General features: G+C 40.3%; 2 protein-coding genes across 2 annotated transcripts; both read right to left on the bottom strand.

The window, feature by feature from the left end:
* Nucleotides 1-27,485: 27,485 nt before the first annotated feature.
* Nucleotides 27,486-55,754, bottom strand: LOC135479384 (neuroligin-4, X-linked-like). Its single transcript, XM_064759210.1, has 5 exons — nucleotides 55,697-55,754; nucleotides 55,258-55,443; nucleotides 35,511-36,312; nucleotides 33,687-33,796; nucleotides 27,486-28,438 (listed from the first exon to the last, which is right to left on the bottom strand). The coding sequence occupies exons 1-5, from the start codon at nucleotides 55,752-55,754 to the stop codon at nucleotides 27,678-27,680; spliced, it is 1,917 nt and encodes a 638-aa protein (XP_064615280.1). The 3' UTR covers nucleotides 27,486-27,677.
* An 11,601-nt stretch (nucleotides 55,755-67,355) lies between these two features.
* On the bottom strand, nucleotides 67,356-118,016 carry LOC135479382 (neuroligin-4, Y-linked-like). Its single transcript, XM_064759209.1, has 2 exons — nucleotides 117,581-118,016; nucleotides 67,356-67,552 (listed from the first exon to the last, which is right to left on the bottom strand). The coding sequence occupies exons 1-2, from the start codon at nucleotides 118,014-118,016 to the stop codon at nucleotides 67,356-67,358; spliced, it is 633 nt and encodes a 210-aa protein (XP_064615279.1).
* Between the last annotated feature and the right edge of the window lie 26,163 nt (nucleotides 118,017-144,179).

Here is a 144,179-nt window from a genome sequence, read left to right as displayed (position 1 = left end):
AGAATATTGTGGACACGGACTTGCTGACGTAAGGTGTGTGTTGGAGGGGTATAGGCTTACTTTGCCTTCAAGTAGAGACCTGTGGAACAGACAGAAAATCTGACTGAACTAGCGATAACGATAAACAGGACAACCCTGTAGTATTTCAGTTCTAATGACTATGATTTCTGCCCAGTACATGTGATGTTGTCCTGTATTTGACCTGGTCTGATCTAGAGCGAGTCTGAGTAATTTTTCATCGCCCAGGGGATCTTTGGGCTCGCATTAATTGATTCTAGTTCGATACACGCATCGTATTAGCCTTCTGGATTAACATCCTGATCCACCTGTTCAGACCAGCTGTTTGTTCACAGTGTCGATGACATTTTAAATAAGACTCCAGACAAAAGAAAGGTCAGCCAGTCAGACAGATTATGTGAGAGGATTTAAGTTCCATGTTTTTATGATGAAGCAGGAAAAAAGTCGCTCTTCCTCATCATGCCTTTGCGAGGGACACCTAAGCTAGTTTCTATAAATACATTTTAATGAGGATATGTCGGGGATTTTATGTCAGAAGCCCATGTTAGTTAATGAAATAAAATTGTCCGTATTTAAAAAAAATAGCTTAAATCATTTCGCAAATCATTCAATAAATATGAGATTCGTACACCTGCACTATTTATAATAGTAAAATGATTCTAAATCTTAAGAAAAGTTACAATGCAACCCGCTTTAGGAATTCAAGAAATTTTATGACCGGTTTAGTGCTCTTACACGTGCAAAGACGGGGCTTATTTTTTGTGAGAGGCCGATATATTTCAAGAAAAATATACATGGATAGACTGTACTCTTCCCGTGAATTCCACGTGCTACATGTAATTACCTCGAGGCAATTAAATACGAAACCTTTTAATTCGTGAGTGATACACTCAATTGTAATCCTGATAACTTGAGTGGATACGCCGGTGCATCTTGTTTAGTGTTATCCAGGAAATCTTTCATCCTGAATGTATTATAGTCAGGGAAAGAGAAACCCGCTAAAGTCTGCAGTGTCGGCTCGTATATTGGAGATAAACAAGGACGCTGGATTAGGAGACCAATACTGATATCCGACAGTCGAGATTACGACAAACCTACAGTGACAAATCGGAGTTTAAGAAGGCTTGGGCAGTGAGGTTGACAGATATACACGAAATAAGGATTGGTTTTAACGAAACTTAACGAGACTTGGCAAGTAAGGGCGATAATGTTAGGATTAGACGTAGTCATGACTATGTCTCAAGAAAGCCATCAATGGATAGATAATTCTATAAAAGATCTGACCAGCTGAATAGTTTTGGAAGCTATTTTACTTTTTAAACGGTGACGTGATGTCGTATGTAATACATTGTGTTTATTTTTTATAGTTATGCTCGGTGAATGGACTCAAACGGTTGGATGAAAATTTGGGCCGTATCTGGTTCTGCTTGCGGTTTCAAGCCTGACCGAGCGATGTTTCTAGATGCCCATTGTGAATATATATAGGCTTTCTCTGAATAGTAAATAATTCGTCATTTTGAGAATGAACCGTGAATTGTTAAGAAAAATATTGTTTACGTCTATCCAAACTGGATGACCTCACTAGGTTGCTCGCGCGTTTATATAACACAGCTCGCAAGTGTTAGTTTTCAGTCTAAGGTGAGCAGTCTACAAGCGCAGGTCTACTTTGAAAAAAAAGGTTTTGTTAGTGAGAGCGAGTTAAGCCTTCATGCTATTTGAACGCTTCAGTTTTACTGTACGATCACACGTCGAGTGATTATTTCGTCGCCCACTATTTTTTAAGTTTAGCTTTTATTGCTCGAAATCTCTTTGTGCTGTGAGGTTGCTTTTGAGGCCACTTTGAGTCAAAATTGGATTCTTACGCCCTTCATAGACTTGAGGCTATCGCTAACCAGTGGGTGACTAGCAAATAGGTCGGATTGCATTTATCTCAGAGTGTTTGCGCTTCTTGTTTCATCTTGCAAAAAATCGACTGTATACAAGTTTTCATGCAAAAAATATTCCTGTCAAAGTTGATCAAAAATACTAAGGTTGTGGAGGTCATGTTAAGAGTGTGGATATCATAAGAACTCTGTAGAGGTCATGTTAAGAGTGTGGATATCATAAGAACTCTGTGTAGGTCATGTTAAGAGTGTGGATATCATAAGAACTCTGTGTAGGTCATGTTAAGAGTGTGGATATCATAAGAACTCTGTAGAGGTCATGTCAACAATGTGGATATCATAAGAACTCTGTAGACGTCATAACAACGATGTGAAGGTCATATAATCACAAGTTCTAATGCGATGCACGATGCTGTGGTGTGCCTCACACAAAATATGAAGAAACAAACGCTTTTCCCATTAGCTACGACATGCGTATGTATGTGTTTTTCTTTCTTATTAGAAGCATTTCATCCACGTGCTGTAAACAGAATAGAAAGTCAAGCATTGTGTGACTCAATACTGTAGTTTTCACGATCTCCTCTTAACAAGAGTTTACAATGATGTGGAAATGTTTACCTAAGAGATACAACATTCTACAAGCAAATTTTATCTAAAAAAAATTGTCATATTATTTTTATCATTTTATTAGATTTTGTCTATGCACATCACATTGGAATTACGGCCAAGTGTGTCGTCAACTTCCCTGTTTGTAATATGAACATTAATGCGCTGATAGTTTGAAGCACTGACAAACTCGTCTCGGTTATAGCAGTCCACGCCGTTCTGATGTTAAATATTTATCACAGCACACATACATATAACATTTGTGGAAAACAAAGGGTTACTTTTGGCCAAAATGAGCGTCCAAGGCGACATGTGCGTTGTGAGAACTGTGACAATATCTTACGCACACTGACATTCACCTTCCGGAAGTGTGTAATATGTGAAATCCGTAATCCTAGGGAGAAAACAGAACCAACAAGTTTTTTCTGCATTTTGACATCAATCTTTATTAATATTGAACGCAAAATCGTCAAATTCATAGCATTTGTGACGATGTTTCCTTTGGTAAACGAGTTATTGTTTCTCGCTGAATACGTAATCAGCTCTATAAACTTGATTCTATTTCACCTAAGGTCAGTGATGGTATTTTTACTTCCCCAGTTTGTAGTTTATTGTAGCCTTCAAGGTTACTTCGGTTGACGATGTTTCCTTTGGTAAACGAGGTATTGGTTCTCGTTGAATACATAATCAGCTCTTTAAACTTGGTTCTATTTCACCTAAGGTCAGTGATGTTATTTTTACTTTCCCTGTTTGTAGTTTATTGTAGCCTTCAAGGTTATTTCAGTTATAGCATAACAATGTTTTCTTATTGCAGGTGGAAGTGTCAGCATGCTAACAGTGCTGTTTCATATTAAAGGATACATGAAACGCTCGCTTTTTATTTCTTCATACTATTTCATGTACTATATGATGTGGCCGAACGTAACAATCCTAAAAAGAGTTTATCGGCCTTCTTCTTGAGGAGCAGAAATGGCTATGAACTACAGGTTACTGATCCGGTCTGGCTGGCTGTGTTGACCGCAAAGGTTGTAACCGAATTGGGGGCCAAATTCCAAATATTTCCCACCGTTGATGGAAAATATGCATAAAATAGAGGGGTTATTATAAAATATCCCTCAAAAATGAATTTTTTCTTTCCTTTTTGGTACACTTTACTTCATGGTCCTTGGCATACTCTTTGTTTGACAGAACATTTTAGTGTATCCTTGAACGACAAACTGGAGACAAGTGCCGGTCATTATACTGAAGACGGACAAACTACCACCTAAGTGATACCACTGACCGCCAAGCTTAAAAAAATCCATATACCTTAGATTAAAGAAATAACTGCAAGAACCTTGTGATGTACAAACAGAATTTTTTTTCCTGCGGCGACTGTTCTTATTTGACTGATAGAAGTCGAGTTATATTAATACTTGTTAAGGGCAGACAATCATTGAATTACACATTTATATCAATGCTATATCCCCTAGCCAGCATAGTCATTCTAATGTTGGTGATAAAATTTGAAGAATAGCACTTGATGAGAAGAAACACCTCACTAATAAGACTAGTATAAAGGGCATCTTACAAAAAAATCTGTGCCAGAGTGTCCAAGAGTAGCAGGTGATTATCGCCTGAGGCAGTTGAAAATGTTGGAAGTGACACGTGAGCGTGGAGAATTTTAGCGCATCATGCAAAAGCCCTCCAGTGGTAAGATTTTCCTCAGTCAGTCATTTCAATCTGTTATAAACGCATGGCATTAGATTAGTTTTACCGTTTTGACATGGAAAAGGGAAGCAGACGACTACTCGGTTGGACTCGTGCGTGTTAAACCCTGTCGCCATTTAGACAGGTTTTGTGTTGTCTATAATTATCTTAGCAGTGGACAGAATGCTTCTTGTGTACCTAGATTACATCCATGATCAACACAGTTTAACGATTTCTGGTTTAGTAATATAACTGAATCTTGATAACGTGTTGAATAGCATTAACAGTGCGCATGCGTAAAGGACTGATGGATTAAGAAGATAATAAATCAGCATGCAGAGGAATATATTTTCTTTTCCAGAAGTGAAGATGAGTAATTTTACTGAGCTTTAAGACCCACGTGGATCTTTTTATCAGCGGAACAAATGTATCAATATCGAATGATTTTAATTCATGCAATTCATTGTCGTTCATTAAAAAAATATAAAATAATACATACTGGATCGAGACAATACTGGCAATATACACGTAGTTTGGAACAAACATGTGTTATGAAATTATGCACACCCACTGGCAATATAGATTGTAACAAACACATGTTATGTAACTCTGCACACCGATTGTGAGAATACACATGCAGATTGCAACAAACATTTCTCTTATGCATTGTAGGATTCGCCCATCCCTTAGACATTGGCCTGTGACAAAGACGTCCTGTGGTGTTGAGTATGGCTATCTTCAAACATTGCCTTGGGTTCAATACAGAACAGCAATAATTAACAACACACTTATTAGCAATATGCTCATAAATACATATCAATATAGCAGACGTACAGAATCCACAAATAAAATATTACAACAGAATATCTTCATTAAAAATCCATAAGAGCAAAACATTTTTTAGTAAATTACATCAGAAAAATGAAATGGGTGCATGAAATGATTCGGGACAACTCTATATTCGTTTCGCTTCCTATTCACTTTTCCAGCCTTTTCCACAGACTCGCACTGGAGAAAGACATCGCGGAAATTAGCTGTGGTAACCAAGCAACACCTACACATGTTGATTTCGTCTGTTCTATGGTGGTTTATGGTACTCTAATCTTCCCGGCTTTACTTCCGGTTACAAGTTACAGGTGGTGTCGTAATTTGACAGCTCGTCGGGGCCTGCTCATGACGGGACAGGATGGATAAAACACGAACAAAAGAAGATTCACATACCGTGCTGATATATTAGCGTTATTACAGGTTTTCTGTGTCTTAATAACGACCTGTGTCAGCGATCTGAATTGGGTCTCGCCACGATATGGCTGCAAAATTGCCGATGTGGCATTAAGCCATAATCATTCATTCTGAATTGGGCAATGAAAATATCTAGGCCACATTCAACGTAGACATAAGTATTCATCTACTTAAATAATCTCTCCATTTTAAATCCTTGTATCTCAATGTTCTCCCCTTCCTGACTTAAACTGGGATGCTTTTTAATTCACAAAAATATCGAATATTATTAGTGCAGCGTAGAACGCGTCTCTCGAAGTGGTGAGAGGAGACCTGGTAGAGGAACTGCGGCTTTCAGTCAGGAGATATGTTAACGACATGTCAAGGAGCAGACGTTTACTCTATACATTAACCTGTACCCTTGCATTCGTCGATTACGACCAAAAATCGGTTATTTATTTAATTTTATATGTTGCCCGAAATCAGCAACACACGACATTGACAAAATGACGAAAAGATTAGCGTACTGTGGTATTAAACTGGACAAATCGCAAGTTCAGTAAAATTCTCATGAAACCAGACAGCAGTGAACAGGAACAGTGTTCCTCTTGTGTACACGTCATGATATTTTCTCTCAAAATGTTGGTCTATTCTGTCTGCATGCATCAGGTATACTATCATTGTACGAGATTTGACCCTATTTATCGCTTCTATGTTGAAGCCTTCTTCACACAGAGAGTGATCCGCTTAGGTTCTTTCATCAGACCCCGATGCACAGACGATCTAACAGACATCACAGACTTTACTCGCTTGGATTACCCAAACACGCCATGTGATCAAACAAATGATTTTGTTAATCTGTCACTGGTATTTAAAATGAACCAGGAGATAAAAAGATTGGCCTTTCTGTGTTTTTTTCTGTCCTTGTCGTCGCAAACTTCGACCAAAGCTGCACGACCTCCTGTCTTAGCTGTGAGCAAATGAATTAGATCGCTTCTTTATTTATTTATTTAATTGGAATTTTATGCCGTACACAAGAATATTTCATTTATACGACGACGGCCAGCATTAGGGTGGGAGGAAACAGTGCAGAATCCGGCGGAAATCCACTACCCTCCGAAAGTTCGTACGCACGACCGGATATGAAGCCAGAATGAGCTGGACTTGAACTCACAGAGACCGCACTGGTGAAAGGCTCCTGGGTCATTGCGCCGTACTGACGTGATATCCTCCTCGGCCACGCAGGCTCCGAGCGCTATAAAGAATAACATGCGTCCTGTGGTCAATAATTCGACAATGAACTTATATCTTTTCTTTTTAAGAATCACCCGATCCATGATTTCGATAGGTAACTCGTCGTCATATAACTTGAATACTGTTAAGTGCGACATTAAACCCCAAGTACTCACTCACTCACTTGACAGGTAACTATAACAGTCGAATACAGCCATTGGTGTTTGTTGGTTTATATTTCACACTTACGTGGTCGAAAAACTGAAAGGGCAAAAGTCGAAAACCCGAATGTGAGAAACAAAGAAAGTGTGAAGGCTTGGTGCTTTCGAGGTTTTGTCGCTTATTTTCAGGTTTTTTATTTGCACTACCCGGTTTACGAAAAAGGTCGGGAAAGCCCTGGCGTTCTCACATCCTGGTTTCTGCTGATTATAATTTCGGTCTGAGCTTGTTGTCGGCGTCTCTGACCTATACTCCTCACAATATGCCCTGTTTTCTTCGCTTGCTTTACACCACTGCTACCGTTCGTGAATTTTGACCTCTTAACCAAGTGCGACGCCCGTGGGCACGTTTACTGTTAGCCTCACTCCACTGATGTCCTCATGTGAATCAATAATGCACACTTAATCATCTATACAATTCATCTTTGGCGTTGTTCAAGATTCCTGTACAAAATTTCTTCGTGGTGGTAGTAATGGAGATATTATCGCATGCATTGTGATAAGAACATATTTAGGTCAGAAGAGGAAGATGAAAGAGGAAGGCTAAAGTTCGATTGTAACATCATTGATTCACCTTTTAGACACAAAAAAGCAAAGTACGTTCCATTTTCAACTTGGACAAGCGGCCGCGTATATACATGGATAACATGAAAGGGTTTGTCTCTAGGTTACGCCATCTTGCCCATTTCTTCTGACCTTGACCTTTGCTTTCGAACCGAAGGCCTCACTGGTTAAGAGGATTTGGTACATTTATGGCTAAGCACCCAATAATATAAAGCGATATACAACATAGAGAGAAAAGCCACAGCATCATGAACAGCCCCATGCATACCGGAAAGTTGTTACTATGTAACTTTACTAATTTAGTCAGTTATTGGGTTTTTCTCTAACGCTTTATCCGGCCGTACATGGGAAGGTCTGCCAGCAACATGTGGAGGGTCGTGAGTTTCCCCGGGCTCTGTCTGCTTCCTCCTACCTTAATGTTGGCCGCCGTCGTACAAGGGAAATATTCTTGTGTACGACGTAAAACACCAGTCAAATAAATAAATAAATAAATAAATCTAACTGTTAATTAATACTCAAATAGGAGCCAATCGCACGTTCCGTATATAGTACGATGGCTTAGGCAGAATTAGGTGAAAAAAATATACAATGATGTTAATTGCAATATATTAGTCGTCACTTGTCTAGAATTAGACGTCACTCTCCTAGAGCCCATGCGGTTGTAGCTTTTCTTACTTCTGAACTGCCCACAATGACAAATTGCCTCGTATGTCTTCTTGCTGCACCATATAATTTGAATGAATGAATAAATGCTCTGGGTTAAACGTCGTACTTCGCAATTTTTCAGTCATATACAGGAGGAGTCATTAGGTATGTGTCATTGTAATGTGTCTTCTTGTGGTAGGGGAGTCCATGCCGCCAAAGTGCTGCCGCTACTGAAGTATCATGCCGAAGACACCAGATATGACACCCCATTCACTCATATTATACATTATGGGGCAACCACTCCTACTTCCTCGATCTAACCTATCAGTGCTGAACGCCAAGCGAGGCAGCAACAAGTACAATTTTTAAAGTCTTTGGCATGACCTGACCCGGGTTTGATCCCGGATCCCCCCGAATTCGAGGCGGACGCTCTCTAAACATTAGGCCACCAAGGCAGTCAACCGTATTTCCTGTTGCTGCACAGTATAAACTGACTACCATGCATTATAGTATAGATATTCTCGTAAACTATATATTGTTAAAACTATAAAGATTCGTTTCAATTTAGGCAAAACCTACATAACGGACTTGCTCTGGTCATCCTGGATAACCCGTGCAACGACCAGGGTAAAGTTCAGTAATTGTTTTAACCAGATGGGCATTGCTGATATAATAACAAATACTAACGTGGGGTCTACAGATGACAAGGACTGCTGGGTGTTATTGATAAAGTGACAGAGACGAGCGTATTTGTGACAATGATGTCGTTAACTGATTCCATCTCACAATGTCGAGGCCATGACAGGCGGCATTTTCTGTCACTTCAGTGTGACGAGTCGCTAAAAGCCTCCTTGATTGTTTCAGTTTTCTCCAGTTAGGAGCCTCATCATTAAGACAAACTGACGTATATGACTAGCAAAGCAGTGATTGTTTTCGGCGCATGTTTTAAGAACGATAACTCCAGCGCAAACGTATTAATCCACTTCCATTGAAAAATTTTAAGGATTTCAGCTGTCAAGAATATATCAAGTTTCACGAATCTTACAAAGCATATAATCCCTACGATTCCTCAATGACAAAGAGGGAGTGGAACAGAGTAGAATTCTTTGTACTAGCTAGGGATTTTGAAACACTGTGACACATTGTTTTCTAAGCCCATAAATTTAATACAGGATCTTAATTATTTAGAAAAATCGGCATACTTCCCAACAGTCATAGTGCGGATTGTTCACACTACAACACAGTCTCTTAATGCATAGTCCGGATTGTTCACACTACAACACAGTCTCTTAATGCATAGTCCGGATTGTACACACTACAATACTGTCTCGTAATGAATAGTCCGGATTGTTCACACAACAACACTGTCCCGTAATGAATAGTCCGGATTGTTCACACTACAACACTGTCTGTTAATGCATAGTTCGGATTGTTCACACTACAACACTGTCTGTTAATGCACAGTTCGGATTGTTCACACTACAACACTGTCTCGTATTGCATACTTACAAACACGGAGCCAGTTTTCTTTAAAAATCTAATCATAATTTACATGTCGCCTCCGCTGATTAACTTGTTTAACCAACCAAAATGTTTTATTAATCAGTTGAACTATGATACATTGTATTAACGAGTATTCCATCTACACATCTTCGCTGTAATTGATAGGGATAGATAGATAAGAATAGGAAACCGTGGCATCTGATATATCACGTTACAAACGTGGGGACAATGCGAAACCTAAATCATTAGGGGAGTTTCCAGTTGGAATTCTTTTGTCGTTAAAGGTAAAAAAGGTCTAATGCATCATGCAAAAATTGTTAAGTAACGACGGCGACTAGCATTATGGTGGGAGAAAACCTGGCAGTTCCCGGGGGAAGTGCCCACGGCCATCCGCAGGTTGCTGCAAGACCTTCCCACGTAAGACCTGAGAGGAAGCCATTATGAGCTGCGACCACACTGGTGAGAGCTTTTTGGGTCATTCTACTGCGCTAGGAAGCTATAACCACTGGGCCACGGAGGCTCTCCTGCGTTACAATAAATGAGATCAATGACAGTTGCTTAACATTTCTGACAGGCCACATACAGCAGATTTTTTGCTTGCCTTTTGCCGATAAAACACTTCTCGAACTTCCATATTAAGCTGGTGCAAGAACAGGAGATCTCATTGGTTAACGGGGCCTCCGACACTAGAAGGCACATAATTCACTAATACCCCTGTCATGAATTACCTCCCTTAGTATCCTATTCGCTGTGTCTCCGTGGCTGAACCAAACCTATAGAGGTTACAGTAAAGAAAAAGTGATGCTATTTTTTCTGCTATTGTTCCAATAAAATATAAATCATCTTTAATGGAACTCAGTCTTTCTATTTCTTCAAAGTAGTTAGAAAAAAAAAACAGTATTACTGTAATTGACATTCGTTGAACAGTTAAATTGACATGGTTTCAACCAAGATCTATTTTTGTGAGGGTGTGAGTCCAACTGAGCCAACTGGAGTCAACATCTCTTAATTTAAAAAATAAAGATAATCGGTGTTTTTCAAATGAAATGTTATTAATCCCCTTTTTCTGTGTAAACAAATATTTACTAGAAATCGCTCAATAAACACCTGTTGTAAATTTTTGTACAAGCGACCTGATTGGTCAGAGGTTGCTCGGTTGTGGCGTGGACATCCTGTATACATATATCTCAGTAGATTCAACGTATAGGCCTGGTGATCGCTTTATTTAAATATAAGCAGTCGAACCCACCCATGGAATAAGTATTCATTCATTTATTTGATTGGTGTTTTATGCCGTACTCAAGAATATTTCATTTATATGATGGCGGCTAGAATTATGGTGACTGGAAACCGGGCAGGACCCGGAGGAAAAACCCAGGACCATCCGCAGGTTGCTGGGAAACCTTCCCACGTACGGCCGGAGTTGAAGCCAGAAGGAGCTGGACTTGAACTCACAGTGAGCGCACTGGTGAGAGGCTCCTGGGTCATTAAGCTGCGCTAGCGCGCTAACCAACTGAGCCACGGAGGCCCCTGGAATAAGTAAATCATACAAATAAACAGATAACCGTCCAAAGAGTGGGGCTTCTTTGGACGTGTCATTACACTTTTACCAACCCAAATAAAGCAACCGCATAGCTGATAAGCTGTAAAATTAGTGGGCCTATTTTGCGCAGATTGCTCTTTTTGTGGTCGTACAAATGAGTTGTCGTTATTTTCTCAGCGTTCTGTCAAACCGCATGGCCTGTTCTGACCATAACATCAATGATAAAAAGACAAAAACTGGTGACAAACCAGAACTTGGGGTTGAACAATTCCATTTTCTTTGGGGCCACTCGTACAAAAGTGTAACACAACTTTAGTCAGGCTAAAATCACAGTTCAGTCTTGGCCAGGTAAATAACAAATCGAGCATAGGTCAAGACAAATACGTAGTTAATCCCAAATTCAACACTTCCTTCGTCTTGTGAATACCTGGATTTACCAAGTTAAGTTATTATCTTTTACATTTATTCTTTTGTTTTTAGAAACATCTACTTTCTAAAAAAACATGACGGAACAATAAGAATAAATAACAAAACTCTAAAATTTAAAACCTTAGAAAATAGCCAGATCTCTTGTTTTCAGTAAAAATCTGCAGAACGACTATATGTAGAGGTTGAATGAAATCCTAGATACGCATGGCAGAAAGCTTCACAAATGGTTTGGGTATTGACGTTTTATTTACTTAGATGTTTACTTGGGTTAAAAGCAGCGATAGAAAGATGCCTTTAGAAGTGTTAACATTCTATTATACACGTGTTTTCTCTTCGTCTGTTTTTCTCCTTTGAACACGCCGACGATGAAGGTTTCTCTGGAGTTGTTTATTTCTCATCCGAGTCAGCATCGCGCTGCCCCCGATGCGTGTAAGATGAGGTAATTAAGATGCTATCATGAAAGGCCCAGTGTTAATCAGCCTGTTAACACAGACGACTGCTGTAGATCTATTCTAACTGAACCAGACCGACCCGTGTAAAGGGAGCAACCAGATCTAAATCTATGTGGTTAGCCTCCTGCGCTCCCCTGACAAAAGTCGTCCCGTTGGAGAGCCCCTGTAACAGAATCTTCACTTTATCAGCCGGAATGGAGACAATTTCCTCGTTTACATTCCGTTTAGCGAGTATGCAATGTGTTAGCACCGGACGGGCCCGATCCGGAAGTGTTGCCGGTGAAGTCAGCAGGCGACTGGTAGAGAGCACAAAAGCCGAGAACAAGAAACAGATGTGCACCGTTAAGCATCCTTCTGACAGTTCGCTAAGTCTGTTTCGACAAGCCAACAAGCTCAAAGTATCCTTCACAGAGAACACAGCCCTCACTCTGCCTGCCGCCACCGCATACCACGAACAACTCCACATCTCTATTTATCTGCCTTGGTATACATCTGGTTCTACTGCCGTTGCCACAAGAGGAATATTTGTGTCAGAGGTTTTCACCCCGTCTCCTCCTCTCCCCCGCCCCTATACGCTAATCACCCCAGGGCTAACTAACCCCGCCTTCAGTCTGGAGACGTTTATCAAGCTACAACATGCTACAAGCTCATTTTACATGTAATGACACTCAGACTTCATTTCTTTTCTACAGCCTCTTGTATTTGTTAAAGCATCATTTTATTCTCATGACTGTCTCCTGGTTTAAGATGTTTTCGCCACGATATGGCCGCAATGTCGCCGAACTGGCGTTCGGCGATAATCATTCTTCATTCATTCTTTCTGAAGGGTATGTGTATATCTACTGTATCCAGTCTTACGAAATATAGATATTTGTCTCACCAATGACGTCGCTGTGAGTTCAAGTACAGCTCATGCTGATTTCGTCCTGGGTTGCACGTTGTAAGGCCATTCAGCAACCTACAGATAGTCGTTTACGCCCGATTTCCTCCCACCAAAGAGCTGGCCACCGTCGTATAGGGGAAAAAATTCTTGACTGCTCTGCATACCCAAGACACCGCATGCGCCATCTGACAATACCTTTTTTATTTGTTGGTATTCTGACTTGTAAATTCCACAAGGGTTCGTTTTCCTTACTTAATCAGTGAACGAGACGTCGAACGATCTCAGCCCAGGGTAATATGGGTACAATTCTGTACTTTACTTGATGTAATATCTGATTGTTGTTGTTGACTAGTGTTCAATTTCTAAATATCAGTCAAAATATTAAACTGATCTGCTGACTCACGTTTCCAAGGGGATATCGGTAATGGGAGTCCTAGAGTATCTGGATTCGAACCATCATTTTCTTAAGGCAAGTTCGTTATAGGAAAGAAATTTTCTAGATTCCCCGCCCCCACTGTCTTCGGGGCTTAATTAGCGACGTCATGTGGTCAACAATGCTCGTGAATGTAGCCGTTTGCGCAGTTTTCTACCAATATAGTTTGCACATTTGAACGGCACAATTAAGTGGAAAGGTTTGTCAGTAACTTGCCAATCATCAGAGGTTTATCATGGACTATTTCTTCTATTCATAAAGCTGACCACTATCGCATAATCGAAAAACTCTGTATTGTGTATAGCGTTCAACAACAGTTAGATAACTAAATGAATACATTCTGTCCAACTTTTACTGCTCACGATACGAAGAAAAATTTCTCTTAGTTTACAGCCATGAGGTAGAGTGTCTTGCATCACGCATTCGTGCTGCCTCTTCCTGCACAATTAGACATCTTAATACACGGTGAGAATTCCCAACGCTGTAGAAAAGCTAAACCGACACAGGCAAACTGTTACAAATGATCAAAAGTGGGATATTTCGCCCCCAGTCATAACTGTCACACTTAAAAAAATATCCAATATGTCTACCACGTCACGTGACCTAGATGAAGCCACTTGGGTATGCACCTCGTCGCGAGACCTTCGATTCAGACGGCGATGATGCTACATTTTTGGCAATGATCCAACACTGCAAAAACATAGAGAAAAATTGCGGAAAAAAACTAACAATAATCTGCAAAAAAAAACAAAAAAAAAAACAGTGTCTGTGGAAAGCCGAAGTCCATCTGACTAACATACGTAATAAGTCAGTCACACCGTGATCTGGGTAAATCACAACACTGGTAGACTGCTGTATCTTATATTCTCTTAAAACTAACGGCTCTGAGCTTAGTCTGAGCATGTCTATATGTGTATCTAAAATGGATTGTGTTGGGAGTTTCCGCTATGATTTACAATGATGTAACAAACTAATGAAGACGTGAAATAAAAGCAGAAAACGTTCTGTTATAGTATTTTTGGTCGTTAAAGAAATTTGCATATTAACACACTGTTGGCTTCAAAAAATTAGCCTTTTCTTCAATGGGTATTAAAAAATACGTTGTTTAAGCGTTCTACTCGTCGCGCTCTCTCTGTCCCTCACCACTAAGCCGCCCCAGGTTCTAGTCCAGCTCTCGGTGATTCTGCGAGAGCGTTAAGGAAGATAGGTAGTGGTTAGTTTCTTGGAGAATGAATGTGGTTTGACTCCAGGAGCTCCTTCTGAGCCTTTCGCCAATGCGTTCGCTGTAAGTTCAAGTTTAATCCATGATGGAGATTGTCGTCGTATGAAATTTTCAGCACGACGTAAAACCCCAACCAATCACTCCTTCTTCCTCTCCAGACATACGTGGGTAAAACACCAATCAAATAAATAAATAACTACAAAAACAAACGCTGCTCGCTGTCTTGCTGAATAAAAACAATTTTTAAAACAACCAGATCAATTAATACATTTTTTCTGCTTTGATATAAGTTATACCGAAAACTCCTTTCGCGTTTGCCACGTCGACATTGCTTTGGTCTTTAATTACTGTGACCAGACAACCCAGTTAGCGAGGTTAAGGTGTAAGCTATCCGTACAGATACCAGGCCTGTATTCATTGTCACAAAAAGCTGTCTCGGTCATGCGCTCTGGCGGAAAATTCACCGTGTAGCGGCTGCCAGGAATCAATAATCGACACACGGACCAATGTTAGCCTCTCGGTCCAGCTCCTCGGTTAATTAACTACTCTTCAAAATTGATGATATGTAATTAGTGGTTATTAGGCGTTGTAGTTTACAGTGTTGTATGTATGTGACATACAGAGCGCAGAGTTAGGGGCAGGTGGAAGGGGAAAGTGGAGTTCGGTGATAACTGTCAGTTGTGCCTGTGAATACAATATGACATTAGCCGATGAGAAACCTCGCATGTCTAATCTAATAAAACCACGCAGGTGTAATCTAATAAAAACAATAGTGATCTTTTTATATAAATAATTGGGTCCAAGCATTCGGGCACAAAATGGCCGCATTGTGCGTGGTTTCTCCTCTTCTCCAGGAAGGATATGTGGTAAAGAGGACATCGGATGTATATTACGAGGACTGTTATACCACAGGGGCGGATTGTGATGCATCTGTTCCGCTAGATGGCGTGTCAGGTGTTCAACACCATCACGCACCTCACACATTTATGCCGCACAACCACATCAATTATAGATGTAGCTGGACCGGGTCGGGCTAGAGTGACAAACCTCATTCCCATCCTGATCTGCACAGCCTGAGATTTATCATGGTTATAAGCGGCCCAGTCGTTCCCTGAACCAGAACTGCAGAATCGACGAAACATTTCCGATGTATGCCCCATGCCATTTTCCAGCAATCGTTTTTCTCATGAAATATATTACGCCTTTTACCTTATTTATTGAAATCCATTTTCCACAGATGTACACTAATCTCCTGAAAGTATATTGCCAATGTCTGAATCTGTAAATGTCAATCGGCTTTTGGGGCCTCCGTGGCTCAGGTGGTTATCGCGTTAGCGCAGCGTAATGACCCAGGAGCCTCTCACAAATGCAGTCGCTGTGAGTTCAAATCCAGCTCATGCTGGCTTTCTCTGCGGCCGTACGTGGGAAGGTTTGTCAGCAACCTGCGGATGGCCGTGGGTTTCCCCCGGGCGCTGCTCGGTTTCCATCTACTATAATGCTGGCCGCCGTCGTATACGTGAAATATTCTTGAGTACGGCGTAAAACACCAATCAAATAAATAAGTAAGTCAATCCGCTTGTCTTACACTTCAATGTTTGTGCATGTGCCGTGAGAGTTTGCCATGAACATACCAGTTATATTCAGGACGGAATCCACTGTTAAAGGACAGTTTAAAGATATTTCGGAAAGTTGAAAACAATGCTTTATAAATGCAGGGAAACATTTGATACATATTGATGTAGAAATACATTTGAAACAATATATTCTATATATGGTAGATTTTTCCTGACGACATTGTGACCAGTCTATGACGTAGCACCAAAATTTGTGCCTATTAACACCCAAAGATTGCTAGTGTTTTATATAGCGTCTTCCCTTTGACGCATACTTCTTAGTTAGTTTTTTTTTTGGCTTTTAATGAAAAATATATCGAATAGACGCCAGTACAAGCATCAGGTAGTAAGATTGGAGAAAGCATGAAGCTCTTATGCCATTTATTCGAGTGCCGTCGAATGATGTATTACTTTTCAGCTCAAAATAAATTGAAATCTACATAATTCTAAATCTACTTTAATATAAACATATATAATGCAGTAAGTTCTGAATTTAAAGAGGTGATATTGAAAACTGAACATTGCGAGGAAATGAGCCTATATACACCATGGACTTGACAAATATATTATGTTTGTTAATCAGCTAAGGAATAATATCAAAAAATCCTCCATATTTCTGTATTAAATATGTATGTCATCATATATACAAGGTATTCAGAAGGTTTTGAAATATGAATTTCCATGTCCTCAAAGTTGCATTGGCAGTGCAGATTGCTACATTTGAAAGATTTCACATATTTGCAAATGTTGAACCATGAACACGAATCCCGTCGTCAATCTGAATAACTCATAACTATATTTCCCGTTCCAAACAGTGTGACGTATGACTTTTTGCAAACATCCGTATTATAGCTTGCCCAGCCTCAGGTATTGGCGAACTTTAGGTTCTGATGTTGTATCGTGACTCTATACATACACACATATACATATATACATATGTATATATACTCTTCATTTTATTTGAGTCACAGTTAAAAGAAATGTAGAATGTATATACTGGCGGTGAAGCATCCCACATGATGTTTAAAAGCACACCCTTTTTATTTTTGTAATCTTGTATAAAAGAAATATTGCAGTTCACTGTAAACAAAATTATGCACATTGAGGCAATCGAAAACGGTGCTATGTTCTCAGTTTTAGCCAATCAGGCGCGTGTTATTTCTTTAACCCGAGGACGCAGCTGTATGCGTTTACATCACTCCAACCTTGTTTTGACTTCAGACCATATGTGTGCTGGGTATGAGTAACACCACATCGTATTTTCAGTTGCACTAACATGGCGCATCTCACGGCATGGTTGATTTACATTGATTTATTAAGTTACCAGCACACAAGACAAAATTCTGTGGCCGTTCAGGTCTGTTTCCACGTCTCTTCCTAAATAACTCAAGCTTTTTAAAATTATTTGTTGTCTTTAACAACATAAATTCATCGACAAAACCTAGTCATAAACCTATGATTAACCTGTCGTCATACGACAGTCTGGCACGCTTTGTATCAAATATAAGCGATTGAGCTTCAAGAGGAAACTATGAAGTCGTCCAACCAATCACTTTATTGTTTAAGACAACACACTGAGTATTCGGTGAGCTGATATTCAGTTTATCATTTTATCAGAGAGGACAGGCACTGTATTTTGTCTGGGAACCACTGCATGTCTATCTGTTGTAGACGTAAATTTCACCTTTGAACCTTTGTCACGTACAAAAGAATTGGGCCCTCAAGGTTGAAGGGATTGGGTACTCTCACTACGGGGACAACGAGTGTTATAAACGCCTGAAGAAACACAACACCCATCTCTTCCCTGTGGATCGAAGGGCTTAGTGCCGGTATTTTCTCTGTTGATTAATGATTACTAGAATCGGAAGATGTCTGTCGTTTCAAAAGGTCAGTAGGTACAAAACGAGGCCATAGACGGCCGTAGACAGCTGTGAAAATGAAATCCAGACGTCAGATTATAGAGATTGTGTTTGAGCAGAATACAACGTCCGTGTCTGTATATATGGTTCGGCTTCGTTTGTTATAATGATGCTGGAAAAATTAAGTATCATTGCATTTGCTAAGCCCCTTCGTCATCCAGTTGGTTATCTAAACATCTGGCTGAGTAAATGTTGTATTCTGCTTGGATAGCAGTTAAAGGCTCTTATAGTATATTTCTTTAAGTCAATCGCCTATATGCCATTGTCTGTAAAAGCAGTCACACTCTCTACTAACAATGCCTTTCTTTAGTGATATAAGCTCTACGAATTGATGTTGTTTGCAAGAAAAATGTTAGAATAGTTTTTGCAATTCAAAACGTTAAACTTGGCTTCAACACCGCGAACTCACTGCAGTCACGTCAAAAGTGTTCAAAAGCAAGTGGCACGCTGGACAATATTGGTTTTAAAATGGCTGTAAATTATAAATGAATTTCCTTCCATCCAATTCTAAAACTATATTGTTGTGACATCGTATAATACAAGAGATTAGATATACTTCTTTTATGAGAGGAACATTGTACTAAAACGTGCGAGCAATATCAAATATGGTTGTGTCAGAAACACGATTTTTACATTAAAGTCGATAGCAGTTTAGATAGCTGTTGTTAACCTTCGTGAAAACATATTGAACTCTGCCCAATATCTTTCATGACACTGTTTTTTTTTTAAATAATTATGACATTACTCGAGCCAATGAGTTCTTGCCGTCAAAACTGAGCTTGTGCAGTGTAACATGAATTAGAAGATGTACTCAAATGCATTTTCCTTGCAATGATATAGACGTACAACATATCAATAGGTAGCGGTTGTGGTGTTACGTGTCGCACCGGAAAGGCAGTATGGACTGATTTTACGTACAGCTGGACATAGGCGACTGGCTTAACGAAGCAGACTGTAGTTGTGATTTTTTGACTCCAAATAGGCGATATTTAGAGCCCCACCCCTCCATGTCACATCACTGTCGCCGATCAATATGTTCAGATACGTTTTGCAAATTTTCACCATGTGACATTTTATTAGAATCTGAAAATCGTCGGAACCTTGTTCTGTCATTCATTGGGCCGACACAGACATTTGTATCCGAGTTTAATAGCTCAGCTTACATCCGAATCCATTGTATGAATCATTTCGCCATGTTTTCAGGACCCAAGGCGTCGTTGAAAGTCTCCAAGATAATTTATTTACTGTATAACACTATTCTTATGACTCTTGACTCCACTGCAGTTCGCCGGTCACTTGGCTAGTGCACTGATTTAAAATCGCAGCTGAACTGAACAGCCAGAAACCATAGTTACCCTGCTCTGTCTCCCCACCCCCGCACCCCAACTCTCTGCACAACTGTTTGAGTGGAGACAAATGATAAGCTAAACTTTATTTATTTATTTCATCGGGGTTTTACGCCCTACTCAAGAATATTTCACCTATACGACGGCGGGCACCATTATTGTGAGAGGAAACGGGGCAGAAAACCCACGGCAAGCTACTGGCAGACCTTCCCGCGTATGTTTGGGGAGAGTTAAACTTTGTACAGACAAGATGTGATTATGCGATTCAAACTGACCTAGGTTAGGAAGATTACTTCCATATTTTTGTGGGTTATATGAAAAGGGACCAGGGCCACATCTGTACATAAAAGACTTATCATGAATAAAATGACAGATTTGGGCAATTCGTCACGCATAGTGGCGCGCGCCATGTGATGTCGGGGCCCTTATACCCACACTGTTTTATATATTAAACTCGGTGGCTGGACTGAGTGGCTTCTTCAAAATTACATATACATACCAGTGGAGTGTAGGCTCCGTTATTAAATCGTTGGCAAACCCGGACTGACGGCCGGCGTGTCGGGAAAGATCAGTACGCATAGCGATTAATCCCTCTTTACGAGATCCCCATCACTTGTGGCCGAGGTCTGTATATTTGAAGGAGACTTAAATTAGGCGTAGCGGCCAAAGATCGGCACCGCTTATCGCTGACCCCTGGAGACAAGACTGGTCGATGGCGCACTGCACAAACCAAATGGATCAATTGTTATCCACTTTAGCTCGCTGGTACAGCAGCTGACGGAACCCACAACCTGATCTCAGATACCGACTTGGCCTGCTAAGGAGGCCGGCTTGAGAGGGTTGGGGTATTTATCAGAGCTTGAGTGAAAACCCGTGTGGTGGATCGCACTCGGCCAGCCTGTTCCCAGCTACGACATTAGTACTACAAATATTACACCCGGCGTCAGGGATTTCCTCGCAGAACCCAGGCCAGTCAGGCACGGTCAGCCCGGTACCTGCACTGGCATTAGTGGGTAGATTACCAGGCTCGGCGATTTCATAATAGAATTTTGGACGCCTTTTCTAGTATGGAATGGTGCCGTACCATCATTAAAACAGCAATTCCGTGTAGGCCACGGTACAGATTCTCATCTCCGGAGTTAGACACGCAGTCACCTCAAAGGCATATTACAGTTCATTACGTTCATAAAATTTATATCAAAGAAAACAGAATACATTCTTTTTCTTTTTCACTTGTTTTCCTTTTAATCAACGGACTCGTGCTTTCTGGCGCTATAAATCTCAAGGGTGGAATTGCCTATTGTAGCAAATGCTGATCCAGTCTGGGTATTCTTTTATTCTCCATTTAGCGTTTTCTATAAGGTTGTAGTAGCCTGAAGATACTCGACCGTTTATTGTTTTCAGTTGATTGTTACATATTGTCTCATTTAAGAGAGATATTCGCCATTTATTATTTATACATCAGTGAAATCCCAGTATTTTCTTCATTGATAAAAATGATATCTTACCTAATTAGATTTTGTTATTACATTTAGCTATTACACTGCTGGAGACCTTGACCCGTGACCCACACTTGACAAGGCCGTGCACTTCCGCGCAGTATAAGTTCGCCAAGAAAAAAGGTAGAAATTCTTCATATGCTTAATTTACGTAAATACATATATTGCATTAGCATTAAACACCTATTTAGAATGTATAATTACTTAAAAACGGCGTTTGAAACTGTAAAAAGGTTTTGTGAGCACGGACGTGAACGAAATTGCAGCGGGTATGAATAGAATCAGAAATAAGACGAAGATGGCACATTGCTTCTTGTAATGGCACATTGTCTTCTTGCTCTTGTAAAAAGTAGAAATGATAACCCACTCGAAGCTTCGCGTCTCGTGTGTTATCATTTCCACCTCTCACTCGAACAATATTTATGGTATTCAACCTTCACTCTGCAATACCCTCTATGCATTTACCCAACATGAGGCTTACTTACTGGATACATTAATGTTTCGACTGTTGTCGTTCAGCTTCAGTTTCTAAACATGTCTGAAAAACATATGCGTAACACCCCATGCGTCAAAACCAGTATATACGTAATCCATATTAATCATATATATAAACTTCCGAAGACCAAGAGGGGCATAAAAAGTCTTACAAATCTAAATAAATTAGTGTTTCATCATGTTTAAAAGCCCGCTAGAACTGGCTTAATGGGAATGAGATATCCCTAAAAGCCACGTTGTAAGTATAGTCATGGCGTACTGCGATATATTCATTTATTTCATTGATTGGTGTTTTACGCCGCACTCAAGCATATTTCACTTATACGACGACGTCCAGCATTATGGTGGCTATACGCTGTATGATAGTAAATTGTAATTATTGGCTGGTGTATTTGGGCAAATTTAAGGAACTTTGAAAGGAGGTGCCTGAATGGAGGTGTTTGAATGGAGGTGCTTGACAGTAGGCACTGAGTTTCTACAGTGTTTTATGGCGTGGATTGAAATCTACATCTAACCAGGCCCTATATGATAAACATACGCAGGACTCTCTGGTACTTTGCCATCCATATATGAATAGTTAACATTATCGAAATTCAAGTTATCTTTCTTGTCAAACAATCGACGCCAGAGGGAGCCGTGGTCATTTTTATAAAATACACAAATCCAGATTAGATGTTCTATTTGGGGAATCATTAATTTCAGTGAAATGCGATATAATTCCTTCCCTGTTTCTTTAATATCAGGGTAGTTACCCTTATAAAACCGAACATATTCCACTTTCAGATCGTTAATAGATGCAGTGCCAAACAATGTTACTGTAAAACATTGTTTTTACACAATGAACTATCTCATGTTGTATTATGCGACTGTAAACTATATTCGTCAGTCTTATTTATTTATTTGATTGGTGTTTTACGCCGTACTCAAGAATATTTCACTTACACGACGGCAGCCAGCACTAGGTGGGAAGAAATAGGGCACAGCCCTGGGGAAACCCTCCATCATAGTCAGGTTGCTGGCAGAGCTTCCCACTTACGGCTGTAGAGGAAGCCAGCATGAGCTGGACTTGAACTCAAAGCGACCGCAGTGATGAGAGGCTCCTGGGTCATTAACCTGCCCAAGAGCGCTAACCGACTGAGCCACGGAGGCCTCCTCGCCCGTCTTACATCTCGGAAATCCGTGTATCAGTGATGTAGGCCTGTAGCTACCTGAATTCATGTGTCCCTCCACTTTGTAACCATCAACTTTATATCGACTTCTATAAATCCCTTTTTTCTTACCATCCTTCTTATTCCCATCTCAAGTGGAATTTTCAACGGACAATTTACTGTTTCAGTTCAAAAACACTCATTCAGTTCAGTATAGCAATATGTAGGATTATGTAATTATAACTGTTACGACAAACGGACAAACTTAGCCTTGTCTGACCGTGACCGTATACAACAGCGATAGTCAGCGACAACCATGAATCTACAGCGACCGTATTGGTGATAGGCTCCTGGGTATTTTGCGGCTCCAGCACGCTAGCTACTAGGCCACGGAGGTCCCCTGTCCTCATAAAGGTAAGAAATGAACTTCCCAAAATAATGTTTTGTGTCCATATTTGTTATTATGTTATCTTTTTTCACTTTGCAGCACTAGATAATTGCTTCAAGACTCAGCTACCATTTGCTGCATTTTAACGCCCATCCATGGTGATAACAGAAACTAGAACATGCACAAAAGTAGTTGATAGAATTATGCATTGATTTTGTGTATGGTCGCTGACACAGTATGTGAGAGCTTACAACTTACAACTGGTACCAGCCGGTCCACAGGGAGTCTAGCTGGAGTAGGAGGTCATTTAATTTAGCATTTACGTACACAATAAAGTCGTAGAGCAAACAGTTTCCAAATTTGTAAACTGTTCCCAGGTCGGTCCCAAAATCTATAAGTTCCAAAGCCACTCAACCTCTTGTTCATCGACCTATCCCTAAATCTGCTAGCCCCAAAGCCAATTAGCCTGTTGTTGTTCTCCTAATGATCTATAAATCTGCAAGCCTCAAAGCCACTCAGCCTATTGTTCACTGACCGGTCCCTACATCTGTAGTCCTCAAAACCACCGCCTGTTGTTCACCGACCAGTCCATAAATATGTTAGCCCCAAAACCACAGTCTATTGTTCACCGGCTGGTACCTACATCTGGAAGTTCCAAGGTCAATCAACCTGATGTTCACTGGCCGGTCACAACATCTGTAAGCCCCAAAGCCACTCAGACTGTTGTTAGCCGATGGGCCCCTAAATCTGTAAGCCCCAAAGCCACTCAGCCTGTTGTTAACTGATGGGTCCCTACACCTGTAAGCCCAAAACCCAGGTAGCTCTATTGTTCATTGACTGGTTCCTACATCTTTAAGCTCCAAAACCATCTAGTCCTGTTGTTCATCGACCGGTCCCTAAGTCTGTAAGTCTTAAAGCTACTCAGCCACTTGTTCACCAGCCTCTCCCTGTTACTCTCACAGCTACCTACATTTATCTCTCTTGTTGTTCGACCTATCTCTACATCTGTTGAGGACAGCCTGTATTTCATCGACAGGTCTCTGCACCTGTAAGCGCCAAAGCCACAGTCTATTGTTCATCGACCTATCCGTACATCTGTAAGCCCCAAAGCCACTTAGCTCGTCCGGTCCCTACATATGTAAGCCCCAAGGCCACTTAGCATTATTGTTGATCGAGCGGTCCATAAATCAGCAAGCCCGAAAGCCACAGCTTGTTAATAGACCGACCCCTACACCCGTAAGCGCCAAAGCCACTCAGCTCGACCGATCCCTACATATGTAAGCGTCAAAGCCACTCAGCTTGTTGTTCACCAACAGGTCACTACATCTTTAAGCCACAAAGTCACCCAGCCTGTTGTTCATCGGCCGGTTACTACATCTGTAAGCCCAAAAGCCACTGAGCCTGTTGTTCCCCGACTGGTCCATAATAACTGTAAGACCCAAAGCCACTAAGCCAAGTTCGACATTACAGTGTCTCACTGGCTAAAATTGTGTTGAGACCATTCATGACAAATGGGGTTTTTAGACCGGTTATTTTTTCAAACATTCCCTGATGATTTTCCGCCACGATTCCAAATGTGTGCATCCGCTTCAGTTTAAGCTAATCCTCGATAAACACACCTGGCAGTTGGGTAAACTTCGAGGTCTTAACTATGCACAACAACAGCCAACTAAGGACACAAAATTGCATAAATTCCTGGCATAAAGAAATAATAATAACTTAAGTTCATTCCTTCTTTTCACGGGGAAGTGCTTATTGTGATCTACGGGCATCTCCATGGGTCAGCACTAAATTAAGGATTTGGATGAAAACCGGGAATGCAATGAAATTCGGGAGTGAAATCATCAAGTATCTGCTGTGTTGGACGTTCCCAACAATTTTATATGAAAGCTTTGATTGCTCATGGAATATTAATATTAATGATATCATTAAGGAAATCTCCATGGAAAGTTGCGGATTTCTGGATTTCAAGCTGTGCAGGTGTTTGTTCATTACAACAATAAACTGTTACGCTTTTTTGACAGCGTGAATAGCTGTGCCCACTTGTTACCGTGTGTCTTAAAGCAAACTGTCTTATATCTGTTCAATTTGGTACTTATATATATATCCGTCATCGGTATAGTGGTTTTCATTGTTATACAATAAGGTAATATTAATAAACGGATGAGTTGGACTTGAACTCACAATGACCACATTGATGAGAGGCCCTTGTGCCATTGTGCTGCACTATCACGGTAACCTGGGGGTCCACGGGCGCCCTTGTCGCAATTCATCAAAGAATACGCGAATTTATATGGTTTTATAAGATTACATTTAAATGGGAAAGCGTGCGATCGGAAAGTGAAAATAAATGAAGAAGACCTCTAATATTATATAGGGAAAAGCGAGCTCCCATTTAAAGTATTTATGGACCTAAATTCTAACGTGCGGGACGATAAGCTGTGAGAAACAGCAGCAAACGAAGCCCCAGTTCATGAGAATTAGAACGTTAGAATGGAAATAAAGACAAGCTGTCTAGCGCTGATATACGTATTTTAATACAGTTGACTGGAAGTGTCCATTATATAATGTCAGACTTAAAAAAAATTACAAGACCTTAGAAAACAAAAACAGAAAAGGGCTGCCGCCCCACTCGTCACGTTCCTTGATGCATTTACACGTTACATATATGGCATTTGAATACAACTTAAAGGAAGCGATGGTAAGAGGCTAGCGTTTCCATCTCCTGCTTAATACGTAATTAGGAGGGAGATTTCCGGGCGAGTCCGGATATCCGTTTTCCGCCTACCATGGCTGTGTTTGAGGGACAGTGAGCGTATTCAAGGATTACACCCTCCCATGCAACACCGGTGTTCTACCCGTGAGCTCGGAATGCGAGCCCAATATCCCTTTAGACTTTGTGGTAGGGGGTAATCAAACTTTTAAGCAAGCCGGGTGGCTGGTTGTTTTCAGGATATTTTCTTAAAACACTGTCGTGTCGCATCATATGGACATCCGGTTACTGTCAGAGCCTTCAGCACATTAACGCTTTCATCACAAGGACTTGTAAACATTGGACTAGCAAAGGTCAAGGTCGTAAAAAAGCTTATCTAATTCGGACTTGTCGATAGCCATTGTCTTTAATTTGTCTTTTGTACAATTAAAACGTTAGCTTACTAGATTCAAACAGAAAAGCCGTTCTCCTAAAGTAAGAATTAATTGGATCGTTCGTATGCCGTCCAGACCGTTCTTTTGAAGTGAGAGCCTTGGACCGGTCGTATATCGCGCAGATGACTGTTTCGTTCTTGGACCAGCCACATGCCTTACGGACTGGTTATCTTTTCTTCTGGAAGGACAGGCTTCGACTCGTCGTATGTCGTCCAGATCGGTGTTCCATTCTTCTGCATTGGGAGTATTGGGCCGACCTTATGGTGTCCAGGTCGTTGATCTTTTCTTCGGGAAGGAGAGTCATGGACCGGCCGTATGGTATCCAAATTTGTGTTCTGTTCTTAAAAACGAAAGCTATGAAGCAGCCGTATGCCGTCCAGACCTGTCTTCCGTTCTTTAGGAAGAACCATGGACCAGCCGTATGCCGTCCACAGCAATGATTCCTTCTTCTGGAATGAGAGCCGTGGACCGACCGTATGCCGTCCAGATCGCTGTTCCGTTCTTCTGCAGTGGCAGCCTTGAACAAATAGTAGAAATAACCTGTTTGGCATACTCCTGCGTTTTACTTTATATACTCTTATTTTTGCGTTTCTTCCTCAAGTCATTGTTAGAATATTCTGTAGTAAGTCAATACATCAGCCAATAAATATTTCACGCCGCCATATGGTCTATAGGCGGTCCAGTCAGTCAATCAAACAATCACAAGATGAAACTGACTAAAACACGTTTTTGTCCACGTTGTTATTCATCCAGACTTACGTTCTCTGGTACCTTCTCGTCCAAATTTCAATGATTAAATTTGGTATGTTCCTTTCCATTATTTTAGCTGAAATTTGTTTCACAATAACTTGCTCAGAATTTACGTTGTCAAGCAATAATTTGATCTTGTTAGATAAGAAATAACAATTTTAAAGCTATCTGAGATTTTGACTTAAGTTTAGGATCGTTTTTTTGATACCGGGGCCAGGACTGTATATTCTCTGATCCCTACATCAATAACCAAACGTATACAACATAGGCAATCCACAGCGACACCATTTTGTACCGGGATTTTGGGTCTGTTGGTGTAATGGTGTAAAGAAAACTGATCATGCCCATCGGTATCGTTACAGAGAACACAGAATTATAGCGTTAAGTGGGAAGGTCTTCCAGCAACGCGCTGATGGCCGTGGGTTTTCCCTGGGCCCTGCTTTCCTGCCAACACAATGCTGACCTCCGTCGAATAAGTTAAATAAGCGTACAACAACAATCAAATAAATCAACCGTTGTGGAAAGCACAAGGGTAAAATTATCCGCTCTTACAGATACGTGCATGTATACGGGTTACAATTAATATCAGAAAAAAATAACATAATACCATATAAAACGTAATTACAGTTGATCTTGTGACTCATAAGTTTTACCGTTTTATACAAAAAGAAATCCATAACACGTCTTACAATCGTATATAAAACACAGTATCACATGTTGTATGGTTAATAATCATGAACGACACGTGTGGACATGGGCGGCGATGATTGGATGATGAAACCATGCGATGATAATCACGTGAGCAGAGACAACGGCAACAACAACAATAATCATCTGTAACCATGGCGACCGTCTCTCATTGTAGTGCAGTTTTCCTCGCGGTGTTGCATAGAAATTGGTTCGATCTTTTCGTTAAGATCTTCAATAGAAACAAGTCGTATAGTCTCGTGCTCCTTTAAGCAGTTTTTGATGTCTTTACATCGATGTTTAGCATGACTGTACTCTACGTCGTTTTTTGATAAAAGGTTCACTGACTCAAACAGTTTTTTGTCCTCTTCGGAATTTGACGATGTTTGCCGAGAGGTTCCGGGGCACTCCGCCTGCCCTGGACTATATTCTCTTTTTGACTTCAGCAGGTTCATTTTTCGTCTTTGATAAAATATTCCAGCGAAGACGATGATATTAAACAACAACAACGAACAACCAATAGCGATGGTAAGGTTAAATGGGAAAGAAGTGCCCTTTTTCTCGTCACTGAACGGAATGTTGGACGCTTTCTGCCTAGGGATGCTGACGAATGATGACGTCAGAACAGGTGTGGTGGTCATGTGAGGCGGAGCTCTCGCGTTAATCTTCGAGGGTTTCGTAACGTTGACGGCCACGGTTATCGTTGCACTAGGAGTCGGTGTGACGGTGAAAGGGAGAATTTTATCAATGTTTTCCAGCCGTCCGGGCTCGTCAAACGTAGAGAGATCGAATCTGTTGGCCAGCTCGTCGTCTCCCATGTTAGGTTTGTGAAGTTTAGGGATAAGGTCTAGCCAGAGCGCCACGTGACGACCCCGATAGTGATGAGATACCTTAGGCCTCTTACCTGCCCGAAAAAAGAAAATCGGTGATGAGGTACATGAACGATTCACTGACTGAGTACCTTATAATTAGCCAAATGATTGATAAAAAACCCCACACTCATTGACAAATATTACTGTTTCAAGCGGGAAACTTGAACGATATAATTAGATTAACTTTAATATTTTATTATTTTTGGTTTTAATATCGTGCTTAAGAACAAGACGGTCGTTGTGAGCTCAAGCCCAGCTCATGCTGGCTTCCTCTCTGGCCGTATGTGATAAGGTCTGTCAGCAACCTGCGGATGGTTTTGGGTTTCCCTCGGGCTCTTTTCGGTTTCCTCTCACGATAATGCTGGCCGTCGTATAAGTGAAATATTCTTGAGTACGGTGTAAAACACCAATCAAATAAATAAATAAATAAACAAACAAATTTCCCCAGGGGAACGTTTAATTTTAGCTGAGTTTGAATTTTGGACTTAAGAGGTTTGATAAATACGGGCACAGGAGTGCCCATACAACTCACCGCTCCCTATATTAGTCCGGTACTAACAAAAAACAATCTGTTAAATTTAACAGAAAGTGTGTTGTGTGAGTGATGCTAGAATATATTCTGTTATTACAGCAGATTATTCTGTTAAATATAACACACCTGTTCTATATTTATTTAATATAAAGATGTGCTAAATGAACAGGATATTATGTGAATATGACACATCGTTATGTTATAATAACAGAATACATCCTAGCATCACTCACTCAGACAACAGACTTTATGCTCAAATTAAAAGATTATTTTTTGAGTGTACTTGACAAACCTCTTGATTTGAAGCCAGGACCAAGCCAGAGCCTTCAAAAACTAGGGTAGAACTAGTGACTTTCCTGCTCCGTTTTCATTTAATGTTACTCAATATGATGACAACACAGCATTTTAGTAATGCTAGACGCGTGATAGGTAATATATTGAAAGTAACATTACGGTGCATTTTTTACCTAATTCTGCTTAAGCCATGGCGCTACGTGGGGTGTAAATTGCAACTATTAACGCATTTACAAGTTGTTAGAGGCCGTATTTCATCGGGAAAGTGTGACCATTTACTCTCATCGCACCGTCGACTCTGTGCTGGTTTTACTCAGGTCTTTTACTATATGTATTGATTAGGCGGCGGTCACCTGGGTAGTGGTCAACATTTCGCCCAAAGTCTGGATACATGAAATTAGGCCTACTGGCTTACTTAAGGCAACTGGTATCATATAGCACGTGTCAATGTGGTTTAAATGGCAATAGGCCTATCAATAAAGGTAAAAAAAAAATATACCATGGGTTACTGTCCACAAATTCATATGTCAATTAGAATAGCACGAGATATTATGGGCTTCAGGCTTAGTTGGATAACGTTATAACCAGGTGCCGATTTGGGACGCATATGTAAATCGTATACTGTTATTAAGGGACGGTTTCCATGTAATTGTCACGCATGTGTACACGCATCGCTGCTGACGTCCAGCATATATCTGATGTTATCGAGTACGCTTGCAACATGTAAAGCTAAAGGGCCTTACGTATTGGAGCTTTGCTATGCATAAGCTACAACAGATTAAGGCTTCTGCGCACTGTACCTCTTGTAGTGTCGCAAACAATTGCACCGCTAAACAAACTGAGCTGTAACCCAAAGAAGAGGCAAAAACTTTGTTTCCGTCGTAAATCTGATAGTGTTTGTGAGAGAGGAAATGAAATTCTGCAGAAGAAATCAGACAAGTGGCAGATCGTATGAGTACAGGATTGGGTAATTCGATCAGCGCTCGGGCTAGGCGAGCAATTAGTATGGCTTGTTGACTGGGTGCCTATGAAAAAAAAATAGATTAGGTCACAACTAAGGTGAAAAACATTATGCCATTGTCATACATTTTTCAATCAACCCTTAAATTGGCAGCGGGAAAGAGGGTCCATGTTTTGTTTTAGATGGCCGTATGGAGAAAATCGTGTCTGTCAGAGGCTAATTCTGTCCGAGTAAACGGACCAAACATATTCCAATCACTGGGGTTGTTATTTTCGTAAATACATGTCACTGTCACGCTGGAGGTATTCGTGGTTCTCATGTATGAAGCCTTATGAGGAAACGCCCATGTCACACAACAACTTCACCCTGAACCTTATAAACAAAAAACACACAGGAATACTCAAAAATCTTAATACTCAAAATTACTGATTCAACTGATATGCTATGAGCGCCATACTCAGGAAAGTTTCACTTATACGGTAACAGTGAGGTTTCATATGTAAAAATATGTAACAAGGATACTTAAACAACGCTGAAGATATTTACTATTTGGTATATTTCAGGGACCATATTTCATTTGGTGGATACAGCTCGATTTCACTATGGTCTCCTGCAGAAAGCCTCGCAGGAGGCTTTTTTTTTCACGATTATATTCCTGATTTCTTTGTTGACTAGAGGTCGAGTTCACTGAAGTTCACTGAAGTTTTACTCGCACAAAGGCTTGACTCACACAGGCGTCAAACTCACAAAGACATCTCACTCACACAGAATTCAGACTTACGCCGAGGTTGGACTTAAAACACAGAGATCGTACTCCTGTTAAGGTTAAATTTGCGCAGATGTCGAACTTATACCGAGGTCGGACTCACACAGTGCTCCGACTCATATAGAGGTCGGACCTTTACTAAGATCAAATTTACACTGATGTCAGACATACAGAGCTTGAATTTAAACAGTAGTCACACAAACGTCAAACTTTCACTGAGGTCAACCTCATACAAAAGTCGAACTCACACAGAAGTGAAACCCACAAGTCAGGCTCATACAGAGACCAGATTTACACAGAGGTCGGACTCGTACGGAGGTCCGACGCACACAGAAGTCGGACTTACACTGCAGTCAGTTACACTGAAGTCGGACTTACACAGAGGTGTGACTCATACAGAGGTCGAACTCATACAAAGGTCTGACTCATACAGAAGTCAGAATCCTACAGAGATCAAACTTACACAAACGTCCAATCTACACAGAGCCCGGACTCACACGGAAATCAGACTCCAACAGAGCTCGGACTCACAATGAGGCCAGGCTTACACAGAAGTCAGACCCATAAAAAGGTCGGACCCGCACAGAAGTCAGTCTCTTACAGATATCAGATTCACACACAAGTCAGGCTTACACAAAGGTCAGACTCACACGGAAGTGAGATCCATACAGAGGTCCCATTCATACAAATGTCAGACTCACACAGAAGTCGGACTCATACAGAAGTCAGACTACCCCAGAGGTCTGACTCACACACTGTCAAAATTTCACTATAAGGTCAAACTAATACAGTGACCGGGATCGCATAGATGCTAGACTTACACATAGGTCGATTAACTCGCATAGAGATCACACTCACAGTTTGTGACGGTTTGCTCTGATTTTACAGACCCTCGATACACAGATGAAGAATGATGGAGACTTTCTGCCGTTAATACGGTCAGACAAGCGAATTAGAACCAAGAGACAAATATGATTCTACGACAGTGGACACCTGAGCGTGGTGAGTTCACCCTGGGAATTTCGCCACCTCAGAGGAATGGCGGAGTGGTGTAGACGACGGGCTGGTCGAGTGGACGGAGGATTTAAGACCTTTCTAGACAGTACACCAGAGAGAAGCAGACTTCTGGTCAGGGTAGGACTGGGACTCGTGGTGAGAGACAAGGGTTCTAGACGATCATGACGACGATTTCTGTCTTGGCTGTTAACAGACGATCTGAGAGTCGCTATAAAGCTTTAGGACGTGTCGTTCTCCGCGTTGTCTTGTATCAGACAACCGTCCATCAGATGTCTGCAGAGCAGTAACACCCCGTAATCTCACACTCCAAATGTCTGCCCAGGTTAGGCTGGTCGGATGAGGGTGGAGCTGAGGGGAGGGCTGTGCGTGGGGGGACCTAATGGCGACTAAACATCAAGTAGATGGCTGATTGACTGAGCTACTCATTACTCAGGAACAATACCAACATGTTAACTATGTGTCCGCTATTTCTTAGATGCTGTCTCCCTGTTTTCGTGCTTTCTGCGTGATTCGCTGATATCTTTATGATCAGTGACCTAATTCTATTGATTATACTACAGCTCATTTAGATTATAAAATGAGATTTACTTTATTGCGTTATTACATTCATGACTTGCTTGGCTGTTTTTGTTGTTGTTGTTTTTTTGTTCAGTGATTGCACGCTCTTTGATTCACCCTTTGTGTCGCTCTTTAATATTTGTTAATTAATCGATTACATGTGCATGTTCTCATGCATTAGCAGCTTCATGTTTAATTGCTTTCACGAATTTTACATTTTCTTTTCTTGAGGCACTCACAGCTTTCTTCACCGACAGATTTATGGATAGTTTCTTTACGGGTCACCACTCCATTATTTATTTCTTGCTCTGTGAGTGTTTAGATAATCATTTAAATATTCTGGTGAACAACCTGCAGTGTTTTATGTTTCTCTTTGCTCTAATCGTTCTTCTAGTGAATCTGTCACTGGTTTATTCACTATTTGTTTCATTAATGACTTCCCTGTTTCTTTTTTTTTTCTTAATTCACTGATTAATTTATATCACGAATTGTTTGTTAGCCTTTTGATTCGAGTAAAACTTGACTGGTGAATTTACATAATAGATTAGCCGATATAATTAACATATCAGCACGGAGTGAAAATCGCGCTTGCTTGTCTGATTACGTCCCTGGTTATTAACTCCGCCCTCGAGAAAAGAACACTTGTATCAAATCATTCGGTGGCATGGATGAAGGAATCCGCTTGTTTGGAATAAACCACCGACATTTGGTAAGCAACTGACCAACTCTCCCACATGTAACGCAATGAGTGCGGAATGTGTGCGCCATATTGGTGGACGGCAGATGATCTCATAAGAAGTTCATGTAAGTGTACATGAAGAGCCTAACATTTAAGTCCACTCTCGAGGGCTAGGCCAAGAACATAAGACGTGCAAAAGAACAATGTAATTTGAACAGACACGGGAGAGAAACCACTTCGGTGGCCTATTGGCTAAAGCGTCCGCTCCAAGGTTGTGAGACCTGAGATCGAGTCCGGGTCGGGTCATACCAAAGACTTTAAAAATGGTACTCGTAGCTGCCCTGCTTGTTGCTTCTGACCGAGAAGTTAGAGGAGGGAAACATGACTCGTTGACACGGTGTAAGTATAACTTGACTGGGAAGGGTGACGCCCCACTAATGGGTTGACAATGATTTCTGCCTGGCTACTCTTACCTATATGCAGATAACTCTGTCTCCTGGAATTGTATTTTGGCCATTTTATACCGGCAAATCTGTTTTTCGTTCCGTCCAAGGAGTCTGGAAGTTCGGGCAGATTAGGATCCCTATAAATCATGATGGGTCATTGTTAGACAGTTTGACAGAGACCAAATGCGACATTATTCAGGGAACAATCCGTAGTACACTCAAAAAAATAATCTGTTAATTTGAGTGAGTCTTTTGTCTGAGTGATGCTAGATTGTATTCTGTTATTACAACACAATATTATATAGTATTCAACATAAGTCTAATAGAATATTTATTTATTTATTTATTTGATTGGTGTTTTACGCCGTACTCAAGAATATTTCACTTATACGACGGCGGCCAGCATTATGGTGGGAGGAAACCGGGCAGAGCCCGGGGGAAACCCACGGCCATCCGCAGGTTAATAGAATATTTACGTTGAATTAATAGAATATGGGTGTTATATTTAACAGAATAATATGCAACTGTAACAGAATGCGTTCTAGCATCATTCAGATAACAGACTTTGTGTTAAATTTAACGGACTATTTTTTTCAAAGTACTCACACACATACTCACGCCATCACGTCAACAAATTCCCTGCCCAATCACGGTTTTGAACCCACACCTATTGTGTCTGGTCGATTAAAGGGCATGCACCTTTCTCCACTTGGCCTCGATCCGCTGGTATCTTTATGAAATGGTAAGTCCAGTGGTTGTAGAATTGCACGTCTCAGTTGTTTATTTCCCCACTTAATTCTATTTATTTTTTTAAGTTGATTAGTGTTTTATCTATTTATCTTTTTAACTGGTGTTTTCATTCGTACTCAAGAATATTTTACTTACAGTATACGACGGGAGCCAGCACTATGATGGGAGAAAACCGGGGAAAGGCGGGGGAACTCATACCATCCGCAGGTTGCTAGCAAACCTTCTCACGTACGGATTAGTGTTGTATGTCGTAGCCAAAAATATTTCACTCATACGACGGCAGCCAGCATTATCATGCAAAGAAACCTGCCAGAGCCCGAGGAAACCAGCCACCATCCGGAGATTCACTGAATTCGAAACTTGTTAGACGTAACTAAGAACTTGTAAATATCACCAACTTAGTAGATACACACAAACTAAATATGCATATTATGTATTATAAAACGATCAGAAATTGAATCACTGGTGGAAATTGGCTTTTTCATATTCGTTAGCTAAATGAATGCAGGCGTGCATCATACCACTAAACAGGGACATGTAACAAACCCAAATCAACATCTATATATTTACCTAGCCATAACACGCAGGTGTGGTTGAGAGTGTAAACTTACCTGCCTGTACTGTCTGACTTAACTCACAACTTCTTACCCAAGCAAAAAAAGGATACAGCAGTTATTAATTGTTATTAAGGTCATGTAGCGAATCTTTATGAGAAACTAATTGACACAGAGCTTATCGACAGGTGACTTGTGTTATCAGAGTGGTAAGGGGATATAAATGATGCGTGACACTATATCAGGGCAACAGTAGAAAGCAACGTAACATAACCTATTTTTTCAAGGGAGCGTGACATACCTATGTTATATGTTACACCACGGTCACTAAACTAATTATGTCCCATGGTCATGTTTTAAATTTATAAGGAAGCCGTTAAACACCGTTGTATAAACTAATTACTGGGGGAAACGCTGCAGCGCTTAAGTGCACTTAATACAGCTGTGCCTATATGGCAGTGCCTGATCTTTTTATGTTTTTCTTTCAATTCAGTTACAGCTGTTTGGTTCGGGCTAAGGTATAAGGTGTCAGGTATTAAAGACGTACCCTGTCTTGGCGAAATTGCTCCAGTACGACATGACCGCCTCGCTCACCAGCCGTGCCGTCTTGCCGAAGTCGTTCGAGAACGGACTGAGCTTCTGGACTAGAGGTGCTCCAAATACGTACGGAAGTTCGTTTGCGAACGGCGAGTTGAGAAGATGGTGCGACGTCTCTCCTCCCGAGCTGAAGGTGAACGTGTACAGGAAAGTGTTGGCGGATTGGGAATGGAAGTTAGCCACGTTGACAATGGGCGCCACGTACAGCCCGTCGTTCAGGAGTTCCAGAACGTTATCCTTGGTGGATCGCCTCTCGATGGTATTCTCCCAGTCTGTGTAATGGTGGGCCAGTATTTCGTATATGTTCTGTTTCTGGTATTTAAAGGTGTTATGGACAAAGGTGCGAAGTATCTGAGATTTCCTGAGCTCCGTCATGTTAGTCACAATATCCTCTTGGTTCATGTATTCCACAGCGTCCGTCTTTGTGACGCCGAGCATGACGGCAGCCCGCGGGAACACGGACATGGGCTGGGCCAACAGGGACTTGACGGGGCGAGGAATAGCACCGCTGAACGGGTTACTTGCCGGTCCGAAACACGTTCGGTATTTAGGCGCCGATGGGGACGAGTTAAGCAGCTGCTCCACGCTCAATGATCGAAGACAGGAAATAAATGAAGAGGAAGATTCTGTTTTATTAAAACAGCCAACCCGCCTGCCTAGTTCATGTGAACATTTCAGTGAGTCCGTGGACGTTGCCCATTGATTCAGAGATGAACCACTCTGCAAAATTGCCCTCTGGAAGAGCTTGCCACCTGTAACGAAATAACAGACAAATGAAAGTAGAACAAAAACTGGATTCAGCGGGAGCTGCGTCAGGTTTCTGAAAAATAAGAGCAACATGTTTTCTTTTAGTGTAACGTAGTACAGTTTCCCCCCAACAATTCGAACTCACAGATCAATGGCTGAAATGGTAGGAAAGTATATATTTCAAATTCATGTACTTTCTCCCCTTGCATAAGAGATTAAATGTAAAGCAGATATTTTCACATAGAAGACCTGCTCTATAAATAAAAATTAATGCAGAGTGACAAAACAAATGGGGAACGGTAAACAGCCCATTTCCTAGATTAAGATGGATATCTCCAATATCCATCATGTCGGTTAACTGATCAACCAATTTTGTGGCACAAAAAGCACTGGGAAAAACTCATACATTCGTTATAAAAAATGTATGGGCTTGGTCGTACAAGTACTTTGAATGTTATGAAGTCTGGGAGAATGTTTGGTGTAGAAATATCCTTTAATTGTTCTTTCTAAAAGAGAGCGAGACAGTTTGTATGTCGCAGTTTATCCCAGTGTACAAAATATGCTAAAGTTTCATATATGCCTCTATTCTAGTCACAAGACAAGATTTCTGCTTGCAACTGGTTTCACGGATATTATAAGCCATAGATTGGTGCCATTTTTAACATACTTGGAAAACTGACTGAGTTTGGACCGCAAAATACAAGTTTATATAATAGCGAGTAAAACCAGGACAACGAAGACAGTGCGATTTACAAATGGCCACATGTATGAGAGGTGAAATCCGGCCTCATCTCAGTGAACTGCCATCTTTGTAATTCTTTCTGGATACAGTCAGAAATGCTTTCAGGTCAGGAATGTGATCCTTCGAATGAATCCTCAGCTATTTTTAGAAATAATTTAGTTTCTTCATTTGGACGGCCCTTCTTCGTTTTATTTTTTTTCTGTTTGTTAAGTGGTGTCATTTTGTAGCACAGGCTTCAATGTTTCCATTCTAGGTATAAAATTGTGTGTTTTTCAGAGAAAGGTTGCGGAAGCACACCAGGCAAAAGCAGTGAAAGGTTTTGTTTCACTGGCCTCTGTCTGTGTGGCTTTGATCCCTCTCACCTGATACTCAGCTTTGTGAAAAATTTCATGGGTCAACCGATATCAGGAATTTGACATTAGTTGTGTCAGGGGGTGGGGATTATCAAGCCGGGAACTTTGGGGGCTCCCAAATTTTAGGGTCAGTGCCGTGAGGCTAACGTTAACATGTAAGTAAATTGAAAATTAATTGTGCACTGTGGCATGAGGCCGGCTGGTCAGGTTCAGATCATCACGAGACTTTCGGACGTCAGCAGCGCCGTCATAACGCCGACGGCTCCATGTAATGGCCAAGGGCCGTCAAGGTGGAAGGAGATACACATTTCCCTGTAGACGTTTAAAGTAATCAAGACGCGTCGAAAAACAGTTTGGCTTAATCGGGTATTCAGAATCTATTTGCAAACTATCTAGAGACGTTTAAGCAAATTTGATCAGCGCTTCATCTCGCCTGTCGAGATTGTCGTGACATTACTGCTGGCGACTGAATTCCCGTGATATGCTCCTATTTAATGCGTTTACAGAGCTGTTATTTCTGTACACGCCGGACATTTACAGCGCTGTGCGCAGACTCACCGGGCCGACTTCAATTCCTGTAATCAACTCAAATCATAATAAAACGACGCGCACAACGTTAACTGTTACCTTTATCATAATTATAACTAACTGCGATTTTTACACCGTAATCCCACAGGATAACAGGCAGAATTCTATAGCGAGTTTTAAACCTCACAAAAAATGATGGCATCTAAAGTAAATGACTGGCACAAAGTATACATTCACAACTTGGTCACAACCTGTACCACATGGTATATAGGCGTTTAACTGAATATATGCCTGTCTTACATTTTAACACGCATTAAATGTCGGTACAATGAGAGCATGTCCGTATTACGCAATTTATATCTGTACCGTGAACTACACATCTGTACCCTGAACTACATGTCTAAAAACTATATGTCTGTAACACAAACTATATGCCTGTATTATGCACGAGCTATATATCTGTTCCACGCATCACTGCTCCACGAACTGTATACATGTACCAGATGTTATGCAACCACAATCGATTACATGTGCTTTACCTAGCAGAGCTGAGCATATCATAACATAGCCGAGCATACACAGCGTATCAGCATGATACTTATATAAAGCCATATCACTGTACAAGTAACAATACCGCTATAGCCTGAGGCATACACCACGAGATAATAATCGTGCAGAAGATGTACCGTACTACATATCAACAGGCAAGAACACGGTATAATGTCATTTAACTTGAACCATATATCATTTCGTTACAAGTTACATGTACATAATGTAACTCATTACATATCAAAATGATACACGTCATACCACTTGTATGAATGAATAAATGAATGAATACTTATTGCTTAACGTCACATCGGCAATAATTCAACCATATCGTGGCTACACTGTACAATCTGAGACTAATATAACAGAATATATTATTTGTCCCAGGTACAGTGAACTATATCATTGTAGTTTGAGCTATGCCAATACATCAAGAGTAACACAATCATGAATAAGTTTTATTGTACTACACATCAACATGACACAAGCCATATCACTGTACACTGAACTATATCATTGTAGTTTGAGCTGTGTCAATACATCAAGAGTTACATCACCGTGTATAAGCTTTACTGTACTACATATCAACATGACACAAGCCATATCACTGTACACTGAACTATATCATTGTAGTTTGAGCTGAGTCAATACGCCAAGAGTTACATCATCGTGTATACGCTTTAGTGTACTATATATCAACATGACACAAGCCATATCACTGTACACTGAACTATATCATTGTAGTTTGAGCTGTGCCAATACACCAAGAGTTACATCATCGTGTATAAGCTTTACTGTACTACATATCAACATGACACAAGCCATATCACTGTACACTGAACTATATCATTGTAGTTTGAGCTATGCCAATACACCAAGAGTTTCATCATCGTGTATAAGCTTTACTGTACAACATATCAACATGACACAAGCCATATCACTGTACACTGAACTATATCATTGTAGTTTGAGCTGTGCCAATACACCAAGAGTTACATCATCGTGTATAAGGTTTACTGTACTACATATCAACATGACACAAACCATATCACTGTACACTGAACTATATCATTGTAGTTTGAGCTGTGTCAATACACCAAGAGTTACATCACCGTGTATAAGCTTTACTATACTACATATCAACATGACACAAGCCATATCACTGTACACTGAACTATATCATTGTAGTTTGAGCTGTGTCAATACACCAAGAGTTACATCATCGTGTATACGCTTTAGTGTACTATATATCAACATGACACAAGCCATATCACTGTACACTGAACTATATCATTGTAGTTTGAGCTATGCCAATACACCAAGAGTTACATCAGCGTGTATAAGGTTTACTGTACAACATATCAACTCGTACGGCACAGGCCAAATCACTGTACACTGAACTATATCATTGTAGTTTGAGGTATGCCAATACATCAAGAGTTACATCATCGTATATAAGCTTTATTGTACAACATATTAACTCGTACGGCACAGGCCAAATCACTGTACACTGAACTATATCATTGTAGTTTGAGCTATGCCAATACACCAAGAGTTACATCATCGTGTATACGCTTTAGTGTACTATATATCAACATGACACAAGCCATATCACTGTACACTGAACTATATCATTGTAGTTTGAGCTGAGTCAATACACCAAGAGTTACATCATCGTGTATACGCTTTAGTGTACTATATATCAACATGACACAAGCCATATCACTGTACACTGAACTATATCATTGTAGTTTGAGCTGAGTCAATACACCAAGAGTTACATCATCGTGTATACGCTTTAGTGTACTATATATCAACATGACACAAGCCATATCACTGTACACTGAACTATAGCATTGTAGTTTGAGCTATGCCAATACACCAAGAGTTACATCATCGTGTATAAGGTTTACTGTACTACATATCAACATGACACAAGCCATATCACAGAACACTGAACTATATCATTGTAGTTTGAGCTATGCCAATACACCAAGAGTTACATCATCGTGTATAAGCTTTACTGTACTACATATCAACATGACACAAGCCATATCACTGTACACTGAACTATATCATTGTAGTTTGAGCTATGCCAATACACCAAGAGTTACATCATCGTGTATACGCTTTAGTGTACTACATATCAACATGACACAAGCCATATCACTGTACACTGAACTATATCATTGTAGTTTGAGGTATGCCAATACACCAAGAGTTACATCATCGTGTATAAGCTTTACTGTACTACATATCAACATGACACAAGCCATATCACTGTACACTGAACTATATCATTGTAGTTTGAGCTATGCCAATACACCAAGAGTTACATCATCGTATATAAGGTTTACTGTACTACATATCAACATGACACAAGCCATATCACTGTACACTGAACTATATCATTGTAGTTTGAGCTATGCCAATACATCAAGAGTAACACAATCATGAATAAGTTTTATTGTACTACACATCAACATGACACAAGCCATATCACTGTACACTGAACTATATCATTGTAGTTTGAGCTGTGTCAATACACCAAGAGTTACATCACCGTGTATAAGCTTTACTGTACTACATATCAACATGACACAAGCCATATCACTGTACACTGAACTATATCATTGTAGTTTGAGCTGAGTCAATACGCCAAGAGTTACATCATCGTGTATACGCTTTAGTGTACTATATATCAACATGACACAAGCCATATTACTGTACACTGAACTATATCATTGTAGTTTGAGCTATGCCAATACACCAAGAGTTACATCATCGTGTATAAGGTTTACTGTACTACATATCAACATGACACAAGCCATATCACTGTACACCGAACTATATCATTGTAGTTTGAGCTATGCCAATACACCAAGAGTTACATCATCGTGTATAAGCTTTACTGTACTACATATCAACATGACACAAGCCATATCACTGTACACTGAACTATATCATTGTAGTTTGAGCTATGCCAATACACCAAGAGTTACATCATCGTGTATAAGCTTTACTGTACTACATATCAACATGACACAAGCCATATCACTGTACACTGAACTATATCATTGTAGTTTGAGCTATGCCAATACACCAAGAGTTACATCATCGTATATAAGGTTTACTGTACTACATATCAACATGACACAAGCCATATCACTGTACACTGAACTATATCATTGTAGTTTGAGCTGTGCCAATACACCAAGAGTTACATCATCGTGTATAAGCTTTACTGTACTACATATCAACATGACACAAGCCATATCACTGTACACTGAACTATATCATTGTAGTTTGAGCTATGCCAATACACCAAGAGTTTCATCATCGTGTATAAGCTTTACTGTACAACATATCAACATGACACAAGCCATATCACTGTACACTGAACTATATCATTGTAGTTTGAGCTGTGCCAATACACCAAGAGTTACATCATCGTGTATTAGGTTTACTGTACTACATATCAACATGACACAAACCATATCACTGTACACTGAACTATATCATTGTAGTTTGAGCTGTGTCAATACACCAAGAGTTACATCACCGTGTATAAGCTTTACTATACTACATATCAACATGACACAAGCCATATCACTGTACACTGAACTATATCATTGTAGTTTGAGCTGAGTCAATACACCAAGAGTTACATCATCGTGTATACGCTTTAGTGTACTATATATCAACATGACACAAGCCATATCACTGTACACTGAACTATATCATTGTAGTTTGAGCTATGCCAATACACCAAGAGTTACATCGGCGTGTATAAGGTTTACTGTACAACATATCAACTCGTACGGCACAGGCCAAATCACTGTACACTGAACTATATCATTGTAGTTTGAGGTATGCCAATACATCAAGAGTTACATCATCGTATATAAGCTTTACTGTACAACATATCAACTCGTACGGCACAGGCCAAATCACTGTACACTGAACTATATCATTGTAGTTTGAGCTATGCCAATACACCAAGAGTTACATCATCGTGTATACGCTTTAGTGTACTATATATCAACATGACACAAGCCATATCACTGTACACTGAACTATATCATTGTAGTTTGAGCTGAGTCAATACACCAAGAGTTACATCATCGTGTATACGCTTTAGTGTACTATATATCAACATGACACAAGCCATATCACTGTACACTGAACTATATCATTGTAGTTTGAGCTGAGTCAATACACCAAGAGTTACATCATCGTGTATACGCTTTAGTGTACTATATATAAACATGACACAAGCCATATCACTGTACACTGAACTATAGCATTGTAGTTTGAGCTATGCCAATACACCAAGAGTTACATCATCGTGTATAAGCTTTACTGTACTACATATCAACATGACACAAGCCATATCACAGAACACTGAACTATATCATTGTAGTTTGAGCTATGCCAATACACCAAGAGTTACATCAGCGTGTATAAGCTTTACTGTACTACATATCAACATGACACAAGCCATATCACTGTACACTGAACTATATCATTGTAGTTTGAGCTATGCCAATACACCAAGAGTTACATCATCGTGTATACGCTTTAGTGTACTACATATCAACATGACACAAGCCATATCACTGTACACTGAACTATATCATTGTAGTTTGAGCTATGCCAATACACCAAGAGTTACATCATCGTGTATAAGCTTTACTGTACTACATATCAACATGACACAAGCCATATCACTGTACACTGAACTATATCATTGTAGTTTGAGCTATGCCAATACACCAAGAGTTACATCATCGTATATAAGGTTTACTGTACTACATATCAACATGACACAAGCCATATCACTGTACACTGAACTATATCATTGTAGTTTGAGCTGTGCCAATACACCAAGAGTTACATCATCGTGTATAAGCTTTACTGTACTACATATCAACATGACACAAGCCATATCACTGTACACTGAACTATATCATTGTAGTTTGAGCTATGCCAATACACCAAGAGTTTCATCATCGTGTATAAGCTTTACTGTACAACATATCAACATGACACAAGCCATATCACTGTACACTGAACTATATCATTGTAGTTTGAGCTGTGCCAATACACCAAGAGTTACATCATCGTGTATAAGGTTTACTGTACTACATATCAACATGACACAAACCATATCACTGTACACTGAACTATATCATTGTAGTTTGAGCTGTGTCAATACACCAAGAGTTACATCACCGTGTATAAGCTTTACTATACTACATATCAATATGACACAAGCCATATCACTGTACACTGAACTATATCATTGTAGTTTGAGCTGAGTCAATACACCAAGAGTTACATCATCGTGTATACGCTTTAGTGTACTATATATCAACATGACACAAGCCATATCACTGTACACTAAACTATATCATTGTAGTTTGAGCTATGCCAATACACCAAGAGTTACATCAGCGTGTATAAGGTTTACTGTACAACATATCAACTCGTACGGCACAGGCCAAATCACTGTACACTGAACTATATCATTGTAGTTTGAGGTATGCCAATACATCAAGAGTTACATCATCGTATATAAGCTTTACTGTACTACATATCAACTCGTACGGCACAGGCCAAATCACTGTACACTGAAGTATATCATTGTAGTTTGAGCTATGCCAATACACCAAGAGTTACATCATCGTGTATACGCTTTAGTGTACTATATATCAACATGACACAAGCCATATCACTGTACACTGAACTATATCATTGTAGTTTGAGCTGAGTCAATACACCAAGAGTTACATCATCGTGTATACGCTTTAGTGTACTATATATCAACATGACACAAGCCATATCACTGTACACTGAACTATATCATTGTAGTTTGAGCTGAGTCAATACACCAAGAGTTACATCATCGTGTATAAGCTTTACTGTACTATATATCAACATGACACAAGCCATATCACTGTACACTGAACTATAGCATTGTAGTTTGAGCTATGGCAATACACCAAGAGTTACATCATCGTGTATAAGCTTTACTGTACTACATATCAACATGACACAAGCCATATCACAGTACACTGAACTATATCATTGTAGTTTGAGCTATGCCAATACACCAAGAGTTACATCAGCGTGTATAAGCTTTACTGTACTACATATCAACATGACACAAGCCATATCACTGTACACTGAACTATATCATTGTAGTTTGAGCTATGCCAATACACCAAGAGTTACATCATCGTGTATAAGCTTTACTGTACTATATATCAACATGACACAAGCCATATCACTGTACACTGAACTATATCATTGTAGTTTGAGCTATGCCAATACACCAAGAGTTACATCATCGTGTATACGCTTTAGTGTACTACATATCAACATGACACAAGCCATATCACTGTACACTGAACTATATCATTGTAGTTTGAGCTATGCCAATACACCAAGAGTTACATCATCGTGTATAAGCTTTACTGTACTAAATATCAACATGACACAAGCCATATCACTGTACACTGAACTATATCATTGTAGTTTGAGCTATGCCAATACACCAAGAGTTACATCATCGTGTATAAGCTTTACTGTACTATATATCAACATGACACAAGCCATATCACTGTACACTGAACTATATCATTGTAGTTTGAGCTATGCCAATACACCAAGAGTTACATAATCGTGTATAAGGTTTACTGTACTTTATATCAACATGACACAAGCCATATCACTGTACACTGAACTATATCATTGTAGTTTGAGCTATGCCAATACACCAAGAGTTACATCAGCGTGTATAAGGTTTACTGTACTACATATCAACATGACACAAGCCATATAACTGTACACTGAACTATATCATTGTAGTTTGAGCTATGCCAATACACCAAGAGTTACATCATCGTGTATAAGGGTTACTGTACTATATATCAACATGACACAAGCCATATTACTGTACACTGAACTATATCATTGTAGTTTGAGCTATGCCAATACACCAAGAGTTACATAATCGTGTATAAGGTTTACTGTACTATATATCAACATGACACAAGCCATATCACTGTACACTGAACTATATCATTGTAGTTTGAGCTATGCCAATACACCAAGAGTTACATCATCGTGTATAAGCTTTACTGTACTAAATATCAACATGACACAAGCCATATCACTGTACACTGAACTATATCATTGTAGTTTGAGCTATGCCAATACACCAAGAGTTACATCATCGTGTATAAGCTTTACTGTACTATATATCAACATGACACAAGCCATATCACTGTACACTGAACTATATCATTGTAGTTTGAGCTATGCCAATACACCAAGAGTTACATAATCGTGTATAAGGTTTACTGTACTTTATATCAACATGACACAAGCCATATCACTGTACACTGAACTATATCATTGTAGTTTGAGCTATGCCAATACACCAAGAGTTACATCAGCGTGTATAAGGTTTACTGTACTACATATCAACATGACACAAGCCATATAACTGTACACTGAACTATATCATTGTAGTTTGAGCTATGCCAATACACCAAGAGTTACATCATCGTGTATAAGGGTTACTGTACTATATATCAACATGACACAAGCCATATCACTGTACACTGAACTATATCATTGTAGTTTGAGCTATGCCAATACACCAAGAGTTACATAATCGTGTATAAGGTTTACTGTACTATATATCAACATGACACAAGCCATATCACAGTACACTGAACTATATCATTGTAGTTTGAGCTATGCCAATACACCAAGAGTTACATAATCGTGTATAAGGTTTACTGTACTATATATCAACATGACACAAGCCATATCACTGTACACTGAACTATATCATTGTAGTTTGAGCTATGCCAATACACCAAGAGTTACATCAGCGTGTATAAGCTTTACTGTACTACATATCAACATGACACAAGCCATATCACTGTACACTGAACTATATCATTGTAGTTTGAGCTGTGCCAATACACCAAGAGTTACATCAGCGTGTATAAGCCTTACTGTACTACATATCAACATGACACAAGCCATATCACTGTACACTGAACTATATCATTGTAGTTTGAGCTGTGCCAATACACCAAGAGTTACATCATCGTGTATAAGCTTTACTGTACTACATATCAACATGACACAAACCATATCACTGTACACTGAACTATATCATTGTAGTTTGAGCTATGCCAATACACCAAGAGTTACATCATCGTGTATAAGCTTTACTGTACTACATATCAACATGACACAAACCATATCACTGTACACTGAACTATATCATTGTAGTTTGAGCTGTGCCAATACACGAAGAGTTACATCAGCGTGTATAAGCTTTACTGTACTACATATCAACATGACACAAACCATATCACTGTACACTGAACTATATCATTGTAGTTTGAGCTGTGTCAATACACCAAGAGTTACATCATCGTGTATAAGCTTTACTGTACTATATATCAACATGACACAAGGCATATCACTGTACACTGAACTATATCATTGTAGTTTGAGCTATGCCAATACACCAAGAGTTTCATCATCGTGTATAAGCTTTACTGTACAACATATCAACTCGTACGGCACAGGTCAAATCACTGTACACTGAACTATATTATTGCAGCTTGACAGACATATCAGTATGCCACGAGTTACATGTATACTATCGGGCAGAGTCTGTGCCATGTTGGAATCCAGATGGCTGTACGTGCTTGTATACAGATACCATGCTACGATATATCCATTATTAAAAAAAACATAAGTATGTTTTGTAGGGATTCTAGAAGTGCCCCCCCAACCCAGTATTATAGAGATCGTAATATATGTGAAGGTAGCAAATCTAACGGCGTCCCCCGGTATTATATTGACGGTAATGTTGACACGCCGCCAGCCACTGCCTATCATTGCGCCGTCGACGAGTGTTATTGCGTCTCTAAGTATTGTTTTCTTCTCGGAGGCGTCTCATTAGGAGAGCGGCTGAGGAAAATTGTGAGCTTTGAGTTTAAGGTTGTTACTGCAGTGAATCCCAGAGTGGAAGCAGATGGCGATCCACCCTCACAGTAAGCTATCCAGATCGATACAGAGAAAGACCGGCGCGGACCTGGCAGGGGACATGACAAGACGTACAGGCGCGGTATAATCACTGTCTATCCATATCACCGGATCACACATCACAACAATAGAAAAGTGCGGGCTAAGACTATCGCCCGACAAATTGACCCCGTCCTGACCGTCCGCTCTAACACCCAGGGAGACAGGGATAATGTAAGCAGCACTGGCACAGAGAAAGGGTGAACCTATTGACCATTGTTAGTAGCTTTAACGGTTTTATGCTATTCCCTTGCCTGCGTTGTTCGCGAAGTTTTGTTGCCAATGAGCGGTCAACAGCGCTCCTCGATTTGCAGCCGGTGTTACATGAAGTCCACTAGAGACAATTTGTCTGTCACCAGTGTGGTACACACAATAAAGCTCGCTCTGCGCGTGAAAATCCCTGTGTCACATGTGGTCAAAATTTGTCAGTTATAATTGTCCAACACTGGTGCTTACGGTAAACTGATTCATTCCGTAAATCAAGCCTTACCCAGGTATTCTCACTCAGCACGCGATCAAATACTAAAATCATCTAACTGACTTTGTTTGTCGACATTTAGAGCATGGTTAGAAACTTTTTCTCCTACTACACTTCTCCAATTATTTAATAATGCTCAGCCCCGTTTATTTGAGGGCAACAGGCAGATACTAGGTGGATATAAGACGTTATAAATACCAACCAACCACACCAACTAAACATCCAACCAAATCATTCAACGGTTTCAGCTTAACAGAAAGATAATATTATATGGGTCCTTTGCATTGTTTTAAATTTATTGTTATTGTATGTTGAAAGTGGTGACAACACAGCATTTTTAGTAATTCTAGACCAGTGACGTCTGATAAACCCCAATTAATAACACTGCTTGTATGTTTTTACTTAATTCTGCTTAAGTCTATTGATATAAAAGGATAATTTGATATTAAAGCAATTACCTTAACATTTAGTATAAAATGACCAGAGGACGTATTTCATCGGTTACGTGCGACCATTTCCAGGGAATCACACTGTCATCACTGCTCTGGTTTTACTCTCTTTGCTTAAAGTCTAATTGGGGCCTCCGTGGCTCAGTCGGTTAGCGCGCTAGCGCAGCGTAATGACCCAGGAGCCTCTCACCAATGCGATGGCTGTGAGTTCAAGTCCAGCTCATGCTGGCTTCCTCTCCGGCCGTAAGTGGGAAGGTCTGACAGCAACCTGCGGATGGTCGTGGTTTCCCCCGGGCTCTGCCCGGTTTCCACCCACCATAATGCTGGCCGCCGTCGTATAAGTGAAATATTCTTGAGTACGGTGTAAAACACCAATCAAAAAAAAAAGTCTAATTAGTCTGAAAAATAGCTTGTTCCCTAAATATCTCCTGCAAGACTAGCCTCTTAATTATACAATTATCTGGCCGAGACACGGAGAAAGCGAGTGCAAAATCTAAACGTCGTACGTATTGGCAGAATGAAGATGCAGAAAAAACCAACACAAATTTTACCCTCTCCACTTACTCGTCCACAAGAAGTTATGTCTACTACACAAACTAATGTACGTTAATCAGCATCGTTATTTCCATAACGAAACTTCGTGATATTTGTTTATTCCATCGGTATTTTATGCCATATTCAAGAATATTTCACTTATACGGTTGCGGCCAGCCTTATTGTAGGAGGAAACGTGGCAGAACACGGCGGAAAGACACCACCATCCGCAGGTTGCTGCCAGACCTTATCACATACGACGAGAGAGGGAACCAGCCTGGGCTGAACTTGAACTCACAGAGACCACATTGATGAGGGGCTCCTGGGTCACTGCGACACGCTGGCACTCGAATTGAGTATTTAAAAAAACTATTTTCGAAAGCTAGAAGTAGTTTTTTTTTATCCTTTGAGGCAGCGAATAAAATAAGGCTTCATGAAAAATAAATCCGATGCAAAAACTGAAAATGAGAGGCAGAATTACTAAGAAGTAATAGTAATACCATCGGCAACAGGAAAGCTTAAGTCTCTTGCTGCATAGAAGACAGATCTGTTAGAGATTAGACGGATTGGTAAAGGTTTTAATACTGACAAATAATATTGCCCTCAAAAAGAATTTGACCCAAAGAATATATAACGCCTTTATTGATTACAAAAGGAAGGGAACTCAAATTCCTAGTTGCTAGACAGTAGGGCAACCTGAATTGTCAAGCTGTAAAACAGGCCGTATTAAATGATAAGACAACTCTAGATCAAATATGTACAGGCCTATGCATGGATAAAGTACCCCACAGGGAGTTTAAAAAGCACAACTTTTCATATTTGGAATGTCTAAAAACCGAGATACCGCACTTCAAAGTAAGGAAAATCACATGCATTAAGACAATGAAAAGCGCCGCCATGTTTTCAGTTTGTAACCAATCAGGTATATATTTTTACGCCCCGAGGACGCAGCTGTTGCCGCTTACGTTCAACCAAACCCTGGTTTGCCTTTAAACCTAAAGTACATGAGATATGTTTGGCGTGAATTCCCGGCTGTTGTTCTAACATGGCGGCTTCCATGGATTCGTAAGAATTCTGCTTAAAAGTTGATTTATAAGGTTATCAAGTGTGCCATAATAATGTTTGTCAGCATTTAGGTTTGTTTCCACTCCTCTCTTTAAATAAGCCAATTTATACTATTTATTGTCTTTTCAGTCAGCTGCAGAAAGGTGATTCCTCTGACAGGCAGGTAGGCAGAATTTGTTCTTAACCTTTGTGTTTGTCACATCCAGGTGTATCGTTCGAGAAAAAGGATAACCGTTGACAGTTCACAGTTAAACGGCACAGTGAAAAAAAAATCAACAACCTAACAAGTTTTAGGAAGAGTTTTCTAATCAGATTCAATCCTGATATGTTGATTATGCTATATTTAATATTTGCTTGAATGAGGAATTGATAGGATAGTTCCCGGATGAATGAAAATTCTTAATTGTTTCATTCTCGGGACACGAATTTTTGTTAACGAGCTTGAGGTCCAGCACATTGGCTTGGGATTATTTAAGAAAAATAACACACACAAAAAAAACAACAACTAACAATATCCATTCCGAAGCCCAAAAATGAAGTCATTACATTTGCGAATTCGATGAAGGTGTCAGGGCCTGCCTGGAAAAACCAAGGAAGGCTAAGATATGTTGTAGCGTACTCGAACTGTCTTGCGTGGTTTGTGAGAGGTTCGTCTGGAAGGTGAACTTTTAGGGACGAGCAAGGGGGAGACGTTCGTGAACGGGGAAGAGGGGTGGGGGTCGTTACTTGAGGAGAGGGGGCGGGGCATTTACCCTCAACCACCTCCCACCCCGCCCTGAAATCTGACACTACCAACGCATGAGTGATGTAACTGTTCAACATGATACACCAGAAAACGACAAATAACCACAGCAGAAAACAACCAAAAGAGGTTCTTCAAACGACACCCATACATGCCGATAAAGCTGGCAACAGGTTTCTGGATGAGTTGAGCCGTATTTGATTCTGTCATTTGCAACTGAACCGTCAATAACCAAAAGCAAAACAAATCCAATATTTTAACTCACGAGACTGTGGAAGAAAAAAGAAGAAGTCGGACTAACTGCATGAAGTGTCTGCTATTGAGATGGATTCGACATTGATGGTAACCCAGCGATATCATAGTTGACAGCATCATTGGAAGAGCCTGGTCAAATTCAGACCAATCAGACCTGAGGGTTTTTTTTCGCATCTTTTTTCTGACAGTCCTATTTCTCCTTGACCTGAGATAATTAAATACAGCGTTTTGTGTGAAATATGACGCCGCGTTATTTTCAATGCTGCGATAAACACTAAAAGGCGAATGTATACAATTCTGTCTATGTAAGGGAAAAGCGCGAGAGTGTAAACTAATTACTATCTGAAAGCCTGCAATAATTGTCTTTGTAGAAGACATCATTATGCATCACAGCTACTTTTGCAGTAGGCATATATAACATCTTTCCATTTCTTGGCACACTATAGTAAAACGCTAAACTGTGTTAGAGTTAGTTGGGCTGAGTTAAAAACCTTATCGGCCTTAGATTTTACAGTCGATATGAGAGTCCGGTGGAAACCCATGACCATCCGCTGACAGACCTTCCCACGTGTATTATCAGAGAGAAAGCCAGCCTGTAGCTTTTTTTTTAGTTTCTTGAGGAGAACAAAACGGATGTTATTGGGTTTCCATGGCGTCAAAGGGTGTCTCTTTCCACCTTTGCACATGGTGAAGGTGGGATTTATTATGAAGTGGGTTGTTCACTGCTTTCTTATACATAAGACACCTATTTCAAAAAGTGAATGTATTTCAGACACATCAACGTTATATTTTACAGTGGGGCAGGCATCATTAACATGTGCCTGACGAGAATCTACACGAGTCTGTGGTATCCGTCTATATTGCGGCTTTCAGTATTTAAGTGCATATCACAGTGTCGATATATGGACATTTAGGTCAACATTAGCGACCCCTACATTTACTATCTGATAATCATAAACCGTGTTATAATGTCTGGTGCTCTCCGGCGGCACGTGGGAAGGTCTTTCAGCAACCTGCGGATGCTCGTGTGTTTCCCCCGGGCTCTCCCCGGTTTTCTCCCACCATAATGTTGGCCGCAGCTGTATAAGTGAAATATTCTTGAGTACGGCCTTTAAACACCAATCAAATAAATAAATAAATAAATAAATAAATATTGTCTAGTGTCATCTTCTTGTTAAATTAAAAACAAAGAATAGCATTTACAGAAACAAACTCACACATGCATTCAGGTTTGTAGAAAATTAGCTGTTTGTTACATTCACAGACATTCTGTGAGATTGTTTTTTCAACATCCCCTCAAAGTGTATTCTTCTCAGTGTAGAATACAGCTTTCTTTTTCCTAGTTTCAGCAATTTCTTATCGGGTGCATCGCATGTCGAGTTAGCCAGTATATAACGCGTCGCTCTAGCCTCGCACAGCGGTGATCATGCCACATAACAACTATGTGTTTATCCTCGATCACGTCGCCTTGGTGTCGCGTGCTTGAAAACTGCCAATAACGGATGGAGCACGAGAAAAGGATACCCAACAGACTATCATTTTTTCTGCAGTTTACATTACATTCCTCCTGCAGTTTTAACAACAGATCTCCTCTTAAAACCGACAGCAGGACAGCTAATTGGCAAGTGATGGTCTACTTCGCGTAATCTTATTGCAATACATGGTGCTGTATTGCCACGAGGCCAGATAGATATCCTTTATTTGCTGTCCGTTAAAATCGGATGCACACGCACTTGGGTGATAGTACGGGTCTTTCACGCGCAAAACGGTTTGTTCTAAATTGCACATGCACAATTAGGAATATTGTGTCCAAGATTTGCCTCAGATAGAACTGAAGTTTTTGTCCACTGGTACTGCTCACCCCAGGGAAGGTTACACACAAACTTATTTAGCACATATTTGCGTTGGGGGCAACACATTTCTGTGTTGAGGTAACACATTTCTGCGTTGGAGGTAACACATTTCTGTGTTGGGGTAACACATTTCTGTCTTGAATGAAACAACACAAGTTGTTGTGTTAGATTTCAACACAAGTATGTTTTGTGCGTACGAATGCGGAAAAAAAGCTAAACAGACGCAGTTCACGTCATAAGAGATAGTTCTTTTTATGTGTGACAGAGACAAATGCATAAAGTACGTGGTAATATGGCGCGTTACAAGATTGAGGGTATATGTTTTTGAGTTGAAGTTGACCAGTTTACTGTATAAATACGTGTTAATATCGATGCGATCGTACAACCCTCACCGCCCTTCAACGCGGTACGGCGATACATTGCATGTCTAGCACCCAAATATACAATTATGGGTATATTATATGGTTTACCCATCTAACAATGCCGTGTTTGCTAGGAATAAAAGAAATCTGGTTCCACCTTAGTGAATGATGGCATATTCGCGTATTGTTTTATGTTCAGTGACTATATTATTGCTGCCATAAACCTCCAGAGCAGATTAGCCCCAGAGCAGATGGTGGAGGAGCTTGGGAAACAATTTTTTGTCTTCCGAATGGCAATCATTTTCAAAAAAAAATGTGATTGCATCTTCCCAATATCAACGTGTGTACACTACTTAACTTGGCATTACGCCGTCTTTGTCGAAATATCAAAGCGCTTGCCATCATTAGCGCATGAAAGTAAATATTGTTTTGGACGTTTTATGTCATTTATTCGTCCGTGTAGGGCTTTGAATTTGACACAGGAGACCACATGAACTGCTAGAATTTTCCCGTATCTGACATTACCACTGTTTGTAAGAGAATATTTATCTGACAGCGGAAGTTGTGACTCTCTCGAAGATAACAATCACTGCATACTCGATATCTTAGTAGTGAGTTATTAATTCCTTGAGGTCTATAAAACACTATCACTTATACATATTTCCTTTGCTTAAAAAACTACAAAAAATGAAATCAGCGTCATCAACTATTAAAAACAAACACGTTTAAAACTGTAACGTCAAAAATCCTCAACCTGCGGATGGTCGTGGGTTTCCCCGGGTTGTGCCCGGTTTCCTCCCACCATAATACTGGCCGCCGTCGTATAAGTGAAATCTTCTTGAGTGCGGCGTAAAACAGCAATCAAATAAATAAATAACTAAATAAATAAATAAAAAATCCTCTGATGTTATCTTCACTTATTTGTACGCCGTACTCAAGAATATTTCACTTATATTATGGTGGGCAGCATTGTGGTAAACAAAAAAGGGTCCGAGGGAAATCCAGGACCTTGCGCTGACAAACGTTTCCATGTATACTATAAGAGAGGAAGCCAGCGTTTAGCTTCTTTTTGGTTTCTTGAACAGAATTAAATGTATTTAAATATACGATATGGATGTTATTGGGTTTCTGTGACGTCACAGGGGTCTCTTTCCATCTTTGATTTTAGTTACTGCGAAATGAATAGCGAGGAGCATTGTGTACTGCGTACTTACACACACAAACAATTATATCAGACTAAATGTGCTGTTTACAACAAAACAGAAAAGAATTTCATTGGCACGCAGCACTGAATGTATTGTACTGAACAAAACAGAAGAAAAAACTTCATTAGCATTCAACACTGGCAATATTGCTCATTAAATTCACCTAAGAATTGAAATATCTCACTGCAAGGTTTCCATCATAGCAAAAAGTGAATGTACTGAAGACAGTGTTTTCTGTATTGTTTTGGATGACAACTGTGCCAGAACACAGAAAATATGATCCTCGGTAAGTGGCATAAACGTTACCTCTTATCTTCTGGGGTGTCAGCATGAAAAGAGTTCTCTTAAATTTTCGGCTGTTTTCTGAATGCCCTGGCTGTTTGTTTGTCATTTGTGGCACAGTGTTTAACAAGGATGTGTTCATTGTCACAGTTAAATACCACCCGTGCAGATCAGGTTTGCTGTACGTACAGTCGCATTATTTCAACAGAACGAAAAGGGCTTCCTTGTCGAGTTTTATAAAATATTCGGGTGTTTTATGTACATGGAATTAAGAGACATTCCCACAGGCATGGGATACATGAAAAAAAATGGTTTATTTCCATAAAAGCAACTTCCATAAAAAACAACAACAGCGGAACTTCCCTTCCAATACAATCATCGGAAAGGCAACCACAACAAAACCAAGGATGTAGCAGATAGATTTAGTTCTTACCTGCGCTCATAGGAGAGATAAGTAAGTGATTGACCAGTGCGGCCCCATGTCCGTGACCAAAGAGGGTCAGTCTGCCCGGGTCTCCCCCAAACATGCCGATGTTTTCCCTCAGCCAATGGAGGGCAGCAGAGATGTCCAGCATAGCGTAGTTCCCAGGAGCCGTCCGATCACCCGTGGTAAGGAAGCCTGTAAATAAATGGAAAAGAAATAGAACGAAGCCCGTGAATGAAAAGAGTTTCATGTGTCACTGTGCGAAATACATGATAGATGTAACTTAAAAAAGAATACATTTATACAATCTAGATATTACACAAATGAACTATACTCATGGCTACCTAAAATATTTCAGTTTTCTGCCAGCATAGCTTGTTATTTGAGTGTTTAATAGTTAAACAATAGTTAAAGCTTAGAAGTCTCCTAGGCCATTTCAAGAGATTACATACGTCATCGAGCTTCGCTTTGCTCTGTAGCTCTTTAGGACATGGCATTCCAGACATATTTTGGCAGTCTATAGCCACGTATGTAAGCATGGTGTGGCCCTCTAGTATATTTCATACTCCGCCTTTTAGAGTGGACTTTCACAGATCTTAAAATCCGCGATTATAACGATATACGTAATAATGTAAGGGGTAAAACCTTAAGCACTGTGACGGCACAAGGAATATTCAAAAGGAGGAAACGGGGCTTTCGAATGGACAAGCCTAACAACACATTGCAAGATTTTCAGTATGTCTCGAATATGTAGATTTCGTAGAAAATGATGCTGTTCATTCCCGTTTTTCTCTCTTACAAAATCATGCAAAGTCTAAAAAAATAAAATTAAATAGAATTCTACACAGCTCATATGACTTTCCTTTAAGGTTGTATAAATGTGCTCTTTTCTTTTAATTTGCAACTGAAAATAAAAACTACAATATTGCGATTTTAACAAGAGCAGCGAGGACAGCGTGGTAATTGTCAAATGGCCACACGAAACCGATGAAGTACGGCTTTGTCTGTTTCACTCATTTGGGGTTTTAGTCTAATGGTGAATGTAAATTCACATTTAACGTACAAAAATATTACAATAATGCTGAGACCAGTGCTCAGGGAAGCTTATTCCACCAGTAGAATCTTGAGTTATGCAGCGATACAATATAAAAACCTAAAAGATAGAGCGACAACGGCAGTGTCATAGTGGGCAGGTAGAGGTAAAATCACACGAAACACGTCGATTATCAAATAACATCAATAAATCATGGCTAATATATGACATCGTCAAAACGGTAGGATGGGAATAATCTGGAGTGACTTTTGCTCACACCTTCTGTCAACTTCTGCTGTGGACTTCATTTAGTGATTTCGTTGTGCTTTAACACACTGCTTACAGCACCACCTGCACTGCACGCACTACATCTAAGCTTGCAATCTAAACAGAATGATGGGGCCTCCGTGGTTTTGTTTGCTTAGGGTGTGGAGAAATTAACCCTTTACAAAGGCCCATTTAAAGCAAAAGCAAAAAAATTATGCTGGTTTTTATTTTTCATCAGTTAATGTTCTTTCAGCGTTCTCAAAATAGAGTCAGTGGCACTTTGCAATTGCACGTATCCTTTGGTCCAAGTCCATTGGATGGAGGAGACGGAGCAGAACTTTCACAAAATTATTGTAATTTTAACAAACATTAGGTTGTTTATGACACACATCTAATACTGTGTCACATTGAACATAATGCCCTGTTTGTCCAATACAATTTTTTGTTGATTGAACAGAATAAATGTGTCTTATTTTAAAGCAAAGAAAACACTAAAATAAAGTATTCATCAGATGAAACACCATTCAACACTGTCCAGAAAAATACTTTGATTTATTTTTTTTCTAATAATCTTCTAATCGACTAAAATGCATTTAAAACATATGAATGGATGGCGGTCTTTACGGATCTACAGAGTATCAGTGACGTCACATGAATATTTTTGGCTTGAAATAGTTTGTTTCAAGGCTCATTTGTTGAATGCAATCACAGCTCCAAATGAAGATGTATTTTGAATGATGAAATATAGCAATCAAGTTGCCAAAAGCTGAAATTTTTAAATTCATTTTACTAGGTCGAAAACAAGCTAAGAAAATAAATCAAACTATTTTCCCGGGCAACATTTAATGGTCTTTCATCTGACATGTACTTTGTACTAATCTGTTCTGTGCCTTGAACATAAGTCTGCTACATTAACCGAATACATTCTAGCGTCACTCAAATAAAAGACTTTCTGTTAAATTTAATAGATTATCTTTTGAATGTATTCACATACAGATACGTCTTAAGATCAGAATTCACAACTTTATCGGAAAAATAAAACGCCGTACAAAATAATATTTCCAGGCTATTTCCTAGGATTTAAACCACGAGACAGGAACAAGAGAGCATATGGCATAACTGGCCTGTTTATTATTCTAATGCTGCATGTATCAATCAATCTGTCCGTGTGGTACTCTAAATATATAGTATTCAGTTCTAATATCGCTTCTTTTGCTACCTTTGCGAACTGATTAGAAGAGAGAAATTGCTTCTATTTAGACAAAAGCGCACTAAAACTTAGAACAGAATAGTAAACTTATCAACAGACTCTTGACGCCGGCAATCCTGAGCCAAGGGTGGATTTCCCCAATTTGCTCTAATGTATAAACATGTTTCGTTGGAACGCGCTGTTATGAACCCACAAAGCCACACAGATCCGACAAAACTCAAGGCGACAATTTGTCCGCCAGCAACACTTTGCGTGTATTGTACTTAAATGCTGTGCTAGGCCAATCTTGCCTGGTTTCGTCTAGTCATCGCGGAAGTAAAAACGGAACACGGCTGAAGTTAATGGTCTAGCTGATTCAAATAGTCCCATTGGAAGGCTCAGCAGAGTTTTCGCCTCAGTTTAAACACACCTCACTAATGAAGACTTATTTGTCGCCATTCAAGTTCATGGAAATCCATAGATGCAGCTTTATTCAACCGAGGGTTAGTTCGCTTGTAGACAGAGCTTGATTGATTTACATGAAGTATTCATTGGTTTGGTATCCATAGAGGTGTCCATTGACAATTTACGAGCGTAATTAAAAGAAAAGAAAACACCACATTAAATGGATATACGCATCTTTAAAGTGCCTCATATGAACTTAAAAACGCATAACCCAGATATCGCAGTTTAGAGTAGAAAAAATGAGAAAAGCGACGCCATGTTATCAATTTTGATTAATCAGGCGCGAGTTATCTCTAAACTGGAGGATACTGTTGTATAGGCATATGTCACTCGAACCCTGGTTTGTCTTTTAAACAGTATGTGTGTCGAGTACGAATAATGCCACATGGTGTTTCTGGCTGCTTAACATGGCACACACCTTGGTCTCGTAAGAATTCGCGATTATAATATACCTATCGAGAACAGGAATTCCGGGAAATCGGTCCTGTACCCTAACAGTCATGATAAGTACAGAAAAAAGGAGAAATAACGGAAAAGAAATGAAAAGGAATGTATAGGATTTGAACACTAGACTGTCGGGCATAATTTACGATGGGCGTGGTACTATAGGCCAGCACAGAGCTCATGTGGATTTGATCTTCCGCTCAAAGCCGAGAAAAAAATTATGGAAAGGATATAATGTTGCAAGCTTCATGCCCGTTACCAAGGTAAACCGCGGTGATAAGTTTCGTGAGGTCTTACACAAAGGACGCATGTTAAATTTTGGAGAAAAATCGAACGTTTTTTCAAATGTTTTTTGACAATTCCTTGAAAACCACAATTCAAATGGAAATAATTCTTTGAAATGCATATTTTGGAGGTCAAGGTTATCTCAGAGATGAATTTGTTTCATCCAAGAGTGCAGTTTTTGCGCTAGTTTTATTCGCTAGTAAATTAAAGTTTAATTTACGATGGGATATGCTTCACATGATTCAAGTTTTAATTGTCACCCAACTATAGTCACGTGTGTCAAATTTGAAGTTTATCGGTTCCTTGGTTCTGGAGGAAAAGATTCCTAAAGTTTTTCATATAAATCTAATATAGCCGGCAAGTACTGTGACTCACATAGTTGGATATACACTACTTCAGACTATGTGTTAGGACTATGGAAAATTTCAGCAGATTTGGTTTAGTGGTTTTCTCCGACGCCCGTTCACAAAGTTACGGTGAATAATAAGAATAAGTCCTGATAACTTCAAGAGGGTATCTACCAAGATGGTGGATCCCTTAAAAACTGTTTTGCCAAGGTACCACGCATATCAGAAAAAAACGGTTGTGGGCGCTTACGTTTGTTTCCATCCCTCTTCAGGAATAATTCAGGTTGTATTATTTGTTGCCTTTTCTCTTAAAAATCCATTCACTCAACTAATACTGAAGATTGATCTTTCTCCTGGCTTGGAGACAGCTGTTATGGCGACCCATCCATTAATTCACTCATTCACTGGTCAAAGTTTTTTTAAATATGTCTTCTTATTTTATTCGCTGGCGATATATTCACGCACTCTATACAGAATTCGAGGCAACCGTCCCCAGGTGGTTAGCGCGACAGAGCCTGGCATAGCCCATGAGCCTCTCAACAATGCGGTCGCTGTGAGTTCAAGTCCAGCTCATGCTGGCTCATCCTCTCCGGCCTTGCATGAAAAAGTCTAGCATCAACCTGCTGATGTTAGTGGGTTTCCCCTCTGTCTCTGTCCTGTTTCCTGGTACTTGCCGCCGTCGTAAAGCTGAAATATTATCCAGTACGGCGTAAAACACCAAACAAATGAATAAATATTCGGTACTTGACAGGCCAGTAAGGAAGGATGACAAAAAGTTGTGCTCTTTTATCGCCACGGATTCCGACTTTCAAGTTTTAACAACGAGTATAAAGTAGGTGCAATATCAAACACCCTAAAGACATGGAACATTGACTTAGGGATATTGGTAGATTTGTATGACACGAGACATAAAACTTAGAATAATCGAGATTCGAATTAGGGCTTCAGGATAGTTGCGGATCTGGTGTACCGTAAAGACGCAAATGCCAGATTGGCGTATCGTAAGGGTACAGTTGTCGATCTGGTGTACCGCAAAGACGCAGATGCCAGCTTGGGGTATCGTAAGGCTACAGTTACCGATCTGGTGTACCCCAAAGACGCAGATGCCAGCTTGGGGTATCGTAAGGGTACAGTTGCCGATCTGGTGTACCGCAAGGACGTAGATGCCATCTTGAGGTATCGTAAGGGTACGGTTGCCGATCTGGTGTATCGCAAAGACGCAGATGCCAGCTTGGCGTATCGTAAGGCTACAGTTGTCGATCTGGTGTACCGCAAAGACGCAAATGCCAGCTTGGCGTATCGTAAGGGTACAATTGCCGATCTGGTGTACCGCAAAGACGCAGATGCCAGCTTGGGGTATCGTAAGGGTACAGTTACCGATCTGGTGTACCCCAAAGACGCAGATGCCAGCTTGGTGTATCGTAAGGCTACAGTTGTCGATCTGGTTAACCGCAAAGACGCAAATGCCAGTTTGGCGTATCGTAAGGGTACAGTTGCCGATCTGGTGTACCGCAAAGACACAGATGCCAGCTTGGTGTATCGTAAGGCTACAGTTGTCGATCTGGTGTACCGCAAAGACGCAAATGCCAGTTTGGCGTATCGTAAGGGTGTACCGCAAATCTGGTGTACCGCAAAGACGCAGATGCCAACTTGAGGTATCGTAAGGGTACAGTTGCCGATCTGGTGTATCGCAAAGACGCAGATGCCAGCTTGGTGCATCGTAAGGCTACAGTTGTCGATCTGGTGTACCGCAAAGACGCAAATGCCAGTTTGGCGTATCGTAAGGGTACAGTTGCCGATCTGGTGTACCGCAAAGACACAGATGCCAGCTTGGGGTATCGTACGGGTACAGTTACCGATCTGGTGTACCGCAAAGACGTAGATGCCAGCTTGGGGTATTGTAAGAGTACAGTTGCCGATCTGGTCTAAGCTAAAATTTCCGATTTGCTATACCAGAAAGACGCAGTTACTGGCTTGGTGTATCATAATTGCACAGTCACCGGTTTTTGACATGCGCTAAAACGTTTGCCATGGCCGATCACCAGTTGACGCTCTGGTGTACCATAAAGACACAGTTGTCAGTCTGATGTACCGTAAAGGCGGAGTGGGCAGCCTGATGTACCGTAATTTTAACGCATTTGGAGAAACTGGAATCTATCTACTTGTTTTTCCTCCAAGAAGTAAACTCACCCAGATGTTGTTATTTCCAACATGGGCGTTATTGGATCGCGGTGTATTGAAAGCATATTTGCTCGTTCTACACACATTGTTACACAGACGAGGAATGGTCGAAATGCTGCCAGACCGTTATTAGTGTCTTTCACTTCAGCATCAATCTGAGCATAGCATCAACCTGAGCCTATCTTCACTCTGAGCCTAGCTTCAATCCCAGCCAAGCATGAAGCCCAGCCAAGCATAAGTCCCAGCCAAACGTCAATCTCAGCCAAGCATGCATCCCATTCATGCATCAGTCCCAGTCAAGCATCAAACCTAATCAAACACCAATCCCAGGCAAGCAAATTCTCTTGTAACTCCCAGCCAAATGCCAATCTCAGCCAAGCATTAATCCTTCCCAAGCATCAATCCCAGCCAAACACCAATACCAGTCAACCACCTATCTCAGTCAAGCATGTATCCCAGTCAAGCATCAATTACAAAGAGAAAGTTTTATTACTTGAGTGCAGTTGGACACCACACCACTTATTACCTTGTCACCCGAAAACAGATGGGAAACAGCCTGACAAGTATTTGTCTTCTTATACACAATGTCGCAATCTATAGTCAGTTCGCGACAAGTTTCTTTGTTACATCATTTCAGATTCAATTTGCATCCACCATCAATACCGATTTTACAATTAGTGAAGCCAACTGAAATGCCCGGTCTCAGCACACAAGATGTACAATACCAATGGAAAGAATCAAGATGATGCAAGGATAGACTATGCACAAGTAAGGGAGTATACTGGCACGTCAATAAACTTCGCACAGATTGCCTTCATGGGTGAATATGAAAGTAGCCAAAATATGTGCAAGTACCATATGTCCTTAACACAGTCAGTATTATCTACATACGGTACTCTTTGTCCAAACATACAACTGCACTTACATGAAAAGAACACAAGAGTACAATTACGCATGTACCGAAAGATTCTGTCAATAAAGACGATGCTTACGATCTCAAGAAAAAAAGCAAATTACAAGCCATATAAACGCAATTAACTTGCAGGTTTCTGGAAAACGTTTGGCGAAGATATTCAAAACAGACAGCAACTTGAGGTATTGGGTGGAAGGCTGGAAAATGAGGGAAATGCATAGCTAAAATTTAAACTCACACCTGGCTGTCTACATACTGTTCTGTACAATAAACAGTCTTAATGTCTCATAAAACGATTGTGACTTTATTGTTCGTCGTGTTAAGACCTCGATTTCAACTAGCAGTCAATCAGTCCATGAACCGGCCCCGCTAGCACAGTTGGTAGAGCGTCCGCTTCGGGAGCGGTAGATCCAGGGTCAATCCTAAGTCACACCTAATACCTTAAAAGAGGAAGTTGTAACTTCCTCGCTTGCTGATCAACATGAAGGGGATAGTATAACGACTGGTTGACTTGTATCAGTATAATGGCTGGGGCGGGGCAGCTTACTTGCCTTCGGTAAGGCATCTCAGTGAAGCAGCACTAGATAAAAGAGTGGTGGAAATCCGTCCTGCAACAAGAAGGCACATTACATGCATTCTAAGGACCCCTTTGTCGTCATTTGACTAAAAGATTGCTAAGTACGACGTTGAACTCCAAGCACTCACTCACTCACCAATCAGTCAAAGTTATCATCAATTTGAAAAACGGTCGCCATTAGCATTTACGACATAACGAGACATTTGTCCTTTCGCGGACATTCACAAGATTGAACGTATAAATGTACAGAATGACAAAAACAATGAACAATCATGACAGAACGGTACAAATCCCTACTTGTCCCTAAATAAAGCCTTCACAAAAAAGCCGCCATAGCGTGTTGTCACAAAGCGAATACACAGAATGCTCATAAATAGTTAAATTATGTCATTTAGGAGTCAGATAACAAGATTGATTTGAGATATTTATTTCCACCACGGGTCTTCGTGGTCTTCAGACGTGATCCACACTGTGTTCATCCAATCAAAACTCTTATCCAACCGGAGGAAGATGATTATTTACCGACTGAAATACTTTCTCGTAACAATGCATCAATGGCGACTTCAATGAGATGTTCGTTAAGCACAAAACATGGCTATAAGAAATCCAACTAAACCTCATTCCATCTGCGGAAACTTTTACAACCTGGCCCAAGTGAACACTTCAGGCCTGAACTTTTTCCTTTGTGAATTTCTTTCTGGTGATCGAATTGACTTCGCCAATCAATGTGCGTTTAATGAAAGCTTTTCTACTGTGCTGTGTAACACCTCTCTGAGGGCGTGGAAGCTTGGATGAACATGAGGGAGAAGTGATTGGTGGTCGGTGGTGGTGGTTGGTGGTCGGTGGTGGTGGTTGGTGGTTGGTGCTGGGTGGTGGTGTCGGAGGGAGTACATCACAGGTGTTTTCTGCCCACCGATGTTCACATATGATGTGGAAAAGTTTTCAAACAAAATCAGACAAAATCAAGAATAAAATATTTGAAAATTTGAATTTCAACACTTTGCACTTCATCCTTTCACAACACGTGGGTTATATTTAAACAAATGTGCAAATGTCTGCGGAAATAGTATTTCATTGACGACTTATGTGACTGTTGTTGACGTATTGAGCCAATACCCCAGGTAGTCTGAGACTTAGCATTATAACGGACTTCACGATACATTGTCGTAAGGGAAAAGTACAGGAAAATGAATCATTCATTGGCACTCGCAGAAAAATATTTCCAATAAGCTAGTCATCTCACTCCCAAATGACGCAATTAACTATTTAAGAGCATTCTGTGTATTCTCTTGATGACAAAATGGTTTCGAGGGTTTTGTCAGTTATTTTCGGACGTAGGTCAAACAGGGAAACTTCGCAGCCTCCCAGGAATATTCCTCTGTAGTCTTCATCTGCTGTCTGCTGTGGCAGAAACTGACATCACCGCCCACTCCCAAGAATAGCTGAAAGTGACTTAGACTTGACACAAACATAGTATTTTTTTCTGCCGTTTAAATTTAACACTAAAATATCAGTAAACTGTCAATATAAAGATGGGGCTAAAGTGATTCAGGTCAAACCAAAAACAGGAATAAAGCCAAGAAACAAGACTAAGTCATTTCTGGAGTTAGGACGACTTTGTATTCCGGGATCCGAAACTGGGTGGGAAATCTGACTTATGATTAACCACTTCACAGACAAATGTTAAGACAGCTTTGTCATCCGGGATTGGAAAGTAGGTAGGCAGTCTGATTTATGGTCAACCATTTCACATAACAAAGGTTAAGAAAAATTTGTGATCCAGGATAAGTGAATAGGTAGCAGTCTGACTTATGATCAACCAGTTCACAGACAAAGGTTAAGACAAATTTGTAATCCCGAACCAGGTGCTATAGGTAGGCAGCTTTACTTCTGATCAACCACTTCACAGACAAATGTTAAAACAGCTTTGTCGTAGGGGATCAGGGGCTAGATAGGCAGTCTGACTTATGATCAACCATTTCACAAACATGTGCAAAGGTTAAGGAAAATTTATAATTCGGAATCAGCGACTACGTGGGCAACCGGTCTTACGGCCAGCCACTTCACAGACAAATGTCCAAACAGCTGTGAGATTCGGGACCAGGGACTACGTATGCAACCTGACTTATGGCCAACCACTTCGTAGACAAATGTTAAGGTAGCTGGGTGATTCGGGATCAGGGAACAGGAAGTCAACCTGACTTATGGCCAACCACTTCGTAGACAAATGTTAAGGCAGCTGTGTGATTCGGGATCAGGGAACAGGAAATCAACGTGACTAATGGCCAACCACTCCACAGACAAAGATTAAGACAGCTGTATGATCCGGGATCAAGGACTAGGTAAGCAGACTAACTTATCACCAACCACTTCACGGCAAATGTTAAGACAGCTTTGTCATCCGGGATCGGGAATGAGGTTGGCAATCTCATTTATAGCCAACGGGTTCACATACAAAGGTAAGGACAGTTTTGGGTAGGCGGACCGACTTAAGGTCAACCATATCAGAAATATTCATTCAACTTGTTGTATTTAGCCTAATGCTACTGGTCATAAGGACATACATGTAGTGAATTGGAAGCGGTTTAGTAGCAATAGCTGTCCCAACAGCAAGCACATTAGGCGCGGGTTCAATCCTGGACTTGAACCATGGTTATGTGACCTCTTTGACAACAATCAATTGACTATGCTTTAACAAGATCCTGCCCGCTGATTTATTTCTTTATCCGAATGGTTTACTCCGCAGTCAAGAATATTTCACCTATACGACGGAGGCCAGCATTATGGCGGGAGGAAACCAGGCAGAACCCGGGGGAAACCAACGGCCATCCACAGGTTGTTGGTAAACCTTCCCACGTACACTCGAGGAGGAAGCCACCATGAACTGGACTTGAACTCACAGTGACATTCTGTGTGCAAGTCAGAAACTTTGCCAAATGTTGATGGTATAACCCTGATACTCCGGTTTCATCCAACTACGACAATGACGACCGTCAAACAAGAGGAGAATTGATATGGATGTAGTTAAATATCAGCCAGATCTATAAACAATTATATTTGGTACGTCAGTCTTTTAGTTTCAGTATTCATTCTTCTGCAGTCATCACACGTCGCGTTGTGGCAGAATGACTGATAAAAGGCGTACCGCACATTGGAACTAGTCTCGCACTAATAACAGTCTGTGTCAGAAAGATCGTCTGGTAGCTTGCGAGATGCGGCAATTCACCTCGGGCGCTTCCCACATAATTTAATAACAATCGGCAAATGGAGTCCATATTTGTAGACGTTCAAATATGAATATACATGAGAAGTTTGACAGCTACGGTAGGGTTGCGCGGGTCACATTTGCTGATTTGTTCCAATTCTAGATTCTCCTAATTAATTACCTATGTATATGATCGATAGGTCATTGTGCTGGCTTTCAAGCGGGTAGTTCATGAATTCGGAGTAACCTGGTGATGATGACCTATTTTCCACCACTATGGGACTACTTCAGCGAGACTGTACACGCTGGCTTCATGGAGAAAGGGGGAAAAAAAGGCCACTTCAATGCTTGTCATGTATTGTGACAGGAGAGGAATGGTAGTCAGGAGATAGCAGTCCAGCTGTCACGTTTTGTCTCGAAGAAAGTGTAAAAGAGGATATTTGCCAAGGAGTACAGTACTTGTCCATTACTAGACGTTGTGCTTTGGCTATATATACCCACGTCTCCATGCTCAAAGCGCAGGACATCATCAAAGTGTGGACAGTATTGCGTTATTCACAACCAATCACAAAGTCAGAGACTCGCTGTCGTATTTAATGTCTTTCAGTCTGGCAGTGTATACGAATATATAGCCCTGTCATGCGCTCGAGGTGAGATGTCTGGTGTTTCGAGCTTTACGGATGCGGAGTTAAGAAAAAGCAGCAGTGTGACAGTTGTTCTAGACGTTTGAAAAAAAAACACAGCTGTGAAATCTAGGTTGCTGAAGTTGTTTGCCGTCATCAACCGACCCTCAGATTCTCCAATTAACTGATGTCATATTCCATATCACATGACAATAAAAGCCACCTGCCTTTTACAACTTTCAAAACGAACAATGCTGAAAACGATGTTAATGGCGAAACGTGCAAAACACATGCCTGCAATGGCCGTGTAACTGGCATAAGAGGCCAAACAACACATCTGTCAGTGTACATGTACCTGGACATTCGATAGTTTTGCGCAAATTGTGGTGCCCAATATGGCCCATTGTTCGTAGAAATACCTCGACTTGACAGGATATTTAAATGTGATACACGACTTCGTAATCTGGCAAATACAGCTGCAATGTTACCGTTTACCCGTGAGATCGGGTAGGGCAAAAACTTGACAAGGTATGCTTGTGGTTATAGGGAGCCAAGATATCCCACGTTCAAATGCAAAACTATACCGCTAATCTATCCACGAGGAAAAGTTTTTGCTTACCAAATATACCCAGACGATAATTCAAAGTGACCACTATGATTTTCCCATAGCTGGCCAGCACGCTGCCATCGTAAGCATTTCCACTTCCGCTGTCGAATGAGTATCCGTGAATGAAAACCATAACCGGTATTTTATGTGGAAGAGTGGAGTTGGAATCTGGAAGAAAACAAAAACAAATATCAATTAATATATTGTTGTTGATCTCAGCTTCTACAAAACAATAGCCCAAAAGTAATTTCTTTCACATATGTGTCTGTTGGGGACAGTTATTTGCGCTCATTAATATTGCCCATTGAATAAAATGCGAATCATTCAGTCCACATGTTCTTGTGCGAAATACCTTTCTGCCGGTACATTTAGCAAGTTGAGTTATCGGTTCATTAATTAGTGCCCAGCTGAAAAGGAAAACATTGTTCTAAGCAAGATGTTAGTTAATCATTAAGAGCTGGACGGCTCGCACATACTCAAGCCCATCTCATACAGGAAATTGGCATTAGGTCTAAGATTACGTTGTTTATTAACCGCAGTGGCTATCTTATGTGTCTGAGATACACAGATATCTACATATTTGTGGAACGATAAATTAACCTACAGGAAATACATGGCTCTATTACCGCCACGAACGTTGCCAACACAAACGGCCTAATGGTGACTGGTGGTGAAAAGACATTCATTCTTGGAAGAACCGAGTTTCGCAGGTCAATCCGTTCCGCTACAAAGATCTTACTGTACCTTGAAAAAGAGGCTTGTTATCGAACTATACTACAAAATACGTGAAATACCATTCTTGCTGGACTTAAGCTAGGCAAATTCTTTTTTTGAAAAATAAGTCTTGACTGACGATTCCGTCAGAGTGATACGGGGATGATATAATGATATATCAAACCCGCAGATTGCATTCAATGCCATTCCCGTTGTACATAAGCCAGGCAACTTTTGTATTATTATGAACTAATGCGTCAGAAGCATACAGAGATTATATGATGATGTGTCCCTTTGTACATAAGCCATTCAATGTTTCTTTATTATTAACTGAAGATTCTGTCACAGTAATTCGGCGATGATATAGTGATACATCAAATACACACATTATTGCTGCAATGCCATTCTCGTTGTATATAAGCCATTCAATGCTTTAATTATTAAGACAAGATTCCGTCACAGTGGTTCGGGGATAATATGGTGATACATCAAATACACACATTATTGCTGCAATGCCATTCTCGTTGTATATAAGCCATTCAATGTTTTTATCATTAACTGAAGATTTCGTCAGAGTGGTTCGGGTGTGATATGGTGATACATCAAATACACACATTATTGCTGCAATGTCATTCTCGTTGTATATAAGCCATTCAATGTTTTTATTATTAACTAAAGATTCCGTCAGAGTGGTTCTGGGATGATATGGTGATACATCAAATACACACATTATTGCTGCAATGCCATTCTCGATGTATATAAGCCATTCAATGTTTTTTATTATTAACTAAAGATTCCGTCAGAGTGGTTCGGGGATGATATGGTGATATATCAAATACACACATTATTGCTGCAATGCCATTCTCGTTGTATATAAGCCATTCAATGTTTATATCATTAACTGAAGATTCCGTCAGAGTGATTCGGGGATGATATGGTGATACATCAAATACACACATTATTCCTGCAATGTCATTCTCGTTGTATATAAGCCATTCAATGTTTTTATTATTAACTAAAGATTCCGTCACAATAATTCGGGGATGATATGGTGATATATCAAATACACACATTATTGCTGCAATGCCATTCTCGTTGTATATAAGCCATTCAATGTTTATATCATTAGCTGAAGATTCCGTCAGAGTGATTCGGGGATGATATGGTGATACATCAAATACACACATTATTGCTGCAATGTCATTCTCGTTGTATATAAGCCATTCAATGTTTTTATTATTAACTAAAGATTTCGTCACAATAATTCGGGGATGATATGGTGATATATCAAATACACACATTATTGCTGCAATGTCATTCTCGATGTATATAAGCCATTCAATGTTTTTATTATTAACTAAAGATTCCGTCAGAGTGGTTCGGGGATGATATGGTGATATATCAAATACACACATTATTGCTGCAATGCCATTCTCGTTGTATATAAGCCATTCAATGTTTTTATTATTAACTAAAGATTCCGTCAGAGTGGTTCTGGGATGATATGGTGATATATCAAATACACACATTATTGCTGCAATGCCATTCTCGTTGTATATAAGCCATTCAATGTTTTTATCATTAACTGAAGATTCCGTCAGAGTGATTCGGGGATGATATGGTGATATATCAAATACACACATTATTGCTGCAATGCCATTCTCGATGTATATAAGCCATTCATTGTTTTTATTATTAACTGAAGATTCCGTCAGAGTGATTCGGGGATGATATGGTGATACATCAAATACACATATTATTGCTGCAATGCCATTCTCGTTGTATATAAGCCATTCAATGATTTTATTATTAACTAAAGATTTCGTCAGAGTGATTCGGGGATGATATGGTGATATATCAGATACACACATTATTGCTGCGATGCCATTCTCGTTGTATATAAGCCATTCAATGTTTTTATTATTAACTGATGATTCCGTCAGAGTGATTCGGGAATGATATGGTGATACATCAAATACACACATTATTGCTGCAATGCCATTCTCGATGTATATAAGCCATTCAGTTGTTTTATTATTAACTAAAGATTCCGTCAGAGTGGTTCGGGGATGATATGGTGATACATCAAATACACACATTATTGCTGCAATGCCATTCTCGTTGTATATAAGCCATTCAATGTTTATATCATTAACTGAAGATTCCGTCAGAGTGATTCGGGGATGATATGGTGATACATCAAATACACACATTATTCCTGCAATGTCATTCTCGTTGTATATAAGCCATTCAATGTTTTTATTATTAACTAAAGATTCCGTCACAATAATTCGGGGATGATATGGTGATATATCAAATACACACATTATTGCTGCAATGCCATTCTCGTTGTATATAAGCCATTCAATGTTTATATCATTAGCTGAAGATTCCGTCAGAGTGATTCGGGGATGATATGGTGATACATCAAATACACACATTATTGCTGCAATGTCATTCTCGTTGTATATAAGCCATTCAATGTTTTTATTATTAACTAAAGATTTCGTCACAATAATTCGGGGATGATATGGTGATATATCAAATACACACATTATTGCTGCAATGTCATTCTCGATGTATATAAGCCATTCAATGTTTTTATTATTAACTAAAGATTCCGTCAGAGTGGTTCGGGGATGATATGGTGATATATCAAATACACACATTATTGCTGCAATGCCATTCTCGTTGTATATAAGCCATTCAATGTTTTTATTATTAACTAAAGATTCCGTCAGAGTGGTTCTGGGATGATATGGTGATATATCAAATACACACATTATTGCTGCAATGCCATTCTCGTTGTATATAAGCCATTCAATGTTTTTATCATTAACTGAAGATTCCGTCAGAGTGATTCGGGGATGATATGGTGATATATCAAATACACACATTATTGCTGCAATGCCATTCTCGATGTATATAAGCCATTCATTGTTTTTATTATTAACTGAAGATTCCGTCAGAGTGATTCGGGGATGATATGGTGATACATCAAATACACATATTATTGCTGCAATGCCATTCTCGTTGTATATAAGCCATTCAATGATTTTATTATTAACTAAAGATTTCGTCAGAGTGATTCGGGGATGATATGGTGATATATCAGATACACACATTATTGCTGCGATGCCATTCTCGTTGTATATAAGCCATTCAATGTTTTTATTATTAACTGATGATTCCGTCAGAGTGATTCGGGAATGATATGGTGATACATCAAATACACACATTATTGCTGCAATGCCATTCTCGATGTATATAAGCCATTCAATTGTTTTATTATTAACTAAAGATTCCGTCAGAGTGGTTCGGGGATGATATGGTGATACATCAAATACACACATTATTGCTGCAATGCCATTCTCGATGTATATAAGCCATTCAATGTTTTTTATTATTAACTAAAGATTCCGTCAGAGTGGTTCGGGGATGATATGGTGATATATCAAATACACACATTATTGCTGCAATGCCATTCTCGTTGTATATAAGCCATTCAATGTTTTTATTATTAACTAAAGATTCCGTCAGAGTGGTTCGGGGATGATATGGTGATACATCAAATACACACATTATTGCTGCAATGCCATTCTCGTTGTATATAAGCCATTCAATGTTTTTATTATTAACTAAAGATTTCGTCAGAGTGATTCGGGGATGATATGGTGATACATCAAATACACACATTATTGCTGCGATGCCATTCTCGTTGTATATAAGCCATTCAATGTTTTTATTATTAACTAAAGATTCCGTCAGAGTGATTCGGGGATGACATAGTGATATATCAAATACACACATTATTGCTGCAATGCCATTCTCGTTGTATATAAGCCATTCAATTGTTTTTATTATTAACTGAAGATTCCGTCAGAGTGGTTCGGGTGTGATATGGTGATACATCAAATACACACATTATTGCTGCAATGTCATTCTCATTGTATATCAGCAAGTCAGTAGTTTTTTTTTTTTTTCATTAATTGATGATTCCGACAGAGCGATAAGAGGATAATTTGATAATACCTCAAGCAAACACAACCGTACAGTTCCATTCACTTTGTATATAAAACAGAAATTGTTTGCTTTTCTAAACGAAGGGAAGATTCCGTCGGAGTGGTACGGTTACGATATGAGTCAATCACACTGTTACATGCAAGTTCGCTGAACAGACCTTTCCGAATTGATAATCAAGAACACGCCACTGACCAATCATAAGCAGTATTGTTGCAAATTGGCCAACCAGATGTCCCACACATTGTTCATGATATGTTCAACCTTTCTGACGTCACATTTGCTTTTATCGGGAATGAAGTGAAAAGCAATTTTGCCACGAGAAGGGGTAAAAGGGGACAACGGGTGTGTTGGATCCATTATACTCGGCTGCTTTACCACTGTTCTTCTGTTATACTTGGTACATAGCCAGCTTTCCTTGCGATCAGTTTACGATTCATTCAAACGTTCATGATTTAATGATACGGGGATTCCACTCTGGAAATATTTCGTGAAATTTGTTTTTATTGAACCATACAGAAAGAACAAACGTTCCTCAAGAATGACAGACGTCATTCAAGATTTAAATCTCCTTCCCGCCTGTATCAAGACGATCCAAAGCTGTGAGCTCGTTTCTTCTTTTCCTTTATTACGTCACAATGTACCGATTACGCTCATAAACATATATAATTTAAAATTTCTGAATTTACGCTGGTAAAGCGCAATCCGATTGGTTAACTTTTTGCGTTTTATTCCAATAAACCAAAAAAAATGAAGCCAAGCTCACGTTGGACTGCTTTTTTCTAAGAAGAGATTGTCGTGTAAATGACAGTATATGAGCTTAATCACAAACACGGACCGAAGTGCTGGGTCAGCGATTGCATATCTATTGCCGAGCGCGAGTGCTCGTAACAAACAAGCCAGTTTGATCAAATGACTTTGCTTAGTAACGCAGAACTTTGATAACCAATTTAATAGGCCCAAATGACTTTGCTTAGTAACGGCAGAACTTTGATAACCAATTTAATAGGCCCAAATGACTTTGCTGAGTAACGGCAGAACTTTGATAACCAATTTAATAGGCCCAAATGACTTTGCTTAGTAACGGCAAAACTTTGATAACCAATTTAATAGGCCCAAATGACTTTGCTTAGTAACGGCAGAACTTTGATAACCAATTTAATAGGCCCAAATGACTTTGCTGAGTAACGGCAGAACTTTGATAACCAATTTAATAGGCCCAACGAATCTCATTCGTAGAATGTGTATTCTGGAAACTGCGGCGTTCCCTTCTTCAAAAGAATAGATTAACATTTCTCACGGTTTTTAATGAAAGTAAAACATTAGATAAAAATGTTTTATTCCTTAAATTAAATTATAACAACTGACTGTAATATCTTTTAGGTTATTGGGGCATAAACAAAAACAAAAGAGAAAACGCTGTGCAAACTTTTGCATAAGCCACTACGCGGATTCACACACTTTACACAGCGGTTTTTTTCGTTTATACAATACACCTAGAAAAGATAGCAGTAAATCCACGCACCCACGCACTGCAAACGTCAGAGAAGAATGCATTCTGTTGCCATTTGGACCTCCTGTGTAGCTCGTCCTCGAGTCTCCTATTGACCAGTCGTGAGTAGTATTGTTACAAGTAGTTCAACCGGATATCCCACACCTTGGTTACCTTTCCTGCTCAACCTTCATGACGTCACAACTGTTTTCATCGGGAATGGCATGAGGTAATGTTGTCACGATAAGGGGTGGTAGGACATCGGGTGTGTTAGATCTATCCATTATACTCGGCTGCTTTAATCGTTGTTCTTCTGTTATATTTGATATATAGCAGGTTTTATTTGCGATCAATGTTCGATTCATACAAACGCTCATGATCTATTCATGAGGGAATCCTGCTCTGAAAACATTTCGTGAAATTCGTTTGTACTGATTATACAGAAAGAACAGACATTATTCAAGGCTGACAAACGTTATTCAAGATGGACAAACGTTATTCAAGATTGGCAAACGTTATTCAAGATGGACAAAAGTTATTCAAGATGGACAACGTTATTCAAGATGGACAAACGTTATTCAAGATTTAATGGAGAACTCCACCCCACCTGTATCAAAATGGTCCAAAGCTGTGAACTCATTTGCTCTTTCCTTTATTACGTCACAATTACCGGTGTACGTGTGCTCATAAAACATAAAACATCAATCTACTGTATAGACCGTCGGTGTAACTCGTCCTCGAGGCTCCCCCATTGATGTACTTACTTCCAGCAACACACACAACCTTGATTCGTAATGACAACTACATATATATTGTCTAAGTTCCTCCCGTAGCCAGTAAATGTTTGAGGAATTGGTGTTCAATTCAAGGTACATCGTGTTAGGGCATTCGTTGGTGACCGATTCAGGATGAGTCTAGGGCCTCGTATGTATCCCAGCTCTGTCTGACAGAAAATTGGCTTTATATGTCAGATTTTGTCATTTATTAACCAGAGTGTCTTTCCAATGTGTCTGCGAAACGTATACGTCAAAATGTGTGTGGAATAAATAGGGTTCAACCACACGAACACATGGGTCGGTTATTTTCGCGAAAATCATGTCAATATTGACATCTTAATGGTAGACGTCTTCCTCGTCTGGTGGAGAAAAGAGACGAATCCTTGATAAAACGGTGTAGCACCAACCGAGAGAGACAAGAACCCGCGATTTGACGAAAAAAGCGAACGTGACTGTATAACACCGGCCTTATCATTGGGCATTGATCAGAAAAATTGATGTATATTTTAGCTGTTGGACGGCGATAAATTCGCCCTGGCTTGCAGACGTGGTCTGTTGCCTGAGAACTATTCACAGTATAGATATAATTCTGCCATTATTCTTTTCTATTTGCGTTCGAGTTAGCACGGTCGGTCTCTGATTCCTGTTGCTGCATCTGTCAAACTCCATAAGTCTTGCCCCCGTTGTTTTGTCCAGGAACTATTGGTTTCATGGTTAACGTATATATGCCGTGTCACTATCGCTTTTCTTTCGCTGGTACATCACTCTCCACGGACCTGGCCTAGAAAATACGAGCTCTGCCTTTTTACTTATTCTTTTTTTTTTACAGGAGCCGCTTTGGCAAATTGTCTAACAAGTGGTAAGTCCACCGAGGCCAGGGATACGATTTTTTTTGGAATCTTTCGACCGAAGGCAGCTTTCCTGCACCCTTCTTCCGACATTTTATCATGATTCTGATTCAGGCTTGATCGGTGTGATTGCCAGGAGTTCGAACCCACATTCGATCAAGCAAAGGCAAATCTGGAGGTGTTTATTACGTTGCTAGTTTGTGATGCCTATCACTAAATGTCACCCACAAAAAACACTTGCGTTGAAATCTAACGAAATAACTTTTTTGTTTCATTCAGTACAGAAATGTGTATCCCCAACACGAACAAGTGCTAAATAAATGTCAAGTACACGTGTTTGTGCTAGAAAAAAAATAAAACACAAACAAGACCTTGCATTATTTCAACAGAAGGCAGGGTTGTTCAAATATGAAACAAGACTTTTGTTGGAAAGAACACAATTTTGAGGCCATATAGCGCAATGTTTTTTGTGTATATAACCTGTCATAAATGGTGTGCTATAATTCTGCAATAACATTGTGAAGAATTCTTAACTGGCAACTTTCACGCTAACGTTGCCACTTACGCATTCACCCACAAAAGCTCTTAAACAGGAACTAAAACCTTTGATGCAATTTTTTAGATTATGCCTTGTAATATATTCTTAATATTGAACACATTTATTAGTCTATTTTCTACAACATACATCCCATGTCATTTAAAGCACATGTCGCAAATGGAATGGCAGATAAAGGAGCCGCAAAAATGTATGATTTTTCAAGCGATCACAGCGATAAGTTTTGTAAAAAGCACGTCTTCAAAGCTAATCTAGATAGGTTCTTCAACGAAAATCAACCGGCCAATTATGTCGATGGTCCTAGGGCCATGCCTGTTGTCAGGAATTAACCGCAGATATGCAAGGGGAATTTGGTGTAGCAGTTATAGTGCATCCCTCGGGGCCTTCATGTCTGAAGTAGTCAAGCTTCTACACCCGAGAGAAATTATTAGCATTGACTTGGGACTGAAGTTCCGTTAAAGCCAACGCTTATTTTTTCTCACGAGAGACGTTGTTTTACGAGAGCAACAAGTGGATTATGCCTTCGACCAATGGCATAAGCCGGCGTGCTTCCCTGTTGGGTTAGAAATTTCGACAGACCATTAAGTCTGCCGTGATCATATCGAGAAGGCCTCCAGGCCGCCGGCTGGATTGTGTCCTCAGTAGTGTCATAACTTAATACAACACTTCGTGTAACCAGAACAACAGAGACCACGCGCTGGGCACAAAATCAATGGCGACCGATGGGGGAATGATCTGATGGTGGACTCGGTGCCTGGAAGCAATGGGGGACTCATTTACGGCGAGGTAGATGCGGATAAAAGGTCCCGAACTCGACATTCTGGCTACAATGATATATTGCTCCCCGCCTGTATTATAGCAGGATAGGTTCCGTTGGCTACAAACGAGTATAAGCCCTCCCAAAAATCTCATTGTCGTCTCAAAAAGCAGGACTCACGGAAATAGTGTAAGCACGAGACCTGAGTGCCAATAATTGAGGGGTACGAGACTTATCTTTATGTGCTCGGGCGCCTGTTAGACAGCCATAAGAATACCCTTAGGATTCTTCCACGCCTTGCGTAATCCATATGGTTAATTAAGCTGTGGATAATGAACCGTATGTGGCCCGGTCTCGGGAGTAAGAGAAACGTCACAGAATGCTTGGAATACAACACTTATACACACAGAGTCATGTAAGCTATGACCTCCTGATATTGACCATCAGCTAGGGCCACCTTCAGCGTCGATTTGATCCCATTCGAACGTCGATTTCTTGTGAGGATTTGATATTTGATACTCGATGCTTGTCAGCTTTGTCAGATTAGTACTTGTTAGTGGGACCGTGGCCTATTGGTTAATGTGCTAGCGCAGTAGAATGACACTCGAGCCCTCTGACAAATGTGATCGCTGTGTGTTCAACCCAGCCTATGGCAGGAGCCAACAAATGATGGGTTTCATCCAGGCTCTGTCCGGTTTCCTCACACTGCGGTGCTGGCAGACGTCGTATATGTAAAATATTCTTGAGTATGGCGTAAAACACCCATCAAATAAATAAATAATAAATATTATTTGCTAGTGGTCCGTTTGGATTACAGATATCCCAACCCAAATTATAGTTTTATTCCCTCGCCACACAGTTCCTTCCTGAACAACCAAAACTACACATAATTCCCTTCTTCCTCAATATTCCAGGCAGAACGTCTCTGCTCACCTTTTTACGTGGTAACGATATCCTTGATTAACCTTACAATGGAAGCCTTGACTAAAATTATAATCAAAAGGGACAATATACTGTCGGAGTTGGAAAATACATGTGGATTTGGTCACATTCTTTAACTCAGTGTTAAAAATATACCAACGTACTAAATGTCTGGGTATTGTCAGCGATCCATAGAACAGTATAATACACGGGTGGGGGAGTGAGTTCAGAACGTAATTTGCGTGGGTGACGTGTGTCTTTTCAGGGGGCGTATTGACAGTGTCAAAGTCGTTACAGCCCAGTATTATTAACAGTTTGTTTTCAGTAAATTCTTAACTACGCTCGCACAAACTTCGTAGACATAACAAATAGTTGTCTGTTATTGATCAATGAAGCAAGCAATTTGCTTGTAACCCAAAAGAAGAAGAAAATCTCTTTTACCCATATCATAATTCTTTTAAACGCTTTTGGATTACATTACATTCTAATACAAGCCAGAATCAATAAAATATAAGTGACCACTCGCATGTTTGCCAATATTGCCGCTCCTCCGTTTGACCAAATTAACGTAACTTTGACATCTATGTGCCATACTCTGAGCACGAACAGCCAAGCTGTTGTCTCCATCATCCACATAAGCGCTTATGATTTTTTCTCACCTGGTAAGTTGCAATCGCTGTTTAGAAATACAATATACAAAGCCTCAGTGGCTTCAATGGATAAAACGATCGAAACTGTGTAACCCCACTACCAACAAAACGTCGGAGATAAACCCATGAAATGAGACAAAAAGGCGCCCAACCGTGATTGTTTGACAAAATGATTGATATGACGGTGATGTTATTGTCAGCTTCTGCTGACAACCCGAACCAAACTTCTTCGTGGTTTTTCCTAACCAATTAGTGTCATTATCAACTATGGCGGTTAATTATTTTTATCCATTTGACTTCATCGTGTTGAATTCATTAAACAAACGGGGGAGTTTGGCTGCCTGGCAATGTGGCGAGTCCCATGGACGACCCGAAACTCCACAGCAATGATGTATCACCGGCTCTTCCATTACTGATGACCTCCACAATGTAACGATGAACAAAGCGATCTTTTTCAGGTGTGGATCAAGATTCAAACACCGTGATCAGCGTGCTGTGAGGAGCAAAAAATCGCCACTGATCTGTCGCTCAAAAGATAACATCGTTAGCTGGAGAACCACTTCTGGACTGGCGAGAAGCTGTCCGTTTACAGCTTAGACAGGACAGCTTGATGGATTGTCCACGCTAAATGCATCTCGTCTGTCGTACGGAGCGAAAGAGGCTTAACGGGAAGACGACTGTTAAACCCGTTTATAGGGGGTGTCGATTTCAGAGGCGAGAGAGACGTGTCACTTTCATTTCTCGTTGTTTCTGGGGTATAGAAAGCGTGCAAAAAGAAACACGCTAGAAAATTTCTATCTTGATATTACATCAAAAGTTGTTTTTACATACATTTTTGAGGTTTAGTGTAAAAGTGCACCATTGTTTTCTATGTCGTGATCGAGTAGGCCTACCTCATTGCAAAGTAGACGAGAGGAAACTAGGCACTCAAACGCGCCATAAAATACTAGTGGCGAGCGATTCTTTTATCGCCCACAAAATCGGGAGCGATTTTTTCTCAGATCTGCTTTTTGGTGGATACATCAAGATTTCGACAATTATTCGTAAAGAGCCCTCAAGTTCGCCTAGTAGACTGTTTAATAACGTCTGCCCTAGAATCTAGCGTGATGCAGAATCGACACACTCAACAAGCTAAACCGTGGAGAAACAAAAATAAGAAAACTTTGGATGTTGGGTGTCCTTCAGATTCCGAACGCCTGTTAATAGATTTGTGAAGTGTGATTGTAGGGTGGTTAATGGAGTCCGAGGAACCTTGACTCATAGTGACGTTTTGAGGAGGAAAAAGAACTTCAAGTAATAAAAGATGTTGGCGTCTCGATGAACATTTCATGGCCTGTGTCACCGTACAGCCCTTCACAGCTTAATGTGCCGTGGAAAAATCGGCTGTGTTAACAGGCTCTTGCTTAAACGTTGTTGGATACAAGCTAAACGGTCAGAGAATAGGCAATTCTAGCCTAGGATATCGACCCGACTCTATCCGTATTATAGTCGATATTATAGAGATCAGATGCACCGCCATAAGGCAAGTCAGTCACAGAAGGAGAGAAAGCCAATGCAAAGACATGCCGCACATAAAAACAACAGCACATCGCCTTCCGGTTAAAACGAACGACTCTGTCCCACCGGTAGCAACTATGACCATTAAATACTTCATTCAGCACTCTCGATCCTGTAACAGGACCAACTCTGTTATATAACATTTATTTGATATTGTTACGTACGTTGTTACAATTTCAGTGGAAACATTCACCTAAGTTCTGGCAAATTAAGCATGTCAGAATAGCGGATTTGCTCTAGGCGTGTAATAAGCCCGCCATGTGGACCTGTAGAGCTGCATTAACTTGCCACCGCGAATATTGGCCTACTTGAGCAGGATAGAGCCGTGTCTTATGGTGATATTATGCTCAAGATTATGAAGCTATTGGTCATTCCGGCACCAAGGTCTGTCCGATTATCTCCTGTCAAAGCTGTGTAATTCGGTCTGGCAGTGTTCTCATTTGGCTGTAAAGACGTCAGACAAAATCGTTTGAGTCCGGTCGTAAAGGCAATCGCTGCCTTGTGCAGGACTCATGTGAACCCAGGCTATATATGTACGTAATAGTTATTTTGCAGATTACAATCGCCAGCGTGTGGCTTTACACTGGTTCGTGACTGGAATTGTCCATGACATAACTGACGGGCGTACAGAGAATAACAACGTTCAATTCTGCAGATACTGTGCAATCGTGCCAAGTAAAACATTGTGAATTAGACCTTACGTTCTGATATCTTAATCTGGTGGAATACCATGTCAGTAGAAGCACAAGTAAATCATTAAAATCATACTGAGAAAGGTAAAGACAGACACAAGCTAGTAATATCACTGCTGTACCAGATTAAGCAGAGTGCTCTCTTTACAGCTGTTCACTCGATGTACGTACACTTCAGGGAAAATTAGCTATATACTTATTCATTTATTTGAGTTGCGTTTAAGCCATACTCAAGAATATTTCATTTATACGACAGTGTACACATTGCTGAGAGGCTTCCGGAGTTAATGCGCCGCACCGCCACGCTAACCACTCGATCACTGGGCCCCAATTATAAAATTGGCGTCGCAAAAGACATTTGTATAAGTGCCGTCACTTATCAATAAGGTCGTTCCAGGTCAGTAATCGCAAAGCCAGTTCCGAAAACAACCTATAACACAAACCACCAAAGAGCTAAGAAGGTATATAAAGTACGAAAATAGGACGAAATCATGGAAAGAAAAGCTGTCAACAGTTTTCATTGAAGTCGGAAAGACGCAAGGTATGTTCAAAGCGACTGATTGAAATCTGTATTTAAACCGTGTACCATGCTAGAATATAAGTTGTCGATAACAAAATATGTATCTCAACTGCACTTTGCAACTGTTCATATATCCAAAGTGTCGATCTAATTCAGCACAATGGCGTTAAAGCCTCTAACACCGGGTTAAGCAGAAATAGACAAAATCATGAAGTAGAGCGGAGAGATTCTGGACGCTCTGTTCAAATATACTTACAAGAGAATTATACTCATTGTAAAACTTAAGAAACTTAGAGTGAAGACGTTTGCTGGAATAAACTCAACACATTAGTTTGTGCAGTAATATCTTATGACGTTGATTGAAATCGTCAAACAACACACAGGATCACACCTAAATCTTTATTTATAGGTTTATAAATACCTGGTCAATGACACCGTTGTCGTATTTTGATATTTGGATATTGGGGGCCTCCGTGGTTCTGTCGGTTTGCGCGCTAGCGCATTGTAATGACCCAGGTGCCTCTCACCAATGCGGTCGCTGTGAGTTCAAGTCCAGCTCATACTGGCTTCCTCTCCGGCCGTACGTGGGAAGGTCTGCCAACAACCTGCGGATGGTCGTGGGTTTTCCTCTCTGCTCGGTTTCCTCCCACAATAATGCTGGCCGCCGCCGTATAAGTGAAATATTCTTGAGAACGGCGTAAAAGACCGATCAAAAAAAAATAAATAAATATTTGGCTATTACCTAAGCAATTAGTTAACCTTAGCACGTTCTTTCACTAATACCCTTTAACAAACGTAAAGTTTGAGGGTTTATCAAGACTATTACTATCCAGCAGAATATCTTAAGTATGGTTTTGACAGATTCCGAGATATGACATTGTCATCTAGCATTAATTTGCCAAAAGCCATTCATAGCGGTAAGGATAAACTGAAATGAGCTGAGGCAGCTTTATTGATAGCATCCGGACGCATTAATGACGGTGTCAAATTGCACTGTTTCGACTGCGTCAGACCATCTCTAAGTGCCTTGTTTAAAGAGGTCATGTTTTGTTTTGTACTCCGAGATTGCTCGTGACTTAGCAGACATATCCTGGCAGAGACCTATATCGCACGCTCTGATCCGGCCCCCAGAGGCTGCCTAAGTGTGAGGGTGAATGCTTGTCAGCCCACCTGTTCCTGAAAATGACTGTTTACACTGGCTAAGCTATTTGTTTTACCTTCTCAACAAAACGAGTCCAACTGCAGCATAGGGACAGCTGTTCTGGATGAGCTCGGGTGATAATTGGTCAGTTGAAGCCGGGGCTGCTATAAAGAGACTTGTCTGTAAACATCGCAGCCATTCCGAAGGGTTTGGGTGGGCTCTGGCACAAAGTAAAACCTTAGATTTGTCTTACATTATGTCGACACCAGAACAGTTGTGCTGGCCCGAGGGTCGGGTTTTACCGTGTACTGACTGTACAGCGTGTTATTAGTAAACACAAAACAACCCGATGCCAGCGTTAGATGTGCCATTTTTTCTAACACAGCTTCACTAGCAGCTGAGATTTCTAGGGTATTAAATCCATGAGTGTCCCTAAAAATCAGGGAATAAGGCATATTTAAACCATGATGAACTTAATCTTCCATCCTCTTTCACGAACCCAGCAGGGATATACATGCACATCAAAAAAGGTAATCTCTTTTAACAGAATTATAACAGATAGCCTGTTGTCTTTACAGTGATGTTAGCATGTATTCTCTGAATACAACATAACACTGTATAATATTTAACATAACATCATGTTCCTGCAATACAATCTTTATATTTGGCCGTCGTCGTGTATGTGAAATATTCTTGAGTACGGCGTAAAACACTAGTCAAAATAAATAAATAAAATAAATAAATAAATAAATAAATAAATAAATAAATAAATAAATAAATAAATAAATAAATAAATAAATAAATAAATCTTCATGTTGAATTAACAGAATTTCACAGAATAATCTGCTTCAACAGAAGACTTCACTCAGTCAAAAGAATTTTGATGAACTATAGGCACCATTGTTTAAAAGATAATAATAACCACACTGTTACCTGTAAAATCACACAGATCACTCGTGATTGGCATATACGTATAAAATAGAGCATATATATTATGTAGATTGTCGATTAATCGTCTGATTTGTGGTGATTTGGTTTCATAATAACTTCTTCTCCGTACGATATAGCCATTAATACGAATCACGGTCTCGTCATATCAGGAGTCCAAAGGTTTGTCTGGTAATCGGCTAAGAACTACGGTCAATTTACTCCACACATCTGAATTTCCTCCGAAAACTAAGATGACCGCCGTCAAATAGCCGCAAAATGCGAGGCTTTACCCCAGACAAATAGTTTGAAATAATGGGATGAGTTCTTTTTCTTATTCAATTCGACAAATAACTCAGCATCAAAAATTTTTAAATGAAGCCCCGGAACCCAAGGGGGTGGGAGGGGGGCGTGCCAGCGCGGCGCATTGGCCTAGGAGTCTCTCACTGGTACGGTCGCTGTGAGTGCAAGTCCAGTATTGTTGGCCTTTTCTCTGGGAGGGGGGGGGGAACCCACGACCATCCGCAAGTTGCTGCTCGACCTACCCACATACGGCCGTGGATTGCCCCCAGGCTCTGTCAAGTTTCCTCCCACCATAATGCAGGCCGCCGTTGTATAAGTAAAACACCAATCTCATAAATAAATTATTTTTAAATACATCCCAAAAAATCAGTTCTGTTTAAGACTATGATAAGACTGTGCACATTGCAACAGACTGCAACGCGCAGCCTAATCAGAATCCACTGTTACCATATGTGATATGTGATAATCGTAATTAATGTGTAAAATAGCAATCAAATGAATGAAATTGACATCCTGTTTCTGCCATACCTGCTTCATCGAGCCCGCGGCTGCTAAGGGCTTCAGGGTTCCGGGGAATCACGTGACAAGCAAATGAGTGACGCCAGGGGGTGAAGCGGGGATGTTGGTGATGTGACAGTAGCCCAGTATACGCATCCGCTGCTCTCTTGCAGGCCCACAACTGCCAAGGGACCCCAGATTACCTCTAAATTATTCATTCGAAGCTTCAACCGTTCAAGGGCACGATTTAAATTAACACTGGTTACATGTGCGAGTGAGAAAGGTGATTTCAAATGTACCGTAAAATTGCAACAAAAATCCTCCAAATATGGGGCCAGGTTGACTAAGGGGGTGCCCGCCATACGGATCAATTTGCTGTCTTGTCCAAGAAAGTTCTTAAGATATACTGAGACGACTGCATCCATGGGGTAATAAATGCATTACCTGACAGAGAAACAAACAAGTTAATCCGACATTCGTGTAAGCTAGACAGGCTTTAATGTGATCATGTAAAGCAAGGATATGCGTGCATCAGACAGAGAAAAGAAGATAACCCGGTGATGAGACAAATAAAATCCCCCTGGCTGTACGTCGAATAATTCCACAAGGGGGGTAGACCTACTGTCGCATGCGAATGTAATTATCTACATCTTTTGAATAGAGAGTAACATATAACGCCATGGTTAAATAATATAAGCAATTTCTCGGCGCCAGTGATGTATATAATTTGTGCATTTATTACAGCGTAAATCTATACAGCTAACTCCATACTGGACATGATGGTGTATTATATCATTTCATACTGTGGTAAAATTTGTAGGCTCTCAGTAATTCGACAACTTACTCAAAAATTTACACAAGTTTCATGTTCACGTCTACTCCCTGACAAAGCAAAGTTAACGAAAATATGATACAAACTGATATAATATTTAACTTTCATAAAAAAACGTGTGTTTTTGAAAACGGATTAAATGAAAATGAAACGTTAATATTAAAAAAAAACATGATGTTGACTCATAAGACGGTGTTGCCATAGTTACTTGCATATACATGTATTTATAGTACACAGATGGTTGGTGTTGACACACTAAGAATGAGGTATCATTAAGTCGGCAAATGCATTCCTACAAACAGGGTTTTAGGCGAATGTCATGAGCTGTGTAACAGAACTCATGAAACCCGACGCGCGCCTTTGGAAGAAGTAAAACGACGCTAGCCGAAGCAGGTATTGACGCTCTGTACTTCTAGGCTGTAGGAATTCGTATAGCAATGATAAACCATGATGAGAATTGTACACATATATTTCCTCCACACAGATGTATAGCGTTGCAGATCCACTTCAAACGATGAGCTCTGAACTTTAAACCTGTGTACAGAAGACATCAGATGACGCAGTTCAGGTTACCCAAATAACATGTAATTAAGGCATTTAAGGTATGTGATACGGTCTGCCATATCACACCTCGCCTTAGGCAACCCGCAAGATGGGACATGTTTTTTATTAAACGAATTCCCTTTTTAATGGCATCAGAAAATAGAGGTATCAAGCAATTGCGATCACAGCACCCATTTAAATTACAATCTCACTCTCGTAATTCAATTTTACCCTACGTTTCCAATTTGAAATTCGGGACGTGCTTAAGCGGATTGTTTCCGGAGAGACATTCAATGGGTTCCATTTTCCGTGACAGCTGGCCTTTTTACCGTCTTGTAAAAGATTTTCTCGCCAGCAAATAGAGTCATCAACGAAAAGCATACAAATCACACGCAGTACCATAAAATAAAAATTTGCTTTGGGCAATAAAACTGCAATGAAAACAGGCTTGGAAATCAAGCGCAGCGCGCTGTCGAAAACAGGACTTTTTGACACTATCTGCGTTTTTCCTTTTGGCATTGGCAACAGCTGGCATTGTCTCTAAACGCAAACCTTCAACAAACAAGGCAATGACCTGAGGACAAGAAAGCCAACATGTGCGCCGATTTAACCGGTTTGGGCGCTAAAACATGACCAATAATAATGGATATTTTTTCACGAATATACCCTTTGCAACGCAATGTGTTAAGTAGACTGTTGCCGTAACATTGCCCCGGTCCAGTAATATCTAAAACAACCTAAATATTTTCATAGCCAACTTTTACTGTGACACGTCCTATGAAGTAAATAGTTCTGTTAACTGGTTAGATATAAATACATGACATAACCTAATGAATCGGTCATGCAGTTACTGGCAACAACACTATACTTGAACAGGTGACTGTTTGTTACTGGTATAGCGTGCGTAAAACGTTGAATTCTGTACCTAAAATATCCAGGTAACTGCAGACAGCAATCTAGCAGTACATCAGCTGGTTACAGGCGGCTCTTCACCGCCGAATTACGCCAGTGAATTCATTTAACAATAACAAATTGTAATAAAAACGCCTAGTACTCATAACAAAAGTAACACAGTGAATTCATTCAGTTTATAGTTTCTTGTTGATCCACCACATAACGTTGATCGCAGTGTTCCCAAGTACTTCTCAAAAGCATTCCATCCCCCTATTCAATGAATCCACTTGTTTATTTTTCGACACATTAAATAATGCTTTTCAGGATATCCTGCTGAGACTTTCGTTTTCACAATCAACTATATTTTTGAATGTCTAAACAAGTCATGCGTAATGCCAAACAAAATAAAAGTATTCTATAAAGTCTACATCATATTTTTTGACGCCCGTTCGTTGTAAACTATGCGAATTTCCTTTACAAAATTAATTAACACTTGCCTTTATCTTAGCTGATCTTATGGGGCTGTATGCATCCATAGTCCCGTTCAAACATAATTACTAGCACAGAAATAGCAACATATATACTATGCACATCCTCTCACTCTAGGAGAAAGTTGGGATATATAGGCTTTTTGTGATTTGAATAGTCCGAGGTTAAATATTCACAAGTTGCCTTGGGCGGAACTTCCAAATATCACTCTTTAAGATAACCCTCACATGGTGGACAATCTAAACGTAAATCATTCTTGAATAACGTTTAAAAGAGGACAGAACGATTTAATATCACTGGTGAAGGGAATCACCGCAGTTCTAATCTTGACCCACCCCCTCCGGTGAAGGATTTGCAATTGGTTATAAATATTTTTACACTGCGGTATAAATGTGTTTTTACACAAATTCGGCCTGAGATCCCTTGACTAATAATAAGGCATCAAACATTATCCCGCTCTTGTCCATCAGATGTGGAAAAGTTCATCAGTTACTTGCTTATGGACTGTGGTTTACTCTTTTGGAACTCTTCCACGCTGGACAATGACCACCCCGTACTACAGGTGAAACATTTTTGAACGTGTCCATGGCAAGAAATCAATCCATCAATTAATGTCTATTTCATGAAAAGCGGAGGACATTGTTATAAGTACAATAAGTGTAATGGGACATTCAATGTACACTGTATCGAAGACCTGCACCGTGGAGAGTTAACTCGTCTTTAATTTACCATTGACCTCTTACAAGTATAGCATGGTACACTCGCTATCCTCTCCAGAAATCAGGGACGCCCCCACTGCAATGAATACTCTCTCTGAAAATTGAATGCTAGCCATTAAACCATCTGATTTGCCGAACGCATGTCGTCAAAGTGCCAGTTTAAGTCGCGAACCGTCCTTAGTGGAGTCTTGAATCTAAGTAATTGTATAAGAAATGAATTCATGGCATCAGTCATTCAAGTGATCACAGTCTACACCCTCAGATATATCCAGTATATAGCCGCCATGCAAATACGCTAGGCATACATGTGGTCTATATGTAAATAGCGCGACCGCCGAGCCAGCAGAATTATACTCTATACGGTCATGCAGGTTTCCCTCCCCAATAATGCCAGCAGAATTATACTCTATACGGTCATGCAGGTTTCCCTCCCCAATAATGCAGGCCTCCGTAGTTTACGTGAAATATTCTTCAATGCGGCGTCAAATAATCAAATAACCAATAACCAATATCCAATCAAATAGATGAAGAAATAAACCCTAGCCATGCATGCAGGCTTATACACTAGCCATAAATATACCCTAGTTTTCAACACAAAATGACTTTGGTCTGTAAAAGACGAAATATTGGCTGATACACTAGTGTCGAAGAAATTTCATTAACCCCAAAAAAACGGATGCACGTCAAAACTAAAAGATAAGAGCATACATTTATGAAAGTCTGAAAATCTATAATATAAACAGTGTTATTTATTCCTTGATTTATTAATAATATATTGTCTGTAGGGTGGAACAAAGAAGGAGATTTTTACCTATGCCTATCACCACGATCTTCTAAAAACACACTACACATTAAAGCATCCTTGGTAGGATGATGAGTACAGCTTGCTTTCCTTGGATCTTAGGCGTCATGTTCTTTCACCACTGACAATGAAAAAGTAAGTTAAAACAGTTGAGATGGTGTTTTCGCATACTTATTGACGTAATCTTTGCCACCTAACCACAACAGTGTATCCACGGTGCCATGTCGAAGTTCTGAAGTGTGTACGTAGATAGCATGTCCATCACATCTTGCTGAGAATTGTGTCAAGTGAAAACGTTATAGTACGTATAATGTACCCCAGCTTCATGTGTTGATTATTTATTTATTTATTTGATCGTATTTATACAGCGAATTCCGTAACGTGACACAGCCCCCTGTCACTGCCACAGGCGAGAAAGTACGACATTTAGATGGTGTTTATCACAACACGACACCTGGATCACTTTAAAACGACACCTTAATGAGTCACACTGATAAGATCCTATTGACGTGACTCCTGCACCAGACTCATCAACGTGACATTGCATTAGACGTGACAAATCACACTGACTTGACAATTAACTTAGCTGCAATAACAATAATACTTGATCAACCAGAGAAACACGACAAAACTCAAAGTTACACTGACCTGACAAATGGCTCATCGACAACGACATTATCACTCAATGAGTCACACAAACATGGCACCACTTGAAGTTATACTGACCTGACAAATGAGTCGTCAACAGCGACATTACCACTCAATGAGTCACACAAACATGACACCAGTTGAAGTTACACTGACCTGACAAATGAGTCGTCAACAATGACCTGGAGAATCGCTCGGTCGCCCTATGACTTATCAACAATAACATTATCCCTTGATTTGTCACGTATGACACCACTCAAAGTCACACTGACATGACAAGTCACACTGACGTGACAAATGACTCAGCGACCGAAACATGCATGGAAATTCGACCCGTCACAACAACAACACATTGCATTAAATTACATCAGCAGATCAGAGTTACTGAGTCACATAATCATGACCAAAAGTTACCAGTACAACACAAAAGACCTACAGCAGGGTAAAAGCAAAGAACCGAACAGGGTGCTATAGCTGATAAATTGTGGGTAATGTAACCGGTGAAGTTCGTGTTCTTGTCAGTTTACCTCAGCTAGGGCTTTATTCTAACCATTCATGTAAATGCCTAAAACCATAGCAACCATCTGTCACGTCTGTACAACACTCGACAAAGTTACATTTACTAGACAGCTTAACCAGTGACTTCACGTAGTCACTTCAGCCTTACATTCCATTAAAAGAAAAGACAACACTAAACCAAACGTACATTTGCATCGATAAAGCATCCCACAGGAAGTTTAAAAAGCATAGCGTTTTATTTTCGTGATGTAACATAACCCATATATCCCAGTTCAATGTAAGTGAAATTGCACAAATTGAGACAATAGAAAGCGCCGCCATGTTATTAGTGTTTAACCAATCAGGCGGGAATTATTTCTATAGCCCGAGGAAGCCGCTGTTTCCGCTGACCTTACTACAACCCTATTTTGCCTGTCAAACATATGTGTACCTGGATGTGTGTTATGCAACATTATGTTTCCGGCTATCATGGCGCATCCTGGGACTAAGTAAGAATTCCTGATTAAAACATGGTTACCAAGCACGTGAAAAAATGCCTGACCATTTAAACCTGTTTCCATATCTTTTTCCAAATAACTCACGCGATTGTTTACTGTCACGTCTGTTATTATTTATTTGTTTTTTTATTTATTTGATTGCTGTTCTAAAGTACTCCGTACTGAAGTATATCTCACTTATACAACAGCGACCCATATTATGGCGCGAGGAACCCACGACCATCCGCAAGTTGCTGCCAGGCCTTCTCACGTAGGACCGGAGAAGAAGCCAGCATGAGCTGCGTTTTATTTTGAGAGAGAATATAACTGACTGCAGTACAGATCGACTTCATAACTCTTGCAGAAAGTTACCTTGGGAGGCAATAAATAACAGTGGTATGCGGAAATTCTGTAATGTGTGCATGTTCCTATAATGTGATAAACTGTGATGAAGTAAATTAAGAGACAGTACCCTTTTGATGTACCGTGTATCTTACTACAAGATTTTTCTTGTCCTTGAGTACCTCTGTTTAAGGGAAACACCATATAAGACTCTTCTGGGGCGTCTGCTACAGGACTAAAGTCGCTGTAACAGCCGTGGAGAGCACATAAACACATCCTGGATCAGGGACAGCGACATGAGTTTAACTCGGCGAGCACTGGCCACATAATTGTAGTCGAGTGCTTCAATTCCGCAGAGTATCACCATACAATATCCAGTTAGCAATCCGCCCAAATCGATCAATGTACAGCGGAACCGCTGGATAAAAACATCCCTTATATCAAGTCTGCCTATTTATATTCAGCGTGCCTGGTCAAAGCGACGCGTTATTAATATGGCATTTCGGTTAAGCCGCTCTGTGAAAGAAAAAAAAAACAAACGTAAGGATTTCAATAGATGAGCCAGTTATGCATGTAAACCGAGCCAAAAGCAGAGGCCCTTGGCCAATCAAAATGCACGTCACAATGAAATTTGACCAATCAAATAACTGTTTTCAATCGCCCCAGAGAAAACTGCTTATCTTAACCAAGGCTGTCAGAAAAAAATCGATAGTTCAATTAACATAACAAGGCTGACGTGTGAATGATCTGGCGTGAAAGGCGATCAGCTAAATGATTTAATTTTGCGTCAAAATTGCAACGATCCGAAAAGGCATGTTATTTTAACCATACGGAGGCCAGTTATCGCCACAGGAAATTCCCCAGGGTCTATTTCAGAGATGCAATTAAACTGCGGTTATCTAAGCATTATCAAGCCGTCGGGGTGATGAAAGTGATGGGTTACGCAACATCCCTGATGGCCTGGTGTAACTAGGCTCTGGAAACTGGAATAGATGCGGTCTGTTTGGGGAAACAGTCTCTGCCTGGGACGTCCGCGACAAGACTAGTCGATCGATCAAAATATCGGAGCAATGATTGACTACTGATTGGATTCATTTTGTATCTATTCCAAGATGATGACTGTAAAAATGTTTTATAAAATTTTACCGAATAAACTTTAAATGGAAACATACAGATGTATGATCATATATACATACATACAATTTGCAGCATATATATATATATATATATATATATATATATATATATATATATATATATATATATATAATTCGTCTTCTCAGAAATGAAAACATTACTGATATAAAGCAAATAGAATACTGCCTTTCCATAAATTGTTGCTAAATCTTAACTGAGCAGGGCAACTACAAAATTTTAGACATTCACACTACTCACAGCTCCTCCGTGGTCGAGCCTTTGGCGTGACAGCTGAGCGCAAATGACCCAGGAGCCTCTCACCAATGCGGTAACTGATCATTTCATGCTGATTTCCTCTCTGACCGTACGCGGGAAGGTCTTCTAGCAACCTGTGGATGATCGTGGGTTTTCACCGGACTCTGCCCAGTCTCCTCCTACCATAATGCTTGCCGCCGTTCTATAATTGAAATATTCTTGCACGCGGTCGGCGTAATACACCAATCAAATAAATAAATCAATACTCACAACATCAGTTGATCAAAGTTTACTTCGCATTACAACACAAAATGCGGCAAAGCAAAGTATAAGACTAATCCACTAATGCAGACTAAACCACAAAACACTTGAATGGAAGTTTAAACACTTTTAAGAATAAGTAACAGCGAATGCTTGCATGATGCTAAAATTTATTTATTTATTTGTTTATTTATTTATTCATTTAATTGGTGTTTTACGCCGTGCTCAAGAATATTTCACTTATACGACAGCGGCCAGCATTATGGTGGGAGGAAACCTGGCAGAGCCCGGGGGAAACCCACGACCATCCGCAGGTCACTGCAAGACTTTCCCACGTATGGCTTCACCGTTCTTAACTGAAACGTGCTTCACGGCTCATCGTGGCACGTGTCAGGTCATGTTCCAATTTCCGGTCGTTTTGTACATTTTGCGAAATGACGTTTCGTCCGAAAAGTCCTCATTAACGAAAAGTCATCATTAGTGATAGAAGGCAAATACAATGGCGAATGATAAAAAAAAAAGCCGTAGAAATTTAAAAATATGAACTGAAATAACGACTGACAGATTCACAAACTCACAGGTGAGTGTGCGTCAAGCGATAGGTACACTTGAACTATTACCGTATCAGTACTCGACACAGAAGTGGTTTTTGGCAGAGTTCACAAACTCGGACCCAACAGAAGACTACCATCCTGTACCGAGCGCCGATTGCCTGTTTAAATATTTACCTAATAGATGGAGTGTTAAACCGTTCCTTATAGGAGCATAAATATTTCTTGTGAATTATTGAGGAGGTTGCTAGCGGTAATTGAGCTCGACCTGGTCCCCGGAGGTTGCCAGATCGTAATACTCAGACCAAATATCATTCATAGGTGTCAACGCAAGAAGTTATAGTGTTAGATGCACAACATATGCTGCCGGAGTATGTGACGAGACAAGGCCATAACTGTTAACGGGGTCTACCTGTTGTATCTCCTTTTGTGCATGCGCATGACATTCTGGCTTATTAAGTGTTGTATGTACCATAGCTGTATATGCAACGATGTAGAATATGGCCTAGGCGAAAGATTGACTGATCTGATCAAAAATGAAGTCCATATTTTTACATTTTATAAGGTATATCTCATAATGTGACTCTGCAAGCAATTATGATTTTGATAATCCATCCACAAATCCAAAATAAGCATGAACAATTTACCGTGAGGTATAATAAATTTTGAATACTTGATATAAGTGGCAACGCACCAAAAATACCTGTATAGAGGGCCTCAAGATCTTTCATTATTAGAGAGACAAACTGAAGTGGGGCAAATTCCACACAGCCACTTCTACATCAGTCAAACTTTGAAATGTCATTATTTTTCGCCCCTAGATATTAAAATTTTAAACAGTTCATAGGTATTTTGAGTCAAAATTTCAATTTTCTTATATACCAAAAACTAAGTATTTTGACGAGGTTTTAAACGTATGATTTCAGCTAGAAATGGCTTGGTGGAATCGGTGCCAGAGCACCTGAATGATCAGTCAATCTGCATGTTTGTAGACACCTATGGGATAATGTTATTTATTATGCCGCTTTCCTCTCGGCAACAGCGGATTCACATCTAGGAAGAGGACAATGGGTTTGTGTGAACGTGAATACAGCACTCACAGCCCGTGAACTGACAATGCAATATAGAGTGTACGTGGACAGTTGACTCACTGCTAAGGAAATAACAATGCGATATACGGTGTAGTTTAATAGTGGACTCACAGGCAATGAACTGACAATTTGATATAGAGGTTACTTGAATAGTGGACTCACAGACAAAATGAACTGACGATGCTATGTAGAGGGTACGTGAATAGTGGACTGACTCACAGCCAAGGAACTAACAATGCGATATACAATGTACGTGAATAGTGCACTCGAAGCTAAGGAACTGACAATGCGATATACAGTGTTCGTGAATAGTGGACTCACAGACAAGGAACTGTCAGTACGATATGGAGTGGGCGTGAAGAATGGACTCAGAGCCAGGGAACTTTCAATGCCATATAGAGTGTACGTGAATAATCGACTCCCAGGCCAGGGACTGTCATTGCGATATGGAGTGTACGTGAATAATGAACTCACAGCCAAGGAACTGTCAATACGATATTAGAGTTTGCGTGAATAATGGGCTCAAAGCCAAGGTACTGTCAATGCGATATAGAGTGTACGTGAATTAAGGACTCACAGCCAAGGAACTGTCAATGCGATATAAAGTGTACGTGAATAATGGAATCAAAGCCAAGGAACTGTCAATGCGATATAGAGTGTACGTGAATTAAGGACTCACAGCCAAGGAACTGTCAATGCGATATAGAGTGTACGTGAATAATGGACTTATAGCCAAGGAACTGACAACGCGATATCCTTGTAGAGTGTGCATAAATAGTGAACTTACACCTATGGAACGGACAATGCGATATAGAGGGTGCTTGAACAGTGGACTCACATCCAAGAAGTGACAATGTGATATACAGTGTACGTGAATTGTGGGATCACAACTAAGAAAATCACAGTGGGTTCAGTGCAGGGGATTCGGTGCTATGGAAGCAACAATTGTTAAAAGTATATGTGAATAGTTCACAGCTAAGGAAAACAAAGTCTATGTCACTTTATGAGAAAGAGTATACGTGGACAGTGTATTCATAACTAAGGACCTATGAGTAGTGGATAGCGGATAAGGAGAGAGCAATGACTGGAGTATGCTGTATTCTGTCCAAGAAAGGCACATATTTAAAACACATTTGCCCTGTTATAAATCCGTGTTGCTCATCCTTAAATTTGACATGGCGTGTTGCGTACAAAAACACGTTGAACACAGTGTTGGTCATGGTTGGTCAGCGTGAGAATTACATTAGAAGCACTCAAAAGAGAGTGAGATAACGACTTTAATGAAGGTAATGGTGGACGCATGGCATCTAAAACAAGTTAGCCCATGCTGTGTGAACTCTTATTTTTTTCTGTATATAATTGTGAGGATAAAGAATGCCAGTGGTTCACAGAGCAATCATTGTAACAGCACAGATATTTTTACGCTGTTTTGGTTTTATCAGTCTAGAAGCGAAATGTTCCCCCATTGCAGCATTAGTGAATAGTGAAAAAATGACGGCATTATGTACAGGGAGCCGTTTCCCAAGAGTAGTGTCGACCTTTGTAAGGCCAGAATGAAACAAAATCAGTAACGGATGAGGAACATTTATGGCCGTGTACCGAGGGTCTAGTTGGAACAGGTTTCTTCTGCTATGTGTTTTGACCGAAGCGAAACGCAAGAAGCTTCTTGTCCCTGATGATCAATGGGTATGGTTGTTTTCTCGAGCACATTCCGTGTAATCTCTGCCGAAATGAGCGTTGATGAGGCAGCGAGTCCAAGTCGAGCGGAAGTATTCTCAACCCTCCTGGGCTCTCAGTCTACGCCGATGGTTTTGCGTCCAGGCCGCGGTTATCCTGACTGGCTGGCCGCACTACGAGTCGCTAACGAGCCTCTCCAGCCGACTTCAACAGCACCACTTCAAAGGGGAGGCTGTTATTTCGAGGAGCTTAAGCGACTGTAGCTAGACACAAGCTCTACAGATATCGATCTGTGAAAAGTTCGCTGGTAGACTCAGAATGCGGAGTGATCCTCGGCCTGTCCCGGCAGCTCATAATAAACAGAGTTTTTAAGGGTGCACTTTCTTTGTGCATGTTGGGAGACAGACCAGCCTTGTCCTTGTCGCCCGGCATACAAAATGAAAACAGCACAGTGAATGGCACCGGTGAATTTGCCGTACACAGATGACAGCAGTAGAAAAATAAATGACATGGTTCGGTTCCTCGAGAAGAACTTGGGACAACTTGGCATCGAGGGGCAATCCTTACCCGTCTGCTAAGCACAAAACATTTCCAATGGAAAAACAGCTCTGAGCATGTGCTGAATACGAACAAAGTCATCTGAGCACAAACCCTGGGCATTTGCCTCGAAATATCACTTAATACTTATTTATTTATTTGATTTGTGTTTTACGCCGTACTCAAGAATATTTCACTTATGCGATTTCACGTAATAAAGTTGTTACATAAAAGTACACTGTCTCCTCTTAGCACAACGAATGTGCAGGTCAGTTTGATCGAACACTTTGAGCTTCTATTGTACATGTAAACGAAACTGTGGGACTATTTTGATGTACATACAAGACACGAGAAACAAAAAATGCACCCCCAATCCCCCTCTACTGAATGACCCAGAGTCCGCTTACGTCAGTATAGCTGGTAATTAACCCGCCGGTTCAACTCACCGGCAGCGATTAGCGGCTTGGAGAGTGGTCTAATGTCTGAGAGCATGTCAGGTAATAGGCCACGTTTGGTACCACTTTCTCTATCTCTAAGCCTGGTTGTCGTCGCATAAGACAAATATTCTACTTGGCCAAATGAATAATTAAATATAACACAATTGGTTCAGCAATTTTTGCCGAGAAAATAACAAGTTTCAAAAATTCTTCTTAAGAAATTTACTACAAATTAAGAAATGTTCTCAAAAACTCACTCAAATGGCGAAGGTTGCATCACGTGAGATCACATGAGATTTTTCGCAAATTAATAATTGGTAGATGAAAATTATTGTTATCCGATGACGAAGTACCGCAAACGGCACTAGGGAACGACTTGGAGGAAGAGAGATTACATTAGGAAAGTAGATACATTGCTTTTGCCATGTCGAGCGCGTCATGAACAACTTGATCAATAGATCTCCCAATTAACATTACACGGACAAGCAGTCATTAATCAGAGGGTAAACTTGAATAATTATAAATAATAAAACAGCTGAATAATTTAATAGAGCTTTTACAGCGAAGCCGCCTGACCTTAAAGGTTTCAGAGGATGCGGCTTCGGATTGTTCACCTCACATAGCCCAGCCATCCGTCGAATAAAGCCCCTTTCTGCGAAAACAACTTTTACCCTGACACCGTGTTTGGTTACATGAACATGAGAAGTAGCTCAGTGTTTCCTCCGTCCCCTAGAGTAAAAAATAATTGGCTGATTCACTGATGGACAGATTGTCACTCAATCACTTGATAGTTGTACTAATGTGTGACTCTCTCTGGCAAATCAGTGACAGGGACTCTTCCAAGTGACGACTTTATCGTGACCAGTAGGACACTTGCCGGTAGATATCAGCCATATAAACTAAATGAGACATCGCTGCAGTAAGCCACGGTTTCGTACAAAAACGTGTGTTTACACGCTCGCGTGTCGGTCTCGTTGGCCAATCGCTATCAATCGCTGATATCTGGCGACTTGCGGTGCTCTTTTCCGAGTTTTAGGTCACTTTCATACACCTACATATTTGTCATCGCATATATAAGTATTCCTGAGTTAGGTTCTGAAAACAAACTAATATAAATTTTAACCAAAAACAATTTACTCGAACTCCAAAGAATCCCAAAAACATTCCATATTTTAGATTAAACGTAATTAAATTACATCGAAGTTTATTACGATGCAATCCTGGCATGGACTAATGGTCGAAATACTCAATCAATCATACAAGGATCAATCGATTCGTGAAGATTGGCCACTGAGCCCGCTATTACCGTTCACGCCATCATAATGGCAATCTCATGCTAGCCGAGCACTGGAATAACATAAATATTTCTATCGGATACAGGACACTTGTGCGAAGCATATCAATATTTTCCCGGAATATCCGTGTCGTTCTTTTTTTCTGCACCAGTGTCAGCAGATGTAATAGAATTCGTATTTACTTATTTTTCTGCACACCTTGGCCCGCCCTGCACGAACTAGTTAGCCGCGTTCAACGCTATTTTTGCTCGGGATCCGAGGATTTAGAAATAAGTAATGGTGTTTTCGCCTGATGGAGGACGACAACTGTCCGAAACGCAACGATAGATCACCAGTAACACGAGAGCTGGTGAAGGGTTAGACAGCACAACGATGTGAGGATGTATAAAACAGGCATTTTCTCATTCATATCTGACAACTAAACGACCATGAAACACAAGCTTTTTGTACGCTACGCAACGATATTGGAAATGGAGATATTAAACTGTCATACCAATTTGAATGCGTGGAAAGGGTTTAACTGACCAACTGGTACATCCAATTAGGTGTTTTCTCAGTGGTGAACGAGTTTTAGTTTAATTCCTCTGTAGCTGGCTATCAAATTAGGTAATGCACGTGGATATAGAGAATTCGTGAGGGAACTGACAAATTTAAGCGCTAAGATTGTTGATCTTTATGCTTGTTCTTGCATAATTGATTAATAAATGAATGTTATTTTCTTGATCGACTGATTGATTGATTGTCTATTTAATGGCTGATCTTTGGCATCAGAATTAATCAACATGTATCAAACAAGCCGCCCACTACACGCACAATGATGTCGGCCTTTCTATGAAAAGGTGCCATAAATCATGGTCACCTGTCTTTAAAAAAGAAAGAAAATTTGCCGTAGAATAGTGGTTGCCAAGCACGTTAATAACATATCATGAGTGGTCTTCAAACATGGCAGCTAATTCAATTTTAATTTTCCGTTACCAACCAGGTTCTTGAAAATGTATTCAACTTTCCGTGAAACCAAAAAAAAAAACGTTGAAAAATTATTGTCCTGTGAAAGGAAACACTTTCGCATTGTGCATAAGAACATGAAAAATTCTGAGATTTGAGCTGGAATTTGTCATTATCTAAACTAGTCACGCCATGTAATTAATCTCGAAGAAAGACGTGAAGTGAACGCTGCAACGTTTAGACAATATTAATTTCCTTTCGGCGGTCATGTTTTTGTGGCTTAATCTAGTCATCTGTCTAAACCAGCTGACAAAGAGAGCCGAATCGTGGAGAGTGTGTCGGAAACAGCATCAGTTCGGCGACTTCGTTTGTCTGCAGATCACCCTCAACCTCCCCCATCCCGTCCACCTCCCCCCCATCCGACCGCACTCCCGCATCGCACAACGAGGGTAAGGTGTACAAGATGAGTTAATCATCCCAGGATTATGGCAGAGAAACCCACATCCCTGGGCCATGATTTACTGTATTAGAGACAGCTCAAAATGATTAAGATTTTCAATACACTTAGAAGTAGGCTACAAAACCATAGCTGGTTATTCTATACTCTATTTCCACAGCCATTTTCACAGCTGCATGTAAAATACAAAACTGTAACAACATAAACCTGTCGTTGTCGTTTTCACCCCTCCCCCAGTTCCATCCACTCGCTACGGTCTCACTCGCATCTAGAAATCATCAATTTTAACCTTGCAAGATGCAAAGTTCCTACGTGTAAACCGTGTAAGTCCGCTAAAAGTTGTCTGAGACAATTGGTTATTGTCTACTTTAAGAATTTTTAAAATTGTGGTCCGAGGTATTCGCTTGCACTATACGACATTCATACAGCACATATCACTAAGACAAGCCCTTGAGGGATTATACGATCAGAGGTTACGAAGTCTACCATATAATTATTGTTTCAACCTGAAATTGGCTGTAAAGGATTCTTCAAGACAGAGACCTCAGTTAGAGGAGAAAGATTAAGATAGCAGGTCCCATTATTTGAACTAACAAAATTCGGCCTCTGCTCGTGCCCTTGACAAACTCGGGTACTGTACAAGCTGGTATTCTGTGGCTAGGGCCGTTCTTATGACCTCACAGAATATCGCCTCGGCTTTTTTCATCAAGAAACACGGGTACTGTACAAGCTGGTACTCTGGGGCTAGGGGCATAACAGAATACTGTCTAGGCTTGTTTCCCTCACAAACACAGGTACTGTATAAGCTGGTATTCTGTGGCTAAAGGAGACCTTATGGCATAAGACAATGCTGTCTAGGCTTGTTACCCTGACAAATACGGGTAAAGTACGTAAAAAAAAAGTACTGTGGCTAGAGGCGTCCTCATGACCTCACAGAATACAGTCTCGGCTTGTTCCCCTGGCAAACTCGGCTCTTGTACAAGCTGGTACTCTGCGGATAATGGAGGCCTTATGACCTCACACAATACCATCTAGGCTTGTTTCCATCACGAACACGGGTACTGTACAAGCTGGTACTCTGTGGCTAGGGTTATCCCTATGGCCTAACAGAGTACCGTCTGTGCCTATTTCCCTGGTAGATCAAGGTACTGTACAAGGTGGTGCTCTGTGGCTAAGGGAGACCTTATGTCCTCACAGAATACCGTCTAGGCTTGTTTCCCTGACAAATCCAGGTACTACACAAGCTGGTACTCTATGACTAGGGACCTAATGGAATACCGTTTGCCCTGGTTTCCCTGACGAGCTCAGCTCCTGTACAAGCTGGTACTCTGTGGCTAGGGGAGGCCTTATGACCTCATTGAATATCGTCTAGGCTTGTTTCCCTGACAGACCACGTTACTGTACAAGTTGGTACTCTGTGGCCAGGGACCTAACGGAATACCGTTTGTGCTGGTTCCCTGACGAACTCAGCTATTGTACAAGCTGGTACTCTATGGATATAGGAGGCCTTATGACCTCACTGAATATCCTCTAGGCTTTGACAAATCCGGGTACTGTACAAGCTGGTACTCTGTGGATAGAGGCGGCCTTATGACCTCAAAGAATATCTTCTAGGCTTGTTCCTCTGACAAATCCGGGTACTGCACAAGCTGGTGCTCTGTGAGTAGGGGCACCCTTATGACCTGACAGAATACTGGTCTCAGGTTGTTTCCTTCACAAACACCTGTGCTGTATAAGCCGGTACTCTAGGGTTAGGGGTGTGCTTATGACCTCAAAAAAATGCCGTCTGAGCTTGTTTTCCTGACGAACTCGGCCCCTGTACAAGCTAGTGTCCAGGGGCGTCTACATCTCCACTAAATCTAATCGACGACAGATTCCGCCGCCACGAAATGACAGAATTATGGAACCTATATTGCAGATTGCGCTTGTCCTAGGGCCAGTTAAGACTTTCTGGACAGCCTAATCAAAGGCACTGATGACAAGAGATACGAGGACAAGGTAACACGGATGTATGGTTATATCATCACCTTAGGACAAAACTCACACCGCGACAATGTTTTCGGGTGTAATTCATGTAAGTGGGTCCTGGTTTGGGATCCGAACTGAAGAATGCTGCGGCATTGATTGGACAACACTGTTACAGACGTTATACGTTTGTGATATACTATTACAAAAATTTGCACTGTTAATTACTTGCATCTAGCTAAAATATATCAGATTTTTCAACGGAACTCAAAATGTTTCCGCAGTAATACTAACGTCGCTCAACCCCATAACCTGCCTTCCAGTGAAGTGATTGTATGGCATATGGCACCGATCGAAATCTGAGGATATATTTTGAGTAGAAGTTGACAAAGCTGTTGCGGCATCTGGTGAAGACCACGGTAGTCTGCCACCATGGTATGAGGAGCAATCGAGACAAAGATTAGTTAACTCCAGTTCACATATGCTCCACAGGAGTTGGCTTCTGTAGTAATTATTCACTCGCCCTGGAAATATTGATAGTGAAAATGGCCTTGTTTTCTGACGGTCTCGATGATGAATAGATCCGTGTACCACATGCTACCGCGTCAGTTTTTGCCTCGCGATGGATAAAATCCATCGTGGAAATGGGTTCATTGCGCACTCCGAATTTAGACGCCTCACTCAACTGAAGGAATGTAAAGTAGCCAACGAGGTAGTTTATTTCGGCATGCTCTTATATTGATTTGGTCAAGCCATTGAGCATTGATTTAAAACGGCTTTTATGTTCTGAATCGGGTATTAATCTCCCCAAATGCATGTTCGAGCTAGTGACCCTTTAGCTATATGCCATCCGAGCAACTGGGTGCTACGTACACGAAGAGGTCAGCGTACTTAACACTGTCGAAATTCTACATTGATTAAGTAGATTAGCCGACGATTCCCTCAATCAAACGTGATTGATTTATTGCCTTGTATTGTTGGTTAACGGTTTAATTGTTTAATTAGTGGAGTGATTTGCTTGCATTATCTTGTTTTTCTCTAAATAACTGATTTGGTTCAATTCATTATACGGGATCACAGACTGAAATGTTTTTTAGGTTACTGCGTTGCTGGCTTGACCGGTAGATTAGCTGGATATTTCCACGGCCAAGCTGTGTTTTGTTACAAATGTAGCGTTCACAGCGCGGTGTCCACAAACGGCCATTACGGCCATAGTGAAGTAGATAATGTCTACTAAATGTGACGATATCATTTCCTAGTTAGAACTGGCCATATTAACTTCTTCTGCAACAAAAATGTTGTTCAAAGAGGTGTAAAGTCCTACTCATGCAGAAGGAATGAGAGAGCTGTTATCAGCCCACATGGGTTTTATCACGCGTTCATGTGATAAGCTGTAGAAGAGCTTGTGTCAAGCCTGACCGCTGTAGTGAGGCATATTACCCTTATTCTCTGCGAGGCGTCCTTTGTATGAATATAGAAGGCCACTGCTCTGGGACTTTGGGACGTTGGCTTGAACACTGGAAGTCGACACAGCGGTAAACACTCATTCTGGATGAACGTCAAGGCTGATGCACAGCTTGTCGGTACGTCTTCCCACGGAGGACACACAAGACGATGTGTTCGGATGAGACGGCATTTAGTCATAAAAATGACCCGTGCTATATCAATAAAATCCAGCCGGCAATTCCTGCGTTCTGGCAACCTCGGCCATTAGCAGGAGAGAAGCGAGACGGACAGTTTGAAGTCCCTGTTGTCCAAGCTTAACGGTCAGTTAAGGTCAGGAGCTACGGGCGGTGAAGACTAGAGCTCATGAATCATGGATGGTATTAGGCCGGACCGTCGGATTTCAGCCCAAGTCGTTATCATCACTTTAGATTCTGTGCCAAAATGATCATTAGTTTTCACACTTGTCTCCATGGAAATATGAACTTTAAAAACTATACCATCGATTAGTTTTATTTGAAAAACTGAACACGTTGTTTTATCCCATTGGTCAAGTTAAGTTGGATAGGAATTTTCTCATATTGGGTCTGAATGAACTGGTCGAATTTTCAGGCCAATCTATTTGGCACCAGCGCTCTTCCTGCAAGCTGTAGTAAAGCACTGACTGCAAGAAATGTGATGGCAACGCAAAGTAGAGCAAAGGAATGGGATTTTGGCGAAGGGAATAAGCGCTTTCCAGCTCTGGTAGAAAATGAGAAATACTTTGAACACAGCGACAGGATCATTGTTACTTGATGCCATGATAAATGGCAGAGAATTGTAATGGTGTATGCCACTCATTCAGACATTGGTTTAAATAAATACACTAGCATTAAATATTTGCGTTGTTCATAGAGAGGAGCGATTTCTTGAGCATTAGGCGAGCTAATGTTATATCGAGTGAAAAAAAGATCGCAGTGGTTTTCTCCGAATGATGTAATTCAGAGCTACTCGAGGAAAATCTTCACAAAACTGAGGCCTTACTTACTGAGGCGCCGCTGTACGGGGAAGCAATAAATATCAGGAAATTACGCCAGAAATTGAATGGTACGTGTTGTGGAAACATGAAGTTTTTGTCAGTTTACAAAGAAACGTGGGCTGAAATATTTCTTACTGAGGTGAACAACTTCCCTGATGAACTAATGTCGTGATGATCTAACATGGGGGCCAAACGGAATTGGCAAAAGAACTACTGGGGGAAGCAGGGGATTCCAGCATGCCATGTTGATGGTCTGATACAACCGCTTTTCTGGCATGCGTACTTCTACACACAGCGAATACATGATAAAATCATCATCGAACACACCAAAATCATAAAACATTGTTTAATTAATATTCAGAATCTACGTGTGTATTTAACCTAGACAAAGAATTCTTCTAGCATGACAAAATGAGAAACAAGAATTGTTGCCCATCCTGACCAAAGGCGGTAAAAGACGGCCAATAAATATTTAATTAATTAATTAATTAATTATAACATTAATAATAACTATGACAACAATTATCATTTCTTTCAACGGGGAATCCAAAAACCCATTTAGATTTAAATCTTCAATTATTTTAAAATTTATGTGCTAATTGTTTTTCTTTGCTCAATGTTGTCCAAAAATACATCAGATCAAAACATCATTATTTTTGTTTGATTGTTTCATTTATTTGTTTTATATTTTCCTTTATATTTACTGCAAATACAGTAAAAAAAATCATGAAACCATATTAGGCATGTGCGTGAAAATGCTAGATGATATGGAGGCCTGCTACCTTAAGACCTTCCCAACTGTCGATCTAGAACAAGCAAATAACCTATTATAAGCAGTATTTTTGCAAAGTAGGTCAACCAGATGTCCCACACATTGGTTACAAATGTTCAATCTTCTGTGACGTCATGGGGGTGTCTTAAGCTAAAAAGAAACGACTGTGTTTTAAGAGCTGTGAGTATATCATTTATTCGCCAGAGCTAAATGCACCTCCAAAAACACCGTACTTTCTCTGAACACCAGTGGTCGATTGCACCATGTTCTGACAAACTCTGATTCTTGCACACTTAGCTGAATAGAGTCTGACCTCGGCGTAAATCATCTGACAATAAATCGGAGCTATGCCTAAAAGATCCATGTTCCTTATACTGCAATTTAAGCAGATATGCATTTAAGGTATGTGGTAAACTCGAACAGCAGCTTCTTCCAGGTATTACGCTTTCCTGCACTCATAAAATTGACTTGTACAGGTAAGTGACAAATTCTTAAGCGAGGCCATCAAATAATTAGATAACATAATGTCTTACAGAAGGTATTGGCTGTACTTTATACAGCCCTGAACAACTACGCATGTTTAATACGGAACTTTGTCTGTCTAAAAGATGGGTCTCTGCTTTAACGGTGACAGACAGTTCGTGGAGAGAGCACCTGTAGGGAAGACACAATACGGCGTATTTGCCACTCTCAATTACGGGTGCTATGTTTACCGCTTCGTACACTGAGGACGATGTGTTCAAATATAGCCACTTGTCTACCGCAGCCTTCTCCGCCAGAGTGGGCTGTTGTTAAAACTCCGCCGACACCTCTCCATAACATCCATTCAATCTAGCCGGGTTTTGTCCTCGTACGCAGGATGAACAATAAGCGTGCTGTTTTCAAAATGACCAAGACGGTCCGGAGTGCCTCTGCTCTCGGTCACCTCAGCGGCTTAATTTGCTGGAATGGTATTGATTCAATTTGTTCGTCGACTTAGCTGTAAAGTGAGGCAGAGACATCCAGCTGCAGTAGTCAATAAATACGGATGCAATCTATACGCATGTTGAAAACACGAAGTCTGCAATCCGGATTCACCACACGGCCCTGTATTTTGTAATGCCAAGCGACCGAACCAACAGCATACCTGGTTCCTGGTGAACCAACATGGCTGACGTTTTGACATATTAAGACTAAATCTTAAAAGGACAACTGCTCATCTCAAAAAAAAAGAGGAAGGAGTTCGATTTAGAGAAAAGTTAATTATTTATCTATCTAGGTGCGTGCTTGTCCCCGGCCCTTGTCTGAGGCTGAAAAGGCCAGTGTTTCGTGGGAAATGAGCATGTAGAATGTTAGCTCGTGGAGAGCAGTGCGATCGTCATTTAATCAAGTGGAGAGTTCGGGGCTTGATTATTCCCTTCAGAGCTACTCGGCAGCGGTAAACACCAGCAGACAATTTCAATATTTGCTCTAGTTTCAAGATAAAACGAAATGATGCTTTACCGGGTTATTTCACCGTGCTTCCGTTAAATAGTGGCTAGTCATCGTTTATAGAACGAGCGCTGTCAGCAGACACAAAAGACGTCCACTCCCCAGATTCATCGCTATGTACAGCTCCATCTCCAGAGGTAGGCTCAATGCTGTTTTATCTTACAAGTCAGTCGAGACAAGCCCAAGTTGGTCAGGCGGTACTAAATCCAAGATCTCTCTTTAATTGATCTGACTTCCCGCCATTGTAAGCATGCCTAACACTACAGAATTTAAGCCGTTCCAAATCAGCATTTCAGATAAGCTTCGACCACATCCGAGACGTTACGGTAAGTTCTGGCAATGTTGAAGACGCCTATGTCATTGGTATGCACGAAAACCGGTAATGTCCAAGGTGCCAAATCTTTTTCGACTGAACGAAGGAGACTTCCTCCAACGGATTAGACTACCTCCATTCAACACACTTGTGATTAGGATATAAACTAGTCTGTGACTTACACTCAACGATGAAGCAATCGAGTAATCGGAGAACCTTTACCGTGAAACAGCACAAAGATAGAAGAGAGGCAGGAACAAACAAAGAAATGAAGAACAAAGCTTTGCGCATAACTGACTGGTACGGTTAATATTGTTTCTCAACTTTTGTTTTTTTTTACAGATCTGAAAAAGTGAAAATAGGAAAGATGGCAACGTGTCTAGGCTTCAACACAGACAATCATATACCAAATGTCCGCCAAATTGTAAGTCCCAGGGCAATAACCGCAGTTCAGATTTCGAAAATGGGGTCCAACATATATCGTCAAAGAACGAAGAAAGTGTCAGAATTTAAGACGCAAAGAGACACAATCAACAGTTTTTCATGATGCTATAAAGGCGCATGGGACGTTTTAGGTGACAGACTGAAATCAGTATACAAAATCATGTACATGCCATGTTGGTTTAGGTGTGCCATCACTGGCCAACCAGTCCTGTTTCCTTGCTCTAATTGCTGAGCGCCAAGCGATGCAGCTACAAGAACCATTTTTTAAATTCTTTGGTTTGATCCGACCGAAACTGAGCTGTGATTCAACAAATGATGTACTGGTAGAGAGAAGGTAATATATTGAGACCGTTTATTCAAACACCACGATCTTTTAATGAAAAATGTATCAAATTACTGTGTTTCACATGAATGGACAACTGGAATAGTTGCAGTCGCATCTGGATGATTACACATACACCTAAATGGTTACACACGCAACCGAATGGTTACACACGCACTTGAATGGTTACACACACTTTTGGATAGTTATACACCAACCTAAATGGTTACACTCTCACCTGAATACTTACACACGCACTTACCTGGTTACACATTCATCTGAATAGTTACACACACACCTAAATTGTTACGCACTCATCTGAATAGTTACGCACACACCTAAATGGTTACCCACGCCACTCTGTGGTAATATACCTATACGCAGCCCGACAGCTCATCATAAAATATCACATGCGCCTACGTTTTTATTTCAGAGTTTGTCTCGGTATGCAGATCGTCAAGCGGTTGAAATCCCAAAGATCAGCTCACACCTAAAAAATTAGGCGGAAAAGTGAAACACATTTAATATAAACCTGCAAAGCTATAGTCCACAGCTGCGGAATTCGAACTCCAACCGACTTTCTAAAGTTCAACTAAAATATGCTGCTGTTACATCAGAACAAGGGCAAACAGTGCATAGGTATTTTCTCAATTAAGTAAGTAGCCATCCGCGGAGACCACTATAATTAGGGCAGGGCACAGGGGCAGGTGGAAGGCCTAATCACTTCACGGAAGTGGACAATAAAATATCTGCCAAGCTAGCTGGTCGTAATTACTCAGAAAGTCTTATCCCAAAGCATACTCAGGTGCCAAGGAAAATTCGTGTGGGAGAGTCAAGTTGAAGCGAATCTAAAGTTAATGTTTGACCCTGTAATTAAACCATATGCCAGGAAAATCAAAACTTCCGAGCAAAAACGTTTTTGAGTAAAGTTGTAATGTATTCCTGCTTATTTACACGCTTCCAACCGACGTTTTAGCAATTTTCACCGCATGCCTGCTGGGAGCCTTTGCCTGGAACCAATAACTGTTAATGCCACGCTGACTGGGCTGGATTCAAGATGGCGCACGCGAATTTCACCGATGTAGTTCAAGGTCGGGAGTGGTGGTGAGTCAGGAGTAGGTGCACAGCGACACACGGGATCAAAACCGTCTTCGGACAGAGAATAATTCCCTTAGATTGATGTGTGGGTTGATGGTGGGGAAGGGGGAGGGGGAGGTTACGGGACTTAACAAGACTCTGCTAGCGCAGCACAAAAACTAGTGCCTCTCACTAGTTGTGAGATAGGCTTTCTATCTTATCGTATGTAGAAAGGTCTGCAGCAACCTGCGGATGGTTCTGTGTTTCCCACTGGCTCCGCCCGTTTCCCTCTCACCATAATGCTGGTCGTCCTCTTAACAGTGAAATATTTTTCAGTACGGAGTAAAACACTAACCAGATAAATAAAAAAAGCAATTTCCCATTGTTATTGTACTATGGACCTGGCATGGTGACAGTATGGGATGAATAACTGTCTTTGGGAACGTTTGTATAGATTTGCAAACATGACCTTTGAAGACCAATTCCACCCGGATACGGTATGCACGTTTATACGTTACACTTAAAAAAAATTCGTCAGTAACTAGCCAACGGTCGGTGATTTTCCTTGGGCATTCCAGTGCCCTCAACTCTAGAACTGTTGTGTATGACATCGAAAGATTAAAGAAATATTTGAACATCTTATTCAGCAGCTTCTGTGTGGACAATATGTTACATCGTAATATAAATGGTGTGACGTCTAAATATCAGTGATATGACCCTCAAATTATGCATTGTCTTTTAGAACAGCATTACATTTATCTAACGCTGAAGATCTATATCTAGACAGTCCTGTATGGCCAGCCTCAGACAAAATATCAACGGACATGACACTAGCTATCTCTCTGAAAAAGAAAGCACTAAGACACTTAAAGTTTGATACATGTTAGATTAACACTGATAGAGAATACTAACATAATTCGTTGTCCCCATGCAGACCGCCCCTGAATATACCAGACCATTTCCATTTCATGTATTATTCCGGTTTTCATTTCGGATTTAGTCGTAAAGAAACTACTCTACTTAAACATACGGAAGTCTGTCAATTCGCGATGCACCAAAGGGAACTGAATTGAGCACAAAAGCAACTCGATTTTTCTTTTTCACAGAGCAGGGTGTCTTGTATATTCTGACCTTTGCAAGTTCTAGCACGTGGATATTACGTTTCCGAACTACCTTCTGATATAACGGTAAACATGATTCTTACAATCCAGAGACAGATCCCCGTGGATTTTGTTTCCCACAACATAAGGCATACTGTAGTTCATTACTGTTGTCGGCTCATATATCCCTTACCAAATCAAAAGTAACGTTTTTTAAAAACGCTTCACTTAACAATTCACAGGCGTAATCTAAACATATTGTTCTTGAACCTTCCTCTGGAATTTTATCATACTTTCATTTTGTACGTGGAATAGTCATAGTGATTCCCACCACTTTATACCGTATCGGTTCAAGCCACTATACACCATATCGGTTCAGAAAACTTCATACCTTATCCGTTCAGCCCAGTTTATACCGTATCGGTTCAGGCCAGTTTATACAGTATTGATTCAGAAAACTTTATACTGTATCAGTTCAGGCCACTTTATACCGTATAGGTTCAGACCATGTTATATTGTATCGGTTCAGGCCACTTTATACTGTATCAGTTCAGAAAACTTTGTACCGTATCGGTTCAGGCCACTTTATACCGTATCTCTTTAGACCACTTTATACTGTATCGTTTCAGAAAAGTTTATACTGTATCGGTTCAGGTCGCTTTATACCATATCGGTTCAGACCACTTCATACCGTATCGGTTCAGGTCACTTTATACCGCATAGGTTCAGACCTTTTTATACCGTATCGGTTCAGGCCACTTCATTCCATATCGGTTCAGGTCACTTTATACCGTATCGGTTCAGACCACTTCACACCGAATCGGTTTAGACAACGTTATACCGTATCGGTTCAGGCCACTTTATACCGTATAGGTTCAGGCCACTTTATACTGTATCAGTTCAGAAAACTTTATACAGTATCGGTTCAGACCACTTTATACCGTTTCGGTTCAGGCCACTTTACACCCTATCGATTCAGGCCACTTTATACCGTATCTCTTTAGACCACTTTATACTGTATCGTTTCAGAAAAGTTTATACAGTATCGGTTCAGGTCGCTTTATACCATATTGGTTCAGACCACTTCATACCGTATCGGTTCAGGTCACTTTATACCGCATAGGTTCAGACCTTTTTATATCGTATCGGTTCAGACCACTTTATACCGTAACGGTTCAGGCCACTCCATACCATATCGGTTCAGGTCACTTTATACCGGATAGGTTCAGACCTTTTTATACCGTATCGGTTCAGACCACTTTATACCGTATCTGTTCAGGCCACTTTATACCGTTTCGGTTCAGGCCACTTTATACTGTATCAGTTCAATAAACTTTATACAGTATCGGTTCAGACCACTTTATACCGTTTCGGTTCAGGCCACTTTACACCGTATCGGTTCAGGCCACTTTATACCGTATCGCTTTAGGCCACTTTATACGACTTTCTTCTGACTCTGTCCCGCTTTCTTCACGAATAAGCAACACCAGTGTAATTCACTCGAAATACAATATTCATACAACATTCAACAAAATTTACGGCAATAAATAAAAACACAAAAATTGCTACAAAGCCTCCATAATGATTCAGCACTATTAATAGGCCAGCATTGAAAATGGTTCTCCAACAAGGTAGCACTGTAAATATGTCAGCATTGCAAAACGTTTCTCCAGTTAGGCAGCACTGTAAATAGGCCAGCATTGAAAATGGTTCTCCAGCAAGGCAGGACTGTAAATATGTCAGCATTGCAAAACGGTTCTCCAGTAAGGCAGGACTGTAAATAGGCCAGTACTGAGAATGGTTCTCCAGTAAGGCAGCACTGAAAATATGTCAGCATTGCAAAAAGGTTCTCCAGTAAGGCAGCACTGTAAATATGTCATCATGGCAAAAAGGTTATCCAGTAAGGCCGCACTGTAAATAGGCCAGCATTGAAAATAGTTCTGCGTACGGCAAAACTGTACATATGTCAGCCTTGAAAATAGTTCTCAAGTAAGGCAGCACTGTAAATATGTCAGCATTGAAAATGGTTCTCAAGTAAGGCAGCACTGTAAATATGTCAGCCTTGAAAATGCTTCTCCACTGTGGCAACACTGTAAATATGTCAGCCTTGAAAATGCTTCTCCACTATGGCAACACTGTAAATATGTCAGCCTTGAAAATGCTTCTCCACTGTGGCAACACTGTAAATATGTCAGCATTGAAAATGCTTCTCCACTGTGGCAACACTGTAAATATGTCAGCATTGCAAATGCTTCTCCACTGTGGCAACACTGTAAATATGTAAACACTGAAAAATGGTGATCCAGTGAGGCAACACGATACACATGTAAGTTTTGGGACATGTCACAAGGCAATAACGTCGTTGCTAAAAAAAAAGCTATATTTATATTAATACAGATTCTCTTCTGTTTTCATTTTAAAGCAGGAAAGTTTTAGGTTCCAGTGAAAACATTTGCAGTGCAGCTTGGTGAGGTGTTGATTGATGGAAGTTCTAATGAAAATAATTGGCACAGCTAGACGATTTCTTACAAGCCCATTTATATTGTCAGTAAATGTAACCAAATCTCCACTTGTCAACCCAGCAGGAAATAGAAACGCTTCATCTGGCGTTTGAATGACGTAAATATTAATATATACAAATTATATACAACAATGTGTCGCACTATAATTCACAGATCCCAGCTTATATATCACAGGGAATCCATCTAAACGTGTTTGACAAAAATCGTAAATCAAGATTTTTTTACGCTTCCGTCATCATATGTAATGAGGCATCATCATTTACAGAGCACTGAGGAAAACAGGGTGCATTTAGATTATTAAATAGGAAGGGTGTTAATATCAGGACTATGTTTTTGTGTAGACTGACAAAGAGCCGGTTTGAGTACCAATATCCTGGTGAAATAACTCGGGACTACTTATACGAAGGCTACAGTCCACTTATAATCATCTGGATCCCACAAAGGGTAGGCCCATATTTCCCTTTGGTTTATAACCAAATTTTCAGCGACTGAATTCGAAAACATCTCCTCACAGAAAACGGGCTATAAGGTAGAATTCAGTAGAAAACTAGGTGATTCTTAGCAGCGGTGAAATTCTACACTGTGGGACAGAAGCTCTGAAAAACAGCTGCGGTCAATTGACTTTCTTCCTGAACTGCCGTAATTGTGGTGACCTAGTATTGGATAAGCGATAGGCTTATCGTCAGGCATGCTCATTCAACATAGATATGTGCGCTTAGAAAAAGCAATCACATATTAGAATACAGATATGCCACAGTCCACTAGAGTGATAGAAATACTCACAAATAGACATTCATGTGTCATAATTCCGAATGAATGATGTGCTCTCCCCAACACGAACCCATTTCCCTTTCATTCTGACGGGCAGATGGCCATATCACATATAAAGCAACTGTGTTTACTCGCGTCCCATCAAGAATATCGTTTTTAGAAACGTAAGATAAGCAATGCATTCAGACATTCCATTCAAACACGGCATCAATGCCACATTTAGTTTGGAACCCTGTTTGAACATGGGCCGGTACTATAAACTGTACATTTTCTAGATCAGAATGGCTTCAACCGTCGACGTAACGCGGTGAATCCTTCGCCAAACAGACAGCCATTTGGGAGTAACGCAGCTAGGTTGAAAGTTGCCTACGTAATCATGTATCTATGAAATGAAGAACTCGTAGTGCGATGTATCTACGTCCACCAACCAAATATAGGGTTAGTCTGCGGGCAAATTATGAGAAAATGAAACTTCAGATCTACCATTTCTCTATATACGTACGTAACCGCCTTTTATTGTTCGTTACACCACAAGGCGACACTAAATTCTATTCTGATTACGACTACATAACGGTACTTTGTGACAAGAAGGATAAAACTCTCTTTTGTGTCTCGTATATCACCCTCAGGCGATACGCGTATCCGCAAGCTTGTCATGACCACACATAGGCTACATACATGTGTATAGAGCCAGCCGGGTTTCTTCGACCATAATGTTGGTCGCTGTCGTGTAAGTGAAATGTTCTTGTGTATGCCGTAAAACACCAAATCAAATCAATAAGTAAATACATAGAGCTACATGTACGTAGACTCAAAAATTAATCTGTTAATTTTAACAGAAAGTCTGTTGTCTGAGTGATGCTAGGATGTTTTCTATTATTATAAGACAATCTTCTGTCATATTCAACGCAGTATTCTGTTACTCTAATACAATATTTACCTTGATTTTATAGAGTAAGTGTGTTATATTTAACAGAATAATCTGCGGCAATAGCAGAATACTTTCTAGCATCACTCACACAAGGGACATTCTGTTAACTTCAGCAGATTATTTTTTGAGTGCATAATCATCGTGCGAGTATATACTACATGTGTGATCTATTTATGTACTGATCAGTGCTTTACGTCGTACTCGGGAATATTTCACTTATACGATAGGGCCAGCATTTTGGTGGGAGGAAATTGACACCTTTATGATTTATACACAACATGTATACCGGTATCTGTTCTTACCGATTTACGACTTAACCCACATAGATGTACACAGCACCATGTGGGCACGGTATTGAACTGACGTGAACCGCGCAGTGCTACTCAGGAAAGGTACAAAAATGTGTCAGTATAGTACTTCTGCTGTTCGGTACAAGACTTCATGTCGATACCGGGCAGTCAAAAACCTTGTGGTGGTAGCTTGGGATACGTATTGATAGCCACGCGCTACCATGAGGCCCATTCCTTCGTCGTCATATGACTGAAAAATTGTTGAGTACGACGGTAAACCCCCAAGCACTCACTCACTCACATGAGGCCCTCTATACTACTCTCAACGTCTATTCATCCAACGCTGGACCACAATGACTACCCAATTTCATCAGACATAACATTAAATAAATCTACAGCAAGGCATGATATGCAATTAAAACAGTTTTAAAAATGCCATGGGGGAGGGGGGTGGGTGGGGGGTAGCCTCCGTGGCCGAGGAGATTAGCACGCCAGCGCGGCGCATGACGCAACAACCTCCCACCAAGGCGGTCCGCTGTACCCTGAAGTCCAGCTTATGCTGGCTTCGCCTGTGGCTATTCGTGGAAAGGTCCTACAGCAACCAGCAGATGGCCGTGGGTTACCCCGGGCTCTGGCCGGTTTCCTCCCACCATTATGCTGGCCGCCATCGTATAAGTGAAGTATTTTTGAGTATGGCATAAAAAAAACACTCAAATAAATAAATAAATAAAATCGTGTGCTACTCCATTCTCCCTATACAGTTACAAGCATGAAATAATACATCGGCTGTTTTTTTTATCCCAGTTAACCGCAGGAGCGTCCCACCAATGTCAATCAATCTAAAAAGCCAATGTAATTAGACCGTAGATCACACATATATTTTTCCGGTGACTTCTTGGCCAAGACGTTTGTATTCGTATTTTATCCAACTTACGTATCTAAAACAGGTTACGTTGAAGACAAAATCATTAAACTAATTAAGTAAATTATTTATACGTCATGGAATATTTGAACTGTTTAAGTATATGCTGAAGGACAACACCTTAAACGCCATTAAGAAAGCTTTGAAAAAACTACTTCATAGCTTTACAATTCAACTTCAAAGTTTTATAAATCATTTTTAAACCATTATATACAGAGTAAAAACGGCATCTCATACAGGTGGGTGACAATAAATTGGCAATATTTCAATCAACTCAACATACAAGCTCCAACAAGGGAAGACGAAAGTATAATGCTTTGTTAAAGTGAACTTTTTGCAACCTCCTGCCCGCTTGTCATCTATGACTACTTTAAAGGCCAGAGTTTTTGAAGGAGATTTTTGGTTAACAATTTAGGATCAGCAGGACCTGTATGGCATGGGTGTTCTCTCTACGTGTAGGTCTTCTGCTGTTTATCACGACATAAAATGATACTAGTGCTTGACGCTGTCTGTTTCAGTGGGAGCAATTGCATCATAGAGTGTTCAGTTTTGCTGAAATACAAACTCACTCAGTTTTCAGTACCACAAAGGATTCTTTTCTGGTATTTTCATAGTTCCTAAATACATCATTTTTCATCCGTTTATTACCTATTACCTACAAACAGTAGCCAGAGCGACGTCTTCCAGCAATCAGAAGCGCTTTTAGTAGTTAATGCTTAAACTGTTAGATCGCCATCAGTCAAAAATCCTTAAAATGTTTTATCGTAATCAGTATTAAATCCCTGTGCTGTTATATTGTAATAAGTAATAAATCCCTTCACTGTTGTATCACAATCAATTATAAAGCTCTAAGCTGACTTATAGTGATCAATAAAAAAATCCCCACTTAGTTGTATTATACTCAATAATAAACCCCTAAGCTGTCTTATAGTAATTAATAAAACAATCCCTACACAGTTGTATTATATTCAATAATAAGTCCCTAAGCTGTTTTATAGTAATCAATAAAAAAAAAAAACATACACAGTTGTATTATATTCAATAATAAATCCCTACGCTGTCTTATAGTAATCAATAAAAAAAAGCCCTACACAGTTGTATTATATTCAATAATAAATCCCTAAGCTGTCTTATAGTAATCAATAAAAATCCCCACACAGTTGTACCATAATCAATAATAAATCCTTGTTGTTGTTTAGTAATCACTAATCACTATTCCGTTGTGTGGTAATCGTTAATAGATGCTTACAAATGTATGCAAATTACTAATTTACTAGTGGTATGGTAATCAAGTGCAAAAGGTTTTAGTTATTATGATGATTGTAATATTAATAATATATTGTTAGCAGACTAAGGAACATATACAAGTTAAAAAGTAACGATGATTACAATGTTTGGACAGAAGCTTTTGACATTGTCGAATAAGAAAAGGGTGCAGCCATACTGGATGAGTGTATGGGTTTTTAGCTGGCCAATCAGTAATGCACATTTTTTTCGGATATTTAGCAATCAGCAGTAAATATTTGCCATTAGACGGAAATCAAATACAAGCGCTTTGTTTCAAAGAATTCGCCAGTTAATTAGTATTACATCCCAATGGGTCGCAAAATATTATGTCTGTACAGCTATTAAATATGGATATTTATAACTTCCATAGTAACAGGCTGTTCTAAACACTGAGTACGAAGTAAAGACCAAGATGTTTGGCAAGGTGCAAAACACTCTTAATCATTTTGTTTTGGAACAGCCACTTTGGAGTAGAGAGTGATCGTTTTTTATATGCAGCACAGCAACCGGCACTGCTTTGACAACACACTGAGATTGGCATCAACACATCCGCGCGGCAACATATGGACAGTTTAGATTTCCAGTTGCGTGGGGATTCCAACAAAGTATGACTACCACCAATCCATTTCATCAGAGATTCTAAGATGTGTGGTAATTCTGTCCGCATAAAAATTCCATTAATGCTATCTTTCGGGCAAACAAAGCATATAAAGCAATGTAATAACAATAAAAGCACAAAAAGTGCCGGTCTGTTCTGTATTTGTGCGTGTAGTCACAGCAGTGCGAGAACGACACAGATAAATCGTGGCCCTGCAGTCAGTGAGCGATAGCGATTTTCGCTATCCTGCATTACAACTGTTACATATGCCAGGTGTTACCAGCAATGGAGCAAGCGGATAGCTTTTTCACATTACACGCTTGGGATTGCGGTACATTCGCATACAATACATATCAATATATTCGTAAAAAAAATCCCAAAACAATAGTTTTCTTAAAGGATAAATGGAAACAAAACCATTTCTTGTCAAGTTCTTATATTATGTGCAATAGTCTGTCAAGAAAATTTTACAATGCCTAACCTACGGAAGGTCGTGGATATTCCCCGGTCTCAGCCCGGTTCCTACCACCACAATGCAGTCCGCCCCTGTATAAGTGAAATATCCTTGACTACCTTGTAAAACATCAAGGAAATAAATAAATAAAAAAATCCCTATGGTGCTCGTAGTTCACACATGCATTTGGGTTTGTTTATTTTGATACAGTTCAGGAAATGATAAAAATACACTGATGTAAGCAATCCCCGTCACGTGTACACGGTATCAGTTTATCAATACACAATGGCAAAACAGAGCTTAGCAAGTCGCTCGTCTTGGGTCCTGAGTTGTATGTACCAGCAATACTTGTCACTAGAATCCGCTTTACATCTCATTATTTATTTAAATGTCTTTTCATAAAAATAAACTGAGAATGGCCCTACCTTTGGCAGAGGTTTAGTGGAGGATTGGTTGTAGTCCTACTTTTAACAGGGATGTAGAGGTGAATTGAGAATGGTCCTACAAGTCTGTAGTGGTAAATTGAAAATGGTCGCACTTTTGACAGGGACGTAGAGGAGAGTTTAGAATGCCTCTCCTGTTGCTAATGGTGGAATACAGAATCAAGGATTGTCCTACCTTTAGCAGGGATATACAGGTGAATTAATAATGGTCTTAACTTTGAGAGGGATGTTCAGGCAATTTGAGAATGGTCCTAATTTTGACAGGGGTGTAGAGGAGAACTAAGAGTGGTCCTACATTTGACAGGGATGTACAGGTGAATTGAGAATGGCCCTAATTTTGACAGGGGTGTAGAGGTGAGCTGAGAGTGGTCCTACCTTTGACAGGGATGTACAGGTGAATTGAGAATGGTCATAATTTTGACAGGGGTGTAGAGGTGAGCTGAGAGTGGTCCTACCTTTGACAGGGATGTACAGGTGAATTGAGAATGGCCCTAATTTTGACAGGGATGCACAGGTGGATTGAGAATGATCCTAATTTTGACAGGGGTGTAGAGGTGAGCTGAGAGTGGTCCTACCTTTGACAGGGATATGCAGGTGAATTGAGAATGGTCCTAATTTTGAAAGGGATGCACTGGTGAATTGAGAATGGTCCTAGTTTTTACAGGGATGTAGAGGTGAATTAAGAATGGTCGTACCTTTGACAGGGAATTGCAGACGAAGTAAAAATGATCCTACCTATAACAGGGATGTAGAGGTGAATTAAGAATGGTCCTACCTTTGACAGGGATGTAGAGGTTAAGGTTGAGGCAATCCTCGTCCTGATCTCGACTGTACTCTGTAAAGGCCGCCCTTTCCTCAGCTAGGGACAAGGGTAGAAGTCTCTCTAACTCCACCTCGTCCAACACCTTCTGGGGACAGGAGGGTTTCTGCTTCAAGGCCACCAGATTGCCGTCCCACGTCTCCGTGGGGCCTGTAGGAGGCATGAACCTCAGGCTGCCCTTCATGATAGAACCGTATTGTATTCCGTAATACACCTCCACAGGCAGCATATTAGGCTCCTGGAAATCCCAAAACATGCCACGGATTCTGCCGTATTTTGTGTCCACAAGACGGTTACTGAGCTGCTTCACTCGCACAGCCGCCGCGCACGTGGCCAACACAGCGGACGCACAAACTAACGCCAAACCTACCACTTTCCTACAAGGACACATTTTTTTCTTCACTCGTTTCGCTTTTTTTTTTCTACTTTTCTTTTGATATGGTTAAATCCCACTGTTGTGCCTTAAAAAGCCAAAGGTATATTACATCTACTAATCTACAAGCAATTGTGGCTCCATAACGGAAGATATAGCGTCTGGCCTAGGAACCAGGCCCTGCCATCCCACTGACACTACTCTGCCATCTTCTCATCGCGATTACCAGCAGTATCATCGCACGTCTCCGCTTGTTTTCACTCCACTGTAACAATTTCTTCAGTGCTCTCTTCTCCACTTTACCCACTACGGATCGCGCGGCCAGCTGTCGGCCGCAGATGCTCTAGTATAATAGCAGTGTTGTTGAACGATTGCAGAACATGTCGGTCGGCTTGTAGCGAAAAGCTCACTGGCGGCACGAGCAGAACTCAAGGTATGTGTTCGGGCAATAACTGTACTTAATTTCGTCGGCGTTCCTTCACCGCTGTCGTGGCGCGCGCTCGCCGGCCAGGGCAATGCTGATGTTTCCTTTCCCATCGATTTTATACACTAATTACGTCTGTAAGGCATTGTTTTATCTCGGGGCCCCAGTAATTACTGACGTGTCGCACGACACAGGGACGGGTGGCTACCCCCCTCCTCATTCAGCAGACTGCCCTTCATTGTAATCCGGGCAGGGTAAGCCTTCCCTGTGTCTAACAATCGATGCACCCATCCAACAGATGGGGAACACTCGCTTTTACTTCGCCCGCCAAACTCCGAAGACCGAAAGGAACTGTACAAGTTAATTAGCATCCACTGTCCGACGAACGTTTTCTAAACCCATAGCCAGAGTCGAACGTTTCTAATCCCATAGCCAGACTGGACTGTCTAAAGCAGAACCTGCACAAAATTGGCACAACCGCGATCCGAACTCACAGCGCGCGAGCTGACGCGCATCGAATCTCAACTGATTAGTCAAATAACAAAGAGATATGTCGAATTTTTGTTTTTAATTTGGGTTCAAGGTACTAAGTAGACTTTGAAAGAGCACATTTCAATTTTTTACTACAAACGTACAGAATAATGTTGTAATAACGTACACTTTATATCTAATATATTACATGTAATATAGCAATGTGTATGTATTTTTAAGTTTACAGTGAATATATATGTGTATGTGTGTGCGTGTGTTCGCATGTGTGTACATTTCAAAACTTAATATATATTTATATTATTTTTAAACAGGAATACAATCTTCAATAATCTTTTTCTGAAAGAAAAAAATATTTGATATTATGTTATTGCTATACTTTATTTGTTAATAGAGCTTATGTTATTTCATTTTTCATTTAAGCCGCCTCTAAAAATAATATCCTATCCCATCCTTTTAGGTCGTGTGGATTTTTATTTTTTTTTAGAAATTATTGGTAGCCTGAACTGTTGCTTTGTTTATAACAGTAGTAAGATAGTAATCTGCAGGTCACAGTATTATTCATTTTTGTGCTCTTTTGTTTTCGTTTTGAGGTTTAAAAGAAAAGTCAACGTTAAACCAAATATACGGGTTGAAGCAAAAGTCTGGAATCATAGGCAATTTACTATATAATAATTTACAGTTTATAATAAGTGTTCGAACTGACTTCCCCCTTCCTCCAAACACTTTATTACTCGGGAGACACATGATCTTTGAACAAGCATAGAGTTATTCCCTTAAGGTATCAATTTCTTGTGTGATGTTAACGTTTAGTGCTTGTAATAAACAAGAAGATTAGAAATAATATACTTTATTTTTGCAGTTCAAAGTAAGCAAAATCACGCACACACATTGAGACAAATGAAAGCGCAGCCATGTTATTAGTTTTATCCAATCAATAGGGAATAATTTGTACAAACTGAGTCCGCGACTGTTTCCGCTTACGTCACCCGAACTCTGGTTTGCTTTTAAACGATTTTGCGCGTGAGATACAAGTGCTACGACATGTCGTTTCCGGTTGCATTAAGGCGGGGAATCCCATGCCATGGCCTCACTAGATTCCTTATTATAGAAGTTGATTCACAGTGTTACCAAGCAGATCAGAAAAAATGTTTGTTTTCACCTCTCTTCCTACATAACTCAAGTTATTGGCCTATTATTTGCTATCTTTTCTTTTAAGCTAATCATCCTCTGAATTATGCAGCCATCATATTCAATGACTCTCTCATTTGGCCAAAATAACATTTAGGCTCAGGGTATGATTTTAACCTTCAAATATAAATCAAATTATGATTTTTTTTTCAATGCATGTCAACTTTAACGACATATTATCCTCAATGGATGATTTAAAAAAAAATGAAACGAACAGGGAATTTGTATGCAGTCAAATATGGTATGGAGATAACGCAGCTTGTCGAACTCACGACCTGGTTGATCGGAAGATAACTGTAGGTCTAATCTGTCCGCCTATTGATGCTTTATTTGAAATATCGTAAAGCAACGCCAGATGTGTTACAATACCCATTTCCAGATATCTTCAAATCAAATTAGGTATCTTAGAACGATTGTAAGATATATGAAATAACACGCTTTTGCTGATGTGAGGACCGTCAATTTCAGATATCTGAAATTCGTTTCACATGTCGTGGAAGAACCATATCCCTGCATATATCCATATAACAGTGATACAAAGGAGAAACTGCACCATAATAACGAAATTGCTGTTAGGGCTTCCTGAGCGGAAGGTGTTGAAGTACATTTATAGTCTTGCGCACTGTCCCCAAAAGTATGGCTGACCGAGTTGTTGTTGATAATGTCAGCAGGGCTTTAACTGCCGTTGAGTCTGTGACGTGACCTGATATTTAGAAAGCAAGTTTCTAATATAGGGGACAAAAGTTTTCCGGCTCTGTAAAATGAGCATTGATTTCATATGTATTTAACAGTTATATAATGTTGACATATTTACATTTATGTCGTCCATGGGTATGATCATATTAGTTTTATACCCTCTTCTTTCAGTTCTATTAGATATTGAATTTCACCCTGGATTTTCCTTGTTTCGTCCTACCATAATGATGGCCTCCGTCGTATAAGTGAAATATTCTTTGGTACGGCATAAAACACCAATGGAATAAATAAATAAATAAATAAATAAATAAATAAATAAATAAATAAATAAATAAATAAATAAATAAATAAATAAATAAATAAATAAATATTAGATATCGACTAAAGTCAATTGTAATCATGATACTTACAACTTATCCAGCTGACAATCATGAAGTGAATGTTGATTGCTTACAGCTGCATCGGTAACATGTGAAGCCATACGATCTATGATAAACTTATAATTTGGAACAACCTCTTTCTGTTCCCAGATAGAATATTGTTTAAAAGCATTAAATGCCTATTAAGCGTCTCTCTGTCTTATTATGATACCGGGTAGATTTTGTGTAATGACCAGCTGACATAATAATGAGTAAGGCACTGGTGTCTGCAGCATGTACGCAGGCATATTACTGTATTTTGTACGTAATCTTATCCATACTCCTTACAGCGCATGCGTCGCTCACAACGTTCGCTTTACATGACTTTCACCACTAGTAAATTTTTGTACAGAAATAATGGAGTGGTCAATGGAGTGACGGCGATTACGCAGGAAGTGATATCAGAAGATACAAAATCTCTGTCCTAACTTTTATTTCTATTATTATTTCATGCACATGCACTCTCAATATCCAGAGCATGTTCCACATGGTTCTAACGATCACCAGACATAGTTTTATTGATGAATGATGATTAGAATGCCACGCAACGATACAGGTCGTGACGCTAAGCCAACAGAAACCCACAAGCATGGCACAGACTCCAAAGGCCAAGCTTGTCTAGTGGTGTCAGTGATGTAAGGCGAGCGTAGAGAGATACGCATGTGCTGTAAAGAGTATGAATCAGGTCGCCTTGGATAAAAAAACGTGGTATGGTAAGGCGGGGAATGGGCCTTTGTGCAAGAAACTGTCCACCTCAGGAAGCGAAACTGACTATAGCTGTGAGTGTCAGCTATTGACACTTTCGTACAGCCATTTCTTTTTTCAGTCCTTTTTCCGCCTCTTTCCTTGATATGTTACAGGTGCTCTTCTTAAATCTTCATAATATGAAACGAATCTTTATCCATGTTAACTACTTACAGGCCATACATTGAAATAGGTTGACCTGTTTGTCACACTGGCATACATTTGTCTGTATTAGACACTGCAGAGTGGGATATATCACTGTACCACAAATGCAACTTTCTGAGAAGCTCATAAGCACACCGTTAAACATCAGTGGTATAAATAAATATATAACACATGTGATTTTCAGCCTTATAGAAATTCCGGTACATATTACACAGAGCAGGACAAGTTAACGATTGACGTCCACATGTACTATCAAGAAGGATTCACATATGATTTTGGCGTTGTTGCTACATGTTACGTATTACATTATCATAATTATTGATTCAAATTAGTGTTATCACTTATTTAATATAAGTTGGCTTATCTACTCACACAAAAGTATTCCCCTCCCCCCCAACAAAAAAAGGATTCTAAGTCCATAGTTACATAGTTATTTTACTGTACTATGACAAATGCCTCACCGACTATGGGTTGCTTACCGAAATACCACCCAAATTATGATAAAACGCATCACATGATCAAATTTGTGTTTTATATATAAAGGCAAACGTTAACCAAAACGGGACTTTAGCGGTACGTAGAAATACACACATGAAAGTTTCGGTAAATGTATTTTTTCTGGTTAACATCGACCAACAGCAAATTCGCACAGTGCCTCACTTCAACCAAAAATTGGCGTTTTTTGATCGAGAGTGTGTTTTTTGTGGGTTATTGCTAAGTAACCATCTCTTCTATGGCTAAATAATTTTCATGGGTGCCTTGATCAAGTTTATACTTGTAATTCGACATTTACAAAATGTGCTGGGTTTTGAAATTTGCACTTTCTTACCTCTCTGTGATACATCCCTCACCTCACCGTACCAGGTCCTTTATTTTTTCACTGGCGCTTTACCTCGTACTCAAAAACATTTCACTTATTTGACATCGGCCAGAATAATGGTAGGAGGCAGACAAATAGAACCTGGGGACCTACGCGACCATCCTCTGATTGCTGCAAGACCTTCCAACACACAACCGGAGAGGGCGCCACCATTATCTGGACTTGATATTGCATGTCGCATGTCCGCATGTTCTGCCAATTTGCGCTTGTTCACTAAGTTTATGATTTATTTATTTATTTATTTATTTGATTGGTGTTTTACGCCGTACTCAAGAATATTTCACTTATACGACGGTGGCCAGCATCATGGTGGGAGGAAACCGGGCAGAGCCGGGAGAAACCCACGACCATCCACATGCACATGCTTCCCATGTACGGCCGGAGAGGAAGCCAGCATGAGCTGGACTTGAACTCACAGCGACCGCATTGGTGAGAGGCTCCCTGGTCATTACGCTGCGCTAGCGCGCTAACCAACTGAACAACAACTGAGGCCCCAAGTTTATGATTGGATGAAACTGTAGCGCTCACTGCAAGCCTGTTTTATAGCGAAAGTCGAAGAAGAGAGAGTTGGATTCGAACAAACGACATCATTGAGCTAATGCCTGAGAGTCGCACTAACTATCGGAGATCCCTGCTAAAACCAGATAGCTTTACGATAATGTCAAAAAAGGAACAAGTAACTCTGCCTAACAGCCAGTATACTCAAAAAGGCCAGTTCATAGGTTGAGTCTATAGATGCAGAGCGTCATCATACCATTAGTAATAACCCAACGGGGGATTTACACGAGGTGTACGCGGTAAGCGGCGTTAATTGATTCCTACGCACCGTCATACCTTGATGTGTACCTGATGAATTACTACAAACTGATTTAAATCACAATTGACTTTGATCAGCCAGGAACTAGCGCGCACCTCGAGGGCTTAAGCGAAAAAACTTGTTTTTGTTTTATTTGCGTGGAAAAGTTGAGATCGATAGCCATTTTTAGAACCAAATGAAGTGTCAAAAAACAAAGGATACAAAGGTATTTGGCCTGATTGCAAAGATCGGTAGTACTAAGAAGATTACTCCCGATGCTTTCTTCTCTGTTCGCTTATCCTCACTCTGAACCCAGGATCCTCACCCACGATGAAATGTTCTCACCCATATCCTCAAAGCCGCCGTGTCACGCCAGTCACACTTGGTTTGTCTGGACGGCCGTTGATTGATTTATTCGCAGGTGTATTCACATATTTGTTTATTGAATTAGGTCGCAGTTAGGAGCAACCCATAAGTCAAAAACACTGAGCTTTATCTGTATGCAGGAGTTTCTGTACTGTTCTAACACGCCATTAATGCCCTAACCAGAAACGCCATTATTGTCCCTAACAAGAAACGCCATTAATATCCTAACAAGAAAATACTGAAAATTACATGAAATTAAAAGAAAAAAAGAAGATAACGTGCTATCATATGAGGAAATACACTTAAAATTGCATCTAAAAAAAGCTTACCTGCGCTGCCATGGCCCCCTCCCATCCCGTACCCCTAAGAGCATTCAGGTATTATTGGGCATTCAGGTATTATTGAAAAATATTTTTTTTTATCTCTGCAACATGTTTGCTATCTGGATGGAACGCTGTCGCGTAAGGGAAATTTTATATAGTTTTTGAAATAACATGAAATTTTGAAATACTGGTGGTTTACGTCGTACTCGTAAACATTTCACATTATACTACGGCGATCAGCATTTTAATGGCGAAAGGATGGTGGTGGTTGTGTGTGTATAGAGGAGGATGGGAGGGTGGTGGTGGTTGTTGTGTGTGTATAGAGGAGGATGGGGTGGTTGTGTGTTTATAGAGGAGGATGGGAGGGTGGGAGTGGTTGTGAGTTTATAGAGGAGGATGGGAGGGTGGTGGTGGTTGTTGTGTGTGTATAGAGGAGGATGGGGTGGTTGTGTGTTTATAGAGGAGGATGGGAGGGTGGGAGTGGTTGTGAGTTTATAGAGGAGGGTGGGGGTGGTTTTGAGTTTATAGAGGAGGATGGGAGGGTGGGGGTGGTTGTGTGTTTATAGAGGAGGATGGGAGGGTGGGGATGGTTGTGTCCACATACTCAGAACAGAAAATAGTGGAATTACGAGGACCGGATATTTGGTCTACATGATCATCATGACCTCATGAGACAACAGAGGTTTCTTCGAACCGAGGTATGAATCATTCAAAAGTAGCCTCTTATCGGCGGTGACACAAACTTCAAAAAACATTGTTGTGAACACGACAAGTGGATTATACCAATGACTACGCCACTTACTCGATGAAATCATCATAATTTTGACTCGGTGCACTAAAAAAAAGAAAAACAGACCGTTAGTTTGAACAGAAAGTTTGCTGTCTAAGAGATGCTAAAATGTATTGATTCATTTATTCATTTCATTGGTGTTTTATGCCGTTTTCAAAAATATTTCTCTTATACGACGGCGACCAGCATTATGGTGGGTGGAAACCGGGCACAGCCCGGGAGAAACCCACCATCCGCAGGCTGCTGCAGACCTTCCCACGTAAGGCTAAAATATATTGTGTTACTATACCATAGCACTGCGTTTCTATAACATAACACTGTCCAACATGTTATCCTGTTAGCCTAACGCAATGTTCATTTATTTGATTGGTGTTTTACGCCGTATTCAAGAATATTTCACTTGCACGACGGCGACACGATTTTATGTTGCGGTTATAGAACGTGTGTCACAGTGCCATATTTAACAGAATAACTTTTCACAATCATGAAATACACCCTAGCATAACTCAAACAACATACTTTCTCTTAAATTTGACAGATTTTTTTGGAGGGTATGGTCCAGTTCAGGATTGTACCCTATCCCTACCCCACGGACTTTCCCAGCCGATGGAGCGAGCGGGACATGTAGCAACCAGGCCACCGAGGCAGCCTCACGAAGCGCTAGAAATTAAACTCATTCACGTCGACATTAAAGAAGTAAGGAGTTCTGATAAAACTGTCGAAAAGCATTCCCGATTCCATTTGTAAATGTCTCATTTCCAGCCAGAGTCCGTTGTCGCTCCCAAACCCTCCCGCGGAGCGAGGACGCAGTTCAGTTGTGACACTAAAACACAGCTGAAAACGATTAGCTGCTTTAAAAGGGAGAGATTTGTTTACACGTTAACATCAGCCTCAATAGCAATCGCGACCTACTTTTGGCTGGAATCCTCGTAATTTCTCCAAAAACCTTGTCATTTTTCTTTGATTTAACTATGACGGATGTTCTCAGAAATCCAAGGGTTTCTTTTAGCGAAATGAAAGTATTACAAAAACGTTGAAATGTTTTGTATTAAGGAGCATTATTTTAATTCTGATGTTGTCAGCATAAATCATTCATCACACTATTTATTTAGCCAGTAGCGAGAGAACATTTAGCTTGCTGCATCCTGAATAATGCTGTCCATGTTCAGATATTAGGCCGAAATGTAGTATTGTGAACAGAACAAGCACTTACATAACTCTGTGTCCCACCCACGGACGTCACTACAGATATAAGGTCGTAATGCAGTACCGTGAACAGAGCCAAAACTTGTGCAACATCGTGTCCATGGACGTCACGCGGTGAGATATAAGGCTGTAATGCAGTACTGTGAATAGCCCAAGTACTTATATAACACTATGTGCCGTCCATAAACGCCACATGTTTAGATATACGTGCAAGGGCGTGGGGTTAACAGACCGGCGCTAGTATATTTATCAAGGAACTTAAAACTTCTAAATCCTAAGATATAAATTGCATGAGCTTAAAAGAGCAAATTCAGAAACGGGAAAAACTCATATTCTAGGAAATTCTCTTTGTGAATAAATTGTAAAGTGTAAATTAGATTAAATGTTATAAGCTAATAAAATGGGAGTTACCTTGGAAACACAGCCTCCGCTGAGGATATTATGCCACTTTACAGAAGAACTTTATAACTGCATTTGCATATTGTTTCTTCACTCTTTATTTGCAATCATTCGCATTGTCCAATAAATCATTCTTCGTTTCCAATCATTCAGATTCTCCAATCACACGTTGATTGCAATCAATCAGATTCTCTCATTACTCTTTGTTTGCAATCACTTAGATTATCCAATTACTCTTCGTTTCAAATCACTCATATTCTCCAGTCACTCTTTGTTTCCAATCTTTCAGATTCTCCAATCACTCGTCGTTTCCAATCACTTAGTCTCTCCAGTCACTCTATGTTTCCAATCATTCAGAATCTCCAATCACTCTTCGTTTCAAATCACTCATATTCTCCAATCACTCTTTGTTTCCAATCTTTCAGATTCTCCAATCACTCGTCGTTTCCAACCACTTAGCCTCTCCAGTCACTCTATGTTTCCAATCATTCAGATTCTCCAATCACTCTATGTTTCCAATCACTTAGTCTCTCCAGTCACTCTATGTTTCCATATAGAATCAACAATCGATTTATTTGAGTATTACATAGCTGGACTGAACTTGTATCGGAACAAAACATAATAAGACGAACACACAGTCCCCATGCCAAACAACTAAATCGAATTTATTTGTTTATATATTTATTTGATTGGTGTTTTACACCGCACCCAAGAACATTTCACTTATACGTCGGCGACCAGCATTATGGTGGGATGAAACCGGGCAGAGCCCGAGGGAAACCCACGACGATCCGCAGGTTGTTGCCAAACCTTCCTGCGTACGCCCGAAGAGGAAGCCAGCATGAGGTGGAATTGAAGTCACAGCGACCGCACTGGTGAGAGACTCCTGGGCCATTACGCTGCGCTAGCGCGCTAACCAACTGAGCCACGGAGGCCCCCACTAAACCGAATATCTTTATATACAGTGGGGAGGACACAGCCATTCCTAGAGTTCACCACACAAATGGTTTTTACTTAAATTTAACATATTGTGAATTTATATGCAGCATATAAATGACATCAAAGTGTCATCCCTGGTCATCCTTGATCAAGCCACATATGAGGGAGGCAAGCCCTAACAGTGGTGACAGCTGGGTTGAGATCAGATTGCTCCCTGTGACAGTGGCAAGTGTCACTATATATCCAAGATCACAAGAAGACGTTATCAAGAATAGGTAAACATTGAAAACACTTCATTATCATCACTACATAATGCAAACTCATTGGCTATCATCACTGGATTGCATTAAAACATGTGAGTATATTATATGAGAGCATGTTTGATGGAACTCGATATAGCTGTAGTGTATAAAATGCATAAATGTAAGGTCTTCTTGTTAGAAAAAAGAAAACAATAGTATACTAGTTGAAGACTAGCTGAGAAGTAAGCAACAAATGCGTTTTGCAAGGTGGTTTGAATTGTGATATTCCCCCTGTACCATCGTATTATGTCGAATATAATTTAAGACGTACAGCATAGAGAGTAAAACGATGTGGCTGATAGCGGTTACTTTCACGGCGCCTTCCGCGCCCTCGCGGAGGTCGCGAAGGCGCGGAGGTCGAGGATCCGCGTCCACAGTGTCTGCCTGTAAATTTCTGCACATGCGTATTAGTCTGACAGTTTTCTACACTGCTGAGTAAAAGACATAGAGACAAACGGTTATTTGTGATTGTCCGTTTCTTTTTGGGCGAGTCCCCTATATTCAGCATTCTGTAAAATCAGTTAATGCCTTTAGTCAGTGGTGTGTAACAATACAAGCTCTACATATTGATATGTAGAACATCTATGTTATTGGAAAGGAAGGCAGTTAAAATACTTGTTCTAAATCATAATGTTCATATTCCTAAGCTTTGTTTCGACTCCAAGAACTCATTGCCTTGTGTGACATCATAATTATTCTAAAGCATGTTGCATGCTGGACAATAGTAGTGGGCATTTTCCCTCTGTGTATGTTATAGCCTGCTCTGTGAGTTAGTCGAGCCTTCTCGAGGCTTCAGCGTTCTTTAGTTTATTGTCATTGTAAAAAGACTGTGCATTCTGGAAATACGTATCGGTGTTGTCACATGGTTACGATCAAACCATCCAGAATTTTCCTTACGTTAGTCTGTCAATATGAGCGACAGAGTTTTGAAGCTTGCAGTCATTTATTCATGTCCACTTGAGAGCAGCCATTTATTCATGTCCACTTGAGAGCCGCCATTTATTCATGTCCACTTGAGAGCTGTCATTTATTCATGTCCACTTGAGAGCAGTCATTTATTCTTGCCCACTTGAGAGCTGTCATTTATTCATGTCCACTTGAGAGCAGCCATTTATTCATGTCCACTTGAGAGCAGCCATTTATTCATGTCCACTTGAGAGCTGTCATTTATTCATGTCCACTTGAGAGCAGTTATATTTACTGTCATTCACTGTGAAGGATTTTGCTGGGTTTGAAGATATCGGCTTTCACGCCATTCGACATTCGTCATTTGTACTCCATTTTCTGTACGTAGCACTTTCTCAGCTTGCGTTTCTCCACTTGCTATTTTTTTGAAACGTTATTTTTGAACTGGTATCGCCCATTGTCTCTTTGTGTGATTACGTACATTTTATCCCAGTTTACCCTGAAAGTGATTTTGTTTGTCAGAAGAATGAAACATACATCGACAGATCGGCTATATTTGTAATAATTTTTATTGTTTTGTATATTTCTGTCAGTTGTGTGATTTTGTCAAATATGTATTGAACGTATTCAAGCGTCTTCGTGTTTCTCATCTATACTCTCCTATAGTTGTACCCGTACAATAGAGCTTGTGTTATTACGTTATCACTGACTAACAGTTGGATACATGGGACTTTCTAAAAGAAACAGACTATAGGTAAAGGTGATGTATGCTCGACAATGTTTACGTTTGCATGTATCGGCGCTGTGTGATTGGTGTTCAGACATATTAGTACCAAAGAAATATTACGTGCTTCCATGAGACCAGACTACAAGACAAACATGTAACAAACGTGTCCAGGCCGGTATATCAGAGAGCTTCGTCAAATTGATCGGAGCATTGACAGCGTTAATATGTGAGCGTATGCCTTTTCAACAGTAGGCACGTAGGCCTACTCACCAACGAAGTACCGGTACATGTATTAGGCATATTTACCGCTCAGATTAACGTCCTTTATCTTGTGAGCATAATGCTATGTGTACTTATTTGTTCTTTTCAAATATCATCTAGGAAATAAAACCATTAATTCCCAAGCAACTGAAATTCAGCCGGGTCGCGGAAGTATCGGTTAAAATGGCCGCCATCAGTCACAACAAGAACCATGGCAGCGCCGATAGTGTGATAGCTGTCAAAATGGCCACCGTACCGGAGAAAAACTGCCTTTTGTTAATTTACTGCAATCAGGGTTTTGGTCTAACAGTTCATGTAAATGCAAATTTACACCCCCGGTAGCACCATAGCTTAAGCCGAATCAGGTGAAAAAAAAGGTAGTGATATTAGTTGCGATTTATGAGACCCGCACCAATTTCTTTCTAATCCCAACTCCAGCATGCAAACATTCATAGTTATCAAAGCACCACGATTGTTTAAATGTTTGCCTTTATGTTAATTTATATGGACTTTGAGTCTGTAATATAAAATCGAAATGAATTGAAATCTCTTATTTCTCACTCTCCCCCCCCCCCCTTCCCTCCAAACTAATGAACCCTCAAGTCTGGACGTGGTTGTTGTACTTGTTCCTGTCGATAATACTAATTCTTTGTGAGTACGATTTTACAAGCAAATTGTATGGCCAATAAAATTTCTGGGACAAAACTAGACATTTCTATACCGCAAAACCTCGTTACCTCTTATCTTATATTCAAGATAAGCTGATTTAGAACCCGTTGTTGTCTTGCCCACGTTATCAGCTCGCCGCTCAGTTGCCCGGATGTAAGCATCGAAATCCAGGACGCGGAAAATTCACGGATAATAACGAACACGTGAGTCTTGTTAACATGTTCATACAAGAAATTACGCTCGCTTGAAGCAGATAATATTCTCCTAGCCCTCTGAGAACCAATAAAACAGCGAATGGCAATTGACAGGGGTATGCGTGTACGATGGGATCTGCAGATAACGCTCCCCTCGGGGATAGACGAACACTAAAACATGAACGTGCCTTCACTACAGAGTGTTTTTAATTCACGCCCTTTGTTATAACGTTATAAAAAGTCAGTTTTATGACGGAACAGTATTGTCAGCTGGCCCGCATCAGTTGTTATGCTTCTATCTATTTGTTCAGCAGATTAAAGTGCTGGTTCGCTGCTACGATCAGTTCGTTGACCAATTAGGGGATAGCGTGTTCGAATCCAACTCTCGCTATTTTGGTTGCATACTTGTTCTCGGCGTGTTCTCTGCGCTCCGGTTTCCCCTAACCATAAACATGACCACTGTCACATAAACGGGCTTTGCTTTTTATTGCGCTTAACGACCAGCCATCTAGAGCATTGCCGGCTTTGTGTTCCTTCTCTACATCTACTTATGTGGATTTTTGCAAAAAAAAGTTTGTTTAAATTTTTGCATACTGCAATAGTAGGTATACCGGTTTACCCGGGGCTCCATGGCCAAGTGGTTAGCGTAATAGTACAGCACAGTGGACCAGAAACCTCTGTGACTTAAATTCCAGCTCATGATGGCTTCCTCTTCATTCGTACGTAGTAAGGTCTGACAGCAACCTGCGCATGGTCGTGAGTGTCTCCGGACTCCCCCCGGTTTCCTTCCACTATACTACTGGCCACATAAATATAGTCAAATATGTTTGGGTGCCACCTAAACACCAATCAAATAAATAAATACATAAAAATAAATAAACGTATTTACGTAGATTTTGCAAGAGATTTACTCAATCCGTAATGCACAACAACCTAATTAGATCTTTGGACCAAACATTTCTATTCTAGAGAGCTGAATTACTCCTATGCCAAGGTGATATGATACACCGAACTTTTAATACTGTATACATGTACACAGGCAATTTATGCGCAAATATTTACAAAAAAGGTGAATAAAAATACTTGCTCTCCAGCAACACTTTAGGGTGAAAAGCTACGCTCTATTATCCGGTGGACAAATCGTTAAGGCCACCACGTCGAAATCAGGAGACCCGGGATCAAACTCGAGTCGGGTCATACTAAAGCATTTAGAAATGGTACTTCATGCTGTCTCGCGTGGCGCTCAGCATTGAAAGGTTAGAGCAAGGATAGAGGACTGCTTGGCCCCCCGTGTCGGCATAATGTGACTGGAAAGTGTGTCATGCCTAGTGTCTTCGACATGATTGTTCAATATCGTCAGTCCTTTTTCGGCAATGACTCGCCTTTCCAAAACAGTATTTGTACACCGAACTAACGACTCCTCACTTTTCTCCATCGCTCGTCTACTGTCAATAACAATTTATAAACTACAAAAAGGCCACAAGAAGGCACAGTAAATGAGCACACACATAAAGATTTCATATCACTGAAACATGACTGAAAACTGTTATATAAGTACGGCGTAAAATCCAAAGCATGCATACATATTATCATCACTAATCTGCTTGAGACTACACACCGCCAATATTTACGCAGATAAGACAGTTAATCCATGTGGTGATAACGCGTGATTTCAGACAAAGATACGTGTATGTTGCTGGTGCATGCGACAGGTGGACTTTCAGTACCCATGAGCCAGTAACCACTTAGCGTCTACGAAGTTCAAGCAAGGTTTGTGATACTTGTCTGTCAACCCTGGGTGGTACTTTTTGTCGGAAACATTAAAGCGCGCAGCTGTTGTTCAGCTCGATATCCAAATTGTGTAGAATTCAGTTTCAGTCTTAAAATGTTACAGCTCACGGCTCTGCTCTTACCTTTGGTTTATATACGAGTCTGGATATATCATATCCAAATTGTGTACATAATATCGCATTATTCAGTTTCAATCCTAAAATGTTACAGCTCACACAGCTCTGCAGTGTCCTTTGATTCAAATACTTTTAACTCTATAGTAATTTTGCCAGTCCTTTATTTCCTTCCCATTTATCCTTTCGCTGCTTGTGGCAACTTGATGGAATTGGCCCGGAGCCGTTATGCCTCGGGGCGCCATCAGGAGTGTCTCCACATTTGTGTACCAGCCCAGCTTCTTTTTTAAGGGAAGAATAAAGAAATAAATAATCAGGAATATTACCAAGTTGTTTAAAGGTTTATTAGCAGTTAACACTGACATTACCTTCAGCGTGAACTAAATTTTGTACTGACCAAAACCTAGTATTACGGTTTAAATCTGGTTTAACTTTAACACATTTTGATCAACAGGGCATGGGCCCAGTTTTACAAAGATGTCATACATGTACGATAACGGTATGAAAATAGTAACGTATAAAATATCATACGACAAATGTTGTTCGACAAAAAATGTCGTACGCCGCTTTGTGAAACTAGACCCTGGTGTTCTAATTTTACCGCAAGTGTTGCACATACTGACAACCGAAAACAAACACAAATCAAATTTGTTAAAACATATATAAGTTCCTCATATATCTACAGGTTACATTTATTGTAGTGCCTAGAAATTGCCAGCTTACGCCTATAAATCCGTAAATAAGACCTGTAGGAATATCCGGTGCCCCGGCCTATGCGATACTCAACCATTGTTCAAAAATCCTGCTTGGTGACACTCATTGTGTTGTTCTTAAGTGGAGTGCGATTCTAAGCGTCTGCTATTCCAAGGAGGGGTTGTTTTACACAGAAATTATCGGCGCCGCAATGGAAAATGAATAATTCGCTAATTAGTCCATGGGCCAAGGGCTAGAATTTCACATATTGGTACCACCCAGGGTGGCCAAATCTCCTTGCTATTTTTAACTTGATACATGTCTTTAGTTCATGCTTTGATATGATAGCCCTCGCAGATGGATAGTTTTGTACGGATTATGAACCTTTTAATAAACATACTTATTGTTCCATGTGCTAACTCATATATAGCCAACAGTCTTACAATAACAGCGCTATTTGAACCTCCAATCAACTCAGAAACAGAGTGTTTACCTTCAGGAATACTTCCTTAAAGGATTAGTGTCCAGAATTATCTACTAGTCATTTGCACAAAGATTATAGCCTGCTTAACGGTATGTTACCAGGAGGGCCTCAGAGAAACGTGATTATGACTTTAAATCCACCCAAAAAAAAAAAACCCTAGCCCTAGCCGATTTCCAGCCACCCGGTAAAGCTCAGCGGATGACGTCATAGATGGCCAACCGAAGTCTAGTCTAACCTGGGAATTCGTGTCAAAATCGATGTCATTTTCGAGATGGATTCTAACTAAACAGAAGCAAATATACTGCCTTATCAATCTGGACCCATAGTGAAAGAGGTTGAAGTTCCGATCGGGCACTGGTATCTCTGGTCAGAGTTCAGATTCCGAGTTTTCAGACGTTGAATTTGATCTTTGTCAAGACATTTTCAACCGCACTGGCAATACGGGTTGGTGAGCTGTAGATTTGTCCTGTGCTACACTATAGGTCTACGTTTCGTGTATGTATCAGATTTAATATTTACTATTCTTTCCTTCTGTCCGCTTCACAATAAACATCATTATATTCTCCGAGTGGATTTATTTGTTTTCGCACTTTTTATGAGTAATTTTTATCAACAACCAGTATTTCAACCCCAGTCATTACTTCTTGATTAACACAGTCAGGCAACGCGATTAGTTTTGGATTGTTTTGGGTTTTATTCGTCCTCTGCAGCCAGTCAGAAACCAATCAAGCGGCCATTGCGTTGTTGTACACAGTTCACATTTTGCTGGAAGCTCACTTTTTGGTCCACAGGAGAGACACAGCCAATGGGACAGCGTGTATCAAAGCGACATTCATTGGAAGCCATCTAGTGGTTGTATCTCCTTTTTTCTCCATTTACTGGCATACCGATGATTAATCAAACTAAGGCCGACTGAGATACCGCTTTGCTTTACACCATCCTAGCCCTATCACGGAGTTGATGTTCAGATAAGTAGAGCCTAATTTTTCCTTCCTGCTGTTAAAATTCAGCAGTCCTCCAAGATTTCTTATCCCAAGCTTTGGCTGTGTCTGGTGGGTATAAAGCCCTTCCCGTCTTGTGCCATAAACACTTTTGTAACACTGAAGTAAATGGCTAAACTCTAACAGCAACTCTCGGCGGAGACTACCGAGTGCTGGCGGAAAAATGCATACACCCAGCCTCATTATCTATTGATTTAATGCCATATTACTCAGATTACTGTACATTTTTCCAATTTTTTAAATCTCAATTTAACAGTATGTACAGGAGTAGCTATTTATGAATAAATAACCTATTTTGACACTAATCCTTTAACTAATTCAAGCTAATCTTCCCAAACATAATGGCAGATTTATTGATGAAAGATGACATTTTAGGCCTATCTGGTTGAGAGAGGGTGAACTAGAAGGGCGAGAAGGACTGCATCAGCAGTTTTAGTTGCAGTTAGAAAACGACGGAAAAAATAAAGTTTATGATTGGGAACATTTAAGGGAATTCTCTCGTGATTTGGTTAAAAAACTAACTGCTCACTTCAGGTCTAAATTATCCAAATGGTAAACTCCAAGTGGCACACATTCGGCCTCTTCCCATGACTTTAAACACCTAAGGAAACTGCAAGGCTTTTGATTCTTCAGAGGGACATTCACACTCCCATTTATCCTTTAGCAGGGTGCCATGGATGTTTAATCAACATCTTGCTACTTAATCTAATGTCTTGACCCTTGGTTTTGGCAGTCATTAGTTTGTTGTATTTCTCATCCAAAAAAACAAAGTAAAGTAATTCATCCAACTTTTTCTGTACCATGATTATTTGTGGAGGTTCAGACATTGATGTCTAACATGCACTCCATTATAGTTTTGTTTTTCTTTTTTTTGTGTAACTTCAAAGTAGACATTTACACTCGGCAAAGAGTATTAGGGAATAAATCAGTCCTTTATCTTATTGTTTGGGGGAACAATTACCGGTATTTTTGACGGAAAGTTTGCTCTAACATTGTAGTTTTCAGACTTGTGGATCAGAGGTAGGAAAATGACACGAACGTTTACTAGCTTACACGAACTACAGACAAAATTGGGGCTACTAAATTTTCTTTGCTTCATAAGCAATAAAAGACCCCTTTTAAATTGGTCTTATATTATTAAGTGGGAGTCCACGATATACTGATGTTTCTCTTGGTTTTGTAATTTGCGCAACGCCTTATAAGGTGATTTTTCATTTTATCAAAACGTGTGATAAAGCTACCATTGTAGAAAGGCTATCATGTCTTAATTTTCTTCTGCTGACCCTATAAACATTTTTGTATCAATTAGGTTTGGCCACCCCAGATTTTAGCAATATCATGTCTGGCCCATGGACTAAATTCTTTCTCCATATATCGGTGTGTAAACCGATATAAACGGTGTGGTTTGTTACCATGATGTAATAGAAAAGACCCCGTGACCCAGGGAGATACGGTCTCTGGTCAATTTATCTACCTTATGGTTTTATTATAACTGTTCGTGTAAATGTTCCAATAGTGGAAAATTACACTGTCCTATAGATTTTTATGGTTTAACTAGAAAAAATAGGTGAAAAAATATACAGTGATGTTAATTGCAATATATTAGGATCACAGCGTGATCTAGACTTGGTCAAAACTTTGTTCTCATCACATTTTGCTCAGAATTTGGTTTCGCATTCCCTAACTCAGACTTTTTGTTATGCTACACTGCTGCAACAAAAATGTAATAGAGTGTGGTAGACTGACCCTCGGGGGGGGGGGGGGAGCGGGGGGCCGACGATCATTTTCTGGTCAAGTCAAGCATAAGGGTATTTAGCCGTTAAACTCTCCGTGAAATGAATAACCCGCTCATTTTATGACAGCCATGTACATTTATAATGATGTCTCTAATAACACCCTGGATAACAGACATCGGTCTACGCAGGGCCGCCCAGTTCGTGTTGTACGCGTTGAACTGTCCAGTTATAACGACACAATCATAAATAATATCTGAAGTAAACGCTCACTCGGGCAGATTTCACATATCACGGGATCAAGACGAATTACTCAGGGTTAGAAAGACAGTCTTTCTCTCAACATGGCCATAGTTTTCCCTTCTGAAGCTGGTATCATTTGATTCAAACTTCAGAAGTAGAGCAAACTGCATTATATTCCTTGTTCCAGTACAGGACCGTCTCTACAAACGGACATATTATGTATACCGAAAATTTGTAAGCAATGATAGTCATTGATCAGTTGACAGGTCTTTAATGTCTTGTTTACAAAATGGTTTACTTAGATGGCGGCGTGTAAATACTAGCAAATACCTGATCCAATTAAACTGTGCCTTTCATTTGTTCAAAACGCAACGTGTTAGTTCAATCCAAGTGTTAGGCAGGCAGTTATAACGATTCCACCACCTAGATTGATCTCAGGGTCTTAGTGTTGGCAATGCAAACTTGACGCTGTTCATAAAGCTCATTGTGCTTTAAAGCTCATTGATCAGTGACTTTCCACCATTGCCATGAGTCCTACTGTCACCATTTCCGAGGCTTAACAAGTCAAGAGGTTTGTCTGTTACACAGCAAAGGGTGTTTATTCCGGTGCTTTAGTTTCCTCCGTCAACAACCCTCACAGGAGTGTTTTAAGAGAAAAATTCTTACGTACTGACGTCTTCTGAATTCCTAAATAACTATATCTACGAGCACCTTTAAGGAGTAAGGAGATCTATTAATGCGTTTGCGCTTAAAGTTTGAATCCAGGTTCCCTCTATTGTCTTTCTACAGTTCGTTGTACAAGGTAACAAGGTTTCAGTGTTTTCAGGTTGGGATGTCAAAACATATTTTGCCGTTTGCTTCCTGTTTGACGTGAGCCGTGGGTAGCGCTGTGCATTACACCAGCTTGTCAACGTCAGATCATAGCCCTTCTCAACAGAACAGGATAGGCTTGATGTCCCACGCGCCTGACAACTGACTGTCAAATACCAGAATTGTTTACTGGTAAACATGGAGCATAGAACTAGATTCACAAGCCGTTTAGTATGTCACTCTTACCAATTCTCTCGCATTCCACTAAGTATACCGGTAGAGCACTGACCCTCAGATCTTCCGACCGGCCTAGATGGCTCAGTTCAAGAGCGGTAGATCCAGTGTCAATCCTTTGTCGGAGCACACTTGAGATCTTAAAAGAGGAAGTTGTAGCTTCCTCACTTGGCGTCTCAGTGAAGCAGCACTAGATAAAGGGGCGGTGGAAGTCCGTCCTACAACAAGGAGGCATATTTATTACATGCACTCTAGGGATTCCTTCGTCTTCACATGACTGAACAATTTTAAAGTGCGACGTTAATCCCTAAGCACTCACTCGCTCAAATCCCCCTACATGGACTGACAGAGATATATATTATACTTGTGCATATAAACAGTGCATCAAAAGTAAGCCCCTCCCCCTCCAAACAATGTTTGGCATTTACCAAGATATTTGCCCAATCGTTGTGAAATTTTGCACACAGCATCTTAGTAATCAAGTCAATACACCGTAGCAAGGATGTTCACCCTGTAGACATACATGTGCTTCACTGAGCATGCGCAAACGCATTACTGGTTGGAATTTGAAAATTTTAAAAACAGCTTGAAGATAATTTTGACTACCTGTGCGGATAATAACAGATAATGTTAAAATCTGGTATAAACACCACGCTTTTATATCACACTGAAACAGCGAACTCGAATTGTGTTATTGAGGCGTGTGATTCGATTTTGTGGGATGACTAACCACTTCTCTTGAAGCAGATGTCCAACGTCACAAGATTGGACACAATCGTAACACTGCGATTCACCACTTGTTTCAACGATTGGGCAAATATCTTGGTAAATGTCACACTTTTGCGTCTATATTTTCGCATTAAAAGTTCACTCAACATGTATGCTCAAATGGTAACAGTGGCATAAAAGATATACTCACAGTTTATGTTCAGATGTTTGAATTCCTAAATGAGGTAGCCTTTGCGCGAAATTTGCACAAAACATTTTTCATCGGTCACTTGTGATCATTGCTAAGTATCACAATGTCGCCGCTGCTCTGGTTTTTCCCACTGCCCTGTAAGTCTTAATTATATTATTATTGTAGTTTCTGCACCTATTATTATTTATGTATTAAATTATGTTAATAGTTTTGTCATTTATTTAAGCAAATCTCATAATCTTCCGGCTCAATATAAAATCAGGGTTTATATTTTTGGAGTTGGTTTCAAGATTGATTCTTTTCTTACACTGGCACACGTGCGTGGCTTTTAAATACCCCAAAACCGCTACGGATTGCTTAGGTCTTGGTGTACTAAGACCATACATGTAGTGCCTAGTAGGGTTTCTCCCGTCGTTTTTTTTTCTGTGTTTTCCTCAGAAATTGTGATTTTTCTTTGAGGTAAACAAAAATTAATGTATCACACACACACATATTGCGCTCGCCCTAAGAATGGAAATCTGCATTTCATTTGCCAGAAAAGTCACTGGTCGGTTGAATTACTATATGTTTGGCAGTGCATGTTATCCCTTCCATTGCTCTGGAAATGATAATATTTCATCATTTTAGAAAACAATCGATTTATCATTTGAGTTCCCTATTACATGTTGCATTAGCATAACCAGGATGTAAGCGGTGTGTCTGCATATTCGCAAAAGTGAGACGCAAGGCTGTCGTCGCATAGAAGGGAGGAAATCGAGAACTATTTTTTCCAGGATTTATCTCCCTTTTTCGCGGCAATGTCACCTCCGTATATTGCTGCAATAAGTAATTTCTTCTTCATGCTGAGGTTTTCTTTCTTCCCCGCCTCACAACCTGACTCATACTCACCTCTTCTCCTCAACCTGTCTCCTTCTATCTATCACCTTCCTCTTTATTTATTCCCGTCTCTCAAGAATTGAGCACTCAACACTTCCAGTTATCCGATAGCGATTTCTTTTATCGGTGGAATAAACCGCTTTGCCTGTAGTTCGACCTTCGGTAAGTTACTGACAACTGTAGATTTGTTGTCGCCCAATTCTGGGGCGTGGGTGATGGATTATTGTGTGAAGGGAAGAATGCAACCGTTTCCTTAGACATGAACACGGCATATGAATGTTTTGGCGTTCTATAATCCGTCATAAAACAAGGAAAGTGGGTGATTAAGCGGGGTTGTATACCATGGGCCGCAGGCGGAAGACATTTATTCACCATAAAAACATAACGAGAGGAGAAAAGTTTACAGGAATTCGTTCTATCCCCAAATATAGAAACAATGACAGTGACATGTAACGGCTATACAAAATGAATATTGTTCATATGCAGCATGAATCAAACCGTTGGTTTACAAATAAGTGATCTGTTACTTTATGCTTAAAGAGTGATGTAGAATTGATAGCCTTCAGACGCGTGGACAATTTGTTCCACTTTTTTTCACCCATTTACACTTGATTTTTGAGTCAAGTGATTATGCAGAGCGATAATTTGTTTTGTGAAAGTTGTAGTTTAGAAGGCTGGTTGGGTAATTGTTCATGTCAGATTGCCGTGTAAAATTACTTCCGGGTGATGAATAAATTTATGGACATTGACGAGACAAGCAAATTAATTTGATTTAATATGAAAATGTTCAACATTTCTACTTCCTTGAATAAAAGATCGGTGTGGTTTAATTTGTCGTATAGAGGAATAATTCTAATACACCGTTTTTGGAGAAGGAATAGCGGTTGTAAGCCTGTTGAAAATGTAATGTCCCATAAAAAAATTAGCATATGATATGGATACGGAAATAGTAATGGAAATAATAATGGAAACCATGGAATTGTAAAGTATAAAGAGAGGGGTTTTTTTTACTAACATTGTGCCTGGTATGTTGAATAAGTGTTTCTAGATACTTTGCTGCATATGTGATTTATATGAGGTACACAGGAAAGTGTATCGTTAAATATAATTCCAAGAAAATTGTCATTAGATACTGCTTTAATGGCTTGACCATTAAGAGCTTTGTTTGGGAAGATCGGACGGAAGCTGTTTACGATAAGGCGTTACATTCATTAATTTTGTTGTCACAGTCCTGAGTGAGAGCATATAACCGTGTTGATAATCTTTTATATTGTCATTATCGACGTCCAAGGCCCCTTTATATGATTGCCGGACTTGACACTATGATTGATACGATTTTGCTACGCTTTGGCATTCGCCTTCATCACCGAGTAGATACTTTTATTCTGGGACATATTTTTTTATGCATTATCAGTTCCACCAATAATGCTGAAGTCATTTGTCATTTAATGGTGTTATATGCTGTAAGAGTTAACCTTTGTTAACTTTGAAACAAACCATAGTCGTGACAAAAACCATGTACACTTGATTTAGAATAATAAGAGAGAGCTCGGTAACTTTTACGGAAAGATCTTTGTTATGATTTAATATCAATAACACAACATCACTATTGTAGGGGAAGTCTAAATTTCTAATATTAAGCACTTACATAAACAGTTTTAGAACAAGTCTCAGTCACAACTAGACTTACGACCAGTTAAGGCAACCTGTGAGCGAAAACTCGCGGATAATATTCATAAATTGTACCATAAGTCTTGGCGGATCAGGAAGGTCAATCAGGAAGCATCTAAAGATTTCGTCAGAGATCGCGAGGCTGCCGTAGTGGTCAAAGGTGGTTTTGGATTGTGCACGGAAATCAACTACGATCAGCTATAGGACCTACATCCACGTACATGTAATTCTCACGAATATTAATCGGACGAGCTGAAGATCATACCTTTATTTCTGACCTGATTTTAGTCTGTATGCCTCGCCAATGAAACCCAGCTACCAGTCCAAACACGACTGCGGCGAAATCTACCATCATCACCGAGATGTAAATAAGACTATGCGACATTACTTTATTATTTATTTATTTATTTGATGATGGTCGCGAGTTTCCCCGGGCTCTGCACGGTTTCCTCCCACCGTAATGCTGGCCGCTTTCGTATAAGTGAAATATTCTTGAGTACGGCGAAAAACACCAATCAAATAAATAAATAAATATTTATTTGATTAGTGTTTCATGCCGTACTCAAGATAATTTCACTTATAAAACACAGGCCAGTATTATAGTTGGAGAAAACCCACGACCATCAACATCTTTTTAGAAGACGTTGCTGGCCGGATATAAAGCCACGATGAGCTGGACTTGAACTCACAGCAATTGCATTGGTGAGAGGCTCTTAGGTCATTGAGCCCCGCTGGCGCGCTGACCATCTCGGTGATCGTGCTATAATAATTGTATAATTATAATTATAATGGGAATAAACAATAGCATAATCAATCCTATGGAATATGATAATGTAATCGTTCGCATGACAGCAACCAAGGTCTAAATAAATGCTGCGTGACACTCCCTAAACATGCTCGTGCTTATCAGCTTGGCTGTCAGGTGGATGGTCCATGTACCACCACCTGGTGGTACTACCACACATGTACCATGTGTCTGAGACCAAAATATAGCATTGGTGATGGCGGTAAAGCTCACTGTTCCAAACATGCCAAAAGATTACCATGGGATATTCTGCAGATCTTTAGCGCTTCATTTCAATGGAGGAATCTTTCCCCACAAAGTGGCGTCTCGGGTCCGACCTGGATTGACCATTGTTCTCTTGTTGTACACAAAAACTACATGTACGTTATTAGTTTACCTGTAAATCAACATAGCAAAGGCAAGCCATACGATTAAAATATTTATTCCAATCAGGCCGGAGAGGTTTCCCGAATTGGCCCACACCAAAGACTGAAAAAATGGTACTTGTTAGTGCTTCGCTTTGTGCGCAGCGTAGGATCTGATCGATGTGGATGTAGGATGTGCTTTTCGTTACCACGACATTAAAGCAAGTACATTTAATGCACAGTAAGGCACTTCTGCAATGTAAAACACTTCTGTGGAGTAAAACGCTTATGCAGAGTAAAACTCATCTACAAAGTAACACACTTCTGCATCGTAAAACACTTTTGCAGAGTAAAACATTTCTACATTGTAACACACTTCTGCAAAGTAAAACACTTTTGCACAGTAAGACACTTCTGCATCGCAAAACACTGCAGCAGAGTAAAACACGTCTGCAGAGTAAAACACTTCTGCAGAGTAGAATACTTTAGCACAGTAAAACACTTCTGTAAATAAAACACTTCTGCAGAGTAAAACTCTTCCGTACTGCAGAACACCTCTACAGCGACGATGGTGTGATAGGTCACACGTTACCGGTAAAATTCCTCCTCCTGTTTTATTCTAGTTCTTCATGAAAATCCATAAAAATCAACTTACACATCACCAAAGACATTTCCCTGCTGTCATCAGGCAATGTATAAAGGCGTCCATATTTATATTTTACATGGTTTGCCAGTATCTAATCAATAATTCGCAAGTTCTGAGCAGACCTCTGCATCTCTATCATAGCCCTCACTAAGCACATACTACACCATTCATGCGTGACGGAGCAAGCTTTTAAAGTCACTCAGTGTTGAATGCAGGAATGAAAGCGATGATTATAAATAAATATGGTTAGTGCGAGTCGCCAGAGGAGGGACATGGTTAGTGTGAGTCGCCAGAGGAGGGACATGGTTAGTGCGAGTCGCCAGAGGAGGGACATGGTCAGTGTGAGTCGCCAGAGGAGGGACATGGTTAGTGCGAGTCGCCAGAGGAGGGACATGGTCAGTGTGAGTCGTCAGAGGAGGGACATGGTCAGTGTGAGTTGCCAGAGGAAGGATATGTTTAGTGTGAGTCACCAGAGGAGTGACATGTTTAGTGTGAGTCGCCAGAGGAAGGACATGTTTAGTGTGAGTCACTGGAGGAGGGACATGTTTAGTGTGAGTCGTCAGAGGAAGGACGTGTTTAGTGTGAGTCACCGGAGGAGGGATATGTTTAGTGTGAGTCGCCAGAGGAGGGGCATGGTCAGTGTGAGTCGCCAGAAGAAGGACATGTTTAGTGTGAGTCACCGGAGGAGGGACATGTTTAGTGTGAGTCGCCAGAGGAAGGACATGTTTAGTGTGAGTCACCGGAGGAGGGACATGTTTAGTGTGAGTCACCAGAGGAGGGACATGTTTAGTGTGAGTCGCCAGAGGAGGGACATGTTTAATGTCAGTTTCCAGCAAAAGAAGAACATGTTTAGTGTCAGTTGCCAGAGAAGATGAATATGTTTGGTGTCAGTTGCTAGGGAAGATGAATATGTTTAGTGTCAGTTGCCAGAG

The sequence above is a fragment of the Liolophura sinensis genome, chromosome 12 (genome assembly GCF_032854445.1).
Source record: "Liolophura sinensis isolate JHLJ2023 chromosome 12, CUHK_Ljap_v2, whole genome shotgun sequence".
Lineage (NCBI taxonomy): Eukaryota > Metazoa > Mollusca > Polyplacophora > Chitonida > Chitonidae > Liolophura > Liolophura sinensis.
The sequence above is the reverse complement of the archived record's forward strand: the minus strand, read 5'-3'. Positions and strand labels throughout refer to the sequence as shown.

Excerpts from the sequence above, each read along its gene's own strand:
- LOC135479384 (XM_064759210.1), bottom strand. The coding sequence starts at position 55,754 with ATGTCTGGAATGCCATGTCCTAAAGAGCTACAGAGCAAAGCGAAGCTC. Across the intron at positions 55,444-55,696 it reads AGCGAAGCTCGATGACGTAT|GCTTCCTTACCACGGGTGAT; the intron begins GTAATCTCTTGA and ends ATTTATTTACAG. Across the intron at positions 33,797-35,510 it reads AGCAATTTCGCCAAGACAGG|GGATCCTAATCTGCCCGAAC; the intron begins GTACGTCTTTAA and ends CATGATTTATAG.
- LOC135479382 (XM_064759209.1), bottom strand. The coding sequence starts at position 118,016 with ATGTGTCCTTGTAGGAAAGTGGTAGGTTTGGCGTTAGTTTGTGCGTCC. Across the intron at positions 67,553-117,580 it reads CCTCTACATCCCTGTCAAAG|ATTCCAACTCCACTCTTCCA; the intron begins GTAGGACCATTC and ends GTTTTCTTCCAG.